Below are 144,179 nucleotides of genomic sequence, written 5' to 3'. Positions count from 1 at the left end.
GAGTTTCACCCCATCCAAATTCTAATGCCAGTTTCTTTTCCTTCTTCAGTGTTGATTATCTTCAGTTTAATAAAAAGCAAATTCAGCTTCGAATGAAAACAAGTAACAGAAGCATTACAAGTAGTAATAGTGGTAGCCATGAAAGATCTAATCATTAAGGGCCAATAATACCACAAACTCTTATTGTGCCAACGTGTGTCAAAAGGCTGTATTCTCACTTACATTGAAAATGAATAAGCCCATGCATAACTTTTAATCTTCGTGCAGGGCCTGATAAACAAGACAAAAATAAATCAGGTTTTTCTTTCCTGTTTCCAACAATTTTTACTCTGGGAAATGTTTGGTCACTCAAAGTATAAGCTTAATAACATATCAGAGAATACAGACAATAAGGTCCATCTCACCAGATATACAGTATTACACTAGACAAAATATGAGGACAAGCTCTAGTGGTCATTAAACCCCCTCTGAAAGTCCAAGAATCAGAATGTCTCCATCTTATCAGAATAAAAATGTATTAAAATTTGAATTTTTACAAGTTGTTTTTTAATGTGTTCTATTTACATTGCAGAACTTTCACCAGCTGCAGTAGTTTAACTTTGGCACAACATTAAGTTCCATTTCTTTTGGGTACTGGATCCTATTTTTTGAGAATGTGTATGCTCCCAAAGGGTTTCAGTGTCATTAAAGATTGAGCCCATTCACAGTAAATCAGACAGCTTGAGTTGAAGAATTGATTCTCCTCCAACGTTTTAGGCAACTATAAAAAAACACACACAATAAAAAACTAAAAACTTAAAGAAAACCATACTTTAATGTTTACCTCTTTTAGAAACAAAAATGATAGAAATTAGCCATGAAAACACATCCTCTGTAATCACTCAGTAATACTGAGATCACTTCCAAATATATCTTACATAGTGCACTAGATTTTGTGTGCAATTCCTATGTATGTGTTCTGCATATACTAGATTTGCTTTAAAGACATTTTCACCTATATATAATAATTTTTACCTATATTGCATACACCTATATGAAATAATTTATTTAAAATTATTAGTAAGAAGTATATATTTCATTGTCAGTGTCTGTAATAAACTATGAAATCTAAACTTTTGTATTTTTCTTTCTTTTTTTAACTCTTGTATTTTTTTTTCTATTTATATACATCAAGTCCTCAAATAACTTTGATTGGTTCAACACCATTTTGTTATAACATGATGAGATGCTGCAGGTACTTAATTCTTGCTTATATCCATCAGCCTGTGGTAAAATTGGTTTCTTTATACATCGCTTCGCTTAAAGTCACAGACCTGTTGACAACATTAAGTGAGGACTTACTGTACAAGGCCAGCTTGTGCAAAAGACACACATATACAGTAATCCTCCTTATCCATGGTTTCGCTTTCTGCAGCTTCAGTTACTTGTGGTCCACCACAGTCCAGAAATATTAAATGAAAAATTCCAGAAATAAACAATTCATAAGTTTTAAATTGCATGCTGTTCTGAGCAGTATGATGAAATCTCACATCATCTCCCTCCATCCTGCCCAGGACATGAATTATCCCTCTGTCCAGCAGATCTATTCCGTATATACTACCTGCCCATTTGCCACTTAGTAGTCCTCTGGGTTATCTGATCAGTTAAGAAAGAGAGCAAGAAAGAGAGAGAGCGCAAGAGAGAGAGAGAGAGACCACATTCACATAACTTTTATTATAGTACTAGAGGCCCGGTGCACAAATTCATGCACCAGTGGGGTCCCTTGGACTGGCCTGCGGGATCGGGCTGAAACCGGCTCTCTGACATCCTCCAAGGGGTCCCGGATTGCAAGAGGATGCAGGCCAGGCCGAGGGACCCCACTGGTGCACTATTGGGGTCGGGGAGGGACACGGGAGGTTGGCCAGCCAGGGAGGGACCGCGGGAGGGCTCTGTCCAGCCTGTCTCACTCAGTCCTCATCGGCCAGACCCCAGCAGCAAGCTAACCTACCAGTTAGAGTGTCTGCCCCCCAGGTGGTCAGTGCACATCATAGTGACTGGTTGACCAGTTGACTGACTCCTGGTGGTCAGCGCACATCATAGTGAGTGGTTGAGCAGCCTTAGCATATCATTAGCATATTACGCTTTGATTGGTTGGACGGCTGACCAGCTGACCGGACACTTAGCATATTAGGCTTTTATTATATAGGATATTATAATTGTTCTATTTTATTAGTTATTATTGTTAATCTCTTACTGTGCCTAATTTATAAATTGGACTTTATCATAGGTACGTACATATAGGAAAAAACATAGTTTATAAGGGGCTTGGTACTACCTGCAGTTTCAGGCATCCACTGGGGGTCTTGGAACATATCCCAGAAGGGATATGTTCTCACTCTGTATCTCACTCTTTGCAATAACTATTTTGGAAAGGTTTTGGTTCCTTTTTTTTTCGTAAGTTGAACTATATTTAAATGAAAAAGTAACTATTGAGAGGAAACTTAAGGTGAATCCTTTTGTAGGATAAAAACTTAACTTGTTAAGCCAATAATTTGTTGATTAATGTCTTTATAATTTTAGACTTTTGCATATTTTAAGAGCAAGGCAAGTATGTATGTACCACAAAAATACACATAAAACATGTATGACACAATTTTGAAAACTGTGGCTTTGTGTGAATTTTTTAATCATAGTACCTATTTAAGTATTAATATAAGAATTATCCACACAAACTTAAAGTAAGGTCAAACTAAATTACATAAAAGTTCACATTAGTTTTAGAAGACTGCAATTCCCCAAAAAATCACTGCAGAGGTTACTACAACAACAGTTCATTGCGGCAAAAATTTTGTTGTTTTAATCTTGGCTGAGTGCACATTCTTGTGTCTAGCAATAAATAAATAAAAAAAAGCCTGATAAAAATATTTTATGCATCTGGGTCAGAAGAAAGCCTGTCCTGAAGAGTTCCGACATTAGGAAATGGAGGACTGCCTCAGGATAAAGCTGTACAAAACTATTTAACTTCTTGTAACCTACAATACAGTTTGTTCTATAACCTGAGTGAGATTTATTCAAAAGTAGGTGCATTTTTAGTGTCATCTTTTTCTCTGCCTGAAAAAAAAATGTTCATGAAAAGAAAACTTGGAAAAGGATTGCTAAACAGTAAGAATAGTATCTGGGACATAGCTCTCTATAAGCAGTTGTTATAACAAAACAAATAAAACCATGAAGGAAGACCTGGGGGAATGAAGGAGATACTGTGCAGAAAAAGAGAGGATAAAAGTAGAGGCTGGGATAGGGATGCAAAAAGTTAAGGAAATACATAAATATGCTCATATGATCATAAGAGTCTATGCCTTGTTTCCTCCCTTACAGTCTGACAACACTGCAGTAATTTCAGATAACAAGATGCTTTTGGACTACTGATAGACATATACAAACATTTCATGACAACTGCATTGTTTTTTGAAAAGTATAGTTTTATCCTGGAACGCTCAAAAACTGAGAGTAAAGAATAGAACAATGCTACTGAATTCCAAAAGTAGTAAGAATTGAAGTCCTAACTCAAACCAGATATGTGATTTGCTACTACAGTGACGTTTTAATTAATCCAACCTATAAAAGAATGAAGATTTAAGGAATATGCCAAACCTTTACATTTAAAGCATATTTACTTGCACTTTTATGACTACAGAGAGGTATTTTTTACTAAATACAGCATTTTTGCTGGTAGCAGGTTTGTTTTATATCAAAGAATGAAAAGACATTTTAGGCAATTGAGTTAATTTAATATCAAATTTGTTGTTTACCTTTTGATCTCTAAAACAGAAATAATTTATATTACAGTTTTTAAAAACAGATGCCACCCAAGTAAACATGGAACTTATATATGGCCTAAAATAGACCTTTGGCTTTTAATAGAAAAAATATTGAGTTATTTTTAATACATAAAGCATTTTAAACTTTAGTTAAAAATCTAATAGTTTGCCCTAGCTGGTTTGGCTCACTGGATGGAGCGTCGGACTGCGGACTGAATGGTTCCGGGTTCGATTCCGGTCAAGGGCATGTACCTTGGTTGCAGGCACATCCCCAGTGGGGAGTGTGCAGGAGGCAGCTGATCGATGCTTCTCTCTCATCGATGTTTCTAACTCTCTATCCCTCTCCCTTCCTCTCTGTAAAAAATCAATAAAATATATTTAAAAAAAAATCTAATAGTTTGGGGGGTAATACAATGAAAGAAAAAGATACCATTTTCACCTAGTTTCCTGAAACTGAGCAATCCTCACCCCTGTGGCAAGTCTTTCCTTCAGTATACTTTCCCCCTTCTTTTTAGTTTTTGTTTTTTAATTCTTTCCTTAAATAGGCAAAAAATGAAGCTTTAGTGAAGGAGGGTTACCAAAACTACATTTTAGTTATCTTTAGTATTTGTGAATTCCCTCAGACCCACCAGTCTCCCTTCTTAGAAAACGGGTAACTTTCCCTTAAAACAAAGTAAAAAACATTAAACTCTACATATTAAACAGAACAATCATAATCATCAGACTATACATGCTAATCATATATTTCTTGGCTATACTTGTAGTACCTAGTTCTCTTATTAGGTAAAAGAAAAACTATTTAAGAAAAAAACTATCAAAAGTGGAGATGACAGATACCAGGTGGATGTTCTAAATGTGTGTGGTTGATAAATATATGCTTGGATTAAAAACTTACATTTCAGTCATCTGATTTAGAGAGCTTCCGCTTCACATGTTGTGGGGGTTCCCAGGTGTCACTATCATCTGTTTCTTCTTCATCCTCTTCCTGATCATCAATAACTTCATCTTCCTCCTCATTTTCCTCAAATAACTCTATACCTAACTCTGATCTTCTCTGTCTTTCGGCAAACCACTCTCTGACCTGCTCATAGCCCATGTGTGATTTGTTAACAAGTTCGTCCAGGTCTTGCTCATTAAGAAATTTGTGCTTCAGGTAATAATCCTTAAGTATTGCAGTTCCAGTTTTAAATTTTATGAGTGACGCCCCCCTGTCCCAGTTGTTCATTCTCTTGCCTCCTCTAGGCCGCCCGCGCGGCCTTCCTCTTCCCCTTCCTTTGGGTCTCCCTCTCCCCCTTCTCCTAAGGGAAGTCAGACCATTCATACCACTTGAATTGGAGCTTTGATAGTAGTAGTACCATTTTAAGTTTCCATTTTTCCAAGCATAACGGGTGTCCCCAAACCAACTAACTATGTCTGGTCTAGCAAGCCCGCTTTCTTTGGCCAACTTGTCATACTCTTCTGGTGACGGCCACTGGGTTCGGACAAATGCGCTTTTGAGCATGTGCAATTGCTCAGGTGTTTTTTTACATATCTTGCCTGCACTCCCTGCCTTAGGTGCACCAGATTCATCTCCAGGAGAAGTTTCTCCCGCTTCTTCTTTGGAACTACCTGCATTAGTTTCATCTACTTCCATTTTCTCTTCCTTTAAAGCTTTTGATTTCTTCTTCTCTGTAAACCAAGCATCAATTTCTCTCCTGGTCAGTTTGGTTTGCGCTCTTAACCTATTTAATTCTTCATCTGTCAGTACGGAGTTGCTGAGAAAACTGGCCTGAAGGGCCTGGAGCTGCTCTGCTGTCTTCTCTTTAAACTTTTGGGGAGTAAAGTCGGGGAAAGGATTCCAGGATTGTTTATGCTGTGAAGTAACAGCAGTTGGGGATTCCGTGGTTTCATCACTGGAGTCTATAATAATGGGAGTGGAGGAATCGTTGTTGAGATGTAAGCACTGATTACTCTTTGAATTTCTCTGGTTGTACCTCGTGTCACTAAACCATTTTTTAATCTCTCCTTTTGTCAAGCCTGTGATTTTCATAAGTCTGCTAATTTCTGAGTCATGAGGAAACTGATTTTTAAGGTAGCTGACTTTTAATTCTGCCAGTTGCTCTTTAGTCTTTTTTGCCCGAATGCCAAATGAATCGGGGTTTGCCAGTGCAGTTTCGTGTTTGACAGGCTGAGAAGTTGGGACTGCTGTTGGGACTGCTGTTGGGACTGCTGCTGGGACTGCTGCTGGGATTGCTGCTGGGACTGCTGCTGCTGCTGCTGCTGCGGCTGCTGCGGCTGCTGCGGTGGCGGCGGCTACTGCTGCTGGTTTTGTTTCTGCAGGAGGCTGAGCAGCAGGGGCCTGACTTTTCTGTACACTGCTTTGATTTGGCACCCCTGCCACTGTCAAGGCTATCGGTGCTGTTACCGGCAAGGTGTTTGTTCCAGCGACTTGTGTAAGAACCAGGCCTGGCTGACCAACTATTTGGCATGTCTGTAAAATGGATGGTAAGCCATTACTCCCTGTGGAAATGTGTGTTGGAATAACAGTTATGGTCTGAGGTACAGTGTGTACTGTTCCATTGAATTGCTTTCTTCTTGCCTCCTCTACTTCCTCAGGAGTCCAGCTCACACCATGTTTTAGACGTTGGGCTGAAAACCATATCTTGATCTGTTCCTCTGTATATTTTGCTTGAGCGGAAAGAACAGTAATTTCTGACATGGTTGGATAAGGGAATTTTTTGTAGGTGCTAAGCAAAAGGGGGTTGTTATCCAATGCAACATTATAGGTAGGAATGCTACTAACAGGAATTAAGACTTTGGGAATCAAATTGGAATTCTGCTGAGCTGACACAGCGGTTATCACCTGTGCTAGTCCAGGAAGAACTGCTGCCGGGGTGACTACCGTGCTGGCAGCATTTGGGTGTGTTCTGTTGACAATGGAAGTACTGGTATTAGAGTCAGAAGCTGAAGAACTAGGACTTTCCACACTTTCTTCATGGTCTGGTTTGATCTCCTTCTCTTTCTCTTCAGGAACATCCTCAACTGAGTTATGATGAACTGTAATACGCTTGTTCTCCACTTTATTTTTCATCATTTTCATGATGGGAGTTTTACTGATAGGAATTCCTGAAGAAGAAACGTCTGTAGATTCAGCGGGCTCTGAGTTCTCCTCTTTAACAAAACTACCATCAAAAGTCAGATCGTTTATAGTTTGTTCAAAGATTGTCTGGTTATTTCGTTTCACCATAGTCAACCTAAAATTCTCTTCTCCTGGGTGGTGCCTCAGATTATGCTCAGAAAGTGCATCATACCTTTTGGTGAGAAAATTACATTCGACACAAACGTAGGAGGAATTTAGCACTATGTTGGGATGTTCTGAATCCACATGAAAAGTAAACATATTTAGGTCTGGAGTTTGAAAAGTACAATATTTACATTCATAACCACCTTCAACTTTTTTATTTTGCTGATTGTCAGAATCCACAGATTCATGAACTTCTTCCTCACTCGACATGCTCTCTGCTCTGCTGTTTTCTACAGGCGTGAGTACAGGAGGCCCTTCATCCAAATCTGATATCAACTCGAGGTCTGGATCCTGTTCACTGGCAAGGACCATGCAGGGTGTTGTTGATTTTCGCCTGCTTGCCATTCTGATGTTATGGGGGAAATCTCAGTGGTGATTAAAAAGCACTGAGGCTTAAAACTATTCAGTATTCTTCATTTGAAAACAATGGCTTTTGGTTCTTCAGGTCCGTTTTTATGCTCAACAAGTCTCATTAGCAGCTTTTTCATGGTGCAATCAAGTAAAGAATTTATTGTTGGCAGATAAAATATTGTTGAACTGCTGAAATTTTTGAAGCACAACTCCAATCACCTACATTAAAATAAATTTAAAAATGTTTTTAATGAGTGATTATGATCTTTTAAACAAATTACAGTTATATTTCACTTATATGAAGTTGTTGGATAGCTCAGTTATAAAGATCTAAAATGAGATCAAAACCAGGAAAAAAAAGTCCTCTAAGGATTAAAATAGATGTCTCCAAACCAACTCACTGAAGGTCATGTACTATATTCATGGGTCAGCCCACAGGCTTATTTGGATTTTTTAGCTAGCTATATATTGGAAGGGATGTTGGGGAACAAATTTGCTTTGCCAAGAGTATTACCAATGTGAAATGATAATCTGTTAACAAGGAAGAAGCTTTAAAACTATAAAAAGCAGTCACAGATACTCAGAGACTATGGCAATTAAGTGTATAAGAAATTCAATCCATCAGTTATGCCTGGTCCTACCGGTCTTTCTCATCATCCCAAAAGCATGCCCAAGTATGGCAAAGAAGCAAAGATACAATATGTATGATCAAAGTTTTAGAAACACTATTCTTAATCATTTCCCACAGTGCTACTAGAATCTATAAAACACATCTAATCATATCAGTCTTCTGACTTAAAATTTATGAAAGAATAAAGTCCAAACTCCTGAAGCCACATAGAGCTCCCTTCACAACCTGGCCCCTCCTTCAATCTCCTGACTCCGATTTCTATATGCTTTAAGCCCAGCAGAAATGATTGCTGTGCCAGGGACCCTCCATGCAGGCCGACCCTTATACCAGAGCACATGTTTGTGCACTTGGTGGGATGATCTCTCTGTTTGCCTTATAGTTCACCCTCCTCCCTGGTTTATTTTCTAGTCTAGTATTGACTATGTTGTAGTAGAGAAATATTACATTTCTGTCCCACAACATAGTCCTCATTATAGATGTGTGTGTCATTATTTCTTCTTTTTTTAAGTGATAGCTTTATCCTATATAATAAAAGGGTAACACGCAAATTGACCAAATGGCGAAACGACCAGTCGTTATGATGAGCACTGACCACCAGGGGCAGACACTCAACACAGGAGTTTCCCCCTGGTGGTCAGTGCACTCCCACAGGGGGAGCACTGCTCAGCCAGAAGCCCCAAGGGCTCCCTGACTGTGAGAGGGCGCAGGCCAGACTGAGGGACCCCCCTCCCCACCCCTGAGTGCATGAATGTCGTGCACCGGACCTCTAGTTGAGATATAACAAAGCCCCTGAAACTCTGGATGAAACCAATGAACTTTATATCTTTAACCTAAAGTTTTCCTGAGGTGTCTTGGCAATCTCATTCATTTCTATATCCTCTTTGCATGTAAGAAGCCAAGAAGTGGGGACTCACTAAATGTTTATTAACTGATTAAGAATGAATAGGAAAACAGTCCTACAAAACTCCACATGCCGTGAGGGCATCACCAGAGAGAACAGTACCTGAAATTCATAAGAATGATCTTAAATCATCAAGAAAAAGTGTATTATATTCATACAAATACATTTAAATGTTTCAAAATTTTGATGCTGAATCAGTTAAAGTTGATGGGCTATAAGAAATATAAAATGAGTAAGGGGTCTTATTCTCTACCACAAATTGGAACTATTCATTTACTAGCATGATCCATGTCCTAGCTGAACTGAGGAGAAAAAGTTTACTTCAAAAATTATAAAGCAAAACCAGTTCTCTATGAGGAGATACATTGACTCAGGAAAGGGAGAAACATTTTTAGGAAACAAGAGCTGTCCAAAGAGAGAATGCCCTGCCTTTGAAGGTGGTAAGAACCTCCTCACTGAGATTATTCAAATACACACTACAAATCCTTTGATGGATCTAAGCAGCAGATGGAAAGTTGTACTAAATGCCCCTTGTTCCCTGAGTTCCAATTATTACAATTAGTAATAATTATAGTGACAATAATCCAATTCTCTATTCGCAAAGGTGTCATTCTTTCTTTTTCTATAAAATTTCTTTGATTTCTAAGGGAATATAAAGAAATCTGAAATTGCAAACTATTTCTTACCTAAATGATATAAACTAAGCTAATGCCATCTTCCCTATTCAATTCAATAGGGACACCACTATTTTGTTCCAAGTGTTAACATAACTGTTTTGATTTTTTTTTTTTTTTTGTCATTAAAAACAGGGAATACCAGCCGTAACCAGTTTGGCTCAGTGGATAGAGCATCGGCCTGCGGACTGAAAAGTCCCAGGTTCGATTCTGGTCAAGGGCATGTACCTTGGCTGTGGGCACATTCCCAGTGGGGAGTGTGCAGGAGGCAGCTGATCGATGTTTCTCTCTCATCGATGTTTCTAACTCTCTATCTCTCTCCCTTCCTCTCTGTAAAAAATCAATAAAATATATTTTAAGAAGAACAAACAAACAAACAAAACAGGGAATTCCTGCCCTAGCCTATTTGGCTTAATGGATAGAGTGTCAGCCTGCGAACTGAAGGGTCCCAGGTTCGATTCTGGTCAAGGGCACATGCCTGGGTTGTGGGCTGGAACCCCAGTGGGTAGTGTGTAGGAGGCAGCTGATCAGTGATTCTCTCTCATCATTGATGTTTCTATCTCTCTCTCCCTCTCCCTTCCTCACTGAAATCAATAAAAATATTTTTTTAAAAATAAATAAAAACAGGGAATTCCTCAAATAGCTTCAAGTAAGTGGAGGAGTACAAATAAGCAGTACCTACATGTTTGCCAGTGAAGGAGAACAGATTAAGGACCGGGGAGTAAGCAATTCTGTGACTGCTATTCTCCTAGATTCATAGGTTATATTAATTGGGTCTACTAATACCAAAAAGTCAAAGATATACATAGGATAAGGGGTTAATATCCAAAATTTATAAAGAACGCATACAATTCAACACCAATTCAACAAATTCATTCAACAACTATTTGTTGAATGTCAACCATGTGCCAGGCACTGTATTAGGGACTAGAGATACTATAGTGACCAAGACAAATAGTCTCTGGTCTGCCAGGTACTAGCAGTTGAGCAAGGAAAAGAGTCAGTAAATAAGTAGAGGCACTATCCCTCCAGGGAGCACACCCATGACATTCCCTTCCACCTCTCCAACCCCTCCCCGACCCCCGGCAAGTATCCCCTAAACTCTGAGGGACCCCATGAGACTTGCAACCAGGGGAGCAATGGGCAGTGGCAGCTCATCCTGGGTTAACCCCCTGAACCTATCTCCACGGCCCATTTTTCCCCTTTTCTCTGACTTCCCAGGGAGCCAAAGCAGCCCAGCCCAGGCTCTCCTGTTGCTCCTTCTTATGCCCTTCCTTGTTTCACTGCCCTAAGTATGTTTTTGCTGTGGTTAATAAGTTCTTGCTGGTTTTTCTACCAAAAAACACACAATAATAGTAACTAGAATAACTATTATCAATGCAACGAGAGAGGAAGTATCAGGAACTATATGAGCACATTGTAGGAGGTTTCCAGAAAAGACACAGAGAAGGCTGCCCTGGAAAAAATAAGAATAGAAATATCTACTTCAGAGGCTAATCAAAATAAAATGCTTCATACACTCTGATACACAGTAGGTAACTAATCAATGCTATTTTCCAGTCCCTGAAAAATTCTTTTGGGAGATGAAGAAATACTATTTATTTAGTACTATTCTCTTTCCCTTCCTCTCTCTCTTTCTCTCTCAAGGAACTTAATCAGCTGACAAGCCACACAAATGGAATGAAAAAGCAGAGAAGGGGTGAAAATACAGAATAAGCAATTCTATGGTATGATTCCAATTCATCTCCTTTGTCATTAAAGTGCAGTAGGGTGGGGACAGGGAAATTGCCATACAGAAATCACTGTTAGCTGACAGACATCCTATCCTCTATTTGAAGGTTAACTGGAAACAGAACGCGAAATCAATTTGGGGAACCTTGCACTATTTACCTGTTAAAGGGGGTTAGAGTTCAGTTGCACAACTGAATAGTGAAGTGGCTTTGCAATTAAAACACAATTAAAGTGAAGTCTGCCAATAAAGAAAAAGTTACGTGCTAAAAGCATCCAGCATCGTAAATATAATTATGTTTGAAAACTATTTTCAGTTAACCTTTCAGTAGAGAAATATGTGAAAAAATAATTGATCAATCGTTACACTACTATTAAAAATGATAATCAAGCCCTAGCTGGTTTGGCTCAGTGTATAGAGTGTGGGCCTAGGTACTGAAGGGTCCTGGGTTCGATTCCAGCCAAGGGCACATGCCCGGGTTGTGGGCTCGATCCCCAGTAGGAGGTGTGCAGGAGGCAGCCAATCAATGATTCTCTCTCATCATTGATGTGTCTATCTCTCTCTCTCTCTCCTTTCCTCTCTGAAATCAATAAAAATATATTTTAAAAAATGATAATCAAAAGAGTAGTTAAGAAATATAAAAAATTATCCATTTACATGTGGACAAAGACTAGAGAATATAAAAAAATAAAATTTTCATGAAACAGGTAAAATTTGTGTATGGTATTTACAAGTTTTCTTTAATAATGTTATAACATTGCTTTAGTATAAAATATAACAAACAATGGTTTTAAGGCCTTAAAATTGCAAATAAATTAAAGTACTTCTGTGGTCATTTCTGTATAGCATTCAGGTGTATTCCAGACATTTTTTGGAGCTCCTGCCCCAGGTCTGGAAGTCAGACTGGTTCTAAGAACCCCCAAGAGCACCCACAATCTCCAGGGTTTAGATCTGGGCCAAGCCAATTTCCATGGTCCTAGCTGCATCCTGACTCTTTTCCTGAGGGTAAACTGCTACTTAATCAATTCATGATCCTAAACTCGTCAAAATTATCACATCAAAGTTTCTCTCCAGAAAAGCATTTAATGAAAGCAAAATTTGTTTCATCTCAGTATAAACATTTTGGACAATTCTAATAGCAATTCTTCTTACATGGTCAGAAAGAATGTCTGTTTAGCTCTCCCCAGGGCCCAGCACAGTGCCTATCAAGGCCCCAATAAAATTTGCTGAAAAAACCACACCTTTAAAACATATCTGTATTGTATATTACAACATACATTTCACTTCACTAAACACTCATTTACAGAGGAGCTATAACTGGAGAGCATTATGCTAAGTGAAATAAGCCAGTCAGAGAAAGATAAATACCTCATGATTTCACTCATTTGTGGAATATAGAGAACAACATAGACTGATGAACAGGGACAGATCCAAAGACAGAGATACAGCGATCAGACTATCAATCCCCAGAGGGAAAGTAGGAGAGGGAGGGGGCAAGGGGAAGAGATCAACCAAAGGACTTGTATGCATGCATATAAGCCAAACCAATGGACATGGACAACAGGGGGATGAGAGCATAAGTGGGGGGGGGGGTGGGGGGGGGGGAGGATGGGGATTTAATGGGGGGTATGAGGACACATTTGTAATACCTTAACTAATAAAGAGTTTAAAAAATATATTAAATTTCCTGATTTTAAAAAAAAACACACAAAAAAACAACAACTGTGCTTGCTTTATGTAGATTACTTTCAATGGTAAAATCCTTACTAATAAGATTACCAATCATTAAAGTATTAAAACATTCTTGATTATCAAACATCCTATGTAATAAAATAGCACACTGAATATTCAACAAATATTTATCAACATCCATAATTCTGTTGTAACAAATCAGTTTTATGCATGAACAGTGTATATCTAAATATGTGGTCTATGTAAGACTGAAACAAGGGAGATAAATTCATTCAAAGCATTAGTCTTTACAAGAAAGCAAATGCAAATTTGAACTTGGAATCATTATTTCTGTTCCAAGAGAAAACTATACTTTAATGGTGTTACATTTTTAAAGAGTTTAAAATACAAGTTGTCAATGGTATGCACTATAAAAAGTGAGTGGATTGCTTCAAATTTTATACTTAGTACTAAAAAAAAAAAAAGTCCAACGTTGTTTATAATTAAGCAGAGTCATAGCTACACTGAATTTTCCAAGCTTCTATTTTTTGGCTGTCTTATACTTCAAATTAAATGATTAACAGATAGCAGTTTATTGGCCTAGTTAGCCACAAAACCATGTTATTTTGGTAAAGTTTTATGTGAATAAAAACAAACTTTGTTTTTATACCAATTCTGGGTCAAATAAGAACATTTAGAAGGTAACTATAATTTTTAAGGATCATGTTAGTTTTGACCTAGTACCAACTAAATAAAATTGTTCTTAGGGTGGCTAAAGTACACAAACTGAGAATCCTTTGGACTAAATATTCATACATACAGTGAAAAATTTTTGAACTCTGTATTTTACTTAGTTTCACTTCTCCCTCTTTGAGTCAGAGTTCTGTTTAGCCAGCTGAAAATACTTATTTTTACATGTTTGTATTCAAACCAGAAGTCAGAAATCCATCAAAATCACAAAACGCCTGAAATAATACTAGGAACAAAGAGTAATGGGATCAAATTAAAAAAAAGGATATCTACCATGTTAAAAAAAAAGTCTAAGAGGATATTTTTTAATAAAAAACAAACAAAAAATAGTTTAGCCTTTACACACTTTAGGCATTTTTTAAAGCGAAAATGTAACAATATTCAGGAACAGCAATTATTTTTTAAAATTAAATGAGAAATTTGACAACCCAAATTTGTACCCACACAAATGTTTTTTAAAATTTCTGTAACCTAGAATTATTAAGTAAATTTCCAAAGTGGTCTCAAGACAATCAAAATTTAAGTATTAAGATCAATATAGACAGGAATGAATATGACAAAAATGAAAGCATCTAAGAAATTATGGCCAAAGATAATCTAATTTCAGAAGATCCCTTTGTTAATGCTAATTAAGGCTTAAAGGTTTAGTAACTCTATCCTCTTTCCTGTTTTTTTCCACCTGAGAAAGCTGACCTTAATACTGCTAACGATTAAAGGAAGAATCCAAGCTGGACAGATTTCTCTGGCAAGCTCTGCCCCCAGATTTGAGGAGTGAAATGTCTTTTTGAAAGGTCTCCAGGACACTAACATCCTGGCTTGCTGCCTTCTCCTGGGATGTCAGTAGGTATGTAACATATTGAGAGTGATATAGAAACTAGAACTATAATGAAATCTCCTATCTTTATTACTTAAGTTTGTATGATCCAAAAGTAATTTTCTGCTGAAATAGCTTTCCCCTTCTTTTCTCAAGGAGGTGTGTTAAGTCTTTCAAAGCCAGTCTAACACACAGTCTAACACAAGAATGCTATTCTTGATTCCAAGTGAGATTATCATCAAGAGGCTGAAAAACCATTCATCTGTTACCTCTCCCCTGGATAAAATATAGTAGTTGTTACCTATTTCCCTCAGGATATAATCATTCAATTTTTAAAAATATTTTGAAATATAATAGAAATTAGATTGGTAATGTCAACTTGTAAGAACTCAATTTTTAAAATTAAAAGCTAACCACCATATTAATGGTTATGTAAGCTTTCTTAGTACTTTCAGGAATCATCTAAAATAACAATTGAACTAAAGTATAAATATTTCAAACAATATACTATGTAATCTAATGCTTCTTATAAAAGCAATATATATAAGGTAAATAAAATATACATGTAATTATGTAAAAATCTATTTGAATATTTAAATAAGGGTATGTTTAACCTATATTATTTAATCTTTAATATCCTAATTTTATCATTATAAGTTAACTATTATTACTAGACTATATATTGAAAATATATTTTCAGGAGTTGTTCATGAAGCATTTTTCTGGATATAGGCAAAAAAACAGTAACATTTCTGGATCAATTTCCCCACACGAAATGTCTCTGCCCGCATAACCTTCATTTGTCTTGTTACCACTGTTACCATAGCACCTGAGATAGTGCCTGAAACAAAGGATTTCAGCAAATAACAATTAAAAATCAATTATAAATATAGCACATAGATGTATTATGACGTATGATGCTGTTTCCATTAAAATTGAAGCAGCCAATCTTCCTATATTTTTCAAGTTTGAACGTACATTTCTTACAAAAGTGTTAGGAATATATCTGTGTTCATTTAAAAAAAGCTTTTAAAACTTGAGCCAAAGAGATTGTCATGGGATCTAAAGGGAGCACATTCAGTACCTGAGTTTTACGTTATCAAAACATCGGAACACATACTTGCCATAGCTTCCTCAGCATTCTGTGCTCTGACACGGAAGGGTGTCCCTTCAAATTAGGTGTTTAGCTCAGGCCATCATTACCAACAGGTCCAAAGTACCTATCTGCCATCTCCTACAAAAAAAGTAATATCACTTTATCATTCTAGAGATGATGATGCAATCTTAGGAAATTTTAAAGTTTATGCCTTGGCTTTTTAAAAAATAAATGTAACTTTGAAGAAAAATAATTTCCTCATAGAAACTTTAAAAGAATTATCTAAATGCCAAATCCAATATTAGTAAGAAACACAAAAATTGAAAACTACACTTTAAAAAATTCTATATTATGTAAAACAACCAAGTCACTGTGATACTGTTTTCAATAAAAATGTTCAAAATGTGAATATATGCAGAATATAATAGGAAAGCTAAGATTAAGAAATTGGGAATTGTAAAAATTTACCACACAAAAGTTATGGGGGGGGGGTGTAAATTAAGATTAATGCCTGCTCATTAAAGCCGGTTTATTCTAGCAATGCTTGTTATGCTAAAAGGTTTAAAATTTGTTAAATGTTGAAACAGTATAAAATATTTTAAAAGCCCGGGCAATTATCAATTTTCCATTTCAAAAGTTATGAAAGACAAACTAAGAGTTGAAAAGAGGTATATGTTTCTATGTTTACACATAAACATAGATATTTGGCAAATATCTGCATCCTAATTTACTGTGTATGAAGTGGAATGAAGTGGGTTATTAATGCTGGCAATAAGCCAATTACTTAAATAAATCATTGGTACTCCTAAACATGTAGTATCTAGAATGACTGGCGTTTAACTATGTCATTTTTGCAAGAAAGCTACAGACCAAATGGCTTTTTAATCAATGCATTGTGAAACATTAAATTGTAAAAACACACTGGAAATCGTTCTCCCTTTTTTTTTTTTTTTTTTGTCAATCCTCACTAGAGGATATTTTCCCATTTATTTTTAGGAGTGGAAGCAAGGGGGAGAGACACACAGAGAGAAACATGGATATGAGAAAGGTACATTGATAGGTTGCCTCCCCCTTGGTCTGGACGAGGGCCGGGTATCCAGCCTGCAATTGAGGTATGGACCCTTCAGTCCACAGGCCCATGCTCCATCCACTGAGCCAAACCAGCCAGAGCGAAATCATTCTCTGAAAACTCAGATTTGTGTCCAAATGTGGTATATTACTCAGAGTTAAGCCAATCAAGAAAATTTAATAAAAGCTGTAATTGTTTCTGTTTATTAAATAACAGGAAATAATGCTTTTGAAGGGCTGAATCATTTTTGTTGTTTCTTTAAGCACTGAAGCTCTGTAACCATAGTGAATGAATATTTAGGAAGATGATTTCCCCCAAATGCCTTATCCTTTGATTCTTGCTATTATTATATACAAGTTTACAAAGAGCCCTGTTAAGTCAAGAAATAATGTAGTCTGGCAAGTGTGGCTCAGTGGTTGAGCGTCTATGACCTAGGAGGTCACGGTTCGATTCCTGGTCAGGGCACATGCCTGGTGGCAGGCTCAATCCCCAGTGGGGAGCATGCAGGAGGCAGATCAATGATTCTCTCTCACTGCTGTTTCTATCTCTCCTTCTCCCTTCTTCTCTGAAATCAATAAAAATATATATTTTAAAAAAGAAATAATGTAAACCCACTAATCCTTTAGTAAAATACTTCTAGGTAAAGTTGAAGCTTGGACTGAATAGTTACACTATTTTCATGAAAAGCAAAATAGCATTTTCCTGGTCAGTGCAGTGGAGCATCCTGTTCCCCCTGCAGCCTGGGATTCCAGTTTCTTCCCTGGTATCTCCTTGTCCCACCTCTCCTTAGCCATCCACTACAGGATGTCAACGAGAGGAGATAGGAAACAGCTGCCAAAGAGGGGAGGTTATTTTCTAAATGAATTATTAATGTTATAGGAAATTGGTGACCTATTTGAATCCACTCTTAAATCACACAGTAATTGCAAGATGTTTTACCGAATGGGAGTCTCTTGAGAAGAGCTGCCAAGACATGAGAAGGCACCAGGCAACTAGAGGAGCAACAAATGAGCTGCTCACTAGTTCTGGATGAAAAGCATACTTGCCTGATGTTATTTCAGTTCCTGAAACTGGGATTACTTTAGAACAATTCTCTCTAATACCCAGTATCTTCTAATAGTACCTATTTAATAGGGTTGCTTTGAGGACTGAAAGAAATAACACATGTAAAGTGTCTAGAATATTTCCTGGCACTAGTAAGTCCACAGTTATATTTTCTGACTTTTATTTAGGTATTAACTTTAATTTATAGCACAAAGGAAGTCTTTGTTTAAAATTTGTTAAATGTTGAAACAGTATAACATATTTTAAAAGCCCAGGCAATAATCAATTTTCCATTTCATACCTTTCAGCATATCAAGCAATGCTAGAATAAGCTGGCTTTAATAAGTAGACATTAATCAATCATAATTTACACCCCCCCACCCTGACATATCCATACTTTCTCTGACCTTCAAGAAGAATCATTTGTCTAAACACATTTTAAGGGGTATTTCATAGAACTAACAAGCCTCTGATATAAAAAAATATTATCATAATAATGAAGAGAAATTGTTCTCTTTTCACCATCCCTCACTCCCAAGTACGGTCCATGCCCAGAAAAATTTTAAAAAATGTCTTTTTGACAATATTAAAGGTAAAGGAAACACTTATATAGAAGAAAAACATAGTTATGAGTGAAATATTTAGAAACATCAGAATCTTTCTATCTCCTTTCATTCCTCTCAATAACCCAAAAAGGGAAAGATCTTTAGGAAGGGAAAAAGAGAATCAGAAATCCTGTGGGAAATATGAATCACTAAAATTGACTGACAAGTTATTTTATTTGAAATTCTGGCCGAAACCGGTTTGGCTCAGTGGATAGAGCATCGGCCTGCGGACTGAAGGGTCCCAGGTTTGATTCCGGTCAAGGGCATGTACCTGGGTTGCGGGCACATCCCCAGTAGGAGATGTGCAGGAGGCAGCTGATCGATGTTTCTCTCTCATCGATGTTTCTGACTCTCTATCTCTCTCACTTCCTCTCTGTAAAAAATCAATAAAATATATTTAAAAAAAAAAAGAAATTCTGAGTATGTATATGATATGTCTACCACATCAGTGTTTCAATTTTCTTAGATAAGCTTTGATGTTTTAAAAAAAATCTAAGTCTAGCCCTAGGTGGCTTGGCTCAGTGGATAGAGCATCGGCGTGCAGACCAAAGGGTCCCTGGTCCAATTCTAGTCAAGGACACGTACCTTGGTTGCAGGTTCCTTCCAGGTTTGTACAGGAGGCAACCAATCGATGTGTTTCTCTCACATTGATGTTCCTGTCTTTCCCTCTCTCTTTCATTCTCCCTAAAAGTCAATGGAAAAATATCCTTGGGCAAGTATTAACAACAAAAATAAATAAATAAAAATGTAAATCTAGCCCTGGCTGGTGTGGCTCAGTTGGTTGGACGTCGTCCCCCCATGCATGGAAAGGTTGCTGGTTGATTCCCCATCAGAGCACATGCCCAGGTTGTGAGCTCCATCCAATCTCGTAGAGGAGGCAGCGATTGATGTTTCACTCTTATATTGATGTTTCTCTTTCTCCCTCTCCCTTTGTTTCTCCCTAAAAATCAATTTAAAAAATCTAAATCTAAAAACTGAAAACAAAAATCTTGAATAAACTATGATTTGCTCAATTTTAACTCCCTTGAATAAATGTAATTCTTAAACTGCTCACATACAATTCATTATATTTGTTTAGACCAAAGGTGTATAAGACCATCCATATACTCTTAAAAACATTATGGAATACTGGTGACATAAACTACAAAGATTAAGTATTCTTTAAGACCAAAACATGGCAACTACCTAAAAATATTACATAATTACTTTAAAAATTAACTGTATAAAATACAGACCTCCAAATGTAAACTCAAATATATATCCTGATTAGTAATCAGCAGCTTCGGTCATGCAAGTCTGGCTAACTCATGACTACACTGTCAATATTCAAATAGAGTCTCTTTTTAAAAAATATATATATTTTATTGATTTTTTACAGAGAGGAAGGGAGAGGGATAGAGAGTTAGAAACATCGATGAGAGAGAAACATAGATCAGCTGCCTCCTGCACACTCCCCACTGGGGATGTGCCCGCAATCAAGGTACATGCCCTTGACCGAAATCGAACCTGGGACCTTTCAGTCCGCAGGCCAACCAACGCTCTATCCACTGAGCCAAACCGGTTAGGGCTAGAGTCTCTTTTTTTAAAAGTGTATTTTATTGATTTTACAGAGAGGAAAGGAGAGGAATAGAAAGTTAGAAACATCAATGAGAAACACTGATCAGCTGCCTCCTGCATGCCCCCTAAGGGGATTAAGCCTGCAACCGAGGTACATGCCCTTGACCAGAATCGATCCCGGGACCCTTCAGTCTGAAGGCCCATGTTCTATCCACTGAGCCAAACAGGTCAGGGCTCAAATAGAGTCTTTTGAGCCCAAATCCACAATGCTACAATGTACATTAAAAGGTTATTTCCTCAGCCACATTTGCTATCATTTTAATAGTTTACAGGTACTTCTATTTAAGAATAAAGCTATAATTTAAAGCAAGCATGTCAAACTCAAAGGCTAACACGGGCCAAATAAACAAGGCTTAAGTTTATGTGGGCCACAAAAAAACAAAAGCTTCAATTTTCATAGAAATGTAGTTTTATTTCGATAGAGACATGCTGAATAAATACAAAGGGCTGAAATAAATGAGTACTTGTTAACATAAATAGAACATTTTAATAAAAATTAATATTTTTCTTGAACATTAACTTATTATACACTGAATAGCTGCACAAATTAATAAGCGTAACGCAAATAAGCCTAAATATTTCTCTGAAAGTGAAATATTTCCTGTTGTACACACCAAACAAGTCAGTACAAGACTAATAACGTGGCAATCGGCTGCTAAAATATTTGCTGCTAGTATTAGTGGAGATAAATTGTGTGCCTGCGCGTAAGGCGCGTAAGGGAAATGAATGCAACACAATTATAGTCATCAGTCATTAGCGAATGTTTTAGTTTGTTATTAATAATTATGTTTAACAGGATATTGTAAAAATTAAGTTACAAAATTTTTATTAAAACGTATCTTACATACCATTATATTGGCTGGTCCACAAAAATATTTGTTGTGGGCTGCATACGGCCCACGGACCATGAGTTTGACATGCTTGATTTAAAGCAAAGTAGTCCCAAAATATCACATTATTGTGCCCAACCAACATTACACGAAAAAAAAAGTATAATACATCATAACATCACCTTTTAGTCTTAATGTGAAATTTAATATAAAAGGGAGAAAGTCTCCAAAATGAACCCACCTTACCTGTGCTATTAAGTTCATTAATAAAATAACTGCTGCTCGGCCAGCGTGGCTCAGTGGTTGAGCATCGGCCTACAAACCAGGAGGTCACAGTTTGATTCCCAGTCAGGGCACAAGCCTGGGTTGCAGGCTTGATCCCCAGTGTGGGATGTGCAGGAGGCAGCCGATTGATCAATGATTTTATCTCATCATCGATGTTTCTCTCTCTCTCCCTCTCCCTTCTTCTCTGACATTAATAAAAACATATTTTTTAAAAAACTGCAAAACTTTATTCACATTTATTTTTAGAAGAACTCAAAGTATCATCAAAGATGAAATAATTGGTGCATCATTTATGGACTGTCCTCCAAATTCATTGAAATAATTGCTATAAAGAAAATACACCTACTAATGAGCGTTCACGGTGCAGCACACTTATACTTTCCGCCTTAGCATATTTCCAAACCATCTGGCATCAGTGCCACTCTGGTTCACCAGCCTAATCTGTTCAGAATTGAATATAAAACTAGAGTTACATGCACTTTGGGGAAACCAAAGAACAGCACACATGTATAAAAATTTTCCAAATGTGCAGCTCTAAACGAGTTTATACTTGAAATGGGTTTCTAAAAACATTTCCATTGAATACGTTCAAGCTCTTTTAAAAATAGACTGGCTCAAGAAATCTGTATGGATCATAGCTGTCATCAGTTATCCAGGTTTTTCTTTTCTTTCTCATTTTCATCCTGTTCACTAAATAGAGCATTTGAAGAGGTTCTTTTACATGACTCATTGATACATGAAATGCTATTATTTCTATATTGAAAGGACCCCAAAATCTTACACTTTATTTTGCATAAAATTAGCCTGCTTAGCCCTAAAATGCTTGGAGTGACAAGAGAAACACTGAGAGGGGAAAATATTCATGAAAGCCCTTTTTCTTTTACACCCTGCACCACTTTATTGTCCTTGGCAACACTCACAGTTCTTTTGCTTAAAAATTGAGTCCAAATTGCTACTTTAAGAAATAAAACCTATGTCTAAACTAGAGTCAGTATCTCTGTTAGAACCAACTCTCACTCATCTTCACTGTTGGCATAAAAACAAACGACTTTTCCAGGACAATTTCTCAGAAGCCAAGAGAATTCACGTAGCTCCGTAGAACACAAGTTAAAGCTTCAGACAAAGACGGAGCCGCAGGGACCGACACGGCCGACCCCGAGGCGCATTTCTGCGGGGCCCACGCACGCACCCTTCCCGCCCACCGCCCGTTCCGGGGAGCAGCGCCCTCCCGCACCGGAGCCTCCGCGCCCCAAACCTGTGATCCCCTCCCGCTCCTCCTCCCCCCAGGACACTGCCGCCGCCTTTCAGGTCCATGACATCCCCGCCCCGGCACGTTCCGATGTCCGTACCAGTCACAGCCTCTCCTTCCACCCCCCCGCCCCCAGCCCCCAGCGAGCAGAGAGTAGCCTCTTCTCGTGGTTTTCTTTCTGTCTTCTGTGTTTCTGGGGGCGGGTTATTTATTTTGCTTTTTCTTCCTTTGGGCTCATGGCTTCCTTTGGGGCTGGCGTGAGATGTCAGGACGGCGCGGTGGAATTCCCGCCCGGCGCCCTCCCCCCTGCGCTCCTCCCCCTCCCGCCCCTCTGCGCCCCAAGGCCGACCCCGCAGCCTCGCCGGAGCCTGACCCCCCACCAGCCCGCGGGCACCGGCGCCTGCCCCGCGCCGGGCTCTGTCCTCGCGGCTCCCACCGTGAGGGGCGGTGGGAAAGGCGCCGCTGAGACAAAGAATCTCAAACCTCTGGACCAAGAACTTCGGTGGCTGGACAGCGGGACCGGGGTCCCCGCGGCCCGTCCGTCCGGCCCGCAGCCCCGCTCTGTCTCCCAGCCCCGCCTCCCCCGCGAGGATGGGGAGACCGCCCCCCTCAGGCTGGGAGTCCCCGGCCGCCCCCAGGCTCCCCGAGGGGGGCCGACACCGTCTCCGTTCTCGGCCATTAACTTCGCCCTCAGCTCAGGGCTTCTTCCAAACGTCACCTAGTCCTTCAGAACTGAACTCCGGGTCCCGCCCCGAAGTGGGGGCCCGGCCTCCCCCGGAGTGGGGTACGGCCTCCCCTGGAATGGGGGCCCGGCCTCCCCTGGAGTGGGGCCCGGCCTCCCCGGGAGGGGGGTACAGCCTCCCCTGGAGTGGGGCCCGGCCTCCCCGGGAGGGGGGTACAGCCTCCCCTGGAGTGGGGCCCGGCCTCCCCGGGAGGGGGGTACAGCCTCCCCTGGAGTGGGGCCCGGCCTCCCCGGGAGGGGGGTACAGCCTCCCCTGGAGTGGGGTACGGCCTCCCCGACTTGCGTCCTGGGGCCCCGACCCCGTGCCGGTGCACTCAGCTCCAGCAAGAGGCTCTCCTGACCTGAGGGAGGCCGAGCCCCGACCTCCCGGGGACTCCCCGTAGTCCTGGCCCCCACCCCTGCGGCGACCGCCCCCCGGAAGACCCGGCCTCCGCGGCCCCTCCACAGCCCCAAGTTGCTCAGCCCTCCCGGGCGGGGAGCTGAGGTTCCTCGGGGAGCCCACCCCCTCGTCCCCCGCCACAGAGACCCCGGAGGCGCGAACGAGGCGCAGGGTCGGTCCCCCGCGGCGATGCCCGGCCCCGGCAGGCCCGGTCCCTCCCCCTGGGTGCCCAGCGCCGGGTCCCCCCGCCGCCCGCCACCCGCCGCCGCCGCGCGCGCCCGGTCCCCGGGGTCTCTGCCCTGGGGCCGCCGCCTCCGTCCCGTCCGCTCGCCGTCCGCCTTCCCGGCCCGCGCGCCGGGTACGGGATCCGCGCGGCCCGATCCCGCCCTCAGCCCCGGGGAGCCCGGCCCGCCCGCCCCGGAACCGGCAGCGCCGCTACCTGCGGGGGCCGCCGCGCCTCTCAGCGCCCCGCCGCCGCCATCTTGCATTTCCAAGCGGCCGCACTTTTCAGGGAGTCAACTCTGACCTGTGAACCCTACCCCCGGAACCGCTCGGCGGGCTCTCACGGGGCCTCGGAGCTCGGCAGGCCCCGCGGGGCGTGGGGGGCCCGCGGTGTGGGGCGGAAGGCAGCTCGGCGAGGCGCTCGCCCCGGCGGCCGGCTGTGGCGGGAGGGGAGGGCGGAGGGGGAGAGCCGGCCGAGGCGGGGCCCGCCCGCACGCGCGCCCTCGGCGCCCTGGCCCCGCTCCGCTGCCGGCTCTCGGCTCCTGGACCCGCTGCACCCCGGGGGTTCCACCGGCCTCTACGCCCAAGACGGACTGTAGGAGCCGCCCCGCCCCTCTGTCAACAGGAGCCCCGCCCCCGCCCGCGGAAGCTCCGCCCCGCCCGCAGAAGCTCCGCCTCCCCAGGTCTCGAAGTGGCCCCGCCCCCGGCCGGCTGTCGCTCCGCCCTCTACCGCAGAAACCTGGCCTTCACTGACAGCCCCGCCTCTTGTCAGTTTCGGCCACGCCCCCTGAGCGCTTGGCCTTCCTACTGTCATCGCCGGATCGTGAGAAATACTCACGACAAGCCCCTTTCCCGGCGGCAGTTCTGTCCCAGCCCCGCCCCCGTAGGAGGAAGCCCCGCCCTCTGTCAATAGAAGCCCCGCCTTCCCGAGGCCGGTCTCTAATCCAGCCGAAGCCTCACCACTGGTCAACCAACGCCCTGCCTCTTCTTGCCTCCAGGGTCCCTGCTTCCACTGGCCACAGCGCTGCCCGCAAACACCAGAAGTTTAGGTCACCCTCACTTCGAACCGCCCTGCGAGACGGAGGCATCCTCTGCCCCCCGAAAGCCCTTCCTTCCCCCCTCCGGAGTCACTCTCCAGGAGGGCTTTCTCTGCAGGCTGTGGTCCTCAAATCTGGACAGCTCCAAGGTGGGCCAGTCCCTCAGAGGGGGGGCCCAGCCGGGGGCCCAGGCTTCTGGGGAAACCAGGCAGCGTCCCCACACCTCCCCACTCACTTCCCCTCCACCCCCGCTTCATGTTTTAAATGAAGAGAAATTCAAACCAAAGCAGAGAGAAACGACTCACGCTCCAAGCTACTCTGCACAGGTTCACGGGCCTGGACGTGCGAGAGCTCTTCGGTGCCTTGGCGTTCATCCCCCGCCCCCAGCCCAGCCACGGACCTCTGGTCTGCGCTCTGACAGCAGTGCTCCGAGGAGCCCCACCAATCCTAAGATAGGCAGTAGCTTCAAGGGAAAGCCTGATGGTTGGAATCAATGGACACCAGCTTCTGTTTATTTGTATGTTTCATCTTAGAATCCTAGAACTTGTGGAAGCATAAGCAAGCGAATGATCTTATAAACAGAGGTACTCAGTCTGCCATACTCAACACCTGTATTTACAACAAAAATTTAACATCATTTTACTCTCCTGGGATTAAGTTCATAGATAATGCAAGCTTTTTACACAAATAATTTCAAGAAGTCGGTGTTCTACAAGTGAAAAAAAGTCATTGATTCTAAAATGCTATACTAATATCAGTAAAAATAATAAAGCAATGTTTTTCTCTATGTAAATAAATACACCAATATGAGAACTATACAGGCCAAAAACTGAGCCCATAGAATTTCAGTATATTTCCGAAGGGGCAATACTGTGCCCACTGAGAAGCTCTTTTTGGGACTGATCTCTGAGGAAAGGAAATGCTTCAGATACAGAAACTCATTCTTTTGTTCATGCATTTAACAATGGTTTTTGAGCAGCAGCTTATGCCAGGCACTGTGGAGGATGCAAAACTGAGTCAGGCAGCATTACTGTCTTCAAGGAGATTACAGTCTAGTAAACAAGCAAAACAACATGAACATAAAAACATCAAGCCAGCCTTAGCGGGTTTGGCTCAGCGGATAGAGCGTTGGCGTGTGGACTGAAGGGTCCCGATTGGATTCTGATCAAGGGCACAATCCCGGGTTGGGGGCTAGATCCCCAGTAGGGGGCGTGCAGGAGGCAGCCAATCAATGATTCTCATCATTGATGTTTCTATCTCTCCCTTCCTTTCTAAAATCAATAAAAATATTTTTTTAAAAATCAAGCCAGAGATCAAGGAGAGATACATAAAGAGACCCCTTAAAGGTATGGATTGATGAATATAAATCATCTCTCTCTCTCTCTCCTGCCTCCTTCATCTCCCTCTTTTTTCCCTTCCTTTTTTCCTGTCCATCCTCCTCCTCCTGCTCCTCCTCACCTGCCTCCCAGTTCTTTAACTTTAGTACCAGCTTATAGTGTCACCTCCTTCCCTCTATAAGCTGTCCATCTGGTTCACTGCCCAATGCCAGCAGCCCAGAGTCCTCCCAAGTTAGGGCCATGCCCACAGGGCAATTCTGTCCAGGAAAACAATTTTAATAGCACAGTGCTGAGAACAGTGTCCTCAGCTGGATTGCTGCCAATTATTTGGTATCCTTGTACAAAGTAAGACTCACCCTAAAATAAAAACTGCTTGCAGACCTAAGCAATATGAATATATATTTCGCATAGCAGATTGTGCCAGCCCACATAAATCTGTTTAGAGATCATGCTCACAGAGCAACTTGTTTTTATTAAAATAAACTCATTTGTAAAAATTGTAAATATGACTGATTCCAACAGCTGCGTGGCTCCAGAAGTAAGTTTTTAAGCCACGGATTGGCACAGTTAGAAGAGTCTAGATTTTTTTTATGCAAATGTTTTGTGGTTTGTCATACACAGTCGGGTATGGCAAAATTTCAGCACTGTTAGAGATGAGAAGTTGTCCAGCAGGTTTTAAAAAGCACAGCACTTTGGCTATTCAGAGCCTCTTCTACCTTTGAAACAGTTGAAAGAAATATTTGTAGGAAATGAAGAACTTTGAATAAAAAATTCTAAGCACTGGTATCACTGAAGAGGAACAGGCTTTTTGTTATAGTTTCCTTCTGTTACTATTTTTCTACTCTCGGTGAAAAAGTCTTCTATAAAACATGATAGCATGAAACAGATGAGCCAAAAAGACAGCAAACTAAGACACTTTAAACTTTTAACTAGAGTTTGGTGAACTTGAGAATGTAGTATTAGTGAAATTCTAATTCCCACAATTCTAATGGCTACCTCCGAGGTGAACAAATGTTCCTGCTAAAGCTAGTTCAGACTGAACAAACTCAAAGTCAAGTTAGGGCCAGGTCATTTCCTATTCCTGTTAGTCTTTGCTTTGGGGAAAATAAAAATGTTATTGATAATAACTGTAAAGGCAAGTTAATATTGTTGGTAAATGCCCTACCTACTCCCCTCCTCCCCTATTTCTGTATCTAGCATAAGACCGTTTATATAGAACTACAGAATCAGGAAAAACTGATTTGTCAGTATTTATTCAAGGAGTAACATGTCTATACACATGAAAGAAATTATGGCAGCCCTAACCGGTTTGGTTCAGTGGATAGAGCGTCGGCCTGCGGACTTAAAGAGGCCCAGGTTCGATTCCGGTCAAGGGCATGTACCTTGGTTTCGGGCACATCCCCAGTGGGGAGTGTGCAGGAGGCAGCTGATCTATGTTTCTCTCTCATCGATGTTTCTAACTCTCTATCCCTCTCCCTTCCTCTCTGTAAAAAATCAATAAAATATATTAAAAAAAAGAAATTATGGCGTCATCTGGTTTGGTTCATTGGTACATACTTTATTTCCATAAGAAATGGCTATGTCAACACTACATCTGAAAAAAAAAAAAAAAAAGGTGTCAATGTATCTTTTTTGACCTGAAATCTCACCATACAAATAAGCCTATTGGCCCACCCAAGGAGAAAGAGATACCAGAGTGAAATAATGCAATGCTTCGTTGTGTTTCAGTCTTAGCAGAGGAGTCTAGAGCAACAGTTCTAAAATAATGTGCGTGGAAATTGTTTAAAATGTAGATTCTCAGACCCTGCTCCCAGGGGAGTTGAATTCAGTAGGCCTGGGATAAGGGGGTGAATCTGCATTTGACCAACAGCTGGTGACACTTTTGTTAGTAACCTTGTAGACTTCACTTTTATGCTGATTCTCTGCACTTTTATGCAGCATTAGCCAGGCTACAGTGTGCACAGGACTGGAAAACATTCACTGGTGTGAATGATTTCAGAGAGGAAGGGAGAGGGAGAGAGAAACATCAGTGATGAGAGAGGATCATTGATTGGCTGCCTCCTGCATGCCATACACTGGGAATTGAGTCCACAACCCAGGCATGTGCTCTGCCAGGAGTCGAACCATGGCCTCCTGGTCATAGGCGGGTGCTCAACCACTGACCCACCCCGGCTGGGCAAAAGGCATCTTTTGTGGAGAACATGTTCAACAAGATTGAAACCTAGGCTGACTCCACAGGCCCCCTTGCCCACCACACAGTGAAGCCTCCAGTGAACATTGCTATCATCCTTCTGTGCCTTCGATGATAAAGACAAACCTAAATTCTTTACTGAGGTCTGAGACAATTTAGGTGCAGTGACATGTAATTTTACTGTACTGTGCATTTCTAGGGGGACAGGGACCATACCTCATTCTTATTTTTATCTCTCCTAATGCCTTGCATACAGTAGGACCTCAGTAATAGTATGCACATGTATACAGAAATTCAGCAAGTATAAATTACAGGACAACGCAGTTAGTTCTTGTCCTCAGAACTACAATTAAAATACCCCCAAAATAACATATTAGTGTTGTGTCTTGTCATTTTTAATGCAATTGAACTCCTATTATCTCATTTTAATTGTGAATGTTATAAATGGAAAATATAGACCAATTTGCTTGGATTTCTCATTAAGTTAATTTGTAATTTGTAAGCTACCTCCACCTTCCATGTTCCTCTCTCTCCTGGGTCATAGCTTAGAGCCAGGAAGATGATACAATGCTAGGTTTATGTAATGCATGTACCCAAAAGTTAGATACCTTTTTGATCAGATACATTTTCAGACGTTTTAATATTTTAAAAAAATTCTTTATTGTTTAAAGTATCCCATATGTCTCCTTTCCCCCCATTGACATTTCCCCAGACGTTCCCACCCCCCAGCACATGCCCTCACCCCAGTACTATGTCCAGGGTTATGCTTAAATGCATGTATACAAGTCCTTTGGTTGATCTCTTACCTCCCATCCCCGACTCCCCTGCCTTCCCTCTAAAGTTGGATGGTCTGTTTGATGCTTCTATGTCTATGGATCTATTTTTGTTCATCAGTTTATGTTGTTCATTATATTCCACAAATGAGTGAGATCATGTGATATTTATCTTTCTCTGGCTGGCTTATTTCGCTTAGCATAATGCTCTCCAGGTCCATCCATGCTGTTGCAATGGTAAGAGTTCCTTATTTTTTACAGCAGCATAGTATTCCCTTGTGTAGGATGTACCAGTTTTTTAACCCACTCATCTGCTGATGGGCACTTAGTCTGTTTCCAAATCTTAGCTATTGTAAATTGTGCTGCTATGAACATAGGGGTGCATGTATCCTCTATGATTGGTGTTTCTGATTTCTTAGGATATATTCCTAGACAAGTATTTTTTAAAAATCTTTATTGTTGAAAGTATTATATATTTCCCCCTTTCTCCCATTGACCCCCTCCAGTCTGCCCAGTTACTTGTCCTGCCCCAGGTTTTCACCACCCTATTGTCTGTGTCCATGGGTTATGCATATATGCATACAAGGTCTTTGGTTGATTATCTCCCACCACCCACCCTCCCCCGCCTTCCCTCCGAGATTCTGCACTCTGTTCCATGCTTCCATGTCTCTGGATTCACTCTGTTCATCATTTAACAACTTGTTTTGAAAAATACTTGCAAAAGACAGTTGAGGGACAATACAAAAATATAAGACATAATTTTTCACTTTATATACAAGAAAGTACGTTCTGACCTTTTTTGTCCTTAGATATTTCAGATTTCATAATTAAAATAAGAATTATAGCTTAAAAGCAACTTTTAAATATTTACAAAATATTTTCATTACCAAAGCAACTTAAAAAAATCCATCTATTGTCCCCTCTTTCTGACCACTATTAGCATTTTGGTATATTTTCAGATCAGCTGTTTTTGTAAAGCTTTTATTAAAAATTAATCTTTGAGAGAGAGAGGAGAGAGAAACATTGATTTGTTATTCCACTTATTTATGCATTCATGAGTTTATTCTTGTATGTGCCCTGACTTGGAATTGAACCCACAACCTTGGGGTATCAGGACGATGCTTTAAGCAACTGAGCTACCTGGCAGGGCAAAATCAGCTATTGATAGATAAAACAAAATACACCTAGTAATCTGTTTTCTTTCCTACAAGGTTATTTGGCATAAGATTATTCAAAAACTGTCATTTTGGATAGACATTTTCATTTAGCTAGTATTTCAGTGATTATATTTCATGCAACAGCTGTGAGGTGAAGGTTCAGAAGAAGCCAGGGAATTCATTTGAGTGATGGCAATTTACATTTTCTCCCTAGTGGGGTGGGGAAGGAGACTTAAGAAAAATTTAAGGAAGAAAGAGAAAAAAGACATGAGACATATTCTGTGGTCCTAAATATGAAATAAGCAAACCAAATGAAAAAAATAATTACACCAAATAAAATTGGGGTTACTTATTTTTCTTCCTAAATAATTAGAGTAAAAGCTTGTCTCTTTTTTAAGACCTTGATTTTCCTAAATATTCACCACAATAAATAGCTATAATTAGGATTCATCACACATAATCAGTTTCCAAATTATTTCATGAATACATTATCTATTGCAATGAGCCCCATTTACCCCCAATCTTTACCAGTTGAAGTTTCACAATCGTCTTTTAAATCAATACTTTTAGCAAACAAATGTTTGCATGTCCAGGGTACCCATGTTTGGCATTCTTTGATCCATTAAATGTTTTTAGTCTCAATATATTTTGGATATTTAAATCATTTTGATTTGGCATGTGCTCTGAAGGTAGTAGTATTCCAAGAGCCCTCTCACTGCATGCTAAGTGCTGTTCTCTGACTCCCAGCCAGAGCTCGGATGTTGGCAGGGTTGATTGCTCTAATGTAGTGATTTTATTTCCAACCTTTGCATACTAAAATTACTAGTACATAGCCTAAACCTGAAGCTTCCAGTTTTCCTCTTAAAAACGTAATAAAAATGTAATTGAACATTGCTATAAAATAATTCAATCTTTGAAATTGAAGAAATGTGAAAATAGGCTGTCACAATAAAATTAGTGCTGGTTTGTGACATTCAGTAATAGCTGAGAAACCTAAAAAAATGTATAGTCATTGTTGGGGCATGTTTCATATTTTCCTACTTTTATGTTATAAAGGAAGCCTCTTAGGTTGGGTCCTCCCCCTTGTAGATCCTGAGTAAAAGATGTGAGAGCAAGGAGTTACTTGGGAGGGGATGCCAAGAAGTACAAACAGGGAAGTCAAGTGGGACAGGGAGGGAAGGGCACTAATGTAGAGTGCAGGTTCAGGCAGGTATAGTGCTGGGACCTAGGACTCAGCCACAATGGAGAACATGGAGACATGCTGAACACACCTCAGAGCTGCCCCTCCCAAGGCACTGAGGAGCTGGGGTACCATTTACCAACTCCAATCCATACCTGGCTGGCGGCTATTCCTGGGGATGCTACCTTCCCTTCACATCCAGTATGAACCACGAGAAAACCCTCAGGTGGGGTTACAGATGTTTGCAGGAGGTTGCCAGTGGCACATAGCAGAATGTTGAATGCTAATAGTAAATGAGTGTCTATTCAGGGGAGGTGGGTAAGAACATGGGTTTCCATCACACTGACCTAGTTAAGCCTTATTCTGCCACTTATGTGTGAAGTTGAGCAAATTGCCTAATCTATCCAAGCCTTAGCTTATTTTGTAAAATATACTAGAATTTACCTCCTAGGGTCTTTCAAGAATTAAAGTAAGATACTGCACAAGACAACCTTCTTCCTCCTCATCTTCTGAGGAAGGCTCATTTCAAAGGGAGGGTTGTTCTTTCTTGGCAGCATTACTTCCAGACAATAACTCCTTCAGTTCCGGAGGCTACATTGGTACCACTCGGCCAAAATCAAAGTGTTGGCAGGGCTGCACTCCTCCGGAGGAACGAGGGAAGAACCTGTTCTTGTTTCTTCCAGATCCCAGTGGCTGTCAGATTTCCTTGGCTTGTGGCTGCATGACACCATTCTTTGACCTGATGGTCACATTGCCTTCTCTTCTAAAACTTCATTCTGTCTCCCCTTCCTAGGATGCATGATTGTATTTAGGGCCCACACAAATAATCCAGGATAATCAAGATCCTTAATTGAATTACATCTAAAGGACCCTCTCTCCTTTTTTGTTTTGCCATAGAAGGAAACATTCACAGGTTCCAAGGCTTAGGATGAAGTTATCTTTTGGGTGGCCATTTTTCAGCCTTCCATAAAAATTATGTGCAAAATATGGACTATAAAGACTGTACTCTCTTTTGCCTTCCTAGCATTCCATTACCTGAAAATCAACATTTCTAACTGTAGTCAACTCATCCTTGAAATTAGCAACTCATTGCTATTACTATCAATATTCCCATTAATCCTCTGGAATTATCTTTAATGTGCCTTGTCTGACCAAGCAGGGTCTTACTAAGCTTTCCTTTACAAAAGTGCCTCCGAGGGCTTCCCTTTGACTGCCTTGCTTCTGGCCTGTCATTTTTCTAGTCTAGACTATCTAGACCAGTCGTTCTCAACCTTCCTAATGCCGTGACCCTTTAATACAGTTCCTCATGTTGTGGTGACCCCCAACCATAAAATTATTTTTGTTGCTACTTCATAACTGTAATTTTGCTACTGTTATGAATCGTAATGTAAATATCTGATATGCAGGATGTATTTTCATTGTTACAAATTGAACATAATTAAAGCATAGTGATTAATCACAAAATATGTAATTATACGTTTTCCGATGGTCTTAGGCGACCCCTGTGAAAGGGTTGTTCGACCCCCAAAGGGGTCTCGACCCACAGGTTGAGAACCGCTGATCTAGACCTTCAAGAAAGGCTTTCAAGTCCATTTGAACACGCCACCTGTGTGCTCAAGGACTCAGTGACTCCTTATTTAGCGTTTGCTTCCTAGAAGAAGCAAGTCCTGAGTAAGATCTTTGGAGACCCCAAGCACCAAAAACAGTCTCCAACTCTTTATGTATTCTCTATGCCTTTGTCAGTTAGAACTGCATTCCAATGTCAATAATAGAGATCCACCCAACAACAGCAGTTTAAACAAAGTAGTTTATTTCTCTGTCAAGAAGTCCAGATGTAGTTGAGGGCTTCAACAATACCCTGAAGTTATCATGAGCAAGGTCCTTTATTTTTCTCATGTGAGAAAGTGGGCTAGGGTTCTATTTTTAAGGTCATCTCAGAGTCCAAGATAGCTTCTGGAGTTCCAGTCATCCATATGTATACCACCCAGGCAGCAGGTAAAAAAGGAAGCACAGAAAGGCAGAAAGAGCTCTCACCTCCTTCCCTTCCAAGGAGCTTTCCCAGAAATTATTCACTTTCCTTTTTATCTCGTTGGCCAGAACTTCATCACATGGCCACCTCTTGCCACGATATAGAAACAAGAACATAATTTCCCAGCAAAATACTGGGCTTTAAAATACATATTTTTATTGATTTTAGAGAGGAGAGGGAGATAGAGAAACATCAATGAGAGAGAATCATTGATGGGCTGCTTTCTGCAGGGTCCCTACTGGGAATGGCATTGAGCCAACAGCCTGGGCATGTGTCCTGACTGGGAATCAAACTGATATCCTGGCTCATAGGTTGACACTCAACCACTGAGACATACTAGCTGGGCACCCAGGACTGTTACCAGGAATGAGAGAATGGTATTAGAGGGCAAACTAGCACTCTTTTCCTTAATGTCCTATTATGCAACGTGTTTTTACTCCCACATTATCCCTCAGCAAAAAATAAGTAACTTATATTCAAATCCTAATGAAGTCCCTCATATTATGGGGCAATCTCATATGCATTATTTTGTGCAAAAAAGTAGTGTGTGTATATGTGTGTGTGTGTGTGTGGGGGGGGGGGGTGGTGGTAGTGAAGATGTGAGTCTGAAGTAACCACAATACCACAGTACATATTTATAGGGATCCCCAAGGCAATCAGTTAGAATAAAAAAGCAAAAGAAGAGCATCACTCCCCATTACTTAACAGTAGGCTGTGCACAGTGATCTTCCAAAGGGAGGCAAAGAGTAATCTGACATTGGAGAAACCTGAGAAACATTACTTCTGCCACATGACCAAGGTCAATCAACAGTCATGTTATATTGATAATAAGTGACCTTGATATGATCACTTTACTTTTGTGATCTTTCTCCCAAAATCCAGTGCAGAAAAAATAGACTAATTGCAATAGAGGGGCATCTTCCAAAATACTTGACCCGTAGTCCTCAAAATCATTAGGTCATTAAAAGCATTTACAACCATTAATGGACTTTTTGTTGTTTTAATCCTCACCTGAGGATATGTTTTATTATCATTTTACAGAGGCCCAGAGCACGAATTCATGGGTGGGGTCCAGCGGCCTGCCCCGATCGGGACGGGGGGGGGGGGGGGGGGGCACAGGTGGTTGGCCGGCTGGCCCTACCCACTGGTCAAACTCCTGGTGGAGGGGATAATTTGCATATTAGCCTTTTATTATATAGGATTTTAGAGACAGAGAGAGAGAGATGTGAAATATTGATTGGTTGCCTCCCATACATTCCCTGACTGAGGATCAAATCTGCAACCTAGGTATGTGCCATGACTGGGAATCAAACCCACAACCTTTTGGTTTATGGGATGATGCTCCAACCAAATAGCCCTTTATGATAGTATCTCTAGAAAAAGCACAAATGTTATACATTTTGATTAAATCCTATTTATCTAATTTTCATCTTGTTGCTGGTGTTTTTGGTGCCATATTTAAGAAATAATTGCCAAATTTAAGGTCATAGAAATATGTCCTTGTGTTCCTCTAAGAATTTTAATTTTAGCTCTCAAATTAAGGTCTTTGTTCCATTTTATTAAATTACTTAGTATACAGTGTGAAATAGAGGTCCAGCCTCGTTCTTTTACGTGTAGATATCCAGTTTTCACAGCACCATTTGTAGAAGGGATTATTCTTTCCCCCATGGAATGGTCTTTGGCACCACGGTCAAAAATCAATTGCCCATAGATATATGGATTTATTTCTGGACTCTCAAGTCTATTCCATTGGTCAATTATGTCTGTCCTTATGGCAATACCACATGTTTTATTAATGTAGCTTTTTACTAATGTAAGCTTTGGAACAGGGAAGGAAATGTGAGTCCAATTTTCTCTTCTTTTTCAAAATTGTTTCGGCTATTCAAAGTCCCTTTCAATTCCATTATTAACTAAGCATTGACTTCCCTATTTCTGCAAAAAAGTGCATTGAGATTTTAATAGGCATTGCACTAAATTTGTAGACTTCTTTGGGGAATATTGCTATTTTAACAACATTAAATCTTCCAATCCATGAATACAGGATCTTTCCATTTGTTTAGGTCTTACTTAGTTTCTTTCAGCAACATTTTGCACTTATCAGCGTACAGTCCTGCACCTCCTTGGTTAAATTTATTTGTAGGTGTTTTATTGTCTTAGATGCTACTGTAAATAGCACTGCTTTCTTAACTTCCTTTTTGTATTGTTCATTGCTAAGGTTTAGAAATAAAAGGAACTTTTATCTATTGATCTTCAATCCTGTCACTTTGCTGAATTCATTTATTAGCTTTAACATATTTTTGTGGACTCTCTATAAGATCATGTCACCTGTGAATAGTTTGACTTCTTTTCCCATTTGGATGTCTCTTATTTCTTTTTCTTGCCTAATTATTATAGACTGACTGTACTTTTAGCAACAAATGAGAAAGAAGCATTCCAGGCTTGCTATTCCGTACGGTTTTGAAAATCTAGGAATGTAGACCTATTACTTCCCATGTCTGTAGACAATGTCATGAAAAGGACAGGAAGCACATTAGTCTTTGTAGCTAAAAAACCTATACCATATAAACATTCCAATGTCAACATTATAAATGATAAGCAGTAATAAAACAAAATTTTATACCTGTTTTGCACTGAATTATCTTTAAGACAATTTAAAATGATGAAGAAATAGAAACAAACTTGAGAAACCATTTTTACATTTAACATTTATTAAAGAAATTATACATACAAAATGAAATCCTAGTTATAAAAGATGCATCTGGAATAAATTATAATAAATTTCAATAAAAATAAGTATGTATGTGTATACGTGCATGCATCCAGGAATATGCACATACTCAGATATTTATAGTGAATGGCATTGCTTTATGCATTACTAAGAGATTATCTTTTAATTAAGGTATCTGAATTACTGGGTTTTAAAATGCTTTAAATACAATATCCAGGTAAATCAACAAAAGGCTGCTCAACTTTGAAACTATTAGAATCCAGAATCTCTCATTTGAGATCATTATTCCCAACACTTTTTGAAAGTTCCCAATAGAAGCTATTTTACAAATATTAGAATGGCTCCTAAAAAAAAGAAAAAGAAAAAAGAAAAAGAATGTGCATGGTGGTGAATGGTTTTATTCCTTTAAGAAATGCATTTTTGGTACCATTATTACAAAAATTCATTATATTTATATAATTGCATATAAAAATATATATAGAATATAACCTAAACACAAATTTAGAAGGATATAAACATTTTTCAAATATAAAAACTTTGTGTTATTAAAAAGCTGTTCAACAAAGTAGTTATGTTTGTTGTGTATAATTACAAGACTTAACTAAAAATATTTAAAATTTATTAACCCAAATAAGAATTATAAAAATGTTATCCAAAAAGCATTTATTTTGACATTCAGGTACAGAATTGTGGTGCAGCCAAAAATTGTCAAGGGCCCTCATGAATTGAACACTGGCTTTTATGTGAATGAGCAGAGCAAGCTAAAGGCAGATGAGAGATGGGTACTGAAGACAACAAAAGGATGGCAAAGATACAATGGTTAAGTTTCTAGTCTGATGCAATAAACTACTGCAGGATGGGTAACATTAAAAGTGCTTAAAACAAAAAAAATCAATGTCACTAATTACTCTTCATTGCCATAAAACATAAGCTATCTTTATATTGAGTCGTCCACATTTCAACTACTGATATGCCATAGCATTACTATTACTACAGTGCCTTGTTCCATCAAACTCCCAGCATTTTATCTCTGTAATTTATCTTACACATGTACATAGATACTAAAAGTTTAAATATTTTTATTTACTATTTTAATATTTTTCTTAAAGATGCAGGATTTCACCTTGCATCAGTTATGTGAACATGACAGAGGTGAACTAAGTAAAAACAGAATATAAAGAATATGTGATACCATGACATCAGGATCTGGAACAAATGAAGTTTTCTACCTCTTGCTCCATTTTCTAGATAAAGGGTAAAAAGGAAAAGTAGTAAGTTTCAATGTGGAAACGCTAAGGAAACATTATTGTATTGCTTTTTTTTTTTCCAGTAAACACCCTTAAGAATTTATTACCCATGTATATATCTGATAGTGAAAACAAAAATTTAGTTCAGTATTTAAGACTATCACATAAACTGATATCACTGATGGGACTTCATTATTTAAATCCCTTTCAAATGAGTCTGAAATGCGATCATCTTATGTTAAATTCAAATAGTTATAATCAAGGCACTGATGTACCTATTTATAGGTACCAGTATTACATATATGATACCATGTAGGTACTACAGTATACTTTAGTAGGTATACTAAATACTACATATACTAGTAGGTATATATTTGGTACCAGTAATATTTATATTATACTATATAGGTATCATCCAATATCTGTTTTTATTTTCTTTTTTCCAGTATCTATTTTTATTTATTTATTTATTTATTTATTTATTTATTTATTTGTTCAGTATCTATTTTAAAAGTTAGAACTATAATGCCCCCTGTAAAGCAAGATCAAGTAAAGAAAAATAGGTATATCTTGAAAAGGAGCTACATATCTTCATTAATACAAACAGAAAATAAAGATTTTCCCATAATTTGCTCATATTATAGTTCCGTTGTTTGAATATATTAAACAATGGTCTTTAAAAATTTTTATAAAATAAGTTAATTTCTTATATAGATTAGTTTACCTGAATAAGTGTTGTTTTGTCATAGTCCCTGCGATGCTGATAAATACACTGGCTGATTACTGCATACAAATTTTCCAACTGAAAAAGGTTGTATTTCTGACTCTTTTTAACAACAGTCTTCAAAAGATTCTAAAAGAAAATATAAGTGTTTATATGTGAGAGATAAATTCTCTGAGATGTTTTAATTTAGAAGATTTGGGGAATTTTTAGCATATAAACCAGAGAGAGGACAGACCAAGTCATCTGATGCGAAATCGCAGCCTCTGTAATTGGCTGTAGTTAACTTATCATCATTTTATGATCCTAGTCTCTGCCCTGGGTAACTTCCATTCTAAAAACTATAGCTGAGGAGGTTACCAATTTCAATTCTAGTCATAAATCTCTACAGATGACCTAGATTAATAGGGAAAAAAGCACCGTTTTTGCAGGGTATTTTATTACACTATCAGTATATAGTAACTAATTTCATTATGTGAAATAAAAAGAGAAAGAACTTCATAAATGATGAATTACCTCACCACTTTAAAATTCTTTTTCTTATAAAAAGGATTTTCCATTGGCTTAGTGTTTTTTCTCATGACTGAAATGGTCATTGGATTTCTGTGATTCCTCAAGGCTGGCCCTAGCAGGCAGGCTATGTCATTACCTCATAAAACATGCCATTATGGCTAAGTAAAAACTAACTAAAATAGTCATAGGTAACAGTCATAAAAACAATTTATGGGATAAATAACGTAGTCAGGTTTGTTAAAACTGTAATATCAATATATTAGCCACCTCCAACCACCACATTTATAAGTTATTCTATGCCAAACTTACCCTTTCATAAAAGATCATTATTTATTACATTCCAAATTGATACAAAATACTATTACAGTTCTCTTTTGGTGGGCTATGTTACTCATCTGCACAATGATAGCATTACAATTTCAATTTACATACTTGTAATCGCTCGTGGTCCACAACAAGTGAGGGTACAGGCTGTGAAAGAATTGCCAAAGCCTTTTCAGCACTGATGAGCTGCTGTTGCTCTATTTGGGAATGTCTAGCTTGAGTCATTTGCAGAATCCACCTCTCTAGAACAAGTGATTAAATAACATTACTATTTGGTAAATAGACATTATAATGCCTAAAGTAAATATTAGGCAGATTAAATTGCAGGAAATATTTATTAAGACACAAATACCAATTCTGGTATACTGATTCTGCTGTAAGAATAAAATGCTGCCACTTACACACTCAAAAATTAAGAACATTTGAGTATTTCTCAAATTGAGTATTTCAGGGGATCCTCAACTGTTTTCTACTTAGGCATAAGACTCACAGAATTTAAGAGCTGGAAGGAACCTGAGTATTCGAGAATAGGAGTTGCAAACGACTACCCACAGACCAAATCTGGCCTACCATTATAAATAAAGTTTTATTAGAACACAACCACTCCCATTTTACATATGCTTGTCAGTGTAGCTTTTCTGACAGGTTTGAGTAGTTGTAACAGATACTGTGCAGCTAAATATTTCATATATGGCACTATACAAAAAAGGTTTGCATATCCCTAATCTAGGACAATCTACTCACTGATAGATTAAAAAAATGAGGCCAATAAAGGTGAAGAGGCTTTTCTAAGGTCAACATACCTGTTATAAGACCCCAGACAAGAACTCAGTTTCTTAATATGTAAACAAGTATATGTCCCACTAAATAGTGTCCTTTTAAAGATGATAATAATAAAAGAAAAATAAAACAATTCTGAACCCAAACAAAACATACTAAATTACATAGTCAGAAGATTAACATTTAAATCATCTATACTGGAAAGGCTGCATCCTAGCCCGTTCTGCTATGATTACTCAAACACACTGGAACTCATTTTAAGGAAGTATTTGAAAAAGATTTACCTACAGCATATAAGCCACTGGGGGAAAAGTCTCCTCAACTCACTTAATACTTGTCATTGATCAAAAGAAAATGTTGACCTTATTCCTGCTCTTTTTACTTTTAAGACCAAATAATGTTTGCCTTTTCCAAAGATCAAACAAATCTACTGCCAAAGATCCAAGAAGATCCAGATGAAGACAATTCTCAATGAAAAACTTTGGAAGCAGAAATAGGATATAAATAATCTTGGACTTAACCTATGAATAGAGGAATGATTGAGATTACAGTTGTTCTACACCACTCAGCAAGAATCAGAGGAAACTGCTTATCTTGCTTAAAAATGAGGGTATCCTGCTAGCTTTAAAAAAACAGCAGAGCCAAATCACTTCACTTCTTGCTTTAGATTAATTATTTTACTCAATCCTTAAAATATCTCATTACCCTCAGCTATCTACCCCAATTCTGCAGAAGAGAAAACTAGACTGATAGGTCAAGAACCTTGCCCAAGGTCACAAGCTAGCAAGTAGGGCAGTGGTTCTCAACCTTCCTAATGCCGCGACCCTTTAATACAATTCTTCATGCTGTGGTGACCCCCAATCATAAAATTATTTTCATTGCTACTTCATAACTGTAATTTTGCTACTGTTATGAATCGTAATGTAAATATCTGATATGCAGGATGTCTTTTCATTGTTACAAATTGAACAAAATTAAAGCATAGTGATTAATCACAAAAACAATACGTAATTATATATGTGTTTTCCGATGGTCTTAGACGACCCGTGAAAGGGTCGTTCAACCCCCAAAGGGGTCGCGACCCACAGGTTGAGAACCGCTGGACTAGGGGCTCAAATCCAGATCCATTAGATGCCACAGTATTCTTTTAGCAACAGTGAATTTATTAGCTCTATAGTTATTAAAGATAATGCTATCTTTCCTAATGAATTAATATTGAACTATAAAAGACAGGACAAAGGACTAAATTGAGATGGTAATTAGTTGCTTAAGAACTTGGAGTAAAACATCTTTTAAAACTAGTAAGTTGTTTAATTGAGACCTACCTTTTGCTTCACTTTCATTAGAAACATTTATTACTTGAGAGCTTAAAGAATCTCCACTGCAAGTGATCTTATCTTTCTTCAGTTCTGTACTTGCTGCAGCCTTCCCAGATTCAAGTTCATTCTCAATACTACAGGTACTTGAGTTATTTCCCAAATCTATTTTGCTTTCAGAGCCATTTTGCTGCATCTCATTTTCTTCCATTGAAGACTCTCCTGTGTTTCCAGTCTCGATGTGGTCTACACTTATATCGTGATTTTCCTCTGTATCACTCTCAATTTTGTCATCTGTGACATTTTGGCTGCCATCTTTTGTCTGTGAAATCTTCCTTCGTTTTGTGATGGTGCCTAAGTACCACTTCGACTTTTTGCGGATTTTTCTCTTCAACTGAGCTTCAGAGAATTAAAAGAAAAAGGATAAAAGAATTCAACAATTTTCTAAGTCTAGGTAAGTGGGGAGAAAAATACCTTGATATATAACAGGGTAAGCAAGTTTGAGAAACCACCATAGTTTTGAATGGTTTGTATACAAACAGAAATATATAGTACTACAAGAAGACAGAGAAGTGGGCAATGACCTGTCATTCTGAGGAGTTTGAGTTTTATCTTGAATAATTTTTTAAAAAATCTTGAATAATGCCCAGCCAGTATGGCTCAGTGGTTGAGCATTAACCTATGAACCAGGAGGTCACAGTTCGATTCCTGGTTAAGGGTACATGCCCAGGTTGCGGGCTTGATCCCCATTGTGGGGTATGCAGAAGGCAGCGATCAATGATTCTTTCTCATCATTGGTGTTTCTCTCTTTCCCTCTCCCTTCCTCTCTGAAATCAATAAAAATGTATTTAAAAATAATAAAATAAAACCTTGAATAATTTTAAGGAGGGCAACGGATGATCTGTCTGCTGCATGTATTACAAAGAACATTTTGGCAGTAGTCTGAGGAAATGTTGTGGTGATCCCCAACCATAAAATTATTATGGAAGATTAAAGCAAGAAAAGGCAAGATTAAAAATGGCTTACATTTAAATGCCTATCATACAGTAGAAACTCTTCTAAGTTCTTTTTTTTTTTTTTTTAATATATTTTATTGATTTTTTACAGAGAGGAAGGGAGAGAGATAGAGAGTTAGAAACATCGATGAGAGAGAAACATCGATCAGCTGCCTCCTGCACATCTCCCACTGGGGATGTGCCTGCAAACCAGGTACATGCCCTTGACCGGAATCAAACCTGGGACCTTTCAGTCTGCAGGCCGACGCTCTATCCACTGAGCCAAACCGGTTTCGGCAACTCTTCTAAGTTCTTAATGTATACTAAAAGTTACTGAAATTTCACTTTAACCTGATCAGGTTTGTTACCATTATCAACATCATTTTACAGAGGTGAAACTAAGGTATACAAAGATTAAACTTTCTGCCTAAACCAGACACAGTATATAGCCATACTGTAACATTATGCTTGGGAGATTCATCTATACTGTTAAATGTAGGTGAAGTTTAATCATTGTCACTGTTGTACAATAGTCCACATTTTCAATCCTACTGTTGATGGACATTTGGGTTGGTCCAAGTGTTGGGCTATTTTGAATATTTGTTCTATGAACATTCTTGTATGTGTCTTTGGTAAACATAATGCATGTAATCCTGTAGGGGATATAGCTAGGAATGCATTGTTTTAAGGGAGTCATTTTTCATGTCCCCAATTTTCACATATATACTTGCTTAGAATTTATTTGACTGAGAACCCTCTGGTAGTATAGGTTTCTTGCTGGTTTGCCTTTCTCATCCTTCCTTTCCTTCCTGCCTCTTCCCGTTTTTTACAAAAGTAGGGCTTACCTATTTCAAATCAAGTATCCCAAAATGGAAAAACATGCAATACAATAAGGGAAAATTCCAACCCCAGTAAAATACACACACACACACTTTTAAAATTTCTGTTTAAAAGCATTGGAGTCTAATAAGGTATTAAGGAATTAAGACAACTAAATCTGGGAAAACAAATGAAGAGCTGAGAGTTTCACATTCTTCGGGCTTAAAGAACAAAAAATGGAATTAAGAGCCTGCCAAGGAAGAGAGGTCTTTGGAAAACCCACAGGCTTTGGGTTGGTACCCTATAAAGGTATACCCTAAAAATAAGGAGGAATAGGAAATGACGAGGATTTTAAGGAAATGAAAATCAGTTTCAAATCAAATCAATCCACAATTAGATGAAAATGAATTGGGACTGCAAGTGGCATATCATTACAACCTGGATTTCAAGAATGCATAGCTTCCTCAATATTAACCAAACCAATGTAATTCACTAAATCAATATAAATAAAGGAAACTGAGGGAGAAAGTAAATGGCATTGGAAGAGCATAAAGGTTACAATTTCATAAGTAAAAATTACCCAAGTGCACTTACCAGGAGTGCTGCAAGCCACAGGAATATTGAGCATCTTGAGCTTTTCATTCTGCTCTGGATCCAATCTTTTATCACCAGCAGAAGTGGAATTTTGCTTTGGCATCACATGGTAATAAGATGGGGCATATTTGGAGGAGCTACAACCTTATAGACACATGAAATGTCAAATCAAATTTCTAGATTTCAAAATTACCTGAAGAATTAAAAGCACTCACAATACATCAAAAGCATCTTTTTCTATTGCCAAATAATTTTCCTACCTCTCTTCTTTCTAGATTCCTGAATTTCTTCACAAAGCTGTTCAAAGTCTTCATCAAGTTCTTCTTTAATTATTGCATAGGCAGTATCTCTTAAAGCACAGGCTCTGTGCCTAATAAGACGATCTGAAAAATGAATAAAGGATTTAAAATTTTCTCCTTTTAATAACTTCCCACAAAAATAAACTTAACATTTTAGGTTTAAGATTATAGCCATTACAATTCCTTTTTTTAGCTTTATCATGAATAGTAAGTTACAAAAATTGTGTAATTATTTTCTTTGTGCTAATCTAGTGTCCTGGACATCTAATTCAATATGGCACACTAAATCCAAACAATTTTATTGCTATGTCCTTTCCAGACCCCTTTGAAATATCAGAAAAAAAATCTAAGAATCAATCAATAGCAAGATTAAATATAATGACAAAACAAACAAAAACAGAAAGGAAGTCTATCAGTGTCATTAGTGAATAGAATGTAAAATAATTCTGGAAGAGACACAGAGATTACTGCATTGACAGAGAAACTAAGCAAAGACAATGAAAGAGCAACCCTACACGAGAAACACTGGAAGAAATCCTAAACTGAGTCCAACTACCGTAAACTGGAATATACTGAGGCAGAAAGCAGACAATAAATGAATTACAAGGTTGATTGAATGGGTTTTATCAGTCCTTCTCACATGCAATAGTCTGCAATATTCACACCCAAGATGTAGATGACATCAATAGCTACAATATCAGAAGGGATGTTGGAGGGAGCTTCTAACATGGCATCTGGGCCTAAAGAAAAGCAGAGCAAAGTTGGAGCATTTGTTTCTGAAGTGTGGGGGCATGAGAATCACCGAGGAACTTGCCAGAAAAGTAAATTCTCAGGCCCTTACACTATCTACAGATTCAGAAATTCTGAATCTCAACAAGTCCTATAGGAGATTTGTACTTCATAAAGTTTGAACACCACTGGTCCATGCTGCCACATGGACAGAAAGAGAAGAAGCCAAAGAGAAAAAACCCTTTGCTTCCACGGTAAATGTTCCTTCCTTCTAGTTAAGTGGCATTTCCAGTTTAGTAGCCTGTTTCCACTGTTTACCACCAGAAGTCTGGAAAAGCCCAGGGAAAGTGAACTTTTCAATTGCTGAAGAAACTTAGTAGGCCCCTATGCTAATTAATCTAATTTACAAGCACAAACAAGTGTAGCAGCCAATGTACTAGAGCAGCAGTTCTCAACCTATGAGTCGAGACCCCTTTGGGGGTCAAACGACCCTTTCACAGGGGTTGCCTAAGACCATCGGAAAACACATATATAATTACATATTGTTTTTGTGATTAATCACTATGCTTTAATTATGTTCAATTTGTAACAATGAAAATACATCCTGCATACCAGATATTTACATTACGATTCATAACAGCAGCAAAATTACAGTTATGAAGAAGCAACAAATATAATTTTATGGTTGGGGGTCACCACAACATGAGGAACTATATTAAAGGGTCATGGCATTAGGAAGGTTGAGAAGCACTGTACTAGAGGATTGTTAACGTAGGAAACAGACTATTAAAACTATACTATCCACTGAAAGTGTTGACACTGCATCTATAAAACAAGAACAGGAAGCTAAAAAAGAAAAAGAAGCACCAGAAGAAAAATATTTTTGGAAATAAATAAGTTTATCTGAAATATGTAGATATTTAAATGCATCATTATGTGTATCAGGGATGGGGAATGTCTGGCCCATGGGCCGTATAAGGCCCTCGAAATCATTTGGTCTGGTCCTGCCAAGGCAACTCCAGGTGGGACTCAAAATTCAATAAATCTAGGAGCTTTTTTCAAATGAACATAAATTTATTTTTTAAAAATATATTTTATTGATTTTTTACAGAGAGGAGCGGAGAGGGATAGAGAGTTAGAAACATCGATGAGAGAAACATCGATCAGCTGCCTCCAGCACACCCCCCACTGGGGATATGCCCACAACCAAGGTACATGCCCTTGACTGGAATCGAACCTGGGACCCTTCAGTCTGCAGGCCAACGCTCTATCCACTGAGCCAAACTGGTTAGGGCAGGAACATAAATTTATATTAAGCAAATGATGTTGTAAATATCCAAATGGCCCTTGGCAGAAAAAAGGTTCCCCACTTCTGATTACAGATGAACAAATATGTAATTTTTAAAAATCCTGTACTTTACAAAATGTTTAATAGATTGGGTGAGGGTAGAATGGGTACATGCATGGAAAAGGTCTAGAAAGATATCCTCAAACTTAAGTGTCCACTTTTGAAGAAAGGAAATGGAAGACTTAGTTTTTAAAATATTGTATTACTTTTGTAATAAAAATTATGATGGTCATAACCAAGAAAATTATTTCAAACCTATTTGATTACAGAGAGTGTTTATTTTTCCAATGTGAGAAAGAATATTATCCTACAAAGGAAACAAGCTAAGTTGTTATGCAATGTTGAGTCTCATTAGAGAATATATTATGTAATAAACACAAGGATTTTGAAGTGAAAGAAACCTGTATTCAAATTTTGCCTCTGCCACTGCCTGGCAGTATAACCTTGAATAAGTTCTTCAACCTTGCAAAACTTTATTTTCTTCCATTGTAAAATAAGGGGTAAGGCTGGTATATGGACTAAATGGTACTGTGAATGTAAAATGTTTATAATATAGCACCTGGCATAAAAATCAACCCTTGAAGTTAGTTAGCAGCCCCCATTCCACTAATGCTCACCTCCAGGATCTCTATCTGGATTGTATTCTAAAGCATTACTACAGATCAGATCAATATCACTCAAATAGTCTTTCACAGTCAGATACTTGTGGAGATCGATTTTACTGATTACAGATGAAAGGTCCATTGGTTGCTTTATTACAGTAACATAATCAGGAACCTAAAATTCAAGCAAATGACCAAGTCACTAAATTAACTCTGAACAAAAATACATTTGAGTAAAGTTTCTTTGTCAAGCAATACAGGAGAGAGGGAGAATAAATACATAAGAGATAATGATAATATATTAATATGAAACCTCTGACTCTCTTTAAGGTTGGTTTTATTTTGTATTTGTTCTTAGTCTTGTGCAACTATCTCTCCAGTAATAGCCTATACCTCTTTCCTCAACCAAACGCCACCCATCCTTCAATAAAAACGTAAAAGCTTGCTCTCCAGCTCACTCTGTGTATGCAAGAATAAGATCATGTAGCATTAGAAATAAGACATTCACAGACTGCTTCTAGAATGTTTGGGTTGAGCAGACATATTTAGTTGTCTATTCTCTGTAGGAAAGGAAAATGTGTTAAATAGTTCTTGAAGTTTCCATGTGCTTAGGACACTCTTCGTAGGTTTTCATATAGAGAAAACAAGTTCAGCGTGTAGGCAAAGAACCACATAAACTATTCAAATAATCTCTACTTTAGGAGCATTATAGTTTAGAAAACATTCGATTCTAAGATTAAATCAATACCTCATCAGGGTCAACAGGCTTAGTAAATATTCTGAATCGCTTATCAATAGCAAGCCTATGTGTAACATTTCTTAAGAAAATCCTCAGTTCTCTAAATGTATTTTCTTCTTGTTCTTCTAGTTGTTTCACTTCTTCTGCTGTCAATGGTCTTGGCTCAGGTGGTGGTGCTACTGGGAGTACCTCCAAGGCCTGCAAAACTTCACATAAATGGAAGATTTTAGTTACTACTCTCCCATCATATCAAGAGTGATAAATCATTCAGTGCACAGTAGTCAGACTTTCAGGGTTATGCTCCTTACATCTGCCAGGAATCAGAGGATTTGGAATACTAACACGGAATACATCCCCCCCAGCAATAACTGTTAACATGTAATTTGAAATGCTAATTTCCAAGCCACTGCCTCTGTTCCATTTTTAGATAATTTAAAAGGTGATTACAACTTTGAAAATGCATTATTTCCAGGACAAAAATATTCTAACTATTAAAAAGGTTTTTTTACTAGTTAATTTTTGAACTGATGAACAACTGGGTATATTTCAAATACAACAGAAATTTAATTTTGTTTAAAGAGTACTGAGTACTCAGGACAAAAAAAGGAATATGAGAGTATTGTCGCAATAAGTTAGCAATCTATTATTAAGGGAGTAAGAGACATAATTATAACATCAATGTAATATCATATTGGTAGTATGAAAGAATAAAAAATTAATTTTGCTTAGATATGTTAAGGAAGAAAAAATGAGTTATACTAGAAGGACAAAGAGTTCCTTAGGCAGAAATAGGGGTGAGGATAGAAGCATTACTAAGAGAGCAAGCATGAATGAATTTATGAAAAGGCAGAAATATGTTGTGCATGGTTTAAAAACAGAATGCTTTGTAAGGAAAGAAGTGGAAGGAGGGAGTTAACAAAAAGTGCCAAAAATGGGCTTAGAAAGACAGATTGGGGCTATACTATGAATTCAGGCCCAAAGTACACACAGATAGAAGCTATACTTGAAAGGCTGTGTGGGCTTTAGGAACTTTAGTCTATTTTAATGGAAAACAGATTTTTAAGCAATAGAGGTAGCAACCTCATGCCTGAGGTTTTAAGCTTGTAATAATATAAGATGGCAAAGCCATTAACTAATACTTTATTCCCACTTCCTCAAAACCACTATATACTAACTTTGATATAGGAACTAACCTGCTTTCTTTTTTGATATAGGAGGCTTAGCAGCTTGTTTTAGAATTAAATCTTCAAAAAATTTTGTCCGTTCTTCTTTACCAGGTAGCTGAACATTGAAAATTTCTCCGTAATCACGGATAAATAATTCTTGCACCTTAAAAATGAAAATAAATGCAACAATTTTAATGACAATCTAAGTTATTTAATAAATAAACAATTTTTAAAAGCAAATCTTTTATATATGCCACATTTATGAATAAACCAGGCATATAACAGATTAAGAATTAAAAAAATGGGATCTTCTTTAAAACTCGATTCTGGTAACTGACATGGTAATATTTTACTTAAAAGGGTTTTGTTGAAATCAATTCACTTTCACAGTCAAAGTGAGATATGAGAGAGGTTCAAGAAGAAAACAACCCTGGCCTGTGTTGCTCAATGGTTAGACATATGTTCCCACACTGAAGGAGTATGGGTTCAATTCTCAGTCAAGGGCATGTAACTGGGTTGCAGGTTCCATGCCAACCCCAGTTGGGGTGTGTGGAGGCAACCAATCGATGTGTGTCTCTCACATCAATGTTTCTCTCTCTCTCTGTCTCTCTCCCTCTCCCTCCCTCCTCCTCCTCCCTCTGGAAAAAAAAAATATCTTCAGGTAAAGATTAAAATACTAAATAAATAAATCAATGAATAGGCATAAGCTTCGATAGTAATTTGGTACTATCAAAAATGCTCAATGGCCCTGGCCAGTGTGGCTCAATTGATTGGAGCATCGTACCATGCACCGAAGTGTCACAGGTTCAGTTCCCGGCTGGGGCATGTACAGGAGGTAGCTGATCGATGTTTTTCTGTCTCTCCCTTTCTCTCTCTCTAAAATCAATAGAAACATATCCTCGGGGGAGGATTTTAAAAAAGTGTTCAATGTGCATACTCTTTAAGCTACAGTTATTTCACTTTTAGAAACGAATGCTAGAAACCACATAGTAATGCTTATACAAATTAAAACCCAAGAATGCAAAATAAACATATAAATAAAACTCAAGAATGTTCACTGTAGCAGTTCAGTAGAGAAGAACTCTAGAAAACAACCAAATACATAATCACAAGGATTTGGATAAATAAATTATGGTACATTAAGACAATGGGAAAAGCCATGTTACTCTTAAAAGGAATATGACATATACTGAAGATTATATAAAACATATAAAGCATGCATCATATATATAATTCCCTTCATGGAAGAGAAAATAATCTATAATGTAATCTTACTATACATATACACATATACATACATCAACCTGCCTAAGAAGCACATATACCAAATAGGTATCAATGTTATCTTTGATAAGAAAGCTTTTATCATTTTATTCATTCTGAAGCATTTGGAATTTTTATAAGTTATTTTAATAAAAATAACTTTCTTGAAACCAAGATGGCGGCATAGGTAAACAACGGAAATTGCTGCCTCGCACAACCACTTCAAAAATACAACTAAAAGACAGAACGGACATCATCCAGAACCACAGGAAGGCTGGCTGAGTGGAAATTCTACAACTAGAAGGAAAGAGAAAAGCATACCAAGACTCAGAGGAGGTGCGGTGCGGAAGTAAAATACAAAGTTGTGGAGGTGCATGCGGAGAGGGCTGGCGGCTGAGGACAAGATTGTCTTTTTCAATCGGGAGGGAGTCTCAAGCTCTGAGCTCCAGTTCTGGGCGAGTCTCTGGGGACCCAGACTCATACGGGAGAAACGGGACTGTCTGGCATTGGTCGGAACTCAAGGGCAGCTTTCTCTCGGAGGCGCTCGCAGCGATTGCGGGGGGGGGGGGGGGGGGGGCCTCTGAGGGCAGGACTGAGAGCAGCCATACTGCTCGCTCCGCCCACCTTGTTGATCCCCTGGGACCCCACCCTGCCCAAGCCATGCATGGAGGCTTTTGCATATGAAAGGCCCGGCCCTTTGTAATCTGAAAATTACTTAACAAACTGCAGCTGGCCCAAGGCCCCAGGGCAACTTGCACTGCTTTACAGCTGGCCTCTGCTGGGTAGCCTTAGGCAGAGGCTAGATTAGCACCTTCTTAGATCCAAGAGCCAGTGTACCCAGTGGTCAGAGTGGGACCATCCAATTACAACTCCTCAGATCCATAAAGGACACACTCAGGGGGCAGACTCAGTGAGCACCAAAGCCCCACTGAAGCAAGTCTTGCCCCATAAGGGTGTCTTCAGCACAGAAGTTCTCCCACCGTAGACACAGCTGATTCTCACAGCCAATTGGCCTGGAGGTCAATTCCTCCCAGTGTTACCTACAACAATCAAGGCTTAACTACAACAAGACTGTGCACAAAGCCCACAACGGGGTGCACCAAGAGTGTCTACCTCAGGTAATTGGGGAGGCTAAGCCACTGGGCCCTATAGGACACTTAGCACAGAAAGCCACTCTATCGACACAGCGAAGAATAAAAAATGCCGAGACAAACAAACAGGACACAAATGACAGAAATGGAGGAAAGCAAACTACTGGATAGAGAGTTCAAAAACCACACTTTTAAGGTTTTTCAAGAATTTTCTAGAAACCACCGATAAACTTAATGAGACCCTCAAGAAATCTAGTGAGACCCTCGATGTTGTGATAAAGGACCAACTAGAAATTAAGCATACACTGACTGAAATATAGAATATTATACAGACTCCCAACAGCAGACCAGAGGATCGCAAGAATCAAGTCAACGATTTGAAATACGAAGAAGCAAAAAACACCCAACCGGAAAAGCAAAATGAAAAAAGAATCCAAAAATACGAAGATAGTGTAAGGAGCCTCTGGGACAGCTTCAAGTGTACCAACATCAGAATTATAGGGGTGCCAGAAGATGAGAGAGAGCAAGATATTGAAAACCTATTTGAAGAAATAATGACAGAAAACTTCCCCTACCTGGTGAAAGAAATAGACTTACAAGTCCAGGAAGCGCAGAGCACCCCAAACAAAAGGAATCCAAAGAGGATCACACCAAGACACATCATAATTAAAATGCCAAGAGCACAAGACAAAGAGAGAATCTTAAAAGCAGCAAGAGAAAGAGACTCAGTTACCTACAAGGGAGTACCCATACGACTGTCAGCTGATTTCTCAACAGAAACTTTGCAGGCCAGAAGGGAGTGGCAAGAAATATTCAAAGTGATGAATACCAAGAACCTACAACCAAGATTACTTTATCCAGCAAAGCTAGCATTCAGAATTGAAAGTCAGATAAAGAGCTTCACAGATAAGGAAAAGCTAAAGGGGTTCATCAGCACTAAACCAGTATTATATGAAATGCTGAAAGGTATCTTTTAAGAAGAGGAAGAAGAAGAAGATACAAATTATGAACAACAAATACACATCCATCAACAAGTGAATCTAAAAATCAAGTGAATAAATAATCTGATGATCAGAATAAACTAGTGATTATAATAGAATCAGGGGCATAGAAAGGGAGTGGACTGACTATTCTTGCGGGGGAAAGGGGTGTGGGGGATTCGGGAAGAGACTGGACAAAAATCGTGCACCTATGAATGAGGACAGTGGTGTGGGGGGTGAGGGCGGAGGGTGGGAGGGGAACCGGGTGGAGGGGAGCTATGGGGGAAAAAAGAGGAACAACTGTAATAATCTGAACAATAAAGATTTAATTAAAAAAAATAATAAAAATAACTTTTAAGTATAATAAATTTTCCCACACAAATTACCTCTTCTGGTAAAGCAGAATGGGGTTTGTCAGAAGTTGCAAGTAGTAAAACTGGAGCAAATGAAGGAATATTCTGTAATAATGTGGTAAAAGTGGCTTTGAGTGTTGGTCCAACTATTTCCCACCACAAGTGGATATGAGGAATATACACTATACTTGGTGCTGTTCTCTTAGCTTCACGAATCATCTAGTAGAGAGAAAAAGATTTACATTCAGTTAGAGAATCAGCACATCAGTAATGCTAGCTTTTAATGCTTAGTTTGGAACAATGTTTAACTTCCCAGAATTATCATATAAATCCATCAAAATTTTTAAATAGGGGGGTGGGTGGAGGTGGAAGGGGGCATAGAGGAGATAAAGGGTGATAGGAAAAAATAAAATAAAACAAAAAACCCTCACTAAATAACTAAAATGCTTCCCTCAATACTTTTTATAAATGTTTTGTCTCATTATTAGAAAACATAACTGTTTCAAGCAATTAGAAAACAACTCAAGATATATAGAAGACTTTTCTACTGTAACCAAGGTTAAATATAAAAATATAAGTGTAAAACAACTTTTCATTAATTTTTTTTTATATAAATAGCAAAAACAGAAGCAGCAAAATATCTGAGTACTTACAACATAGCAGTCACTCTTTCAAGTACAATTCTCACAACAGCCATACAAGGTAAATACTATTATCTCCATTTTGTAAATGAGGAAAATGAGGCAGAGATCTAACAACTCTCTTAAGGTCACTTAGATATTAAGTGGTGAAAATGGGATTTAAACCCATACTCTTTAATGACCAAGAAATTTATGCTTTAGTTTTATTTTTTTTTAATCCTAGAGTTACAAATCAGTAAACAAAGAAAAGTACCACAAAAAAAATAAAAAATAAAAATAAAAATGAGGCAATTCTACATTTTGTCTCTGGAAGTTTCCTTTGTCTTATAGCTTATCTAGGCAACAATGAATTACCTGGGCACATGTTTCTTCAGGAGATGTAGTACTGATTCCAAAAAGAACAGGAATGTCTAATGTATACACTGCAAATTTTTCCAAAGCATGGATGACAGCTGGTGCCAAATGAGAACCTTGCCCAAATCCTGGTTCTCCCACTATCAATATTCTTGGTCGAAAAGACATAGGTTGATAACAAGCATTTCTGAAAGAAATGAGTAATAAGCTATGTTTTAGAAAAATATAAAGTTTAAATTTTTCTCCCAAACTACCAACTATGAACTTAAAATAGTCAAAAATGTTTAATGTTTCATTGGGCAATCATATCAGCATGATTCACATGGTTTTTGGAAATAACTTCCACAAATTTTTAAGAGTCTCATGCTCTACCGACTGAGCTAGCCGGGCGTGGTCCACAAATTTTTAAGAATACATATGCAGCTTGGCCAGTATGTCTCCATGGCTGAACGTCTACCTATGAACCAGGAGAGCACATGTCCAGGTTGTGGGCTCAATCCCCAGTGGGGTAGGGGGAAGTGGGGGAGATGCAGGCGGCAGCTCATCAATGATTCTATCCATCTCCCCCTCTCCCTTCCTCTCTGAAATCGAATATACACACACACACACACACACACACACACACACACATATATATATTTTAAAAAAGAATACATATGCAGTGATATTTCTACTATAGTGACAATAGCAAGAACAATTTTTTTGATATTTTAATTTAAAAAAGAAAGATTAGTTGTCTTTTTTTTATCTTTCAACAACTATCTCATTTAGTTTTAGGGAATTTACACATACACACACACACACACAATTCATTTGCAAGGGAAATGTACCTATTCAAATGAAGAAAATTAAAATTTTCTTTTGCTTTATTAAAAGAATTTTGAGGAAGCCCATTTTCACATACTGATGGAACATCATCATCACTGTATACCAAGTCACTTTCTAGCAGAGGACAAGAAATATCTATAAACAAACAAAAAATTGTACATTAGTAACTTTTCTGGATTGCAAAGCAAATTTTTATGCAGTGCTTCAGTTAGCAAATCAGTGTAAATCAATGACATTTTTTAGAGAATCAAAAATATTGTGTAGATATGAATAACAAGTACAGTTAAGTCCTCATTTAACAGTCAATAGGTTCTGTGACTTTAAGCAAAACCATGTATAAAAAACAATTTTACCATAAGCTAATTGATATAAACAAGAGTTAAGTTCCTATAGCATCTCATCATTGCTATAATGAAATGATGTTAAATGAATCAATGTTATTTGAGGACCTGCTGTAAATATAAAAATGCATTCCAAACTTAAAATATCCAAGCAAAGCACGACCAAGTTCCTTTCAAGATGTTGTGTATAAAGAAACATTTCTGAGATGTATAAAACATTTAGCTTTATGATTATGAAAATTAACTTTAAATAATTGATCAAATTTCATACCGGAGTCTGGTGCTTTATTTGTTCTGATTTCCGCATGTGGAAATACTCTCTGAAGGGCTTCTAAGATCTGGTGAACAGTGCTTTGCAGGAGTGGTTTCACAATGGTGGACAGTGCCTGCCCAGGTGATGTCACAGCTCTTTGGGAGGCTGGTATCATCTTTTGCATAGCTACCTCAAAATCTTTAGCTGAGATAGTAATTGAAGAGAGATCCAACTGTAGTTTCTCACTAGTGTTATAGATCTGTGGGTAGCGTCGACGCAGAGCACATAAAGCAGCTTCAGAGCATATTGACTTAATATCTGCACCACAGTATCCTACCCAAGGCAAAAAAAGAGGAAAAAAAGGAATAGTAAACTACCATCCTATTAGCATGACTATGGTTAAAATTAAAAATCACCCTAACAACACAGTAGCAAAATATTTAGGAGTAAGAAGGCTAATATGGTGGTGATAACCATCAACAAATCAACTTTTGTGAGTGAAATAGGCAAATACTAATATAGCATAGAGGTCAAGAGCAACAGTTTTAAAATCACAGACAAGTTTCAAATTCCAGTTTGTCATTTTCTAGATGTGAGCTCTTTGGAGAATCATGTAAGCTCTGTCAGCCATTTCTACATTTGTAAAATGGGAATAATGTTACCTACTTTATAGGACTGATGTGAGAATTACCTGAAATATATGTAGAATGCTCAACAGGATGACTAGAAAACTGTAAACAGCAAAAGATACCTATTATTACCTACTTTGCTCTCAAAATCCCCAACAGCTAATTTGTCAAATATCTCTATTTCATATCCGAACTTTGTAGGAAGGGAATGGTAGAGATAAGAAACAAATATAACTTTGTATTTCTTTAACTATAACATTTCAAGACTATATATCTTTGAAATGCATGTATTCCTTTTAATGCTTAAAAGCAATGTTTACCAACACAGTTTTCTGCTAGTTCTTCTAGAAATATGTCCAGTGGTTTAGGATTCCAATCCCTGGTGTGAATCTTCAGAATTTCTTTTCGAGCCTACAAATAAAAACATTTTTTTTTACATCTATTATAAAGTAAGTGCTATTCAGATTAGAATAATTTCAATTTAAAATACTTTTAATTATCTAAAATGTTAAAGATATCGCCCTAACCGGTTTGGCTCAGTGGATAGAGCGTCAGCCTGCGGACTCAAGGGTCCCAGGTTCGATTCCGGTCAAGGGCATGTACCTTGGTTGCGGGCATATCCCTAGTAGGGAGTGTGCAGGAGGCAGCTGATTGATGTTTTTCTCTCACCCATGTTTCTAACTCTCTCTCTCTCTCCCTTCCTCTCTGTAAAAAAATCAATAAAATATATTTTTAAAAAATTTTAAAAAATGTTAAAAATATCAATCTATACTAATACAAGGGTAATATGCTAATTAGACCAGATAGACCTGACGTCCTTCTGGACAAAGCCATGGTGGTGGGGGCCAAGGCACAGGCAGTTAGGGGTGATCAGGCCGGCAGGGGAGAGCGGTCAGGGGCGATCAGGCAGGCAGGCAGAGGTGGTTACGGGTAATCAGGCAGAGGGGTTAGGGGTGATCAGGCAGGCAGGCAGAGGGGTTGGGGAGATCAGGCAGGCAGGCAGAGGGGTTAGGGGCAAATTAGGCAGGCAGGCAGGTGAGCAGTTAGGAGCCAGTGGTCCCGGATTGCAAGAGGGATGTCTGATGCAGTCGGACATCCCCCGAGGAGTCCCGGATTGGAGAGGGTGTAGGCCGGGCTGAGGGACCCCCACCCCATGCACAAATTTTGTGCACCGGGCCTCTAGTACCTAAATAAAAATATAAAATAGTAAAAAAAATAAGTATTCATACAAGTTTAAGAACTTTATATTAAACACATTTACATTTATAGCACTCAAGTTCCATTCATATAAAAGTGAATGAGAGAAAGTAAATAACTATTGCTCATTCTGGTACATATTAAGAACTGTTAGCCTGGCCAACCTGGCTCAGTGGTTGAGCGTTGACCTAGGAACCAGGAAGTCATGGTTCGATTCCCGGTCAGGGCACATGCCTGGGTTGTAGGCTCGATCCCCAGTGGGGGGTGTGCAGGAGGGGCCGATCCATGATTCTCTCTCATCATTGATGTGTCTCTCCCCCTCTCCCTTCCTCTCTGAAATCAATAATATATATATATATATATATATATATATATATATATATATATGAACTGTTTTTAAGAGTGCTGACAGCTCTACCATATTTTCTGCTTGGTTCTCAAAAGATTAAGTGGTTTTAAAATAACATGGTGATACCCATGAAAACGCCAAGGCTAATACATTGGCTAAGGACTGACTGTCCATTTGCCATATGTTCTGAAGCAAAACAAAATTGTATGATTAAATTCAAAGACTGTGTTCAAATTGAAAGAATTTTAAGAGTATTTTTAAGGAGGCATTATTTTAAAAAAGAAATAAATTATCTGACATTTTCTTTAAATAGAGCAATACCCCCTAAAAATATATACATACATATTTGGGTGTTAATCATAGAACTTTGCTTCAGAACATACAAAACTCAACCTTCAAATTTTCACTGTACCAAGACTTGTTCATGATAAGGGTGACATATTTTGTCAAAATTTGAGTGATGTTACTTAAATTCTTACATCTTTATCAGGTAAGCTGAAAAGAAATTCTCTGTCAAAGCGACCAGGTCTTCGTAAAGCAGGATCAATAGAATCCAATCTGTTGGTAGCACCAATGACCACAATTTCTCCTCTGCTGTCCAATCCATCCATAAGAGCTAGCAGGGTGGAAACAATCGAACTAAATTTAAAAATAAGAGAGAAGAGATTAATCGATTGGATGTGGAATATATCACTTCTTTTGGTAAGAGGTTAATACATTAAACATGAACGAATTTTCTTAAGAGTATCGCACTACTTTCAATAGATTTTAAAAAATGTCTGTAAAACAGCATACTAAATAATATGTACAGATTAAAATAAATAGAAGACATAGATGGTTTTTAGAATGTCATGAATGGATCCTGAAAGTCATTTCATAAAACATCATTTTTCAAAGGTACTTGAATTCGCAAACACATAAAAAAATACTAGTAAGTACCACATAAACAGTATCTAAAATTATAAAATGTTCCATTGCATACAGATTATCAAAGAACACCAAAATAAAATAGAATACATGTAAAGCATAGAATTTTAATTACTTTAAATATTTTATTGTGGAGATCAGTAAAATAATTTCCACATCTTCATCACCTAGTTTCAACTAACAATATTCCTTTTATATGTCTTTACCTGATAGCTTTAAAAACCAAAACCTCAGATAATTTAATATAAATATTTCATGTATGCATTTCTAAGATAAGGAGTTTAAACACTCCCATGATACTATGACATCAATGCAAATGACAGTAATTCCTTAATATGACCTAATACTAGTACCAAATCACCCCTGATTTACTCATTTGTTCAATAAGATCCATACTCTGCACTTGGTCATACAACCCTCAAATCCATACCAGTTCTGATCACATTCCCTTCCCTTTTTTTTCCTTCCTCCATGCCATTTATTTGTTGAAGAAACTAGGTCATTTGTCTTAAAGAATATTTTTCCCACATTGTGAACAGAGTTGATAGCTTCCTGATGGGGTCAACATAACTTGTCTTTTATCATTTATGTATCCTATAAACTTGAGTTAGATCTAGAAGCTTAATAGATGCAGGTTAAAGTACTTGGAATAGCACATTTCATAAGGAATATACCATGTGTTTCCTACTGTATAACTCAGGAGGTACATAATACTAGTTTCTCATTTAAGATCAGTGGGTTGGTTGTTTTTTTTTTCAAGTTTCATAAAATTTTTACTTAAAAAAAAAAGTTTTACAACATCCCATTCTTCCGACCAAGAAACCTGCCCACAGGCCACCGGGAGCTTCTGCTGAGAGGACAGCGGCAGTCCCGGGGTTAAAGGGCACCTCGCTGCAGAACCCACCAGAAGGTTTCTTAAAGGGCCTTCCAAAGGCCGAAGCAGGAAAGGCTGCTGGGTCTGAATCTTACGTTTCTGCTACATGGTCCATACGGTGTGCACATCACAGCTGGCACGGAAGTGCCTGCGTTTAGTTCGAAACACCAACCATGCCCAGGAACATCCTCTCTGAGAAGCGATCCGAGAGCTGCGGCATCAGAGGCAGCAGCGGTGTCACCGGTGTCAAGAGGACAACGAGCAAGCGGACTGGGAAGTCCTGGGCTCACTCGGATCCTCATCTCCACCGACGAATAGGAGAATCTGCTTCCAAATTAACACAGGACACTTCCTTCCACTCTCTGAGGAACCTCAGCGATACGTACTCTAGACGATGCAGCACGAGGTTGCAGGGCGCAAGCGCCCACTGCCTGGCAGCCTAGGTCCTCTGCTGCAGCCTAGATCTCTGCTGTGGCCTGGCGGTTTTGAACTTGGACACCCGCTTGGTGACCTCCGACCCTTCTGACGGGACTTCTCTCCGCTCAGGGATCCTGGGCAGCACAGGGTGAACCGCGGCCGGGTGCGGGGCGAGGCAGGGCGACGACTCTCTATTACAGTTCCAGAAAAAGACTGGAGCGTCCCAGCGTCGCGGGCAAGGGCATCTCTGGAAGCTGCTCCTGCTCCTCCTCCAAAATGCTCTAGCCGGCGGCGTCGCCGCCCACGGGCTCCTCGCAGCTGACGCTCCTCGCAGTCCACGGTGCTGCCCTCGCTGGTGTCGCTGCACACGCTGTTCTCGCGGCTGAGCGACTTCAGGATGGACTTCCGAGGGACTTACGCCCCGCCCCGTTCACCAGGTCCATGAAGACCTGTAGATATCCGCAGGGGTCCTGATCGTGGGCAGCTCCGGGGCCGGGTGGCCACCACAGCTGTTCTCTTGCTTCTGTTTGGCTTCTTCCTTCTTCTCACTGAATTTTAAGGTGGTATTTTCCCCAGTATTGATTCGAACCCGCTTGGGTTTGACGGTGTGAGAAAAGTATATGGCTGGTACAGAGCTGGCCCCTGGCCCAAGAGCATCGTCGTCGTCGTCACCATCCTCAGCCTCATCACTGAGGGGGCAACGAGAGCCGTTCAAAGCGCAGCTCGGCCTGCGGAGGAGCTCCGCAACAGTGTCGTCTGCGGGCCGACAGCTGGGAGCCGCGGCCTCGGCCGCTGCATACGTCCCGTTCACGTGTCTGTTCACACGTGTGCTGGCGTCTTCCTTCTCCTCTTCGGAAAACGCTGTGTCTTCTCCGTTTGCAGTCACAATGGGAGGCTGACTCTCAAGTTCGCCCAGCAGCACCTCCTGTTGCTCCAGTTCTTCCAGCCGAGCCCACAGCTCCTGGTCCGAGAGCAGATCCTTGGATTCAACATTTGCAAAATCCGCTTTAAAACTATCTGAAATTTTGGGTTTGGAGTGAGGTTTATGAGCAATTCGGTGTTTTGCTTTAAACTTGAAGTCACTTTTAATCTCTTATGTCAACAATATCACCTGCAACATCACTCATTTTCTGCAAATTCAACTCTGGATACAAAATTTGTCATCACTTTTTAAAAATCATCTATTGTTTTTCTTACATGTCCTTTCAGGTGCTCGACTAAGCCCACGGCCTGCTTTGCGGAACACTTGACAAACCAATTGTCCCCCAGTAAAACAGTGACTTCATTAGTATGGACAAGTTTTCCTGGCATGAAGGCAAACGGGCCAAATGGTACCATGATGCTGTAGGACAGCTTGTCCGGCAGGGTGCCGAGCCGCTCCTGCAGGGCACTGTAGTCGTCCTCCACCTGCTGCCAGTGCTGGATCCTCTCTCGGCAGCAGGTGGCCACCTTTTCCTGCTCCTGGCGGAGCCGCGCTACCTCTGGGGCCCGCAGCGGGGCCGGGCGAGGTGGCGGCGAGGAGCTCGGAGTCCATGGCGGCGCCCGGGGCCTCAGTGAGGCGAACGAGTCCTAAACAAGTGTTTATGGAGGCAGCGTGGCGGCTGCCTGGCGCCCACGTGCTCGCCCGCCCGCTGCTCACTGCGCATGCCGCTGCCACCCGGAGCTGCAGGCTGCCTGGGGAGGGCCGCGCGGTGCTGTCCGGGCCGGGAGGAGCGAGCGAACGTCCAGAGGAGACGACTCTCCAGTGGGTTGGGCTTTTAAGTGATGTGTTGTCAGCTTACTCTACTCATCATAAATTTCACTATGAACCTTTATACCTTACTGTTTAGCAGCCACTGGTAATTACTTACTGTTTAGATCAGTATTTCTCAACCTTGGCACAACTGACATTTTGGGTCAGAGAATTCTTTGTGGTGGAGAGCTGTCCTGTGCATTCTAGGATGCAGTAGCATTCTTGGTCTTCACCCACTAGATGCCAAGCGCTCCCCTCCCCACACCACTGGTGTGAAAATCAAAATTGTCTGCAGACATTTGTCCTCAGGGGGGGGGGCAAAGTCACTCCCAGCTGAAAACTACAGGTAGAGATTCACTTTTACATAAAGGGTTGCAAAATGCTGATTTTTCTAACTCAATAATTTCCTTTGCTTTTATTAACTGCGATTTTCCTATAAAGAACAACATTAATTCATCTACTATGAAATTATCCTGATTCATGGCCTGAATCATAGTTGTAGAACAGGAAAAAGAAATGCTTAATTCATTCTCTTTATCCAATTTTCAGAGTAATGAGTCACTGTCTTAGCAACCTCAGAATACCCAATTAGTTTTAAAAAAGATCATTATAAACTGACTTTTTAATGTACTCAATGCATTTCAATCTATTATAGTAATTATTATTTTTGATGTTCAAATCGTCCCATCTTTGTCCAATGAAAACTTCTTCAAAATTGACTACTATTTCATTCCGATATGAACCTAATAGTCTTCGATTGCTTCCTTACTTCCAGGCATGACGAGATGTTGCAGGCTTGTCTTGCTTATTTCCTGCCTCCGTTCTGCAATCTATCATCTCTCCTAAGAGTGCTAGTATTTAGAGCCCATAATCTGGGTGCTAGGGGTACAACTGCTACTGAATTGTGGTTGCTTGGAGACCTTTTTAGTGTCCAGAGCTAGTAATTATTTTTTTCTTTAAAAAAATTCATCATGAAATTATAATGATATATATTTTTAAAACTTAACCAAGGAAGTAAAAGACTTATACTTGGAAAACTATAGAACACTGAAAAAAGAGATAGAAGATATAAACAAGTGGAAGAATATACTGTGTTTATGGGATGATAGAATTAACATAAATAACATGCCCATCCTACCCAAAGCATTCTATAGATTCAGTGCAGTCCCTATTAAAATACCAATGGCATACTTCATAGATCTAGGACAAATACTCCAAAAATTTATATGGAACCAAAAAAGACCCTGGAGAGCTGCAGCAATCTTGAGAAAGAAGAACAAACTTGGAGGGATCACAATACTGGATAGCAAGCTATACTACAAAGCCACTTTAATCAAAACAGCCTGGTACTTGCACAAGAACAGGCATATAGATCAATGAAACAGAAAAGCGGACCCAGAAATTGACCCAAGCCATTATGCTCAATTAATATTTGACAAAGGAGGCAAGAACATACAATGGAGTAAAAATAGTCTCTTCAATAAATGGTGCTGGGATAATTGGACAGGTACATGCAAAAAATGAAACTAGACCACCAACTTACACCATACACAAGAATAACCTGGATAAAAGACTTAAATATAAGTTGTGAAACTGTAAAAATCCTAGAAGAAAATGTAGGCAGCAAAATATCAGACATTAGGAGAGAGAGTTTGCAGCCAGGAAAGGCAGAGGAATCCTGGAGAAAGCGGACTGAAAGTTGGAGACTGCGGCTGAAATCTCTCCTGGAGCGCCGGCTCAGCTGCGGAGACTGCGCCATCTTGAGTGGCTGTTTTCTGGAAACGTATACTGTACACCCAAAGACCTGGCATCCAGAGATCGGCTGCTAACCCGGAGACACCGGATCTGGGACAGCGCGACTACGTGGAATCCTGCTTCTCACGGAAAGATCCAAGCAACAGCAGCCTCCTGATCACCACACCCCCTGTCTGAGGATCAGCAGCTGCGTGTGAAGCCTCCCCCCACCAGCCAGAAGAGCCACCACAGCTGTGAACAGCATCCACCAGAGGAGCTGCTGCCAACTGAGGAGCAGCTGCTACCACAACCGCCCGAGGAGCAACCACAGCCCGAGGAGCCACTGCCACCCAGGGAGCAGCCAATAAATGACTCAACATCTAGATATGTTGGTGAGATCAAACATGGGTAGACAAAGAAACCCCCAAAGGAAAGAAAAGGAGGCCTCGCCCAGAAAAGCAGCTAAGTGATACAGAGGCATGCAACATGACAGGAAAAGAATTCAGATTAAGGGTCCTAGAGTGCATAAACCAGTTGGAGGAAAAAATCAACAACTTATGCAAGAAGCAAGAAGAAACAGATGAAAAAAATCAATACCTTATGTAAGAATCAAAAAGAAATGGATGAAAAAAATCAATAACTTAGGTAAGAACCAAGAAGAAATGAAGAGCGATATAGCTGCAATAAAAAACACCATTGAGCCGAAACCAGTATGGCTCAGTGGATAGAGCTTCGGCCTGCAGACTGAAAGGTCCCAGGTTCGGTTCCGGTCAAGGGCATGTACCTGGGTTGCGGGCACATCCCTAGTAGGGAGTGTGCAGGAGGCAGCTGATCGATGTTTCTCTCTCATCAATGTTTCTAACTCTCTATCTCTCTCCCTTCCTCTCTGTAAAAAATCAATAAAATATATTTTAAAAAAAACAAACAAACAACAAAAAAAACACCATTGAAAGTTTCAACAGTAGACTAGGAGAAGTAGAGGATCAAATTAGTGAATTAGAAGACAAGGAAGCAAAACACACCCAAACTGAACTGCAATTGGAGAAAAAAATTAAAAGACAGGAGGAGAGCCTAACGGAGCTTTGGGACAACATGAAACGAAACAACATACGAATAATAGGGGTGCCAGAAGAACAGAAAGAGGAACAAGGATTAGAAAACCTATTCGAAGAAATAATATCTGAAAACTTCCCTGAGGTAGGGAAGAAAAAAGTCACACAAGGACAGAGAGTCCCAAACAAGGTGAACCCGAAAAGACCCACACCAAGACACATCATAATTACCATGGCAAATGTTCAGGACAAAGAGAGAATCTCACAGACTGCAAGAGAGAGATGGAAAGTTACATACAAGGGATCTCCCATTAGATTATCAAATGATTTCTCAACAGAAACACATCAGGCCAGAAAAGAATGGATAGAAATTTGCAAAGTGATGCAAAGCAAAGGACTGAATCCAAGAATACTCTATCCAGCAAGGCTATCATTCAAAATTGAAGGGGAAATAAGAAGCTTTACAGACAAAAAAAGGCTAAGGGAGTTTATCACCACCAAGCCAGCAATGCAAGAAATGCTAAAGGGACTGGTGTAAAAAGAAGAAATAAAAAGCTCAGAAAGAAAACAGTCACACAAAAAAAGAAATGGCTATAAACAAGTACCTTTCAATAATAACTTTAAACGTAAACGGACTAAATGCTCCAACCAAAAGACATCGAGTGGCTGAATGGATAATAAAACATGACCCATATATTTGCTGTCTACAAGAGACCCACCTCAGAAGAAGGGACTCACACAGACTGAAAGTGAAGGGATGGAAAAATATCTTTCAGGCAAATGGAAATGAAAAGAAAGCTGGGGTAGCAATACTTATATCAGACAAAATAGACCTCAAAGTGAAGGCCATAACAAGAGGTAAGGCCACTTCATAATACTAAAGGGATCAATACAACAAGAAGATATAACCCTGATAAACATATATGCACCTAATGCAGGAGCACCCAAATACATAAAAAAAACTCCTGGAAGATATCAAAGGAGAGATCGACAACAATACAATCATAGTAGGGGTCCACTGACATCAATGGATAAATCCTCTAGACAAACAATCAGCAAACAAACAGCAATCCTAAATGACTCACTAGATCAGATGGACTTAATTGACATCTTCAGAACACTTCACCCCAAAGTCACGGAATATACATTCTACTCAAGTGCTCATAGGACATATTAAAAAATAGACCACATATTGGGTCACAAACAAAGTCTCCCCAAATTCAAGAAGATTGAAATCATACCAAGCATCTTCTCAGACCACGATGGCATAATATTAGAAATAAACTACAATAAAAACAACCCAAAATACGCAAACACTTGGAAGCTGAATAGCATGTTATTAAATATTGATTGGGTTACCAATGAGATCAAAGAAGAAATTAAAAACATTCTGGAAACTGACAATGAAAACACAACAATCCAAAACCTATGGGACACAATGAAAGCAGTCCTGAGAGGGAAGTTTATAGCTCTACAGGCCTATCTCAAAAAAACAAGAAAAAATGATAGTAAATCATCTAACTCTACATCTCAAAGAATTAGAAAGAGAGCAACAAGAAAACCCCAGAGTGAGCAGATGGAAGGCAATAATAAAGATTAGAGAAGAAATAAATGACATAGAGACCAAAAAAAAAAAAATACAGAAAATCAATGAAACCAAGAGCTGGTTCTTTGAAAGGATAAACAAGATTGACAAACCTCTAGCCAGGCTCACCAAGAAGCAAAGAGAGAGGACCCAAATAAACAAAATCAGAAATGATAGAGGCGAAATAACAACAGACCCCACAGAAATACAAATGATTGTTAAACAATACTACGGACAACTCTACTCCAACAAACTAGACAACCTGGAGGAAATGGACAAATTCCTAGAAAAATACAACATTCCAAAACTCAATCAGGAAGAATCTAAAAATCTCAATAGGCCAATAACTATGGAAGAAATTGAAGCAGTCATCAAAAAGCTCCCAGCAAACAAAAGCCCAGGACCAGATGTCTTCACAGGAGAGTTTTAGTAAACATTCAAGGAAGAACTAAAACCTATCCTCCTCAGACTACTACAGAAAATTCAAGAGGAAGGAACACTTCCAAGCTCATTCTATGAAGCCAGCATCACCCTAATACCAAAACCAGGTAAAGACATCACAATGAAAGAGAATTACAGGCCAATATCCCTCATGAACATAGATGCCAAAATCCTCAACAAAATCTTAGCAAATCGGATCCAACAGTACATCAGAAGGATCATACACCATGACCAAGTAGGATTTATCCCAGAGATGCAAGGATGGTACAACATCCGTAAATCAATAAATGTGATACATCACATAAACAAATTGAAAGAAAAAAACCACATGGTCATATCAATTGATGCAGAAAAAGCATTTGACAAAATCCAACACCCATTTTTGATAAAAAGTCTCAGCAAGGTGGGAATAGAAGGATCATATGTCAACATAATAAAAGCCATATATGACAAACCCACAGCCAACATCATACTCAATGGACAAAAACTAACACCATTTCCCTTAAGAACAGGAACAAGACAGGGATGCCCACTCTCACTCCGTTCAACATAGCAATGGAAGTATTAGCCATTGCAATTAGACAAGAAGAAGAAATAAAAGGCATCCAAATTGGAAAAGAGGAAGTAAAACTGTCCTTATTTGCAGATGACATGATATTATACATACAAAACCCTAAAGTCTCCATCAAAAAACTATTAGACTTAATACATGAATTTGGCAATGTAGCAGGATACAAAATTAACCCCAGGAAATCTAAGGCATTTCTATACACCAATAGTGAACTTTCAGAAAAAGAGACTAAAGAAACAATCCCATTTACCATCGCACCAAAAAAATTAAGATACCTAGGAATAAACTTAACTAAAGAGGTAAAAGACCTCTACTCAGAAAACTACAGGACGTTGAAAAAAGAGATAGAGGAAGACATAAACAGATGAAGAACATACCATGTTCTTGGATTGGTAGAATCAACATCATCAAAATGTCCATACTACCCAAAGCAATCTATAAATCAACGCACTTCCCATTAAAATACCAACGGCATATTTCACAGATCTAGAACGAACTCTCCAAAAATTCATCTGGAATAAAAAAAGACCCCGAATAGCTGCCGCGATCCTGAGAAAGAATGAAGTAGGTGGGATCTCAATACCAGATATCAAGCTGTATTACAAAGCCACTGTTCTCAAAACTGCCTGGTACTGGCACAAGAACAGACATATAGATCAATGGAATAGAATAGAAAGCCCAGAAATCGGCCCGAACCAATATGCTCAATTAATATTTGACAAAGGAGGCAAGAACATACAATGGAGTCAAAATAGTCTCTTCAATAAATGGTGTTGGGAAAATTGGACAGATACATGCAAGAAAATGAAACTAGACCACCAACTTACACCATACACAAAAATAAACTCAAAATGGATAAAGGACTTAAATACATGATGGGAAACCATAAAAATTCTAGAAGAATCCAAAGGCAACAAAATCTCAGACATATGCCGAAGCAATTTCTTCAATGATACAGCTCCTAGGGCACTTGAAACTAAAGAGTAAATGAACAAATGGGACTTCATCAAAATAAAAAGCTTCTGCACAGCAAAAGAAACCATCAACAAAACAACAAGAAAGCCCACTGCGTGGGAAAACATATTTGCCAATGTCATATCTGATAAGGGCCTAATCTCTAAAATTTATAGGGAACCCATACAACTTACCAAAAGGAAGATAAACAATCCAATCAAAAAATGGGCAAAGGATCTAAACAGACACCTTTCAAAAGAGGACATTCAGAAAGCCAAGAGACATATGAAAACATGCTCAAAGTCACTAATCATCCGAGAGGTGCAAATCAAAACAACAATGAGGTACCATCTCACACCTGTTAGAATGGCTATCATCAACAAATCAACAAACGACAAGTGCTGGAGAGGATGTGGAGAAAAAGGAACACTCGTGCACTGCTGGTGGGAATGCAGACTGGTGCAGCCACTATGGAAGACAGTATGGAGTTTCCTCAAAAAACTAAAAATGGAACTCCCATTTGACCCTGTGATCCCACTTCTAGGAATATATCCCAAGAAACCAGAAACACCAATCAGAAAGGATCTATGCACCCATATGTTCATAGCAGCACAATTCACCATAGCTAAGATCTGGAAACAGCCTAAGTGCCCATCAGTAGATGAATGGATTAGAAAATTGTGGTACATCTACACGATGGAATACTATGCTGTTGTAAAAAAGAAGGAACTCTTACCATTTGCAACAGCATGGATGGAACTGGACAGCATTATGCTAAGTGAAATAAGCCAGTCAATGAAGGAAAAATAGCACATGATCTCACTCATTCATGGATAATAAAGACCATTATAAACTTATGAACAAAAATAGATACAGAGGCAGAGCTGCCTCAAACAGACTGTCAAACTGCAGCTGAATGGCCGGGGAGGGTAGGGGCACAGAAAGGCGCGGGGGGGGGGGGGGTCGGGGGGGGGCAAGAGATCAACCAAAGGACTTATATGCATGCATACAAGCATAACCAATGGACATAAGACACTGGGGGGTAGGGGAGGCCAGGGGATTGTCAAGGGCGGGGAAAAAAGGAGACATATGTAATACCCTTTGTAATACTTTAAGCAATAAAAAAGAAAAAAGAAAAAAAAAATCAGACATCAGCCTGGCTGGTGTGGTTCAGTGGTTAAGCATTGACCTATGAACTAGGTCATGGTTCAATTCTCAGTCAGGGTACATGCCCAGGGTGCAGGCTCAATCCCCAGTAGGGGGCATGCAGGAGGCAGCCGATCAGTGATTCTCTCTCATTATTGATGTTTCTAACTCTCCCTCCCTCTCCCTTCCTCTCTGAAATCAAGAAAAATATAATTTTAAAAAATTGGGCTTTCTTCCTTCCCCCTTGTTTTCCCCCACAGGCACATGTCCCCTAACCTCTAAGGGACCTCATGATATGCTTGCTATGGTCAATAAATTCTTGTTTGCTTTTCTAAAAAAACACAAAATTTAAAAAATATATATCAGACATCTCACATAGCAGAATTTTCACTGATACAACACCTAGGGCAAGAGAAACAAAGGAAAAAGTAAACAAATGGGACTACATCAAATTAACACTACGGTGTCGGGCGAATTTCCCGCCAAAATATAAGATGGCGCGGGCAATTATTTAGGTTTCCCGCGCAAAATCAGAGTTAGTTTAAAATGCCTATATCTTTTGAAGTATGGGTTCGATTGAAATGAAATTTTCGGTTTCTTGTGTAAAAAATGAAAATTTATTCAATCACAGACATTTTTTTATCTATTCAGTACATAAATAATTCGATATATATAAACTAAATACGAAAAATCCAAAAAATACTTATTACCTAAAAATATACACATATTTTTAAAGTTTAAAATAAAATTTTCATAATAAATCAAAACAAATAGAAATTAATAGTTTTTTAGCGTATGATATTTTTCAAAACACGCCCCTTTATGTAGAGGTATATTGCAAAATTTGCACATGTAGCGTGTCTCACTGCGCAATTTATGAACGGAACATACGCGACACCTTCTCAAAATGTTTTTCTTTTTTCCACTTCCGACAATTGCCTGTAACGTATGCTTTCTCATGTCCATCGATAGCCTGCATGGTGGATCAGATGTAGGTGGTTTAGCCCGCATTCCAGAAGTAGACGGTACTGGTTGAAGGTCTGGAACAATGTCCATGTCCTCTGGAATATCATCCGTCAACCAGTGGATAGCTGTTTGTTTCAAAAACATTTTAAAACCCATTTTTCTTTGCCTCACTGATTTGTAAACTGCATAAGAATTAAATAATGCGCAATTTATCATATACATTGCCAACCTTTTTGTCCATTTGACCGTCCTCCGCAATATCGAATAATATGAAAGGTATTGGTCGGCCCGGTCAACACCTTTCATATGTTTATTGTAGTCAATGAGTGCATTCGGTTTGACAATTTTCTTTTTTGATGTTCTGTCAATATTCTGACTTTCTTCCATCTCCGCAGAATGAATTGAAGAAATCAGGTATACAGGCTTTTTTGATTGCCACACTTGTAACAATATATCATTTTTCCTTATAAATTTTGTTTCACCTTTTTTCAAAGAAATTGTTTGAAAATCTTTAGGTATACCTCGATTTTTCCGGATTGTTCCACATATTCTGAATTTGTTTTTCATAAGTGCTTCACAATTTGCGACGCTATTATAATAATTGTCCATATATATATGGTACCACGAATCAGTGTATGGAGACACTACTGTTTGTATCGTTTCCAATAATCGCTTTCCTTCGCCGCAATAAATTTCCATGTTACAGATATATCCTGTATCACTTTCGCACAACAAACGAACCAATATTCCATATTTAACGATCTTGCCAGCATTATATACCCTAAAGAATAATCTTCCCCTCCAAGGTACGATCCCTTCATCTAGTGATAATTGCTGATGAGGTTTGTAAATATTTATAAATTTAGGCACAAAATAATCTAGTACTGGTCTCACTTTGCAAAGTCTATCTGATTCATTTACGATATCCGCATTATTATTGAAGTGCCAAGCTTTCCATATCTGTCGGAACCTGTCTCTCGTCATCGTTTTACCAAAATATGGCGTCTCCGTCCATGGCTCCGTGGTCCAATAGTCATCTCTTCTATCTTTGCGCACCTGTCCCATGAGAACAATTAACCCTAAAAACTTCTTCATCTCTTGAGGGGTTATATCTTTCCACTTTAGGCTTTTTTTTGAAAGTTTGAAATTATTCCTATTTTGATTATAATACCTGTTTGACTCCTCTACAAGAAATTCAAAAAAATCATCTCCGATAAATAATTTCACGGAGCCTTGTCTGCTTAGGAATGACAAGACAGATGTGAAGAAAGGTGTTTGGATAGAGATTAATGCGAATCATGTTGTCAGGGTGGTGTCTTATGATATATACATTTTTTCTGGGTCTTATTTTTCCTTCTCTTCTGAGATAGTTTTCACTCCTTTATTTCCTATCTCATATACCGCTGTTTTCTCTTTCTAAAAAAAAAAAAAAAAAATCCCCCCTCCCCCACCTTAGCTATTACCACTCCTTTTCCCTGATACTTGATTCATTATCAGCTTTTTTTGCTTCTTCATAGAAGCATGGTTTTTCCTTTCTCAGGAAAGCTTTCAGAACTGAGCCCTAAAATGAGTACTAGTGCTAACAGAATTGTCAGTACAAACATCTAAATTTTCATGCAATCCAAAAACTCATTTTCATAAATACCTGGCATGTTATTAAGCTTTTATTACTTTGGAAATATACTATAAAGGCAAATTGTCTACTTGATCCTAACCGATAGTGAATATATCCCCTTCTAGAGAGAAGTTCATTGGACCAATGATCAACTCTTGGTCGGTCTTCAAGATATTTAGCTTAAGATCAGCCCTTCAAGTCTGGGTCTCTGTTGTGAGACATGATATTTCTGCATCTTGATAGGAGAGGGTTTGACACCTGTTTTTTTCCCCCTGAACTGTCAGGACTAATATGATAATGGAACTGGTTCAGCTGGTGATGGGACTGGCTTTTATTATTTTTCTTAGGCTTCTAGCCTTCATGATACAGAAATAGATCTACTGGGCTAAACGTTAATAGCACAAAGTTATTTCATATTTATTCATTTGAACAATTAAAAAATCCAAATCTATCAAAAGGAAATGCTGGGAATCTTCCTATTAAATAAAAAGTAGTGTTGGAAGTAAGCAAAAAAAAAAAAAAAAAAATAATTTCACGGCATCTTCTATATTATTTATAACAGCATCTGTGTTTAATCCTTGATGCCCTAAAAAATCTTCTAAGACCGGTGGATTATCAACATGCGACCATTCTTCTCTCCCGCCTTCTATATCTGACTCTGAGTCAGAGCTGGAGCTCGAAATTCTTCGTCGCCTCAATGTCCTGGGACGCACCATTACTTCATCATCACTAGAATCTTCATCACTTGTACTCGCATTTTCAAGATCGCTATCACAAGAATAATTGGACAACTTGTCTGCACAAAACTCATCATCACTATAGTCTGAATGCTGCGACATTCTAGGTTAAAGCAAATAAAAATAATACTAACTGAAAATAGCGGTACTCCGATAGATATCTGATATAAAAAAATAATTATTATGCGAACACTTTGCGGAACGATTTTATTTTATTTGGTTAAAAAATTCTATATGAATGTCTTTATCACAATATATTTAAATATTTAAACACGTAATAATATTCACAAAACTCAAAACTAAAGACGTCCGGACACAAGAAGTATTTCTCAATAACTATTCTCTTTGCATGGTGAGATATCCAGGGATATCGGTTATAAAATGAGAAAACAATACATTGGTACCCTAACGGTATTGTACTCGACCAGCGCCATAAAGTGTTCTCTACTTACAAGGGATTTTTATGATACCTATTACCCCAATGGGTATGAAACGGTTCGCATACGCAGGTAGGTATCTTTGTGAACGGCAAACAAACAAATATTTGGTAATACGCAGTTACAATCGGCCCGAGTTTACACGTTTCCCGCACTCCACCGCAAATCTATATGAACCGAGTTAAGACGGCTCCCGCGGAGTACGCCCAATTCACGCGAGCCGACTTAACTCGTTTCCCGCAATCCAAGTGTTAAAAGCTTCTGCACAGCAAAAGAAACCAGTATCAAAATGAAAAGGGAGAAACCAAGATGGCAGCATAGGTAAACACCTGAAACTGCTGCCTCACACAACCACTTCAAAAATACAACTAAGCCGAACCGGTTTGGCTCAGTGGATAGAGCGTCGGCCTGCGGACTCAAGGGTCCTGGGTTCGATTCCGGTCAAGGGCATGTGCCCTGATTGCGGGCACGTCCCCAGTAGGGGGAGTGCAGGAGGCAGCTGATTGATCTCTCTCATCGATGTTTCTAGCTCTCTATCCCTCTCCCTTCTTATCTGTAAAAAATCAATAAAATATATTTTAAAAAAAAAAGAAAGAAAGAAAAAATACAACTAAAAGACAAAATGAAAAGGGAACCCACTGTATGGGAGAACATGTCTGCCAATGATACATCTGATAAGGGGTTACCTTCCAAAACATATAAAGTACTCATACAACTCACCAAAAGGAAGACAAATACTCCAATAAAAAAATGGGCAGAGGACCTAAATAGACACTTCTCCAAAGAGGACATACAAATGGCCAAGAGACATGAAATAATGCTCAAAGTCACCAGTCATCAGAGAGATGCAAATTAAAACCACCATGGAAAACAGTGCCGGGTTTCCTCAGAAAATTAAAAATGGAACTGCCATTTGACCCAGTGAAGCTACTTCTAGGAATATATCCTAAGCCTGAAGTACCAATCAGAAAGAATATATGCACCTCTATGTTCACAGCAGTGTTTATAACTAGAGGCACAATGCATGAATGCATGAAACTCATGCAAACATAGGCCCTCGCAGCCCCAGCTGCCTAGCAGGCCCGCCCCCCACCCACTGGTTGTTCTGTAAGGTCATTCCAGAAGGTTGTTCCGCTGTCCAGTCTAATTAGCATATTAGCTCTTTATTATATAGGATAGCTAAGATCTGGAAACAGCCCAAGTGGTCATAACGATATTTTTAATTTACAGTAAAGATTTTAATTGAACTTAATTTGAGATGGCATGTGCTTGTTAAAATTATTCCAATCACTTTACAACTGTTTCAAAAATGTCCTAAGTTCTCAATTACTTGATTTCAAAGTGATGTTAATATTGTTAAATGTTTCTTCCTATTAACACAATTAGTATGGGTGAGAATGAAATGTGTCATATATAAAAAGTTTGTCTGATTAATGGTAGGACATATACAGACAACTACTTTTACCATACTTGACATCTTGACATTTTCATTTACTACTCAGAACAACAAATGAAATTGTATAGCATCAAGTAAAAGAAGGCAACCAGAATATAATAAATATTGTCAAGTATTAGAAGAGTCAAAACTTACCTATTACATTATTTCTTGTTCCTCTTTTTTTTTTTTTTTTTTTTTTTTTTACAATAAAAAACAATACTGGCATATATGAAGGCATGCAAACATTTGCTTTAGGGTATCCCAAACTAATTAAGCAGTTACAGATAATTTACGAGCTCATTTTATTTTTTAAAATATATTTTTATTGATTTCAGAGAGGAAGGGAAAGCTAGAGAGAGACAGAAACATCAATGATGAGAATCATTGATTGGCTGCCTCCTGCATGCCCCCCACTAGGGATCAAGCCTGCAACCCAGGCATGTGCCCTTGACCGGAATTAAACCCAGGACCCTTATGTCTGCAGGCTGATACTCTATCCACTGAACCAAACCAGCTAGGGCTACAAGCTCATTTTAAAAGAATATCTGAAAAATTGAAAATGAGCTGGGACTTGAGGCAGTGGCACTAAGGAAAGGTACTCCTTTGAGTAAACAGTTTATCATAAGGGATATTCAATTTTCCCATCCTGAAAATGAGGAAATTGTGCTAGTATTAGAATATTAAACTAGTAGTCATGCTAGGACATATTTTATTTGGCTCAGGCAATGTCTTTAAAGAATCTGAATTGGCTGGCAACATTTAAAAAATATTTACAAATTTGAATATAAAATTTAAGAAAGAGAAAATTTATTTTTCAAGTCTGGGTGGGCTTCTGCACTTCAGGAGGTTGGCAATAAAAACAACTGGTTATGCTCTTATGACTGAACACTCAGCCACATTCCACACCACAACCCCACACTTACCATTGGTTTGCCTCACTCATCTCATTTGCCTTATGCCTTACTTCAGTGGCCAGTGTGCATTTAAGTTTGTAACCAAGATTTAAAAAAACAATACAAATAGTATTTTTTTACTTAACACCATGAAAAGTCTGAATTTTAAACAGATTCTTGCACTGGCAGCTCATATCCATTAGCTCATTTAACTTTCACATCTGTCTCATCCCCAGTAGCTTTTCCAGTACTATTACCCTCAAAAGCTCCGTGTTTTCCCAATTTGAACTTGGGCTTCTTCAGCATTTGACTTTTCTAACAAAAACATTGTAGAGCAGATACGTAGATTGGCAAGCCTTTTCTACGTCTTTTCTAATGCTATCTGAGATCAATGTATTGACCACTTCCTTTTGAGTATTTTGTCTGCACCTCTCAGGTCATGATTTCCATTATCTTCTCTTGGATCCCGCAGACCTGTTGATGCCGAGCATAAGGTCTTCCAAATTTGATGGTTGCAGTTTTTAGTAAAACCAGCATAGAATAGATGAAGCAAATAACCATTGCTAATCTTGACATCAACATGAGCTTCAATTACAGTCTGCCATTTTTTGACCATGGAGCACATTTTGTCACGGGTAAAATCCATGCCATGGAAATTAGGCAGTTTTTGCCCTGAATGTTCTCAGTAATTAGCTTGAATTTTCTTTCTTTTCTTTTTTTTGTTAATCCTCTCTGGAGGATATTTTTCCATCGATTTTTAGAGAGAGTGGGAGAGGAAGAGACCGAAACATCGACGTGAGAGACATGATGATTGGTTGCCTCCTGCATGCACCCCGACCAGGGGAACCAAGGTAAGTGCTCTTGATTAGAATCGAACCAGGACCCTCAAGTCCGAGGGCCAACACTCTATCCACTGAGCCAAACCAGCCAGAGCTTGCTTGAGTTTTCTAAATGCAATCTCATCACTCTGCAGATCAGCTAAGTTCACTTTAAAAACATGACCCCTGAGACCATCAGATGGGATTTTGGTTCCTTGAGTTCTCATGACATGTTTTTCCATTATTATTTATGTTGAACATAGCTGGCAGTTTTACAGCACATCGGTTTTTCTTAGAAAATAGGTCAATCACTTTCTTCTTGGCTCCCTTTTTGCCTCCTCCTATAAGGCACTTGTTTTTGCTGACAACCATGGTGTCACTCAGAGAGCCAAAAAATGTAACCAAAATTTTAATACTGTGCTTGAGAATAACCTGCCATCCAGGACAGGTTCACCTTTTCTTTTTCCACTCTATAGTATATTGGGATTTTACTACAAAAAAAAAAAAAAAGGGAAACTACTGCTTTGTAAAGTTTCTTTCACCATTTAACTAATCATTGTATTGCTCATATAACACCAATACAGCTCAGAATATAGGGAAAAAGGCAGGGGTCATCAAGCAAGTTTTTACCTGTGAATTTGATCTTGCCTGCTTGATCGAACTGGAGCCAGACCATCAATTTCATCAAAGAAAATAATGGATGGGCGCATCTGGTAAGCCTAGAAAGTAGGTCCAGTGGTTGCATGTTATCATGAGAAACCTCAAATATTAGACAATATAATTCATTTCATTAAAACTTGCTTATAAAATTTGTAAGTTATAAATCTAAATGTAAATTCAAGAACTATGTTTTAAGGGTTCAGACTAAATTATAACATATAGTTTAATTTTATTTGCATTTCAATTGGAAATATTCAATACATATTTTACTGGCTATATAACTTAGATTTTTGTATAGCTGTAGTTATTGGGACATATAAAAAAATCTATAAAAGACCAATTGTCACAATAAGATAAAGAGTAGAAAATGATACAACCTTCCCTCCATATCTGGATGGGAAAATAATTAGCACGATGCCAAAGTTTAAAAAAGACATACCTCAGTAAATTAAAACAAAAATTTTCAATGAGTTCCATAAAGAGATTTCAAAGCATCTGCAACAATATGCCTTAGTAGATCAGAATATATTATCTCACAATGTACTGTCAATACAATCTGGCATATAAAATTAAAGCCAGTCTAAGGATGAACTAATCTTCTATTGAGACATAGCTCACTACTGTTGTCTCCCTAAGTATGAAACTACCACTCTCTTTCTAGGTTCTAAGATTCCACAGAACTTAGATACAATCATTCCTTTCTCTTCTTACTATAAAACTATTCCTTATAGGTCAGTGTTATCTTGATACACAAAGAAAAATAATCTAGGAAGATTACATATTTTGAGTAAGTCTTCTGAATTTTTGCTCTATGAAAAGTAATTAAATGCACGATTTATCTAATCCTTACATACTTATATCTACATTGATTAAAAATCTATGTAGGTAAGTTTTAATATCATACCTGATCAAATAGCAATCGTAGCTGTCTTTCAGACTCTCCTACCCATTTACTTAGACAATCAGCACCTTTTCTCATGAAAAATGCTACTCTCTTATCCCCCTGACTGCACTCATTGGCAAGTGCTCTAGCAACCAGTGTTTTTCCAGTTCCAGGTGGACCATAAAACAAACAACCTCTGTAAAAGAATAAGTATTATTTTATTATTAATACATCAAAAAACAAGACTATTTAGACAAAATTACAAACCAATTTCATGAGTGCACTTAATTAGTGAATAAAAAAGTAAATGAGCCCTAGCCAGTTTGGCTCAGTGGATGGAGCATGGGCCTGCGGACTGAAGGGTCCCAGGTTCGACTCCAGTCAAGGGCACAAGCACAGTTGCGGGTTCGATTTCCAGTAGGGGGTGTGCAGGAGGTAGCTGAGCAATGGTCCTCTCTCATCATTGTTTCTGTCTCTCTCCCTCTCCCTTCCTATCTAAAAATCAATAAAAACGTATTTTTTAAAAAACTAAATGAGACAACTGAAATATTTCAACTCACAGAGCACAACTTAAAACCTTGGAATTAATATTGGTACTACAAAATTAATACTGAAACTATATAAAACCCTTTATTTAAAACATATCTTCTTTTAATTGCGTCTAGGTCTTTTGGCTAAGATGAAGTGTAAAACCTATTTTCTTTTATTCATTCATTATGCTCATCATATTACCTTTCCTTGCATAAAAGTTACACTTAAAATAAAGACTTCATAGTTTACAATCTTTGGCTTCAGTCACAGTAACATAACACTAAAAGTTTTGTTAAAAAACATGTTGGAACTAAATAGGGAAGGAAGGTAAGAGAGAACTTAAATAATGGTGGTTGGGTGATAGGGACTAAGAAGTGTAAATAATTTAAAATAATTTTTGTGACATCACTGCCATAGGGTAACCTACTGCTTTGTTTTGTTTTCCACAAAGTTCCAAAGTTATTTGTTGCTCTTATTCTGAGAAAATGAGCTTTATCCATAATTCTTAAAAAAAAATTTTTTTTTTAAATTTATTTGAGAGAGGAATGGAGAGGGAGAGAGAATCATCGATCGGCTACCTCCTACTAGGGACTGAACCGGCAACTGGACAGATGCCCTGACAGGGAATTGAACGACCTCCTGGTTCATAGGTTGATGCTCAACCACTGAGCCACACCAGTCAGGCTCATAATTTTTTTTTTTAAATATATTTTATTGATTTTTTACAGAGAGGAAGAGAGAGGGATAGAGAGTTAGAAACATCGATGAGAGAGAAACATCGATCAGCTGCCTCCTGCACATCTCCTACTGGGGGTGTACCCGCAACCACGTACATGCCCTTGACCAGAATCGAACCCGGGACCTTTCAGTCCGCAGGCCGATGCTCTATCCACTGAGCCAAACCGGTTTCGGCATAATTCTTAATAGAAATGTTAAAAGGGTGTAGAAATACATGTCATAAATTAAAGTCTACCAAACTAATATGAAATAATCAGTTTTGGATCATCAAATAACTACCCTTGAAAAGAAACACTTAAAAAGGAAAATCCCAGAAAAACAGCAATGACAAAATAAGAATGGCAGGGGAAAAGTCACAAGTGACAGATGAAATCTATTAAAAATTAATAAACTATAAAAGAAAAGACAATAAGATAGAGGCAATCAAATAGAGATGTAAAGAACAAAGCACCTGGTAAGAAAACAACTAAACAAACAAATGGAAAAAACAACAAATTTCAACGTACAAAAACCAAGGTAGGTACAGACTTTAAAAACATATCTATTGAGCCCCGCCGGTGAGGCTCAGTGGTTGAGCATTGACCTATGAACCAGGAGGTCACAGTTTGATTCCTGGTCAGGGCACATGCCGGGTTTTGGGCTTGATCCCTGTGTGGGGCGTGAAGGAGTCAGCCAATCAATGATTTTCTCTCATCATTGATGTTTCCATCTCTCTCTTCCTTCTCCCTTCCTCTCTGAAATCAATAAAAATATATTCAAAAAACGTATCTATTGAGCCAACAATCTAATTTGTGAGACAATATCTTAAAGAAGGAATTAAGGATTCATACAAAAAGGAAGCAATGAGATGTACATAGTATTGACACTATGATAATGAAAAGTTAGGAAAAAACTACACAGTCAGCAACAGCAAAAGCAGATAAAATGTGACACAAACACATAATGGAATATTACTTAGTTATTAAATACAAAGAGAATGTATGTGAAAACAAGTTTACACAATCATATATTTGATTTCTATGGGAGTAAATACATGTTGCAAAGGAGAAATAAAGAGGAAAAAAATTCAGGGACTTTGTTCTTCCTTTTTAAATTCACTAAATTACTTTAACTAGATAGTTCCAATATTTCCTGTAAGAAATGCTATAACAATATTAATATCTGATTAAAATTTTTTATGATTAATATTCCTGGAAAAATAATTTTAAAGACAAAAACTGAATTCACCAATGTTTTAACTGATTGTTTTACAGTATACAACTTTTACAATGCAAAAGAAAAAAAGCTTACTAATTTAAAAAGTTTACTTAAATTGACTTTCCATAGAGGTGGGAAAATGGAGAATAGAGAAGTGGGTTACTACCTTTCTTTAAAGACTTATAGTACAATTTAATTTTTAAAACTATGTACATGTATTACTATGATACAAATTTAAACTAAATTTTAAAAATGAGAAAAAAGTATGCATGGAAGGAATTTCACTAAATGTTTGAAAAACCATGGACAATCTTTTTTCTCCATGGAGAATCAATTTTGAAACCATTTTTTAAGCTAAACATTAAGTAAAAATATTCAAAGCACACGGTACCTTGCAGGAAAAACATACAAATTATTGTAGACCTAAAATATTTCAACAGAGAAGCATTATGTGGACAACAGTAGCATAATGCAGATTTTGGGCTAAAATAAAATGTATAGTTAAATTACCTTGGAGGTTGAATTTTGAATTTTTCAAAGACTTCTGGATAAAGTAATGGAAATACCACCATCTCTTTTAGAGCTGCAATATGATTAGACAGACCACCAACACTATCAAATCGTACCTGGTGATGGAAGGGAAATATAGACATTCTTCGATTTGGAGTCAAAATTAAAATGTCACTCTATCCCTAAACGATACACAACCTACACACAATCAACTGAGTTAACACTAAAACATAACTTAGTTGTGGTCTAAACATAAAAAAAAAAGAAAGAAAGAAGTCTGTAAAAATTAAACTGATAAAAAACACACTTTTAAAACTAAAGTTAAAGAACACTATTATTACAGTTCAAGCATACATTTCAGGACAGTACTCACTGAAGAATCTAATTGCATTGGATCAACATCAGCAAGGCTTGCTCCAATTTTAATTCGATCTTTATAAATTCCTTTTAATTCATCTTTCCGAAAATTTAGCGGCAGGCACCTATTTTAAAAAGATGTAAAAAAAACAAACAAAACCATCAACTCACCTTTCTCTCCCAAATGCCACGATAAAATACAAGCATTTTTCTTAAAAATTTTAAAATAAATTAAATTTCAACAAGAGCAATCTTAAGATTATGTATTTCAGCTTCCTCATTTTCTATATAGGTTGAGAATTTGTTAGAAAGAGGTTATATCAGAAGCTTTATTATTAAAGAAATACAATCAAATGAAAATACCAGTTTTTAAGAAGCTGCATCACCATAAGGTAATTCATGGTTGAGAATTCAGATTGTATTAATACATATTATAATTATAATGATCGTGTCTAACATTTTAGATATATTAATCCATTAAATCCTCCAACAGTCTTATGAAGTAGATATTATTATTTCCCCTCTTTTAAAAGAAAACCAAGCCCACACAGGTAAGGTAAACTAAAATGCCAAAGACCACAAACCAGTAAGTGGCAGATTCAGAAATCCAAGCAACAACTCTGCTATAATACCTCTCAGCAAAATCATCATAATCCACCAGCAGCTGCTCCACACCAACCCTTTCAGGCAACAATGAATCACTACTTTTCTAACTACTTTCAAAACCGGTTATGGTATGTTACAAAGAATGTGCCTAAAAGAACCTGCTTGTGTTGGAAAAAAGGAAAACTGCTTATGTTAGAGGTTAAGATAACTTGTACCAGAATGCTTAAGCAAAGAATAACTGCTGCAACTGAACACAAGTGGAAGCACCATGCTCATCCCAAGTGACAATTCTTGCTATCCCCAAACTTTACGAGAAATTTATACTGCGAAATCTAAGATGAACAAGTTTGCACTTGCAGCTTTTTAAAGACTATGTCTTAAATAATTCTTAATAGAAATATAGCCCTAGCTGGTTTGGCTCACTGGATAGAGCTTCAGCCTGTCGACTGAAGGGTCCCAGGTTTGATTCTGGTCAAGGGCATGTACCGTGGTTGCAGGCTCCTCTCGGGCCAGGCCCTCGTCAGGGCACGTGCAGGAGGCAACCAATTGATGTATTTCTCTCACATCCATGTTTCTGTCTTTCCCTCTCTCTTCCACTCTCTCTAAAAATCAATGGAAAAATATCCTGGGGTGAGGATTAAAAAATAAGTAAAAATAAAGTTACTATGGTAAAATATCAGCAATTAAAAAAAAAGAAATATAACTGCATAATATAAGTCCATAGGATTAGATGCTTATTTCTATGAATGAAAGCAAAGAAAAATCCAAGAAGTCTAAGTATACAGATTTTTGATGATTTGATTTATTGCTTTCCAACAAATGAAATGCAAGCCAAAATTGTAATTTAAAAATTTCTATTAGCCACAATAAACAAAAAGGTAAAATTTTGATATTCCATTTTATTTGTTACAATATATCCAAAATCCTGTATTATCATTTCCACATGCAAAACTCAGTATTTTAAATATTGAGCTATTTTTACATTTTCTTTTTTTGTACTAAATCTTTGGAATTCAAGAATGTGTTTTTCATAGAAACTTACAATATATCTCAATTCAGATTATGGTAGTTACATTTCAAGTACTTAATAGCCACAGGTGACTTAGTGGCTGCCATATTGGACAGGGCAGCTTTAATGTGATAATATAAAGTTTAGGATACAAAGAATGGCTGATTTGCATGACCCTTCAATTATTATGTTCCAACTACTTTGTTAAGCATTTGTGGCCTACTCTAAGAACATATTACTAGGACCCAAGAACTGCATTTTTCAATCACCCAACCACATCTGTAAAATGGAAATAATCTTTGCCCTGTCTACTTCATATAATTAGTGTGAGACTCAAATAAGTTGGTTAGTATATGTGAACTTATATTACAAGGAGTTATAAAATGAGTAAACCCTTTAACTTTCCTAAAGTATTTTACAATAGGAATGCATTATTGGTTTTTTTTAAAAAAAGTATATTTGGGAGAATCGAAGATGGCGGCATAGGTAAACACCCGAGACTGCGGCCGCAAACAACCACTTCAAAAATACAACTAAAAGATGGAACGGACATCAACCAGAACCACAGGAAGGCTGGCTGAGGAGAGACTCTTCAACTAGAAGGAAAAACAACAGCATTACGAGGCTCAGAGGAGGCGCAGTGTGGAAAATTTAAAGGTATGGTGGTGCGGTGGTGCGCGCGCAAAGCGGGCTGGTGGCTGAGGGTGCGGTTGTCATTTTCAATCAGGAGGGAGTCTCAGACTCTGGGCTACAGATCCGGGCGAGTCTCTAGGGACCCAGACTCAAACGGGAGAAGCGGGACTGTCTGGCTACGGTCCCTCCGAGGTTTGCAGCGGTTGCTGGGACAGAGAGGCAGAGCCCCTGGGGACGGACTGAGAGCAGCCATAGCTGCTCCCTCCCCCCGCCCTGTTGATCCCGCCCCGCCCAAGCCCTGCTCACAGCCATTTGCTGATCGCCTCAGGCAAAGGCTAGATTAGCACCTCCCCAGAGGACTGAAGTTTTCCACACAGCTGATTCCCACAGCCAGTCGGCCTGGTGGTCAAATCCCTCTAGTATTAACTACAACAATTAAGGCTTAACTAGAACAAGACTGCGCACAAAGACCACAAGGGGGTGCACCAAGAAAGCATAAAAGATGCGGAGACAAAAAAACATGACAGAAATGGAGGATATGGAGCTAAAAATCGCAATTTTGAGGGCTTGCAATAAACTTAAGCAGAGCCTCACGAAAACTAATGAGACCCTCGATGCTACGATAAAGAAATTAGAAAGTAAGCATACACGGACTGAAATAAAGAATATTATACCCAGTAGCAGACCAGAGGAGCACAAGAATCAAACCAAAGATTTGAATTGCGAAGAAGCAAAAAACACCCAACTGGAAAAGCAAAATGAAAAAAGACTCCGAAAGTGTGAAGATAGTGTAAGGAGCCTCTGGGTCAGCTTCAAGCGGACTAATATCAGAATTATTGGGGTGCCAGAAGATGAGAGACAGCAAGATATTGAAAACCTATTTGAAGAAATAATGGCAGAAAACTTCCCCCACCTGGTGAAAGAAATGGACTTACAGGTCCAAGAAGCGCAGAGAACCCCAAACAAAAGGAATCCAAAGAGGACCACACCAAGACACATCATAATTAAAATGCCAAGAGCACAAGACAAAGAGAGAATCTTAAAAGCAGCAAGAGAAAGAGACTCAATTACCTACAAGGGAATACCCATACGACTGTCAGCTGATTTCTCAACAGAAACTTTGCAGGCCAGAAGGGAATGGCAAGAAATATTCAAAGTGCTGAATACCAAGAACCTACAACCAAGATTACTTTATCCAGCAAAGCTATCATTCAGAATTGAAGGTCAGATAAAGAGCTTCACAGATAAGGAAAAGCTAAAGGAGTTCATCACCACTAAACCAGTATTACACGAAATACTGAAAGGTATCCTTTAAGAAGAGGAAGAAGAAAAAGGTAAAGATACTAATTGTGAACAACAAACATGCATCTATCAACAAGTGAATCTAAGAATTAAGTGAATAAATAATCTGATGTACAGAATGAACTGGTGATTATAATGAATCAGGGACATAGAAAGGGAATGGACTGACTATTCCTGGGGGGGGAAGGGGAATGGGAGATGCGGGAAGAGACTGGACAAAAATCGTGCACCTATGGATGAGGACAGTGGGTGGGGAGTGAGGGCGGAGGGTGGGGCGGGAACTGGAAGGAGGGGAGTTATGGGGGGGGGGGGAGAGGAACAAATGTAATCTGAACAATAACAATTTAATTAAAATTAAAAAAAATTAAAAAAAAATAAAAAATAAAAAAAATAAAAAGATCAGCTTTTTTTAAAAAAAAAAATTATTTGAAAAAAATTGAATTACTTTGAGCTGTGTGTAATAGTTACACAAGAAAACATGTTCTAATCTGTTATTAGTTTCAATAAGATATTTCAAACAAGACAGCATTGTTTTTTTGTTTTTCAATATTTTTATTGATTTCAGAGAGGAAGGGAGAGGGAGAGAGAGAAACATCAATAATGAGAGAGAATCATTGATCAGCTGCCTCCTGCACGCCCACTACTGGGGATCGAGCCTGCAACCCGGGCATGTGCCCTTGACCAGAATTGAACCCGGGAGCCTTTAGTCTGCAGGCCAACAGTCTATCCACTGAGCCAAACCAGCTAGGGCTGCATTGTTATTATACATTAATCTGTTGTACAATTTTTTAATCAGTTAAACTGTTCTTATTCCCAAATTATTCAGCTGTCTCACCATTAAAAAAAAAAGGTGGTAGATTTAAAAGGCTTCAATATAGCACTTACCTGTTGATAGCTCTATTACGGCTCCTTTTCCTGCGCCTCTCAAAATGCTGTTCATCTTCAGAAGAGGAAGATGAAGTAGAATCACTACTGTGAATAGCATGCCTTCGCCTGAAGTAAAGAAGAAAACTAAAATCATGATGAAGAATGGCAGAGGAAAAAAGGCATAAGATGTAAACATTAGAAATACCTAATAATCCAAATGGTTTATCCTAAAATTAATACATTTGCTGAACCAATGAAGTAAGTTTTGTTGGCTGAATCTTTTGAAGGAAATAAAAGACTTGGATAACTAAGAAGAAAGAAAAAAAGATAAAGGCTCTGGTAAGCTGACCGTCAAATGTTCACTAAGACAGCATATCCACTGGTTCTCAACACGTGGGTCGCGACCCCTTTGGGGATCGAACGACACCTTTCACAGGGGTCGCCTAAATACATCCTGCATATCAGATATTTACATTACGATTCATAACAGTAGCAAAATTACAGTTATGAAGTAGCAATGAAAATAATTTTATGGTTGGGGGTCACCACAACATGAGGAACTGTATTAAAGGGTCGCGGCATTAGGAAGGTTGAGAACCACTGGTCTAGGCAGTTACTATTAACTTCTTAGTCTTTATATAAATCAGTTACCCTCAAAGAAAAATGAGATAAAGAGGGTATCAGAATCTTTGGGACTATAATTTTAGGAAATTATTTTCAGTATTATAATATATATAATTTTACATTTGGAAGGGAATCACCTATTTTAAAATGTCAAATAACCTTAGAAGGAGAACATGAGAATTTTTATGCAAACCAGAGGGGCTCAAGAAGGGTTAAAAAAATGCTAGGGAACAGGGACAAGTAAAATGGCCTTTTATCTACAGTATATCATCAACCATAAATTCACAACTACCACTTAACCACTGTGTAAATGTAAATGAGTTACCAAACCTGTATCTCAATCTTCTCACACAAAAAAATAAAAATATAATGAAATTCTTAGCCTGATTGATAGTATTAAATAAGATCCCAAGTGCTATTAATATTCAAAGAATTCTTAAATCATTTTTACTACCTTTGGACAGTTGCAAAAGACCCACAGGGAAAAACCAAACAATTAAAAAACAAAACCCATGCCGAAACCGGTTTGGCTCAGTGGATAGAGCGTCAGCCTGCGGACTGAAGGGTCCCAGGTTCGATTCCGGTCAAGGGCATGTACCTTGGTTGCAGGCACATCCCCAGTAGGAGGTGTGCAGGAGGCAGCTGATCGATGTTTCTCTCTCATCGATGTTTCTAACTCTCTCTCTCCCTTCCTCTCTGTAAAAAATCAATAAAATATATTAAAAAACAAAAAACAAAAAAACAAAGAATCTGGCTGGAAAACCTTTAATTATTCCATTGGATCTGGGTCTAGAGCTTTTTCTGAGTCAGAGTGCAATCATGGTTAGGTAGGTATTTCCAAAAATATAAAAGGTTCACTTTTCTATTGCCTGCATAATGTAGGTCCAAAATCTTGTACCTAAAAAACTCTGAAAACAAGCTTTTCCATTATACATTTAGCAAAACATGATCTGAAATGTCATAAAGGCAATTCAGTCTCTATTTGTCCCACTTACAATGATTACTCATATGTTTTGCTATAGAATTAATGTATTTGACTAAGGAGTGCTGGCCCAGACACCACTGGAGATGTTTATGTTGCATGTTACCTTTGTAAATCCCCTCTCAAAAATCTGAATTCTGAAGCACAAATGGCCCAAGGGTTTTGGAAAAAGGGTTGTGGAAACATAGATATAAGTGAGGAAATAATCCTCCGCTGTCCACCTACCCAAACGTGTATAAGAACACCTTTGTGATCAGTCTGAAACTAAAACTATCTAGTATAAGTCTGAAATTTTATATGAAAAACCTACCAATTTTATATTACAACTAGAGGGCTGGTGCACAAAATTCAAGCATGGGTAGGGTCCCTAGGCCTGGCCGGTGATCAGGGCCAATTGGGGCCTTTCTGCTGCCGGCCAGGGCCTCCCTTGCCAGGCTGGCAGGCCTTCCTTTGTTCCGCGCCACCCCCTGGTGGTCAGCACACGTCATAGTCAATGATCGAACTCCCGGGGGGACACTTTGCATATTAGCCTTTTATATATATAGGTTAATATTACAAAGAGACTCTAACTTGTAGTCACATAATTGTATGTGAATTCAGTATGCATTCACATGTAATTAAGACTAACTTCACAATTTAAAAAAAGAGACTAACATTTACTAAGTGCTTCTTGTCCCAGGTGGTTGACATATTATCTCATATAATATTAATTAAAACTTTGGAAAAGTAGGCTTATTTTACAGTCAGAGCCAATGTGGCTCATAGTTTAAAGAACTTGTTCAAAATATCAGAATTAGTCAATGATGGTGTCAGAATTTAAACTCATGCCTGTCTATTCCAAAAATCCGCATTCTATACACTACTATACTGGTGATTTCCAGTTGTTTATTTCACAAACCAGTGAAGTTAAAAGCAAATAACAAGACTTTGTGGACTGTCATAAAGTTTCCAATATTTGATTTACAAATCTGAATTATTTTAAAACATTAAAGTATAGTTACAATATTACATGTAGCCCTTAATGTGTGCCAGATAATATTTTAAAGGCTTTACATGTATTAAGTCATCTAATTCTCACAATATTATGAAATAGGTGCTATTACCCCTATTGTGTGGATCAAAAAACTGAAGCATAGAGAAGTTAAGTAACTTGCCCAAAGTCACTAATAAGTGGTGAAACTGAGCTGGCAATCTGAGCTGTTATAATCATGGGTCCAGGTTCTTCATAATTATTCTATACTGAAGAAAGGCCATTATTTTAGTTTAAAAAAGATTCTAAACACACATATCCACGTGTGTGTCTGTGTGTGTGTGTGTGTGTGTTTCATTTTACAAAAACCCGTTGAAAAATTTGGCATGGACAAGCACTGTAAACCTAACTAGAGTGCTAGAGTCACCAGTTGTAGTTCCTTAACTAGGAAGGAGTACTTTGGAATACCGGTTAAACAATTGTGTTATTATATTATCTTCTTGTTCAAAGGGACTAATGTTGTTCCAGAAACTGCAGATCAAGCTAAAGAATAATCCTTAGATGACTAGAGGTTATCAATCATAAGGAAGAAAATCCTGCTTAAAGGCAGTATTCCTGAAGCTCTGCTATGATAAGTTGCCAAAAGACCCTTGGAAACTCCCGCACTGTGGCTGAAAGCTTTTTTAACCATTTGCCATGATACTAAAAGCAATGTTCAAATGATTCTTTGGATGTGTGCTTTGTTTCCGTGCCTAAGTAGTTGTAGTAGAACATGAACTATAAACAAAAGCTGGTCTCTTGATTAAAAAATAAAAAGGCTAAGCAAAGTATCATTAAAGTTGTTAGAAAAAAAATGAGATGTTCACACCACCTTGTGAAGAAAGTTAAAAAAAAAAAATGGTTTAAAGGGCTACATTCAAAAGGCCAGGTAATGAGAAGTGTTAGACAGACATGGAGAAACTAGCACTCTGGCTGGTGGGAATGTACAATAAGGCAGCCATTTGAAAAACAATCTAGCACTTCCTCAAAACATTAAATATAGTTAGCATTTGATCCAGCAATTCCACTTCTAGGTATATGCCCATGAGAAATGAAAACATATATCCAAAAAAAACTGTATGCAAATGTTCATAGTAGCATTATTCCTAGCAGCCAAAAAGTGGAAACAACTCAAATGTCCATCAACTGATAACTGGATAAATAAAATACGGTATATTTATACAACAGAATCTCATTTGGCAATGAAAAGGAATGAGGTCTAATACATACCACTACACTAATGAGCCTTGAAAGTGGTATACCAAGTGAGAGAAGCCAGTCACAAGAGATTCCACTTACATGAAATACCCAAAATAGGCAAATTTATAAAGAGAGAAAGTCGACTGGTGGTGGCTTAGGGGTAGAGGGATAGAAGTATTGGGAGTGGGGGGTGATAACTAAAGAGTATAGGTTTCTTTTTGAGGCAAGAAAAGTATTCTAAAATTATTGTGGGCCCTAGTCAGGTAGCTCAATTGATTAGAGTGCTGTCCCCATATATCAGGGTTGTGGGTTTAATCCCCAGTCGGAGCATACAAGAAATCAACTAACAAATGCATAAATGGATGGAACAATAAAATCGATGTTTCTCATTCTGTCTTTCAAATCAATCAATAAACACTTTTAAAATAAAAAACATTGAGATTTTTAAAATAATAAATTTACTGTGGTAATAGTTGCACAACTCTGTGAATATACTAAAAGCTATTGAATTGTGTACTTTAAATTGGTGAACTATATGTATGTGAATTATGTCCCAATAAAGCTGTGATCAAAGAGAAAATGTTTAGAGTTATCAAAATCAACACTAAGAAGGTCATCAAGCCACATAATATGACTCTAGGATACATCGTAAATCATAGTTCATACTTTAATTTAAATGTGCCAGGATCCTCCACTAGTCTATGACAGCCCAGGGCAGGAATCCTGGCTTCATCGTTTTTATATCCATAGTACTTGGCACATGGTAGTACTCAGACATTTGTTAAATAATTGGAGGGGGTAAGAAATCCTGCACCCAAGGAGCTATGCAACAATGTGAGACACTTTATATATAGAGAAAGAGTAGACTCTGTGAACCAAAAGGGGCAAAAAAATTCCTACCTGCTACAAGACACACTGTAGGTGGTGATTGTAGAGGTAGTCAGTCAACAAGTATGTTATTTCCAGTATGCTACTGCCAGTAAAGATGAGGGAAGAAATGAAATCTCAAAGTAACTGCCAGCCTCTCACTTCTGCTGAATCAAATAGAGATCTGTCCCTTGAGTCAGGCAACCAAGAACTGCCTGGACCTCATGATTATTGGGGATTCCAGGGAGCAATATGCCTTACTCTCCTTTTCTGAAGATCATTCAATATCAAAATATTGGTCTTTAACAAGGGGCCTATGAAAAGTATCGACAATGTGGTCTCCTTTCAAGTGTAATTTATCTTGAACAGCCCAGGCAGGTTGAGTTTGCCTTCCTGGTCTTCTAGCTGTGAGAAAAGGAATGATGACACAAGAAATCTAGAATGTACACTTGTGATTTTGGCACTCTGAAATTAAAAGACCCAGGGATACAATTTTATATTTTTCCTAGAAGACAGGAAATTTGTCAGCACCTACAAAGGTGTTGCCTTCCATGACCAAAACATGATCAGATAATCTGCTTCTAGGAGGAGACTTCTAAGAACTGTTCAAATAGCTGAATTCTCACAGGACTTCAGTCTTACTTCTGACCAAATTACTATTAGGAAAAAAGTGCCATTTCCCACACTAGTGTCATTTTTTCCTGCCTTTTTAGTCTTCACTAACGAGCTCTCTTATTCACGAACTACTACAATGTTACTATTACCCAGAAAGTTCTAATAGATCAGAAAAACTTTTATTACTTAGGAGAAAGAGGAAATAACAAGAATTACCTCTTTGGGTTTAAATATGAAAAACAAGCAACACATGTTGGGATGTGGAAGAAAAAGAAACCCACAAATAATTTAAATAGAGAAAATTAATACTACATTTATAAAAGAAACAAATTTTTAAGATCGATCCAGAAAAAGATGGTCAGAGTCATGACAAGTCTAGAAGCAATGTAACTTAGAACGCTTTCATCGTAGAAAAATATATCTGTGATAGTATGTGGAGACAAGATTAAACCTATATTTAACTTAATGTAAAGATTAAAGAAAATAGTCTACATAAAATGCTTAATACCAAGCTAGGAATACAGTAAACACTGAAGCAAAGGTAGCTCTCTATTATTAAAGTGTGGAACAACAGAGTAAACTACCTTACCATGGTAGTTACTAACAATTCCTATTAGTGGAAGCAAAAACTAGTCAATGGTAGTAGAAATTAAAGCACGACAGGCAGAGTTAACTACTCGCCCAAATATATGATTCTAGAATTCTATTCTGATATCCTCAATCCTAAGACTCTAGAATCCTACCTTACCATAGCCACAATTATGTTGTCATAAATCAATTACTACTTTAAAACCAAACCTGTTCATTCGTTTACAGTAAGGACTTCTTGGTCCCGCAGAAGATAATCGATATCTTGGTCTGGCAGGAGAAGCTGGGCCACTATAAAATATGTTGGGCTTTCTTTGGTGACGAGGTTCTAAAAGGAGGAGTTAGAATGTACGTGACATATAAACAGGTTTGAAGGTAATTTTGCTCTTCATATAAACACTTACAAAGGTACTGCCCCTTCCATGAGAATATTAGTACATATCTACTATAGAATATTCTACAATTCATATTTTCAATTATTTATGTCTGCAGGGCTGCTACTGAAAATATGCATAGCACATACACCAACAACCAAACATACTCTGGCCATAAATAACCATTATGATTATACTGATAGATATCAGCTCACTATCAGACCTGCAAGTATATGTTCATAAGCATTGAGGCACAACTATAACATACACCGTAAGCAGTTCTAGTTATATAAACTGACAAATTAAGTAGAAAGCTGTGAAACCTAACATAATTAAAGACAGACATGAAATTTCAAAACAGCCCAATTATTTGCTTTGGGTAATAACTAAAATTTAACTCTTTTTCAAAGAATTGACTTATTGCACTTTTAAGATAGGTTAAGAAAGACAAAAACTATGAGTATTATGCAAAATAAAGACTAAAAAAATAAAAAAAGAGGAAGGGCAGTAAAGACACAGGTAATATAATTACATCTCCTGGGGAAAAAATAGCACTTACTTTCCAATGGAGCCTGGTAGTAAACAGTAGCTTTTCTCTGTCTAAGATAATATCGTTTCTGATTATCTTCTTCTCCATCTTCTTCATCATCATCATCTTCATCTTCACCATCATCTTCATCTTCTTGGTCTTCACCCTCTTCAGATGATTCTACAATTTAAATATATTTACTCTCAGGATACTCACACCAAAATGTTAACACTTTTTAACACAGGGTAACTGAGAAAGAGACCCTTCTGTTAAAATGTATTTACTTCTAGATTATTATTTTTCTTTTTAATATATTTTTATTGATTTCAGAGAGGAAGGGAGAGGGAGAGTGAGATGGAAACATCAATGATGAGAGATAATCATTGACCAGCTGCCTCCTGCACACCCCCGACTGGGGATCGTGCCCATAACTTGGGCATGTGACCTGACAGGGAATCAAAGAGTGACCTCCTGGTTTACAGGCTGATGCTCAACCACTGAGCCACACTGGCCGGGCTCTTCTAGATTATCCATAGAAAGAAGCTAATTTTTTCTTTCCATTTTTTTTTTATTGTTAGATTTCAGAGAGAGAGGGGAAAAGAGAAACATCAATTTGTTGTTCCACTTATTCATGCATTCATTGATTGCTTCATGTATAGAAGAATCTAATTATGCCCTAGTTGGTTTGGCTCAGTGGATAGAGCATCAGACTGTGGGCTGAAGGGTCCCGGGTTTGATTCTGGTCAAGGACACATGCCCAGGTTGCGGGCTTGATCCTCAGTAGGGGGTGTGCAGGAGGCAGCCGATCAATGATTCTCTCTTATCATTGATGTTTCTATCTCTCTCTCCCTCTCCCTTCCTCTCCGAAATCAATAAAAAAAAAATATATATATAAAGAATTTAATTCTTTCACAACATTAAATAATTTTTAGTGAAGTAAAATAATTGTAGAATTAAAAACAACTAGAGGAAGAAAAAAGGAACTAGAGAAAAAAATTTAAAGGCTACTGTTAGCCCTGGCCAGGTAGCTCAGTCGGTTAGATTGTCATTCTGAGATGCCAAGGTGGCAGGTTCAGGTCACATACAAGAATCAACCAATGAATGTATAAATAAGTCGAACAACAAATCAGTGTTTCATTTTCTCTTTCTCTCTCTCAAATCAATAAATAAAAATTTTAAAAATAAATTAAAAATAAAAGCTACTGTCAGTAAGTACCAAACTAAAGTTTATGGTATTACTGCTAGTTTAATTAATATAGATGACTATACTTAAGCTTCAAATAAATGTAACATGTTGACAAATTTAAGTATCTCCTTACTCAGCTTTTTGCCTTTTAAATTTCAGTTTGTACCTTCCATCCAGCCTTTCTGGCTGTCACTGAGTTACATAAGAGAATAACTCAAATAGTGTACTTATGATCATGTAAAACACCAGACATTTAAAATGCATTTCAGGGGGCGAGACCAAGATGGCGGCGTAGGTAAACACCGGAGACCGCTGCCGCAAACAACCATTTCAAAAATACAACTAAAAGACTGAACGGACATCACCCAGAACCACAGGAAGGCTGGCTGAAGAGAGACTCTACAACTAGAAGGAAAGAGAACAGCAAATCGAGGCTCAGAGGCGGCGCAGTGTGGAAAATACAAAGGTACCAAGGTGCGCGCGCAAAGCGGGCTGGTGGCTGAGGGCTCGGTTGTCGTTTTCTGTCGGGAGTGAGTCTCAGACTCTGGGCTCCAGATCCGGGCGAGTCTCTAGGGACCCAGACTCAAACGGGAGAAGCGGGATTATCCGGCATCAGTTGGAACCTGAGGGCAACTTTCTCTCCGAGGTTTGCAGCGGCTGCCGGGGTTCTGAGAAGCAGAGCCTCTGGGAACGGGACTGAGCGTGGCCATAACTGCTCCCTCCGCCCGCCCTGTTGATCCCGCCCCGCCCAAAGCCTGCGCACAGCCATTTGCCGATCGCCTCAGGCAAAGGCTGGATTAGCGCCTCCCCAGAAGGCAGACGGTTTTCCGTACAGCTGATTCCTATAGCCAGCCGGCCTGGGGGTCAAATCCCTCTAGTGGTAACTACAACAATTAAGGCTTGGCTAGAACAAGACTGCGCACAGAGACCACAAGGGGGTGCACCAAGAAAGCATAAAAGATGCGGAGACAAAGAAACATGACAGAAATGGAGGATATGGAGCTAAGAATCGCAATTTTGAGGGCTTGCCATAAATTTGTGCAGAGCCTCACGAAAACTAATGAGACCCTCGATGCTACGATAAAGAAATTAGAAAGTAAGCATACACGGACTGAAATAAAGAATATTATACCCAATAGCAGACCAGAGGAGTACAATAATCAAACCAAAGATTCGACAAAAAACACCCAATTGGAAAAGCAAAATGAAAAAAGAATCCAAAAGTGTGAAGATAGTGTAAGGAGCCTCTGGGACAGCTTTAAGCGGACTAATATCAGAGTCATTGGAGTGCCAGAAGATGAGAGACAGCAAGATATTGAAAACCTATTTCAAGAAATAATGGCAGAAAACTTCCCCCACCTGGAGAAAGAAATGGACTTACAGGTCCAAGAAGCGCAGAGAACCCCAAACAAAAGGAATCCAAAGAGGACCACACCAAGACACATCATCATTAAAATGCCAAGAGCAAAAGACAAAGAGAAAATCTTAAAAGCAGCAAGAGAAAGAGGCTTAATTACCTACAAGGGAATACCCATACGACTGTCAGCTGATTTCTCAACAGAAACTTTGCAGGCCAGAAGGGAATGGCAAGAAATATTCAAAGTGCTGAATACCAAGAACCTACAACCAAGATTACTTTATCCAGCAAAGCTATCATTCAGAATTGAAGGTCAGATAAAGAGCTTCACAGATAAGGAAAAGCTAAAGGAGTTCATCACCGCCAAACCAGTATTATATGAAATGCTGAAAGGTATCCTTTAAGAAGAGGAAGAAGAAGAAAAAGGTAAAGATACAAATTATGAACAACAAACATGCATCTATCAACAAATGAATCTAAGAATCAAGTGAATAAATAACCTGATGTACAGAATGAACTGGTGATTATAATAGAATCAGGGACATAGAAAGGGAATAGACTGACTATTCTTGGGGGAAAAAGGGGTGTGGGAGATGCGGGAAGTGACTGGACAAAAATCATGCACCTATGGATGAACACAGTGGGTGGGGAGTGAGGGTGGAGGGTGGGGTGGGAGCTGGAAGGAGGGGAGTTATGGGGGGAAAAAAGAGGAACAAATGTAATAATCTGAACAATAAAGATTTAATTAAAAAAAAAAAAAAATAAAATAAAATGCATTTCAGACAACTGGTTTTCACTCAAGAAAAGTCCTAAACAGGATAGCAAAACTTTAATAATTTCTTTTAAACATTAAAATAGGTAAATGTGTTATCTGTAGATATGTATTATCTTGTACTACACAAGAAAACCAGTTTTGTTGCTTTAGAATAGCTGATTTCAAATACTTTCCCAAACAAAACATATCATTTAAGCCAGGGGTGGGCAAACTTTTTGACTTGAGGGCCACAATGGGTTCTTAAACTGGACCAGAGGGCCGGAACAAAAGCATGGATGGAGTGTTTGTGTGAACTAATATAAATTCAAAGTAAACATCATTACATAAAAAGGTACGGTCTTTTTTTTTTTTAGTTTTATTCATTTCAAACGGGCAGAATCCGGCCCGCGGGCCGTAGTTTGCCCACGGCTAATTTAAGCTCTCCCTGCCCTCACTTTTTTCTTTTAAATTATGACCACTCCTCTGATCTCTCCCAAACTACCATAAATGTTACAGCTTCTAAATAAAAAGGCTATATTCTACTAAATAAAAGTACTAATATTCAAACTCAGGGATAGAACAAGAGAAAAGACTAACCCACACTGCCTTCTTGATTATCAGTTGTTTCTTCATCAGTTCTTTGAATACTTTTTTGTTTTCCTCTTGTGTACATGTTAAGATTCCCCTAAAAACATTTAAATAAAAACCATTAACATTTAGTACACTTATTTAAGAAATTCAATAGGACCTTCCAATGTTGCTTAAAATAAATATATTTAGCCCTGACTGGATTGGCTCAGTGGACAGAGCGTCAGCCTGCGGACTCAGAGGTCCCAGATTCGATTCCAGTCAAGGGCATGTACCTTGGTTGCGGGCACATCCCCAGTAGGAGGGTGTGTAGGAGGCAGCTGATCGATGTTTCTCTCTCATTGATGTTTCTAACTCTCTATTCCTTTCTCTTCCTCCCTGTAAAAAAATCAATAAAAACAATAAAAATATATTTAAAAAATATATATATTTACAGCCACAAACTCTTACAACTCCAGCCATAACTAGTGACTAATCAAACAAATGCTGAATAAAACGATGATCAATTTAACCAAAAAATGGATAGGTCCTATAGAAAAGGTTAAAGATTATTAAATCATCCCCTTGATGGAAGAATATATTTACTTCTTCTGTTTCATTAAACACTGTCAAGTCTTCTAGTCCTCTCATTCGCCGTCTACGCATCTTCTTCTTCATGTCATCCATTTTTTGAAGTACAGCTTCAGCAGTGCTTAAAAAAAAATTTACATAAATATAAGCTAACACTGTAAAATATTGCATTTTAAGAAACTTAATTTTCCTTCCATTGTATTCTTAGAGTACTGGCATTTTAAATATCTCTATTTCTTGACTTACTTATATATTTTTTATATTTTTAAAAATAACTTAAATAAGTATATAGAATTTTTATAAAGTCCTCTAGTAATCATTATCCTTTATGCTTAACATAAACTAAATGTATTAAATATTCAGGCTAAGCACATAACCCCTCCCCAACAAAAAGTTTTTGTCACCTAAATCATCTTGGACCTAAATAATTTTTACTTACTTTGTTATAAGTTTATCAAATAGCACAGATTGGTTCACACTACTGTAACGACTTCTAATCCTACAACTGCGGCGAACTTCAACATCACCATTCTCTTCATGCAAATGTTCTGGAGTCTGAACAATGTTTCTAGTCCTCAATGACCGAGTAACTGGAATTACTTTGTCTTCATAGATGAATACATGAAAATAAGTAGAAATAGAAATAGCACTTTAAAAAGAACTTTAAAATAAATGACTGAACAGCTACACTTTCACATAACAGAATTATAGTATCTTGAACTTAGCCTTTATTAAAATATTAGAAAACAAAACTGAAGTTACAACATACTCTTATCATATAATCCAGCCATTCCATTCTCAAGAGAAAAGGAAAGATATATATAACATAATGACTTGGACACAAATGTTCAAAGCAGTTTTGTGCTAGCACCAAACTGAAAACAACCTAAACATCCAACAAAAGATGAATAAAAAATTGGCGGCGGGGGGGTTGGGGGTGGGGTGGAGGAAGAAGGAAATTGTGGGAAACAACCTAACTGTCCATCAATGGATGAATGGATAAAGAAGACATGGAGCAATGGCTGGTGCGCTTAGAGGTTAGAGGGTCAGCCTGTGCACTGAAGTATCTCAGGTATGATTCCGGTCAAGGGCACGTATTTGGGTTGTAGGTTTAATCCCCAGCCCAGTCAGGGTGTGTGTGGGAAGCAACTATTTGGTATGTCTCTTTCACATGGATGTCTCTGTCTATTTCTGTCTCCTCCCTTCCCTTCCAATCTCTAAAAGTCAGTGAAAAAATATTCTGTTAAGGATTAACAAACAACAAAAAAGAAAAGGAATATAGTAAGTCCTCATGTAACACTCTTCTAAATAGATTCTGTGACTTTAAGCAAAATGACACATGAAACCAATTTTACATTAGGCTAATTAATTTAAAGAATTAAGTTCCTACAGCATCTCATCGACGTTATGAGATGAGGTTAGCCCTGGCTAGTGTGGCTCAGTTGGTTATGCACTGTCCTGTGCACCAAAAGGTTGCTGGTTTGACTCCCGGTCAGGGCACATGTGGCCCAGGTTTTGAGTTCTATCTCAGGTAGGGGGCCTGCAGGAGGCAACCAATCAATGTTTCTCTCTCTCTCCCTTCCTCTCTCTCTAAATATCAATAAAAAAAAACCTGACATTAAACAAAATGACATTATTTGAGGACCTGCTGTATACACACAATGAACTATTATGAGAAAGGACATCTTGCCATTTGCAATAACATGGATGAACTTTGAGAGCATTATGCTAAGTGAAATATGTTAGATGGAGAAAGATAAATACCACATGATATCACTTTATGTGGAATTTTTAAAAAGCTAAACTTATAGCAAGAGACAAAAATGCTGGTTGCCAAGGGCTGGAGGGTAAAGGTTAAAGAGAGATGTTGATCAAAGAGCACAAATTTCTAGCTATGAGTAAGTTCTGAGGATCTACAGCAGAGTGATTATAGTTAATGATACTATATTACATACTTGATAGTTGCTAAGAGAGCAGATCTTAAATATTCTCACCACAAAAAAGAAATAGTAATCATGTGACAAGAAGCAGGTGTCAGCTAAGCTATTTTAGTAATCATTTTGCAATACATGAGTATCAAATCAATATTCCTTGAACACTTTAAACTTATACAACATTTTATGTCAATTATATCACAATAAAACTGGTGGGGTGGGGGGTTGGGACAGGACAAATTGTGGCATCTACACTAATAAAAGAGAAACATGGTAATTAGCGTACAACCGCTACCCTTCCCATTGGCTAATCAGCATATCCTTATGCAAATTAACTGTCAGCCAAGATGGCGGCCAGCAGCCATGCACTGAAGCGAGCAGGGAGACTTGCTTGCTTCAGTGACTGCGGACTCCAACGTTCCCCGCCTAACTTGCCGGCCTCTCAGCTGCAACTCTAAGCAACTATGTACTATGTTGCAAATAAGAAGCTAAACAAAACCCCAGAAACCAGCCGGACTGAAAGCCAGCCAGACCGCAACGTTGTATCGATGTTTTCAGCAGCGAGGCCTCAGAGCTAAAGCTGGCCCAGAATGAAAAAAAAAAAAGAAAAGAAAACAAGGAGCGGTTGGGAGCTTCAATCACTTGCCCAGACTGGCCAGGCACCCCAGTGGGGACCCCCACCCTGATCCAGGACACCCTTCAGGGCAAACCAGCCAGCCCCCACCCATGCACCAGGCCTCTATTCTATATAGTAAAAGGGTAATATGCCTCCCGGCACCGGGATCAGCGTGACAGGGGGCAGCGCCCAAACCCCCTGATCGCCCTGCGGCTCTGTGTGTGACAGGGTAGAGCCATAACCTCTCCATCGGCCCTGCCCCGAGTGTGACAGTGGCGGCGCCCCAACCCCCTGATCGGCCCTGCTCTGTGGGTGATAGAGGGTGGCGCCCCAACCCCCCTCCACGGGCCTTGTTCTGTGTGTGACAGGGTAGAGCCATAACCTCCCCATTGGCCCTGCCCTGAGTGTGTCAGGGTGCAGCACCCCAACCCCCTGATCCGCCCTGCTCTGTGTGTGACAGGGGGCGGTGCCCCAACTCCCCTATCGGCCCTACTCTGTGACAGGGGGGAGCTCCTCAACCCCGATCGACCCTGCTCTGTGTGTGACAGGGTACGGAGCCCCAACCCCCCTGATCGGCCCTGCTCTGTGAGTGACAGGGGGCAGCGCCCCAAACCCCTGATTGGCCCTGCTCTGTGAGTGACAGGGGGCAGCACCCCAACCCCCTGATCGGCCCTGCTCTGTGCGTGACAGGGGGTGGCGCCGCAACCTCCCCATCGACCCTGCCTTGAGTGTGACAGGGGGCGGTGCCCCAACCCCCCAATCGGCCCTACCCTGAGCGTGACTGGGGGTGGCATTGCAACCTCCCGATCCGCCCTGCTCTGTGCATGACAGGGGGCGGCGCCCCAACTCCCCAATCAGCCCTGCTCTGAGCCTGACCAGGGGCTGCGCTTAGGGACTGGGCCTGCCCTCTGCCACCCGGGAGCAGGCCTAAGCCAGCAGGTCGTTATCTCCTGAGGGGTCCCAGACTGGGAGAGGGCACAGGCCGGGCTGGGGGACCCCCCTCCCCAACCCGCCCCCCTTCCCAGTGCACAAATTTTTGTGCACCGGGCCTCTAGTCTATAATAATAAAAGCATAATATGCTCATTAGACCGGATGACCTTCTGGATGAAGCCGGGGCTGTGAGGGAAGCCCGGGTCCTGGGTGCCTGCCAGCAGCTGGAGGGAAGCCCGTGCCAGCAGCCGGGGAAGGAAGGCCTACTCTTGCATGAATTTTGTGCATCGGGCCTCTAGTATGTATATAATGGAATATTGCTCAGCAACAAAAGGCAACAACATAGATGATTCTCAAAGTAATTATGCTGTGTAGCGAGACCATAAAAGAATGCATACTGTATAATTCTACTTATAGAATTATAAAATTATAAGTAGAGTATGCTAGAAAATGCAAATGAATCAATAGTGACAAAAAGCAGATTGGTGGTTGCTCAGGAACTTTGGGGGATAGAGGGCATGGAGAAGGTTGGGGGTCAGGAGGGATAGTAAAGGGACCTGAGGAAATCTGGAGAGGGGGTGATGGTTACCTTCACTACTCTTCACTACCTTATTGTGGTGATGTCACGGCATATACTTTTGTCAAAATCAAACAAACTGTGTACTTTAAATAAGGGAAGTTTATTGTATGTATTGCAATGTACCTATAAACAAAACATTATGTTTTTTTAACATTCAAAATGCCTTTAGTCCTGGCCAGTGTTGTCCAATAATTAGAGAGTTGGCCTTCACTCAAGGATCCCAGGTTCAAATCCTGGTCAAGGGCACATAACTGGGTCGTTTCCTGGCCCTGGTTGGGGTGAGTGCGGGAGGCAACTGATCAATGTGTCCCTTTCACACTGATGTTTTCCTCTCTCTTTCTCTCCCCCTCCCTCCCTCCATTTCTCCCACTCTATCTAAATTCAATGTAAAAGTATCTTAGGGTGAGAATTAACAACATCAAAAAATGCCTTTAACATTACTTACCTTCTTTACACTCTTCTTTTTTTTTATCAGCCTGCTGTCTGGCCAACTGCCTATTGAAAAAAAATTAAATGATTCAAAATAATTGACATAATTTTAAATCCTGTATTTCATAATATACAAAGTAGGACAAAAATTTAAATCAGCTTGGAGAGTAAGTAACTGTAGATACATAAAAACCTACAAACACTAAAAAACAGCTTGAGAATATTTATGCTTACATAAATTACTAGAGGCCCGGTGCATGAATTTGTGCACTAGTGGGGTCCCTTGGCCTGGCCTGCGGGATCGGGCCAAAACTGGCTCTCCGACATCCCGTGAGGGGTCCCAGATTGCAAGAGGGTGCAGGCCAGGCTGAGGGACCCCACCGGTGCACGATCGGGGCCAGGGAGGGACGCGGGAGGTTGACCAGCTGGGGAAGGACCGTGGAAGGGCTACAGGGTGTGTCCAGCCTGTTTCACTCAGTTCCCATTGGCTGGATCCCAGCAGCAAGCTGACCTCCTGTTGGAGTGTCTGCCCCCTGGTGGTCAGTGCACATCATAGTGAGTGGTTGAGTGGCCTTAGCATATTATGTTTTGATTGGTGAATAGATGACCAGACACTTAGCATATTAGGCTTTTATTATATAGAATGGCTAAACCAAGTCTGAGAAACCTGTTGTGAAACAGGCTCATAGACTTTTCTCATGAAAAGGGCCCCTCCTTCCATACCATGTAGGTCTACTTTTATAAACTAGGTTCCAACTAGATACTAGGGACACAATGATTGAAGGGGTGTTTTACTTTTCCCTTCCTTTTTGCCTACTGAGGAAGGGAAGCACTTTTCTCCTTATAGCAGTTGGTAAGCTGTATCTTAGTAACATTCACATGACTCTAACTTTGAAGCAAGAAAGCAGTCATAAACAGAATGAATGGGCTTGGGTGTATTTCAATAAAACTATTTATAAATGACATTTTATAACCCTGGAATCTTGATGAGCAGTCAAGAATACACTTAAAAATTAAATGCAAACCCTAAAATATTACTTTAAAACTATTCTGAATTAGCATTAGAAAAACTTGTATTACCTTGTAAAATGCCTGCCATTAGCATGTTTCTCCGTTACTTCCATATTCTTATCAAAACTAGAATCTGAAGAATTCTGTGCATTTTTTCTCAAAGTCCTTAAAACACGTTTCCGGTGGTAGGTTTCAACTTCCTTAACTGAAGACCCATCCTTCAAGAAAAATTAAGAAGGCCATCTAAGTTTTTCTTTAGTCAAAATTCCCAAGTTATACTACTCCAAGAGTGTTCTCTGATTACAAGTTTGTACAACTGCTTTTTGTGCAGAATCATTTTGTATCTTCCCAACAGTATCTAGAATTATTTTATGATATCAGCAATGTCTATGAAATGGCTAATGTAAGACATTGATTTTTAAAAATATATATTTTTATTGATTTCACAGAGGAAGGGAGGAGAGACAGATAGAAACATCAATGATGAGAAAGAACCATTGATCAGCTGCCTCCTGCACGCCCCTACTGGCGATCAAGAATCCACAGGCCGACGCTCTCTCCACTGAGCCAAACCGGCTATGGCAAGACTTATTGATTATTGAGATTTATAGTTCTATTTCACAGCAAGTAGTTTAGACAGAAATTTTCCATCACTGAAAAAAAAAGTTGTGACAATTCATAACAGTAAGTACTCCTTTTTTTAAGGCTACAGAAATTAGAAAGATACACACACACCACTGTCTGTCATGCAATCACTGATAGCAATCTTAAAATAACTAGGCTCTCAGAATTATAATTGTGGCTTGAAAGACAAAAAGGAGTTACCTACTTCTCCCAGATAATGCAACAACTTGAACTCAAAGGCTGCTTAGGTATGTTAATCTATTGTAAAAATCAGAGCTTTATGTAACTATTTTTTGCACAATAGACTTCATGAGCTACAGAGCTTCTATCATAAACTATTCCAAAGTTCATACGAACCTCATGTATAAAGGATACTTTTACATTAGAAGGCAAAAGTACCCAACAACTCTACAATTTAATTAGAAGCCTGGTGCGCGGATTCGTGCACTGGTGGGATCCCTTGGCATAGCCTCGGGGATCGGGCCAAAACTGGCAGTCCAATGCCTGCCGCTCCTGCCTGCTACTCCTGCTCATCCCAGCTCCGCTGCTGCTTGGTAGGCTCACTGCCACTCCACTGTGGTCTCCGGGCTGTGGTGGCCAGCCATGAGCCCTGGGTCTGGTGCCTATTGGTCAGCTGAGCAGCACTCCTGCTGTGGGAGTGCACTGACCACCAGGGGGCAGCTCCTGCGTTGAGTGTCTGCCCCTTTGTGGTCAGTGCGTATCATAGCGACCGGTCAACCAGTCGTTTGGTCACTTAGGCTTTTATATTTATAGATAGATGCCTTACTACTCTGAAAATTGATAAGGTTAGAAAACCAGGAAGTGTCTAAAAATTAATTAATTAATCCTCCCTGCCCCCACTGGCTTTACCCAATTATTTCATTTTATTGAGACATTTTGTCATTTGATTTTGTTTTGGGCAGAATATTGATTGTTTCACAAGATAAGGATTATGTATACCACAAGGATTTGTGTAAGAACTGGGAAAATATTTAATAAAATACTAAGTGATGTGTATGATTTGTTAGCACTTTTATCAGTGTACTTTTATGATACATGGGTGGGCAAAAGTAGGTTTACAGTTATAATACAAATAAATTATATAATAATTAATAAATAATAAACTGTTTTGTGTACTCACAACTGTAAACCTACTTTTGCCCATCCCTATATAAAGGACGCTTGAAAAAAAAGATACCTACACTTTTAGGTAAGTGTACTATTTTTAAAACAAACACCTACATCTTCATGGGTGTAAGGTAACATAAGACTTTCCAAGGAAAATTTGAAGAGGCTATTTCCAGATTCTCAACTTCCACAGGTACTTTTTCTTAAAACTGATTTGCTTGAGAAGGCAACCTTAACTAACAAGGCACCCTCTTTCATTTACCCAGAGTCCTCTCTCTCTCTCTCACTTTGAATCTTACTATTGTGGAGTGCCTTCAGGCATTACAAACCTTCACAAAGCCAAACAAAGAAAAACACTAGAGTAGGTGTTAAGTAATTGAATGACTAAACAAGGCAACAAAATCATTACCTGTGTTAAGTGGTTTCCAATTCTTTGCTTTCAAAAAAATTAAAGACCTAAATAAGCTAAGAGACCTTTAAAAATAAATTTTGGCAAATGATTTTTGGCATAAAAGCCAGAAAAACTGAATGACACTGCTAAACAAAACTTCTTTCATTACATTCTACTTATTTATATGAATGTTTTCAGTGCTTAAAATTATAAAAACAATGGAACTGATGTCAAACACTGTCTATAGCAATAAAATTTATCTACAGACACATGAATTGGGAAATCTTACTTCCCATGCTTAATTAATCAAAATGTTTATGATGTTTTTTCAGTTGAATATCAATTATAATTCAATACACAAAAATTTTATATCGGAGCCTTGTGAACTTAGAAAAGCAGGAAAAAATTTCAAATTTTGTTTTACAAATATACAAATAAACGAATTTAAAGCATAAAAATATATCAAGATAAAATGCTGTGGATTAAGTGGATTGGAAATGCAAATTAAAAGGGAGGGGGAAGAATCAAGGTAAAATTTCTGACTGCTAAGAAAGCTTATTCATGTATTATTTTAATGTTCTAAGACAGGTATCAAATAACTATGGTTTTTAGATTCCAGTGGATACTTGTAATAGTTTTATTTTTTAATGACATTAAAAGATGATAGAAATGATCTCTTTTGTAACTATTTAAGCCAACTGAGGTGGGAGAAATTTAGCAGCTTAAAAATGTACAACAGAATATAGCCCTACCTGATTTGGCTCAGTGGACAGAGCCTCCACCTGCAGACTGAAGGGTCCCAGGTTAGATGCCAGTCAAGGGCACATGCCAGGTTGTGGGCTCCATCCCAAGTAGGGGGCGTGCAGGAGGCAACTGATCAATGATTCTCATCATTTATATTTCTATCTCTTTCCCCCTCTCCCTTCCTCTCTGAAATCAATAAAAATTTTTAAAAATGTACAATAGAATATAGAGCTAAATTTTTTTGAAACACAGAAGAAAACAGTAAAATAAGCATTTTGTGTGTGACAATATTTATAATTCATAGAGACAGAACACAGAATGGTGGTTACCAGAGGCTGGGAGGAAGGAAGAATGGGGAGTTAATGTTTAATTGGTACAGAGTTTTTGAAGATGAAAAAATTCTGGAGATGGATAGTGATGGTTGCAGAACAATGTGACTGTACTAATACTGTAAGCTGTACATTTAAAAAATGGTTAAAATGGCAAATTTTATATATCTGTATTTTAACAAAAAAGAAAGTAAATGTCACCATATTCCTAGGGATAATAAAATAAGTATGTTTCCACAGGAAAAAAGATTCCTTGAGAAACATGGTGTAAGTGAACCTTTCATTTGTGTAGTGAGTGGGTTAGTCCATCCTTCCTAAATAAGCACTGGCTCTCCTTATGTGGAGGAAAAAAATAAAAATAGGTTTTGGGTGAATCAGCTAGAGGTACACATGGGAGAATTTTAAAATATCAGTAATTTTAAAAAATGTTTCTTATAAAAGACATTATGTGAAGTGAAGGCAGCAATCACAGATAACACACATTAACCTTTTGGCATACACAGAATTCTTTTTTTAATTTAATTTAATTTAATTTTATTTATTTATGTTTTATTGCTAAAAGTATTACAAAGGGTATTACATATGTGTCCTTTTTTTCCCCCCAGAATTCTTTTCCTATGCAAAAATATTCACTTAAAAATTGGGATAATACTATTTATGTTTTGCAACTGTTTTCTAGTAATACATACATTTTTCCATGTTGTGAAATATTATTCTAAAATCTTTTTAAATGAATCAATAGTATTCTACCCATTACATGAATGTATTTAACAAATTGCTTAATATATCACACTTAGGTTATCTGCAATTTTTGTGTGTCATAGATAAATTATCTTATGTACATTTGATTTCCAAATAAAACTAACGCAATTATTAAATCAAAATAATTCTCAAGAGGTAAGTTAAAAGCCAACTCATAATGGTAACTAACACTGAATGATAAAAATGGGGACTTTCGCCGAAGCTGGTTTGGCTCAGTGGATGGAGCGTCGGTCTGCGGACTGAAGGGTCCCGGGTTCGATTCTGGTCAGGGGCATGTGCCTGGGTTGCGGGCACATCCCCAGTGGGGGGTGTGCAGGAGGCAGCTGATCGATGTTTTTCTCTCATCGATGTTTCTAACTCTCTATCTCTCTCCCTTCCTCTCTGTAAAAAATCAGTAAAATATATTTTTAAAAAAATGGGGACTTTCATTTCCTATTTTTTACATTTTTACAACATGCAGTACCAGAAAAAGTTTCCCTAAGAAGTAAAAAACAAAGAGAAAACATAATCTGAAAACTAATAAGCCTGGAAATGTAATGTCCTCATTTATTCTTTGGCTAAAACCTACTTAATTATTGAGAGCACTGATAGGTCTTTAAAAGTGTTAAAAGAGGAAAAATATATTGTTAGGTTGTAAGTCTATTACAAGTTTTTAAAAAACCTCCCATATGTTGTACACATCAAGGTCAAGTTTAGAGTATCTTTTCCAACTTTTAAATAAATATACAATTTTAAAAAACAGTATCTTCTACAGGCTATAGCATGCTTTACTTTACCTAACATAGAGAATAAAAAGTGTACATAAACACAACCCAAACGTAACATACAATCACCACCAAACTCCTTACTATCCATCCTTAACTGAGTCTTCAGTGTAAGAAACAATCCTAAATTTAATAAATCAGAGCCCAGACCTGTGAAAGCACAGAAATAGACAATGGCTAGTCTAACTCTGAAGGAAAAGGAAACCAGAGGCGGCATCCAAACTCATAAAGTTGGTAGATATAAGCAAAAGTTTAAAAAATTAAAACAAAAAATTCAGAGAATGCATACAAATCAGGGGAAAAAATCCTTAAGCTCAGCTGAGTGAGATCATATTCAAAATGTAGAATGAGGGCCCAGCCAGTGTGGCTGAATGGTTGAGTGCCGACCCATGAACCAGGAGGTCACAGTTTGACTTGCAGTCAGGGCACATGCCCATTTTGCAGGAGTGCAGGAGGCAGCTGATTGATGATTCTCTCTCATCATTGATGTTTCTATCTTTTTCTTCCTTTCTCTCTCTGAAGTAAATATATATATATATATATATATATATATATATATATATAAAATTTTAAATGTAGAATGCAGTTAATAGATGACTATAGGTTGGTACCTTCAGAATTTAAAGATAAGGTCAGCCTCTGAGATTAGACGGAAAAAAAAATCCAAGTTCATGAATATGAATAAATTTAACCATCTTTAAAAGTAACCTACTCTAAGAAATGCTCTATCAATGACTGTGGTTGAGGAGGCTAAAAAATACAATTAGACCCAAATAAAATCAGGGTGTTAAGTTTCTGAAATACATGATAAATGCCAAAAAAGAGTCAAGCTATAATTTAATCAAATGTAATGTCCCCAAATTGGAAAATAGTCTAATCACAAAGGTATGTTTCTTATTTGGTATTGGTGGGCTTTGTCAACATGAATACACCTCTCTTCAGGATTATCCATTTATTTTGATCCAATCCCATGGCTCACTTGGTCCACAGGGGATTTATAAAAGAGAGGAATACTATGTGTCAAAAAGATATAAGCCAGGCCTGGAAAAAAAAATCCTTTCTACCCTACAACAGCTAGCTGAGTGCTAATTGCTCAACCACCACATTTCACAGAAATGACATTTATGGCAAATAGTCTCTACATACGTATTGCTGTTAGGTCTCCTTTGCTAGACCAAGTTCTGTAAGAGCAAGTACAATCCACAACACATATGTACATTAAGGGTGGAAAACAGGGAGGCCAGTCAAGAATCTATTTTAATAACCCAGGAAATAATGTCTTGAATGAGCATGGCAATTATGAGAAGGAGCTGAGAAGTGGTCTGAATACATGGTGAAAGCAAGCCCACAAAACGTGCTAATATATACAATGAAAGAGGAGTCAAGGATGCCCCGAAGGCTTCTGGCCTGAGGAACTGGGAAGACAGTGGTCTTAATAACTGACAATGACCCTCGACCTCACTACAGTCCTTGCCAACTGTTCAGGTCACCTCCTTACATGCATGATCGCATTCAACTTTCACTACCCCCGTGGTGGGTGTCACCTTTTAACATGCAGGAACCTGCTGGTGATTGGTAAGTTGAGCTTCAAAACTAACAGCTGTTCTAAGCACCTATGTTATTTAGCCGGTACTCAATCCATGATTACAGTCACAGGACCCAGCACTGTCCTCAACACAATACACATTCCATACGTATCCGCTGAAATAGTTACTTTCTTGGACACAGGTTATAAAGTGACTTGAGTTCAGTGCAGAAATAAGCGTCTGGCCTCCCCAGATCTCCACCAGCTTCTGCACACGCTGGAGAAACAGACCCCGAAAGCCAGGAAATCGTTTTATAATTCGGAACCACAATTTGAGAGATGGAATAGGAACTCTTCCACGGCCCTGTTGTAGCTGCAGCATCTCCCGCAGAAACGGACAACTCATTCCAGACAGTGATCGCCCCCAATACCATGTCCTGTCCCCCCCACCCCCCCCCCACACCCCTCCGCTGGGACCCATTCCCACTTCCAGCTCCTAACCCTCCCTCTGGCCCTCCTCCCCACCCCCAGGCCTCCCTTCCCTTCCCCTCCCCTCCCCGGAACTAGACTTCCCGCTGCCTCCGTTTCGCTAGCGCTGCTTCCTCCACTTCCCCAACCAGCGCTTCTCAGCTTGTGGGTTGCAACCACTTTGGGGGTCGAAAGACCCTTTCACAGGGGTCGCCTAAGACCATCCTGCATATCAGATATTTACATTACGATCCATAACAGTAGCAACATGACAGTTATGAAGTAGCAACGAAAATAATTTTATGGTTGGGTCACCACATGAGGAACTGTATTTAAAGGGCCAGAAGGTTGAGAACCACTGTCCCCTCCACCTGTGCCTTCCGCAGGGCCGGGGCGTGGAGGGGGCTCCCCCTCGAAGGAGAAGCGCCTCTTTCGGGGGAGACCTGAGCGCTCCGCGCCCTGGGAAACTTCCCCGCCGGCGCTGCGGGCTGGGAAGGGAGCCGGCCGGGCCGAGAACCCCGGTCCCCGCCGGGGCGCGGCCATCGCCGGGTTACCTTCTCGCGTCAGCGTCCCCCTCGGTCGGGTACACACTCGCCCCCCCCGCCCCCCCCCCCCCCCCCCCGCGCCCCGAGCTGTTCCGAGGCTCGCGGGAGGCGGCGGTGCGCGGAGCCCGGTCTCCATCCCTCTACATTATGCAACCCGGCGTGTGCTCACGGCGCGCTCATGACGGCACCGCTCCGGATCGCGCATGGAGGTCAGGGCGCCGGAATGGCCCCCCTCCGCTCCCCGGGGCCCCCAAACCTTCCCTGCGCGGCCAGCTCGCAGCCAGGACACGCGTCTTGTGCTCGATGGACGCGGACCTGGGGCGGGAGCCTGGGCAAAGGGTGTGTGTGAGGTGGGGGTGTGGGAGCCCCCCCAAACTAAGGCTCGCCCCTCAACTGCACTTCAGCTCCGGAGGGCTCCGGCTTCCTCTTGCGTCAAAGTGGGTCGGCACCGCCGAGCCCGTCTCCTGGCGGCCCGATCTCTTCCCCCGACCCGCACCCCGCGGGGCTCGGATCTTCAGGAGCCTTCCATTTCGCCCGTCCTCGACAGCACTCCCCCAACCGCCTCCCCCGCCCCCCAACTGTCACCCCGACCGCGCCGGCCACCCCCAGGCCCCACCCGAGCCACGGGCCGCGAGCAGTGCCGCCGGCCCGGCCCCAGGGGCCCGCCCCAGGCCGGTACTCACTCCCACGGCGGCCGCGGGGACGGGGGACTGCTCGGCGGCGCGGGCCGAGCGCAGCCGCCTCCGGCCGATCCGTTCCAGGCTGAGGAACTCGCTGGACAGGTCCAGGGAGCTCGTGGCCGAGGCGGCGGAGTGGCTGTGCAGCTCCAGGCTGCTGCGGAGGACCACCATTTTCTCTCGGCCCGGGCCCCGGCGCGGGCGGCGGGCGGCGGGTCCGAGCGGCGGGCGGCGGGTCCCGGCGGCGGGAGCGGGCGCTCGGGCTCTTCCGCGCTCTGAATTCTGGCGCCACTCGCTCGGTGCCCGCGACGGCAGCGCGCGCGCCCGGAATCCCTCCGCCGCCGGTCCCGCCCACGCCGCCCCCCTGCCGCGGCGGGCTCCAAACTTTCCTCCCCGTCCGTGGAGCGAGGGACTTCGGGCGACGTGGAGGCGAACCCGCACCCACCATGCTGAGGCCCTGAGCGGACCGCGGCGGGAGGACGCCGCCTTCGTTTCCTTACATAGTTCCGGCTCGCGGACCTCGGCGGAGGGAGACGGCGGGTAGCGCGCGAGCCGTCCCGTTTGGAATTTTGGCGCGAGGACGTCTGAGGGGGGGGAAGGGAGGCTGCCGCTCGCTCTGATTGGCTGGCGGAGGCCCCGGCGACTTGGGCCCGCCCCTTAGAACACCTGCCTCCGGATTCCGCGGTGCAGGATTCAAATGCAAAATGTGGAGGAGCCCTTGCCTGGAGCGGGATAACGCACTTGACGTTTGTTGAGTTTGGACTTGAATCCACAAGAGCTTTTTATTGATAGCTTAACCAAAACAAGTTCCAAAGCAAACAGAAAGGGAGCTAAAGCGCAGTTCTCTGCCCAACACTGCCCTATCCCACGTGTACGATCTTAAGCGAATTATTCACCTCTCCGGGTCTTAATTTTCCTCTTTAAATTAACTGTAATAGTAATACCTAAAGTTATATGATATTACTATACTTCAGAACCGTGTCTACAATTATAAATGTTACTGTTAGAATTACCCGGGGTGGGGGGGGGGTGTGGGGGGAAGGCTTCTTTAAGATGACAACAGTTACTTGACTACTTTGAAATAGATAACATGCTGAATGATCAGAATGTGAGTGTTCTAGTGAAACAGAAACAAAAGCTATTTATTGATTTGGATAACTACATTTACTTAATTACGGCATTTATTAAATATTTATTAAGCATCTATTATGTACTGGGCACTATTCTAAGCATTGAGGATGCAGCAGTGCCCAAAAAAGCAAAAATGCTCTCATACAACTTCAATTCTGGTGGAAGGAGAAAGACAAACTAAACGATTTGTTAAAAAAAAAAAAAAAAATAGGTGGTCACAGGGAAATATGAAGTAGGGAAGGGGAAAGTGTGAAATTTTAAACAGGGTGATTAGGGAAAGTCTGACCCAGATAATAGAAGTGCAAGAAGAGAAAAGGGGAGGACAGGAAGGATCAAAAAGGAAAGAGCAGCTAATAGATCCTGCAGGGCTGTAGACCTCAGCTGTAAGTTTGTGTGTTTTTTGGTGTGTGTGTGTGTGTGTGTGTGTGTGTGTGTGTGTTGACTTCTTATAAGTGAGATGAAAAGACATCACAGGATTTTGAACAGAAAAGTGACTTATTCTGAATTTTTGAAAGAATCCCTTTGGCTCCAGCATGGAGAAGGCAATATTTGGGACATACTTATACTGAGAAAAATTGTTGTTTATCTGAACCTCAATTTTATTGGAATGTCCTGTATTTTTATTTGCTAAATATGGCAAACCTAGGTAGGAGGCCACTGCAATTATTCAGGCAAGAGATGATGGTGACATAGTATGAGAGCCGTGGAGATAATGGGAAATGGTATATTTGAAAGAAAGAGCCAAGTGAATTTTCTGATTAATTGGATTTCAGCATTAGAGAAAGAGAGGAGTCATGGATGACTGCAAAGTTTGGTCTTTTGTTTGCATGGTCTTTTGTTTGAGTTAATGAAAAGATGAAGCTACACTTAGATGGAAAAGGCCATGGCTAAAGCAAGTCTGGAGGAAATATTAAGAATTCCTTTTGATGCACATTTAAGATACAGAATTATTATATACTAGAGGTCTGGTGCACGACATTCGTGCACTGGGGATAAGTGGGGGAGGTGGTCCCTCACCCCAGTCTGCACCCTCTCGCAGTCCGGGACCCCTGGGGGATGTCTGCCTGCTGGCTTAGGCCTGCTCTCCGCCATCAGGTGGACATCCCCCGTCAGGTGGACATCCCCGAGGGGTCCTTAACACTGCAGTGGAGGCAGGAGAGGCTCCTGCCACCGCTGCTGCGTTTGCCAGCAGTGAGCCCTGCTTCTGGCTGAGTGGTGCTCACCCTGTAGGAGAGCACTGACCACCAGGGGGCAGTTCCTGTATTGGCCATCTGCCCCCTGGTGGTCAGTGCATGTCATAGCGACCAGTTGTTCTGCCTTTCAGTTGAGTTGCATATTAGCCTTTTATTATATAGGATTCTACACTTAAAATTTTAACTTTAAAAAGTTTTCGCCCTAACTGGTTTGGCTCAGTGGATGGAGCGTCAGCCTGTGAACTCAAGGGTCCCAGGTTCGATTCTGGTCAAGGGCATGTACCTTGGTTGCGGGCACATACCCAGTGGGGAGAGTGCAGGAGGCAGCTGATCGATGTTTCTAACTCTCTATTCCTCTCCCTTCCTCTCTGTAAAAAATCAATAAAATATATTAAAAAAAAAAGTTTTCAACACCAGAAACTAATACAAAATGAGTATTGAGTGTAAACTGTAATTGAAAAATAAATTTTAAAAAATGCATATTATAAAAAGATATTTATAAATTGTTCATAATGTCAAAAACTGAAAACAACTGTAATGTCCCTCAGTGAGGCCTCACTTAAAAAGAATGTTATGCCCTAGCTGGTTTGGCTCAGTGGATAGAGCGTCAGCCTACAGACTGGAGGGTCCCTTGGTTGCAGGCTCAATCCCTGGCTAGTCGATGTGTCTCTCTCACATTGATGTTTCTCTCTCTGTATCTCCCTTCCTTCCACTCTCTCTAAAAATCAATTGAAAAATATCCTCAGGTGAGGATTAACAATAACAAAAAAGGAATGTTATACAATCATTAAAAAGTATGAATGTAACTGTTAATTATATGGAAAATTTTAATTATTTGGAAAATTATATTTGCACAATGCACTGTAAATTGTTAAGAAAGAGGATCAGACAGTTCCATCTTTTAAAAAAACACTATATGTGTATATTTGCATTAGAAGAAACTACAACAAAATGTGAATGGTTAATTTCTGCATGGTAATATAAATGGTTGTTGTGTAGTTTCTTTGTACTTTTCTCAATTATTTTGATTTTGCATTGACTATGTGTATTAATTTTATAATTAAAAAAGCTTTAAATGGCTGCTTACCCAATATAAGTGGAAGAGGAAAGAATAATATTTAAAGTCATATACTTTACCCTTCTGGCGTGTTCACTTTTCTTTACCTCAACTAGTAGCCCAGTGCATGGATTCGTGCACATTGAAAGGAAATTCATTAGAAGAAATACTTTAATATTGCTATTTGCCCTTTTTCTAAAATAGAAGTGTCAACCAAATTCACGATCGACAATGACAGATCGAAACACACACATGCAATTGGTGCCAGTGAGATTAATTAGTCCTGCTTTCTTTTTTTAAAAAATATATTTTATTGATTTTTTACAGAGAGGAAGAGAGAGAGATAGAGAGTTAGAATCATCGATAAGAGAGAAACATCGATCAGCTGCCTCCTGCACATCTCCCACTGGGGATGTGCCCACAACCCAGGTACATGCCCTTGACTGGAATCGAACCTGGGACCTTTCAGTCCGCAGGCCGACACTCTATCCACTGAGCCAAACCGGTTTCGGCAGTCCTGCTTTCTGATGTAGCTAAACTTTTTCCAGCCCAGTGAAGCACCTCAACTTGTCTTTCAAGTAATTGTCAGCAGCACAGAAGTAAATATCAACACGAAGCAGATTATTATTGTAGATCACACAGGGAGAACAAAGGGTAAAATATTTAACTGCAGCAGTGTTTGACTATATTCTGTGCAATCATTTTGAAGGTCCACAATTTCTTACTTCTTTTCAGTCGGGTCAAGGTTCTAAGTTTTCTAAATCTCCATCTTCAGGCTAATGAAAAGAAAATAGGATTCCACCAAGTCTCCTATCTACCTACTCTAGGACTTCTGTGAGGATCAAATGAGACGAGGCACGGGAAAACACTTCACAGACATTGGGTTACAGTGTGAAATGTTTGCACCTGGCTATAAAGCAAGTCGTGTTCCTGGGCTGAAGAAACTGCAAGGAGGCTAATTGTCGCTAGGGAGAGGAACCTGGGCATTGCTACATGATGTCATTACCCAGCACCCACAGCGAACATTTCTGGGCTGGTCTGGTCTCTGGGCCGCATTTTGTGCCATACGGTCTTGGCAGCATTGGCTGCGATTTGGTGGGGTGTCGCTCTGGGGTGGTGGCGGGCCTGTGTCCCACTTGGGGGGAGCTGAGTGTTGCTTTGTGGGTACCAGGTCCGTGGTGCCATTACGCATCACAGCAGCTCCTGCATTGAGCATCTGCCCCCTGGTGGTCAGTGTGCATCATAGCAACTGGTTGGATGGTTGGACACTTAGCATATTAGCCTTTTATATATATAGACTAGAGGCCCGGTGCACAAAAATTTGTGCACTCGGGGGGTAAGGGAGGGTCCCTCAGCCCGGCCTGTGTCCTCTCGCAGTCTGGGACCCCTCGGGAGATAACGACCTGCTAGCTTAGGCCTGCTCCTGGGTGGCAGAGGGCAGGCCCAATTCCTAGGTGCAGCCCCTGGTCGGGCTCAGAGCAGGGCCAATTGGGGAGTTGGGGCGCCGCCCCCTGTCATTCACAGAGCAGGGTGGATTGGGAGGTTGCGATGCCACCCTCAGTCACACTCAGGGTAGGGCTGATTGGGGGGTTGGGGCACCGCCCCCTATCACACTCAAGGCAGGGTTGATGGGGAGCTTGCGGCGCCACCCACTGTGACACACAGAGCAGGGCCAATCAGGGGGTTGGGGCACTGCCCCCCCCGCCCGTCACGCACAGAGCAGGGCCCATCAGGGGGTTGGGGAGCTCCCCCCTCTCATGCACAGAGCAGGGCCCATCAGGGGGTTGGGGAGCTCCCCCATCACGCACAGAGTAGGGCCGATAGGGGAGTTGGGGCACCGCCCCCTGTCACACACAGAGCAGGGCGGATCAGGGGGTTGGGGCGCCACCACTGTCACACTCAGGGCAGGGCCGATGGGGAGGTTATGGCTCTACACTGTCACAGACAGAGCAGGGCCCGTGGAGGGGGGGCGTTGGGGCGCCACCCCCTGTCACACACAGAGCAGGGCCGATCAGGGGGTTGGGATGCCACACCCTGTCACACACAGAGCCGCAGGGCGATCAGGGGGTTTGGGCGCTGCCCCCTGTCATGCTGATCCGGTGCCAGGAGACCTCTCGGTTCCGCTGATCCCGGTGCTGGGAGGCATATGACCCTTTTACTATATAGGATAGAGGCCTGGGGGCCGGCTGATTTTCCCTGAAGGGTGTCCTGGATCAGGGTGGGGGTCCCCACTGGGGTGCCTGGCCAGCCTGGATGAGGGGATGATGGCTGTTTGCAGGTGGTCACACACCCTTCAGGGTGGGGGTCCCCACTGGGGTGCCTGGCCAGTCTGGGTGAGGGGCTGAGGGCTGCTTTCAGGCTGGTGGTTTTGACTGAAACTCCCAAACACTCCTTTTTTTCTTTTTTTTTTTTCTTCTGGGCCAGCTTTAGCTCTGGCTCTAGCTCTGAGGCTTCCGCTGCTGGTTTGTTTGCCGTTCTATAATTGAAACAATGTATAACTTCAGCTCTGAGATCCCAGCCGGCTATATTTTTTACAAAGTTTCAAACTGCCAGCTCAGAGGCCTGCAAGGCAGGCGGGGAACGTTGGAGTCTGCAGTCCCTGGAGCAAGCAAGCCTCATGTTTGCTTCCAGCTGCCTGGCTGCCGGCCGCCATCTTGGCTGACAGTTAATTTGCATAAGGATATGCTGATTAGCCAATGGAAAGGGTAGCGGTCGTATGCTAATTACCATGTTTCTCTTTTATTAGTGTAGATTATATATATACATATAGATAGATAGATAACAATGTATAAAAGGGGCTTCCACCCAAAAGGGATATGACTTTGTGATTTTGTTAGATATTATCAAATTGACTTCCACAGAAATTATAGCAGTCACTTTAATTCTTTTAAAAAAAGCAAAGAAATAGAAATTTCAGAACATCCATAGACAGAGCCAGCCAAAGGGTTTTCCTGTCCCTTTATTCTCTCTCCCACAATATTAAGAATTACCACACTTGCTTCAGCCTTCGGTTAGTGCGGCAGGTTGATTCGTGTACCCCAAAAGGATATGTCTAAGTTATAAACTTTAGTACCTGTAAATATGACCTTATTTGGAAATATGGTCTTTGCAGATATAATTAAAGATCTTAAAAAGAGATCAGCCTGGATTTATGGTGGGCCCTAAAAACCCAGTGATTGGTGTCATAAGAGAGAGGGAGATTTGACACAACAGAGACACTCAGAAAAGGTAACGTGAAGATGGAGGCAGAAATTGGAGTGCTGCATCGATAAACCAAGGAACACCAAGGATTGCCAGCAACCACCAGTAGGAGGGAGGTATGGAAGGATTCTCCCTCAGAACCTCCAGAAGGAACCAACCCTGCTGACCCCTTGATTTCAGACTTTTGGTCTCCAGAACTGAGAATTAATTTGTGTGCTTTTCCCCCCAACCCAGTTTGCGGTAATTTGTTACAGCAGCCTTAGGAGACTTAAAGAGCTGGCCTAGAACTGGTCTTTGGCAAGTAGTACTTCTTTCCTTTTCCAAAGTCTTTAGCTGTTTCAGATAGGAGTGACCTGATTTAGGCAAGGAAGGGGCGATGGAACCTGAGGTTCTTTCCCACGTCGCCTGACTACAAACAGGGTCAAGTTTTTTGTTGTTGTTTTTTCCTTGAGTGTGGCAGAAAAGAGGGCTGAGGTGAGAGCTAATCATAATTCCATTACCTCACTTGAGATGAGGTCATAGGTGGGTCTCTCAATCTTTTTTTTGTAACAAAGTTGGAAAGTAAACATCAGTTTGCACAGGGATTTCTTTCAGGAATGTTGAAATCTGACCTTACGTAAACTTTGTAGCTAATCTTATTGATTTCCACAAAAGAAGGGAAATCATTCGTTAGCCTCCCCTGATACCACAGTCATGGACTGGGCCATGGCAGAGAGGCCTGGAACTGTTGCCTCCCTCCCACCCCATTCTAAGTAAGATGAGCAATAACAGTATTGTGCTCCAAACCAGCCCAATATTGACCCCAATGGTGAGGGTGCGCCCTTCAGAGCTCCCATAGTACATTGCTGTTCTTAGGATTTTCCGCTTTATATTAAAATTTCCCCTTTTAGTACAGGAAAGTAGTAATCTGTTAAATGCAAACTAAAATAACAACGGAAATGCCAGTTTTATACCTATATTTTTGGTTTTAAAATAATAGTACTCAATGTGATATTGAGGTATGGGGTCATTTCTTTTTTTAAAATATATTTTTATTGATTTCAGAGAGGAAGGGAGAGGAGAGGGAGAAAGAGATAGAAACATCAATGATGAGAGAGAATCATTGATCGGCTGCCTTCTGCACACCCCCTACTGGGGATCGAGCCTGCAACCTGGGCATGTGCCCTTGACCAGAATCAAACCCGGGACTTTTCAGTCCGCAGGCCGACGTTCTATCCACTAAGCAACACCAGCTAGAGCATGGGCTCATTTCTTAAAACCAATATAATGACATGTATTAAGAAACCTGGAGCCCTGGCTGGTGTGGCTCAGTGGTTGAGTGTTGTCCCATGCACCAAAAGATCGCCAGTTTGATTCCCGGTCAGGGCACATGCCGGAGTTGTGGGCCAGATTCCCAGAGTTGGGGTGTGTGCAGTGTGCAGGAGGCAGCCAATACATGTTTTTCTGTTTCTCTCTTTCCTTCCCTCTCTTCTTCCCTCTCAAAAATCAATAAAAACATATTTTTTAATAAAAGAAACCTGGAAAATATTAAAAACCTTTGACCTGGGAACTCCATCTCTAGGAGTCCATCCTAACATGATAATCAGAGCCATGGACCAAGATTTATGTGTAAAGATGTTGATTGCAGCTTTATTTATAATAGCAGGATCTGAAAACAAACTCATGTGCAACAAACCGTTGGGCCACAATGAAGCGAGCAACAGTATGTCCATGCAGCTCTTTATATCAATGCTTATATATTTGGTTTAATAAAAATTTACTAAAAACTAATACATGAGGAAATTTCAAGCAGTATAGAAATGTAAACAATAAGAGGACAAGTCCCTCTGTGTGAGTGCTATGAGGAAAAAGAAGTTTTCTCTTTCCACTGGGGTTGCCAAGCCTGGAAAATATGAATATGGGGCTGCCAGCAGGCCACCCTCCCCACAGCACCTGAGAGTGAAGCCAAGTGCCAAGCACGGAGAAACTGGCTGACAAGGGAAGAAGGGAGGCCTGAGAGGCAGCTCTGCTTCTGATCCCTTGAGATCCTAAAGTGTTTAGCTCACCCTAAAGTGTTAAACAATCTGATAAACAGTTCTTCTGCCTGGACTTTTTAAAAAAATATATATTTTATTGATTTTTCACAGAGAGGAAAAGAGAGGGATAGAGAGTTAGAAACATCGATGAGAGAGAAACATCAGTCAGCTGACTCCTGCACACCTCCTATTGGGGATGTGCCCACAACCAAGGTACATGCCCTTGGCCTGGAATCAAACCTGGGACCCTTCAAGTCCGCAGGCCGACGCTCCATCCACTGAGCCAAACCGGTTAGGGCTTCTGCCTGGACTTTTAACGAAATGCGCAGAGTCATGATAACAGAATGGGGCCAGCCCTGGTTGGTTTGCTCAGTGGTTAGAGAGTCGGCCTGTGGACCGAAGGAAGGGTCGTGGGTTCGATTCCCAGTCAAGTGTACATATCGGTTGCAGGTTCCCAGCCCTGAGCACGTGCAGGAGGCAACCAATCCATGTGTCTCTCTTCATGTCGATGTTTCTCTCTCTCCCTCTCCCCCCTTTCACTTTGTCTAGAAATCAATGGAAAAAATATCCCCAGGTGAGGATTAAAACAAACGAAAACTGGGCCAGCTGCTTTATTGGAATAAAATTATATTGTTTGTACTGTAATCCAACAATCAATCAATTCTTTCAACAACTGGAAATGAAGTCCATTTGGCATGAACCGGGCTTTGTTAAACCACTAAAGGCTCCTAAATAATCACCTGTCTTGCCTGACCTGTTTGGAATTAATCCCCCCAGCGCCCCCTTCTTCCTGGGGCTCCCGCGGACTCCAGGTTCAAAGGGCTAAAGCGTGTTTGTTTTTCACACAGAAGTTTCTGTGATTTCACTGCACACACCGAGCCTTCCGCATCTCAGCCGGTTCCTCCACGGCGGGCAACCGGCCCCAGGCTGGCGGATGGGCTCAGACTCTTCGTGGAGCCTCACGAAGCGTCGTCCAGCGCCTCGCGGCTTACCGACTCCAAGCGCTCCCCGGACTCCTCCCCAGGTCGCAGTCGGTGACCGCTTCTCCGCCAGCGAACCCGATCCCCGCTGTCCACCCGAACCCGCGCCGCGTGGCCCGCTCCTGGCTCCTCCCACCGGGCCGGCTCCTTCCAGAATCGCGCAGTCTTCCTCGCAGGAAACTCAGGCCGCTCACCCGGCCCCGATCCCGCCCACGTCGCCCGGGGTCCACACGTGACGAGCCCGCAGGGCTGCCCTGGGCCGGTCCACCCAGCCCCCTAGCCCCACCCGCCAGAACTAGAACTGCCCACCTGGGCGGTGCGCGGGGGAAAGCGCCCCGCCAGCCCCGCCCACCCACCTCAGGCTCCACCCACCCGCCCCAGGCTCCACCCAGTCCCCGCCCACCCATCTCAGGCCCCACCAGGCCACGTCCACCCACCACAGGCTCCACCCAGTCTCCGCCCATTGGTCACAGGCTCCACCCACGCTCCGCCCACCCATCCCAGGCTCCACCGCTCGGAACTGCACCAGCGGCCCCAGGCTCCGCCCACTCCGGCAGGAGAACCCGAGCGGGCTGCTGCGCGCTAGCTCCGTCCCCGAAGCCCGCCTGCGGGGCTGGTCTAGTCGCCCGCCTCAAGCCCGTGCCCTGGCCCAAGCCACCATGGATGGGGATGTCCCCACCGCGGCAGCCGCCCCGTACCAGCCGGCCAGCCCCCCGCGGGACGCCTGTGTCTACAACAGCTGCTACTGGTGAGGGGCGCGGGCGCAGCACCCAGCATCTCCCGGGCTTGCTCCGCTGCAGCCGGGCCCCGCCTCCGCCCGGCCCCTTCCCGGGGTGCTCTGGGCCCCGACTGGCGGGTTTTCTGGTTTGGCGGGAGGAGGCAGCGGGAATGGTAGCCTCGTCTCCCGGTAGAACGTGATCTGGGTGGGGGTGGGGAGGGGCGGATTTCTCCGGGAATGGTAGGGTCGGGGGCGCATTACTTCTGCTGGGCGCTCTCCGCTGGGACATTTCTCAGCAGATTTCAGTGCTTGAGGGCAAGGCAGGGGAGTAGTTGGAGCTGGAGGGTGGAACGCAGAGAGCCTTTTGGAAATTACTCTGCCGAAACCGGTGTGGTTTCACACCGATGTGAAGGTCGTTTTAATTTTGGAAGATAATGCAGGCACAGAGATTTTGCAGTAACTTTCCCAGGGTCACCCAGTTAATAGCAACCCGGAATCCAATTCAGACCCTCTTTACCAAAAAACCCATGATCTTAACCACCCTGTTGTCATTATAATAATGGTTATACTTCCATAGCACTTGCTATATGCCAAGCATTGTGCTGAGTGGTCTATGTAAACGAATTCATTGAAGTCCCACAATTACCCTAGGAGATAGGTTCCCCTTGTTATACCCATTTTAAAGATGAGAACACTGAAGTAACATGTCTCAGGCCACATAGCTTGTGAGTAAGGAATGGGGATTTACACGTAGAATTTGGCTCTGGACTCTACATATTGTGCCCCTGTCCAAGGCCACCTGTGTGGCTGAATGACCCATCCCACCTTGGTCCTTTGACTCCCACGCCTACCCTTTCCTTGCCTGTGTGACTCCTTCCCCACTTCAGTCCCTGCACAATTGTGAAACCTTAGGGCCATCTAAAACTACTGTTCTCTCCTTCAGCTGGTCACCAATCTGGTGCCACCAAGAGCTTAACAATTTGTTCAGCTCTGACTGCATGTCAGGCCCAGTGCCAAGTTCTTCCATCCATGCCTAGGACACAGGTTCTGTTTATTATCATCTTCCTAATTTTTTAAATGAAAAAGATGAGCCACAGAGAAGCCTGTTGTTTGTCCAAGATGATACATCTAGCACGTGGTAGTCCTGAAACTGAATGTCCGTAATGCTGGAGTCCATGCTTAACTACTACACTTTTTGTCTGCCCTGCTCTCACCTAAATTTTATTAGTTCTTATCCCTAATGTCCGTTCATTGATTCATTCATTCAGTAAATGTGTATTCGGCATTTGGAGTGTGCAGTGCACGATTCTAGGCACTAGTGATACAGCAGTGAACAAAATAGACAACTTACCTGGTAAGATCTGATGTTTTTTTTTTAATGTTTTTGTTGGGGGAAAGCAGACAAAACAAGTAAACCATGTTTGGGGGGTAAGTGCTACAAGACAAATAAAACCAGGTCAGGTGGAGACTGACTTTTTTATATTAGTATATTTAAGGAAGACATTGCTGGTAAAGTGGTACTTGAATAGAAATCTGAAGAAAAAGAGGGCAGGAGCTTCATGGATATCGGTGGGACATTGCAGGCAGGAGGAACAGCAGGGGCAAGGACTCTGAGAAGGAAGTATGCCATGAATATTCCAGGACTAACAAGGAAGTTGGCACAGTTGGAGTGGAGCAGTTTGATGGGAGAATGGTAGGAGATGAATGTTTCTCCAGTAGATCATCTTTTAGTTTCTTGCCATAGGCCAGACTCTCCTTGGCTAGCTCTTGGGGACCTGTTCCAGTGCTTCCTACCAGGCCATTCTACCAGGTGTTCCCTGTACTGCCAGGTCTTTAACTTTAGCTGGCTTCACACTACTCAGTGCCATCCTGAATTTGAATGTGCTGGAGAAACCTGGGAGCTTGTAAAACATGCGGCTCTTAGGGTCCCACCCCTGACTCTGGATGTATGAGCAGCACAGTGGAGAAGTTTGAGTCCATCGATCACATTTCAAGGAATACAGGTAGAGACTTGAGCATAGCAAGTCCTCTAAGATCTGGTCACTACCCGTTCCTCCAATCTCGTTTGGAACCTGCCTTCTCTGCTCTACTGCAGGGTTTCGCACCTTGGCGCCTTTGATATCTTGAATGCGTTAAATCTTTGTTGTGGCGGCTGTCCTGTATATTGTAGGAAATGTAGCCCATCCCTGGCCTGTACTCACTGGAGACCCGTAGCATCCTCTCCCAATTTGTGATCACCAAAAATGCCTCCAGGCATTGCCAAATTTCCCCTGGGGGTCAAATCGCCTCTGATTGAGAACCAGTGCTTTGCCCTGTCTGCACACATCCGGTAGGTATATCTTACTGCCTTTGCGCCTGTGGGTTCTTCTAACTTGAAATAAATGCCACCTCTACTTCTGTCAGTTTCCCTCAGATGCTCCTTACCTTTTAAGACCCCGCTTCATGATAACAGTGGTGGCCGCTTTCTGTGTGGCACTGTGTGGTTTGTGGAGCATTTTTCTTTCCTGTATGCTTCTCTGACTAAACTCATCACGAGTAACCCTTCCTTGCAGAATCTTGGCCCTAATGCTGCTTTGTTAGCTTTTCTGCTGCCAAAATAATCAACCGGCAGGTTGAGAAATTATCATCATTCCCCACTTTTTCTAAACCAGTGAAATGAGTGCCAGGACTCACATGACATCAGGGGCTCTTTCCATCCCAGGGTTTCCGAGTATATAAGGCCCTTTGTTCTATTAACATCACAAGTTTCATGAAATCCTCCTACATGATATTAACTTTCTTGAAAGAAAAAGGACAGTAGAAATGGACTATAAGTTCAGTATCTCTTATGTTTAAATTTGTTTCTCCTGTGTAACATTCACACATATTTGAAAAATTAGGCCAAATATGTCCAAACCACATGTGTATTCAGCCTACAAGTAGTGCTTATGGTACATATGGAGTCATGAACTTTTTGCATTAATTCTATGCACATCCTTGGGATGAGGTTAAGGGGAACAAACAAGGAAAAACAACTGACCTCTTCCTCCATCTTCCCTTATCCCTTAAAGTTAGTGATTCCCTCTCTGTGCTCTCTATGCATCTTTCATGGCCTTGGATGCGTGCTTATTTATGGATATGTATGTCTCCTCTCACTGTCTGTGAGCTCTGATTTATCAGATCTTCCAAGCACTTAGCATAGCGTTTTGTATATCACAGGCTCTTGAAGGTGTTTGTGGCCAACTCGCCAAAATGTCTGTAGGCAAGACAGACAAACGTCTTTTCAAAACTTGGTCTCAAAACATCCAGATTTTTAAAAATGTTAGATACTATATGTTATATGTCCCATTGAAACAGTACATTTAAAAAAATATATATATATTTTATTGATTTTTACAGAGAAGAAGGGAGAGGGATAGAGAGTTAGAAACATCCATCACATGCCTCCTGCACACTCCCCACTGGGTATGTACCCGCAACCAAGGTACATGCCCTTGACCGGAATCGAACCTGGGACCTTTGAGTCCGCAGGCTGACGCTCTGTCCACTGAGCCAAACGGGCTAGGCAGTGGTCGGCAAACTACGGCTCGGCAAACCTCGGCTCGAGAGCCACATGCGGCTCTTTGGCCCTTTGAGTGTGTCTCTTCCACAAAATACTGACTTCTGTGCATAGGCACTGTGTGTGCGCGCCTGCACGTGGTATTTTGTGGAAGAGCCACACTCAAGGGGCCAAAGAGCCGCATGTGGCTCTCGAGCTGCGGTTTGCCGACCACGGGGCTAGGGTGAAACAGTACATTTTTGTTGCTCCATACGACATATCCTGTGGAAGTAGTTAGTAGCAATCTCCTGTTGTTACCTCTATCTTTTCCATAAGGTTTCTTAGGTATTTTAGTTAAAAACAAAATCATCGGAGAAAAACACAGAAGCTCAACTTCGGTGCTTTAAGCCGAGTCTTAACCTAACATTGAGACAGGTAGACAAGGGCAAGACTCGTGCATAAAAGAAGTGTTTATTTCCATAAAACGGTGACAGCCCTCCAAGCCGTTTAGCCTTGTTTGTCTTTCGGTCGCATGGTGTAGGTGGCTGGAAGTGAGGCTTTGACAGATTGGGTCACGTGTGTGAACAGAGTGTTGGTGTAGTTCGTTTTGAGCAAAGGCACCGTGTGGTTCACCGGAGAAAGGAACCCAAGAGCTGACCTGTGAGTACTGCCAGCAGGGGCTGTGCTTGCCTGTGTGGGAGTGACTGTGGCTGCTAGTGTGGCTTGGTTGGACGCACTGGGCATTGCTTTACTTAGGCGGTTCTGACCGCTGCTGCGGGTGGTTAAAGGCCTCTCATATAGAAGGGAGTTTTATCTGGGGCAGAGGTATAGGAAGATACATTTCAATTCAGTACGAGAAAGAACTTTCTGGAAGTCAGGACTTCCTCCGTACCAGAGGGACTTGGGGAATCACACTCAGAGGGGCTTCCCCCCAAAGAATTCCTGGACATACCACATAACTGCCCTGATCTTGCCGCTCAGGAGCCCTGCTGCCCCACACACGCACCTGTCCCATTCCTTAAGGAGCAGGCACCTGGTGTTACTAAGATGTGTGGAGTATTTCTAGTATTTGTGATTATGCCCATTTTACAGATGAGAAGGCAGACACTCAGCTCAGGATGTTCACAGTTTCTTACTTTTTAAGTGTGTGAGTTGGAATTCCAACTGTATCACACATCCCTGGACCCAATGCTTATAGAATATTAGACATTCTATTTTTAATTGATTTTTAGATAGAGAGAGAGAGACATTGATTTGTTGTTCCACTTATTTATGCATTCACTGATTGCCTCTTCTATGTGCCCTGAGCAGAGATCGAACCCACAAACTTGGCATATCGGGACGACACTCTAACCAGCTGAGCTACTGGCCAGGGTTTGTAGAATATTGACGCCGCGTTTTATCGGTTATAAGATGCCTCTATACACACACACTGCTGGGGGAGGTATTGAGCTCTATGTATGCAGAGCGTCCACACAGGATAGGCTGGGTAACAGCTGGTTGGGGATGTTTTAGAGGAGGTTCAAATATTTGCGACTTGTTGGATTAGATGGCATTTAAGGTCTCTTCCAACTGTTTCATGTCATCATCAGTCTTTTGTTCAGATTTGAAAGACACAGAGTGTTCTTGCTTAATTATACTGATTAGATAATTATTTTATTCCAGTGAAGAAAATATTTGGAAGCTCTGTGAATACATCAAGAACCACGACCAGTATCCCTTAGAAGAATGCTACGCTGTCTTCATATCTAATGAGAGGAAGATGGTAAGTTGGTGAGTGACTGCAGAAAGAAAACAAGAGATTTAGGACATTAGATGCTAACTATAGAGTGGGTTTAATACTATTTTCAAATGTGCTTTGTAAAACACAGCAGCATCTTAATATTTGTTTTTGGATGAGATTTTTTTACCTTCCAGGGTACAGGTGAGTTAAGAGAGTTTAGTTTCTCACTTGTAGGTAGGGAAATATGTGATGTTGTGTTCACACAGATGAAATTCCTTTTCTCTAGGAGTTTAAGTAGAACTACAGTGAACATATATAAAACATTAAATAAAAGTAAGTCCTTCCTGTTTTATTTTATTTTTTTAAAATATATATTTTATTGATTTTTACAGAGAGGAAGGGAGAGGGATAGAGAGTTAGAAACATCGATCAGCTGCCTCCTGCACACTCCCCACTGGGGATGTGCCCGCAACCAAGGTACATGCCCTTGAGTGGAATCGAACCTGGGACCCTTGAGTCCGCAGGCCGATGCTCTATCCGCTGAACCAAACCGGTTAGGCAGTCCTTCCTGTTTTATAAAGCATGTTTGCAAGGATCGCCTCATTTGATCCTAATGGGAACCCTGTGAACTAGGCAAGTTTCAGACAACGGTCTCCGTTTTATAGGTGAGGAAATAGAGACTTAGGGAGGTTTCATGAATAATTAAGTGGAAAAGCAAGACTTGAACCTGCCAGGCCTTCTGATTCCTAATTCAGGTCTCCTTCTCTCCAAGGACCATCGTATAATTAATTTTTGCTTTTTCATTTTTAAGGACACTTAGACATATTTGGATTTGTTACCCATTCGTTCTTTCACCTGGATTGTTGGTTCTTAGAAATATTTTATTTTTTGTGTATGTGTTCCTTTAAAGAATTTAGTGGTGGTTACCTAAAAGGGTGGCTTATGCAATTTATTGTTCTTGTAGATTCCTATCTGGAAACAGCAGGCAAGACCTGGAGATGGGCCTGTGATCTGGGTAAGATGGTCAACACAGAGAGCGTCTGATGCATTATTAGCACGGTGATCCCTGAGGGCCCTTTAAGTTTTGGTAGAGCAGAAAGGATAGGGCAGTAGAGAAAGGCTAATTATAAATTGCCTTTGAGAATAGATGTTAGTTGGCCTAAGGTAGAAGCGCTTACAGGCATGTTTGTTTTAATTTTGAAATTATTACAGGAATGATTTTAGTTTTTGTTTGTTTTGTTGTTTTTATTAATCCACACCTGAGGATATTTTTTCCATTGATTTTTAGAGAGAGTGGAAGGGAGGGGGAGAGACAGTGAGAGAAAAACATCAATGTGAGAGAGACACATCAATTTGTTGCCTTCTGCATGTGTCCTGACCAGGGCCAGGGATCAAGCCTGTAATCGAAGTACATGCCCTTGATCAGAATCAAACCCAGGACCCTTCAGTCTTCGGGCCAATGCTCTATCCACTGAGCAACACCGCCTAGGGCATTACAGGAATGACTTTAAATGGTCTGTGTGGCAGATATATTTGTGACCTCCCAGACTACTATCCTTTTAGCACTGGGAAGGACTTTAGCAATATCTAGTCCAGCTGCACATGAGAATTATCTGGAAACTGTGTTAAAAATCTGTACAGCCCTGGCTGGTTTGGCTCATTGGATAGAGCGTCAGCCTGGTGACTAAAGGGTCCCAGGTTCGATTCTGGTCAAGGGCACATGCCGGGGTTATGGGCTCGATCCCCAGTAGGGGGCATGCAGGAGGCAGCTAATCAATGATTCACTCTCATAGTGAATTCTATCTCCCTCTCCCTCTCCCTTTCCCTTTTCCTTCCTCTTTGAAATCAATAAAAATATGTTAAGAAAATACTGTACAAATTTCTGATATAGTTGATCTAGAGAAGGATCTAGGAATTAGCGTTTTTAGCAAACTCCTGAGTGAACATGATGGCATCGGAAAAACACATCTGTTCCAACCCCTTCATTTTTCAGGTGAAGAAACAAGCCCAGAAAGGCAAAGCGAGTAGCTCAAGGCCATCTAGCTGGTCAGTGGCAGAACTGGGTCTCAGGCCTGGGTCCTTTCCAGTACGCGTGCGTCACCCTAACCCGGCCCCGGGAAGAACAGAATTATTTATGCTAGTAGCCATGAAGATAAAGTAAAAGAAAAACTCCATTTGTGACCATTTAACGAACATGTGGTTTCTGATACTTATTTAAAATAAGATACCATTTGAAATGGCTTCATTGATTTATTTAACATATATTTATTGGGTACCTATTACCGGTATATGTCAGGCACAAAACAGGCTAAAGTCCTTAGCTTCACAGAGCTCACGTTTTCGCTTCTTTCCCCTGTGGGTGATGTGCTGCTCTGACACTAAAGCCCAAATCCAGCAGTGTTGGGTGTTGGGTGTTGGGTTAGGAGCTCGGGTTTAGAGTCAGACACAATGGGGTGCAGCCCCAGTCTCTCATTGATGGCTGTGTGAACTGGATGTGTTGTGTACCCTTTTTTTCAGTGTCCTCTCTGGTCAGTGGGTTTGGGAGGCTTCGATGAGGTAATGCAGGAAGCATTATCCAGGAATTTGGTACGGTGCCTGGTACTGTGCTCGATAAGCGGTAGCTATTGTTGTTAGCGATACCACATAACCCCTATTGCAGATGGTCCATCCTCATTAATGACCATCCTCATTAATGACCCGCTCAGCTGATTTTGAGTCAGGGTCTTTCGTCCCATCTTAGGGAAACTTGCAGGGCAAGGACCTGTGGTCATGTTCCTCTTTTTAAAAGCATCTACACTAATAAAAGAGAAACATGGTAATTAGCGTACGACCGCTACCCTTTTCATTGGCTAATCAGTGAGTATATGCAAGTTAACTGTCAGCCAACATGGCGGCCGGCAGCCAGGCAGCTGGAAGCGAACATGAGGCTTGCTTGCTTCAGTGAAGGAGGACTCCAACGTTCCCCGCCTGCCTTGCCGGCCTCTGAGCTGGCAGTTTGAAACTTTGTAACAAATATAGAAGCTAAACAAACGGCCGGGATCTCAGAGCTGGAGTTATACATTGTTTCGATTATAGAACGCTCAGCAGCGGAAGCCTCAGAGCTAGAGCCAGAGCTAAAGCTGGCCCAGAATAAAATAAAAAAAAGAGAAAAAAAAAAGGAGCGGTTGGGAGCTTCAGTCAACAACCACCAGCCTGAAAGCAGCCCTCAGCCCCTCACCCAGACTGGCCAGGCACCCCAGTGGGGACCCCCACCCTGATCCAGGACACCCTTCAGGGCAAACCAGCCGGCCCCCAGGCCTCTATCCTATAAAGTAAAAGGGTAATATGCCTCCCAGCACTGGGATCAGCGGAGCCGCGAGGCCTCCTGGCACTGGATCAGCGTGACGGGGCAGCGCCCAAACCCCCTGATCGCCCTGCGGCTCTGTGTGTGACAGGGGGCGGGGCCACAACCTCCCTATCCTCCCTGCTCTGTTCGTGACAGGGGAAGGTGCCCCAACCCCCTGATCAGCCCTGCTCTGTGTGTGACAGGGTGCAGCGCCCCAACCCCCCCCCCCCCCCCCCCCAGGCCCTGCCTCTGTGTGAGACAGGGTAGAGCCATAACCTCCCCATCGGCCCTGCCCTGAGTGTGACAGTGGCTGCGCCCCAACCCCCTGATCGGCCCTGCTCTGTGTGTGACAGGGGGCGGTGCCCTAATTCCCCTATCGGCCCTACTCTGTGTGTGACAGGGGGGAGCTCCCCAACCCCCTGATCGCCCTGCGGCTCTGTGTGTGACAGGGGGCGGGGCCACAACCTCCCTATCCACCCTGCTCTGTTCGTGACAGGGGAAGGCGCCCCAACCCCCTGATCAACCCTGCTCTGTGCCTGATAGGGGGGAGCTCCCCAATCCCCTGATTGCCTGCGGCTCTGTGTTTGATAGGGTGTGGCACACCAACCCCCTGATCGGCCCTGCTCTGTGTGTGACAGGGTGCGGTGCCCCAACCCCCCTCCACGGGCCTTGCTCTGTGTGTGACAGGGTAGAGCCATAACCTCCCCATTGGCCCTGCCCTGAGTGTGACAAGGTGCAGCGCCCCAACCCCCTGATCTGCCCTGCTCTGTGTGTGACAGGGGGCGGTGCCCCAGCTCCCCTATAGGCCCTACTCTGTGAGTGACAGGGGGGAACTCCTCAACCCCCTAATCAGCCCTGCTCTGTGTGTGACAGGGTGCAGCGCCCCAACCCCCTGATCCGCCCTGCTCTGTGTGTGACAGGGTACGGAGCCCCAACCCCCTTGATGGGCCCTGCTCTGTGAGTGACAGGGGGCAGCGCCCCAACCCCCTGATCGGTCCCGCTCTGTGACAGGGGGCAGCGCCCCAACCCCCTGATTGGCCCTGCTCTTTGAGTGACAGGGGGCAGCGCCCCAACCCCCTGATCGGCCCTGCTCTGTGTGTGACAGGGGGTGGCGCCGCAACCTCCCCATCGACCCTGCCTTGAGTGTGACAGGGGGCGGTGCCCCAACCCCCCAATCGGCCCTACCCTGAGCGTGACTGAGGGTGGCATCGCAACCTCCCGATCCGCCCTGCTCTGTGCATGACGGGGTGGCGCCCCAACTCCCCAATCGGCCCTGCTCTGAGCCTGACCAGGGGCTGCATCTAGGGATTGGGCCTGCCCTCTGCCACCCGGGAGCAGGCCTAAGCCAGCAGGTTGTTATCTTCCGAGGGGTCCCAGACTGCGAGAGGGCACAGGCCGGGCTGGGGGACCCCCCTCCCCTTGCCCCCTGAGTGCACAAATTTTTGTGCACCGGGCATCTAGTTTACCAATAAATAAGATGAGTAAATAAAATAAAATAAGGCATTTACATACATAATCTCATTAGTCCTCCCAGTACACTCTGAGGTACATGCTACAGTTACCTTCATTTTATTTATCTTTTATTTTTTAAATTTTTTAAAAAAATATATTTTATTGATTTTTTACAGAGAGGAAGGGAGAGGGATAGAGAGGTAGAAACATCGATGAGAGAGAAACATCAATCAGCTGCCTCCTGCACACTCCCTCCTGGGTATGTGCCCGCAACCAAGGTACATGCCCTTGACTGGAATTGAACCTGGAACCCTTGAGTCCACAGGCCGACGCTGTATCCACTAAGCCAAACCGGTTAGGGCTAGTTACCTTCATTTTATAAAAGGGTAACTGAGGCTGGTAAGTGGAAGGGCTTGAGTAGGCGAGCCACCTTCAGAATGCCCTTACTGCCTGCTCTCCTGCCTCCTGCAACCATTGACTTGTGTTTCCCACTTCTCTGGGAACTCCCTGAGGGTGAGGAGCTGTCTTTCTCACCTCTGTATCTATATTTCACCAGCACAGTTTCCCACAAACAATAGGGAAGGGAGTGTGTACTGCGAAACAATTGTAACATGAGTTAGAAGATGTCAAGAGAGAAACAGATTTTAGAAGGTAGCTATGCTCACCACTATAGCACCAACGCCTTGAGAAACAATTTGGATAAGGCAGAGACTGCTTCTGGCAGGGGATGGGAGAAGATTAAAACAACAACACGGACTTACGGGGAAGAGAGCCTTTGAGTTGGAGCTTGAGTGATGGGTGTGGAGAGAACCGTGGGGAAGGTTGCTGCAGATGTGGGGGTGGGTATAAGATGAACAAGCGCAGGGAAAGGAAACCGGACTGTTATGGGGAAGCCACTCTTCGATTAAACCTGGAGGGTCAGATGCATTAGGAGGGGAGTACAGGGAATGAGCATCCATTTCTGAAGCTATTTCTGCTTTCCTAAGATAGAATTGGAGCCAGAGGAAGCACTTTAGGCTCCAATGGTACATCTCAAGTCTCAATAAATGAATGATCTTTCCCACCTCACAGAGTCAAATGAAATAACATTTGAGAAAATGCTTTATAAGCTCTGAAGTACTAGAAACGTAACATGATATTATGAATATTATCCTAATACTAGAGGCCTGGTGCATGAAATTCGTGCACTCGAGGGGGGGGCAGGAAGGGGGGGATCTCTCAGCCCAGCCTGTGCCCCCTCACAATCCAGGACCCCTCGGGGGGATCAGGCCTAAGCCGGCAGGCGGACATCTCTCTCGTAGTCCAGGGCTCTCACAGCCTCGGACCCCTTGCTTCTTACCACTCGCCTGCAGCGGAGGCGGGAGAGGCTCCTGCCACTGCTGCTGTGCTCACCAGCTGTGAGCCCAGCTTCTGGCTGAGCGGTGCTCCTCCTGTGGGAGAGCACTGACCACCAGTGGGCAGCTCCTGCGTTTAGCATCTGCCCCCTGGTGGTCAGTGCATGTCATAACAAATGGTCATTCTGCAGTTGTTCCACCATTCAGTCGATTTGCATATTAGGGTTTTATTATATAGATAACTGAACTTTTAATTGCACAGTGCTGTTCTCTGTGATAGCGTTTTTGCTTTGAGGAACTCAAAGCACCGGACTGCCCTCATGTTCCTTGATAACCACCCTGACATCCCTTCCGGCAGTGCCTGGTGTCGGGGAGTGAGAGTGAGGATTCACGTACAGTGTCTGAGCTGTGTGCACAAAGCTCTCTTTATTCCTTAATGGTTACACATAAGGTTTTAGCTGATTGAAACAAAACAAAACAAAAAAACCCAAAAGCCAATATTTTTCTTTCCTTCAGCTACAGATCTAGTATAAAACAGTCCCCTTTGTTAAGAGTTGGGAGGATATTCTTGTAGACTCTATCCTTGTATTCATATGCATGCATATGTACTTCTGAATGCATGTGTGTCCACATAAACTTTTAAAAAATAATATGCATATTCTGCAATTTGCTTCTTCCACCCAGCTATATAACATGGACATTTTTCTGTTTTCCACATAAATCTACCAAAATCTTTTTAACGGCTACTCCATCCTATAGCTGCATGCATCATCGTTTATTAACCATACCGCTCATGGTGGGCTTTTGTTTTTTTCTGAATTTCCACTATTATAAACAATGCTGCAGAGATTTTATATATGTATAAATACATACACACACACACCTTTACTTGTGTATTGTCATTGCTCTCTAGGGTGGATTCCTCGAGGTACAATTGCTGGGTCAAGGAGTTTCTGATATATATAAACATTTCCACTGTCTATTGAACTGTTCCCTGTCACTGGACATTTGGTCTGTGTTCAGGATTTTGTGTTTGCTTTATTTTATTTTGCTCTTACTAAGAAGGCTGTATTAGCCTTGTATCTGTTCTTGGGGCTGTATATGCATTATATCTCAGACAGCCTTGGAATTCACCATCATAGAGTAACTTGGCTAACTTCGGCAACTTTTACCTCAGGATTACCATGTTGTCTTGCTTCACGTTTCAAGTGGAGGACAGAGCTTCATTTATGATCTCGACACTGTCCTGCCATTTCCCTGCCTCTTCGACGCTTATGTGGAAGATGCCTTTAAGTCCGATGAGGACATCCATCCCCAGTTTAGAAGGTGAGGAAATTCAGGGTGAGTTTTCCTACTTTCTGACGTGAGACCTTGACAGTGATAGAGAGTTGTTTTGTGTCTTTTTGCATTTGCTTAGTAAAGATTGCTTATCTTGGCGTCACCATTGAGTTGATATTTGAGAATGCTGTGCTACACAGAAGATAAAAAATGTTTCAAAGTTTTAAAGGTGGTCCATTGTATAAAGGATGGCAGTCTTTTAGAAATGTGTGTGATAAGATCTCAAACATTTTCTTAGTCATTTGGGGGATTTCTCTCATCCTCTTGCTTTTGAGGGGGTGGTGGGGGGTGTGTGGTGTGTGGATAGGATTCCTTATGATGCCAAAGTTGAGAACGCCGTCATGGCAGCACCGGAAAATAATATGTTTTGCCCCCGATGCAGATGTATTTCGTGCCTTTGTAGTTCTGGATTTCATTTGCTCATTTCTCATGGCTTCTTTGAGAGGTAACAAGCCACACACATATTTGCATATTACTAGTAGTACAAAAATGCCTGCTTAGTTTTGTGCATGTCATAGAAAATGAGTCTTTATAAAAAATGAGCTAGAATTTCAACTGTGATACCTCCCTGCGATCAATGAACGCTGATTTATCTTCAGGAAATTTAGAGTTATCCGCGCAGATTCTTACTTGAAGAACTTCGCTTCTGACCGATCTCACATGAAAGATTCCAGTGGGAACTGGAGAGAACCTCCTCCGTCATATCCCTGCATTCAAACTGGAGGTGAGCCAGCGACACGCCCTTGGAGGCATTGCCAGTCCCTGTGCAGATCAGCCTTTTCCCTTAACCAAGGACAAAAACCTCACTGCTTTTTGGGTATACCCTCTGAGGGGTAAAGAGGTGAGAGGAAGTGTGCTTCTGTGTTTTTAGTAGATTCAGGAATCGAGTCACAGAGAACAGGACTGGAAGGCATAAGGCCTCATGGGAGAGGAAAGGTGTAGGGAGTAGTAGACTGTGTCACCTGCTAGAATATTGGATGTACTTACTGCTGGGACACTGGCCTTTAGGAGACCTGCCTGTTTGTGCCAATTAACACTGGGGCTAGTGGCACCTTGCTGTGGTAGGGCTTCATGTTATGGTGAAAAAAATCGCCAGTGCATCCCGGTGATGGGTGAAGTGTCAGATCCCTGGCGCTAGAACAAAATCTGCATTAGGAGGAGGTGAGAGCTAGCAGGTTTTATTGTACCACTCACCCGGTTTTATGTGCTTTTAGGCATCAGTCCAGTTAATAATTCCTTGAGATTTGAGTAGATGAAGAGTTCTTCACCCTAGTACTATTGTTTGGCATTCACATGAGTTGAAACATTATTTATGGTGGAGAGTAATTCACAGCATTGCCATTGATTGGTGAGGTCATCCCCTCACATGGCTGATACTGTCTGTGGAAAGTGCTCTGTAAGCTGTGCAACAGCCAGAAAAATGGAGCAGAAATAAGAAATATTCAGAGTTCAGCAAGGAAGAAAGTAAGAACATATTTGGCATATTTGAAGGGAGTGAACTAAGAGAGGAATCAAACTCTGATTTTTGAGGGTCTCTGTGAAAAGCTCTCGTAATTTAAAAAATGTATATTAGACTTGCTTTTTGGTCCACTAGCCTGCCTTCCAGGCTCAGCATCAGAATTGGGACCGAGCCTTGGTTAGGCGAGGGCTTCACAGGCCTCCCTTTCAGTCTTGGACAGCCTGCTGTAGGGGGCGTGGTCTGGGGCCGTGTGCTTTGGCAGCTTCCCGTCTCATGGTTGTGAACTCAGAGCCTTGTGCATAGCAGACGTTCAGGAAACACCACCCCCTCAGCCCTGGTGGTCTTTGAGTCATTCCTTGGGTTTGCTGACTACTGCCCTGTCATAAGTGCTCTTTTGTGCCAGGCTTTGTGCTATCCCCTTTACATATTAATTTACTTCCCACCACAACTCAACGAGTTCAGCTTTATTTTCCACATTGGATAGATTTACAAACTGAAGTGTGTGAAGGTTGAGCCCTTTGCCTAAGGTGCATGGCTAGAAAGTGGTAGGGTCAGCACACTGTGCTTAAGAAAGGTTTTTTTATGGGGAGGAGAAGGTGTCTTTTTTTTTTTTAATGCTATACACACTCTTTTTAAAAAATGTTTTTATTGATTTTTAGAAAGGAAGGGAGAGTGATAGAGAAATGGAAACATCAGTGATGTAAGAGAATCATCGATTGGCTGTCTCCTGCACTGGGGATCAAGCCCACAGCCCGAGCATGTGCCCTGGCCGGGAATCAAACCATGATCTCTTGGTTCATAGGTTGACATTCAACCACTGAACCACACCGGCTGGGCTATTGATCTTCTTAAGTAAGAATACCTGAAGATAGTAATAATTTTTTATTTAATTATATTAAAGGGCCCCGAAAACAAATACTTTTATATGTTAGAAGCTGAGGTTTCCGTTAGCAATTTGTTAAAAATGTTAGTTGACCTACTTACTGACACACATGGGGCATGGTATCGATCCCAGGTAAGCAAGAGCTTTGGCCCATCTCTCCTTGGAGGTTCCTGGCTGTGCTTTATTTCGGGTACTTGGTCATCCTGCATCCCCAGCTTTCTGATGACTTCAGTGCAACTGCTGGTTCTGCTGGTTATCTAGTTGTTTTTGTTGTAATTTCTTATAATTTATTTGTTGAAGAAACAGTCTGGGAGAAACAGTCTGGATTTTCCTAATGGTGTCTCTTTTGTATCCTCTGAATTTCCTGTAAATTGGCAGTTTGGTTATTTATGCATTTTTTTTTAATTTAACTGTTTATTTTTAAATAACTTTAGACTTCTAGAGAATTTGCTGAAATAGAACAAAGTTCCTGTATACATTTTACTCAGATTCTGAGTAAACTGTAATCATTGAAACCAAGAAAATTATACAGTTGATAAGAAAAATATTGACATAATACTATGAACTTAGTATTTAAATTTTGCAAGATTTCCCACTAATGTTTTTTTCTGGTCCAGGCTATTAGGTTTAGTTATTATGTCTCCTTGGTCTCCTTCAATCTGTGACAAGTTCTTTCTTTCTCTTACAAGTTTTAAACTTTTGAAGAGTACTGGTCAGTTATTTTGTAGGGTATCCCTCAGTTTGGGTTTGTGTACTGTTTTGTCCTGATTAGATCAAGCTTTCACATTTGCGACACGAATACCACAGCAGTGACCTTGAACCCTTAGCCGTTTGAATAAGTCCCCCTACTTTTGGTCTTTTGGGTGGTTTTATTGCTGTTAAACCCAAATTGTGTTTTCAGTGGACATTTCTTTCATGTACCTTTTTAGATTCCAAAATGAACCTGAATGATTTTATCAGTATGGACCCCAAGGTAGGGTGGGGAGCTGTTTACTCGCTGTCTGAATTTGTACATCGTTTTGGCAGTCAAAACGACTGAACTTGACATCCGGATGTAGAACGTGGAGCAGTGCTGGGACACGAACAGTAAACTTCCTGGTACATTTGGTTTGCAACTGTGTTTTCTTCTTTTAATTCATTTCACTTGAAACATGAATGAACAAAAACAGAAAAAACTTTTTTTTTTTCATCTGTCAGGTTCAAATTTGATGTAATGTATATATTTGCCAAGATAGTCCTAATGGCTCATTTGTTAAAACATGTGATGACTTATGCCAGTAATTGCTTTCATTGTGATAGAGGGGTAGACTTTGTGTCTGTTCTGGATGTTAAGCTCTTCTCCAGCTACACTGTAAGCTCCTGGCGGGCAGGGCTGTGTGGTTCATCACACAGTGGATCTCTAATACCCATGAAAGGTGGCCAGATGATGTTTGGGATTGTGTGGCTGCTTGAAGAGGGCTGATACTGTGAGCTGAATCAGCAGTAAGTATTAGTCTTTTTGGACTATTAAGTTCTTTAAAAAGATGATAGCTCTCTCAGGTTTGAATGTAGTTTGGCCTATTTGTATGTGTTTTTTTAAAAAAATAAAATTGATTTAAAATTAATTTTGATTTTAAAGATTTTGTGTCATTTTTGATGACCTGAGAGATGCCCAAGAATATTCTTATTTGTAGATGGGAACTATGGCTTTAAAATACATTTATCAGCCCTAGTTGGTTTGGCTCAGTGGATAGAGCATTGGCCTGCAGACTAAAGGGTCCCGGGTTCAATTCTGGTCAAGGGCACATGCCCGGGTTTTGGGCTCGACCCCCAGTAGAGGGTGTGCAGAAGGCAGCCGATCAATTATTCTCTCTCATTATGGATGTGTCTATCTCCCTCTTCCTCTCCCTTCCTTTCTGAAATCAATAAAAAAATATTTAAAAAAATACATTTATCAATCTTCCTTCTTGAAGATGTGTTGGAGATTTGGCTTTCATCATATAATTCCAAATAAAAGACGTTTGGCATTAATCCAGCATATAGCGGCCGCTCTCATTTATGTTTTCCTGATTCTACTGTAAAAAATAAGTAATTTCTTATAGCTAGGATGCCCAAACTTTTGATCTTAAATGAGTTTTCTGCTTTAAAAAAAAACTTTAATATAAACTTCCTGCCTTGTCCCTTGTGGAGGGACAACTGAAATGACTTACTCAAGGATCAACCATCTAAGGAAATATCAGGTACCCATTGGTTTCAGCTGACCAGGAAGATTCTGGGAGAAAGTGAATGAATGTTTGTTAGAGGAATACAAATACAACCTCTTAAGTTATTTTATAATTTAGAGCTAAATATAGACCTCAAACTTGTATATCTTGTTGACCTTCAAATGGTGATTTGAAAAGTATGTGGCTAAAATGAAGAAGATAAAATTTGGCAGGCTGCACCATGGAAATACTTTGTCCTGAACGAAATGTTTTCTGAGGGACCAAAGGATGGTCATCTGATTTACAAATTGCTTTTTTTTTTTTTTGCTAATGCATAAGCAGGTTTTCTCTATGGTATTCAAAATTATGTCTAGTGCAGACAAATCAGACAGTGTGTGTGTGTGGTAGTTTGACCTTCTCTGCTACCTTGCCTTGAAGTTGAAAAACCCTGTCCCCTAACCAGGGTAGGAGCAAGGTGTATCATTTTAAGCCTGTTAAAATATCCAGGGGCCATAGTCTTCACTTGTAAGTAGCAATAGAGGCCATTTATTGTTTCTGTCTACTTACCACTCCTACAGCGCCTTTTGGGGAACCCCTCTTTGCACATTTCATGAAGTTCTGGGGACCCATAGGTAAAGGCATACATATAGCCTGAACTGGGCCAGGCTTGGAACCCAGCCTTAGACAAGTCTAAGAATGACCTGCTACAGTCTTCTCCAGATTTGCTGTGTTGAGTTCCGAGAGAGCGTTCTCTCTCCATCAGGATTGCTAAGCTAGGGACCTGGGGGTTTGGGAGTCTGTGGGCTTCTTGCTGCCATAGGACAAGGGCCTGACTGCAGAGTACAACCCAGCAGTACGAGAGCAGAGCCATAGCTCCAAGGACATTTCCGAGTGCCCGGATCTGTCTGTGTTTCAAGCCAGTTCCAGCTATTGAGCTATCCAGTTACATAAGCCAGTGGGTTCTCTTTTCTCATCAGCGTGTGTGAATTGGATCACTGTCAGTTTGAACTGAAAGGTGGGTAGGTTCCCTTACAAGATTTTTGTTCAAAGTTGTTTATTTTATCAGGCTTAGCAACTTTTACTTTTGTCTTTCTGTGCTTAATTTTTCTCTGAGGTCAGGTTTATTTCTTTTTATATTCAACATATGTGAGTGAACGGAATAAATACTGCCTGGAAAGAGGAACTTTCAAGAAAGCAGGGGGCTGAAATACAGTTTGCAAGTTGACTATGAAAATAAGGGAAATAAAGTATATCTGAACATGTGACATACAGTGGAACAGGGATGCAAATATAGAAATATAAAGTGGTTCCCTAGTCAGCACTGACTATTCCTGATTGAAGACATTGCCATGGCTTTTAAGAAAGATTATGCCTTTCAGAAGGGGTTGATCAGGATGGAAATAATGGCAAACTCTTTTGTGTTTGTTCTCCATTTAATTTCTTAAATATTTTTGTTGATTTCAGAGAGAGGAAAGGAGAGGGAGAAAAACATCAATGATGAGAATCATTGATCGGCTGCCACCTGCATGCCCCCCACTGGGATCAAGCCTGCAACCTGGGCATGGCCCTGACTGGGTATTGAACCCTGACCTCCTGGTGCATGGGTTGACAATCACTGAGCCACACGAGCCAGGATAATTTTTAATTAATTACTTGGAAAATAGATGGTACATACACATTGTACAAATTCAAATGTATAAAAGGATATATGGTGAAAAGTAAACTTCCCTCCACTCTGTCCTTCAGTTTTCTGACTTTGCTACCCAGAAACAACTTCTGTTTTCAGTTTCTTTTATATCGTACCAGGAGTTTTATTATGCCCATGTAAGCATTTTTTATTATGTATTAAGTTCTGTTTTTTATTCTCCCCACAAATGGCAACATTCTAAATAAACTGTTCTGAATTTTACTTTTTAAAGTTAATATATTCGGGTATTTTTCTAATCAGTACATGCTGAACTTCCTCATTGTTTAAAAAAGTTACATAGTATTCTGTGGTATGCATGGTCCTTCATTTAACAGTCCTTTCTTTATGAGTTGTTTTTAGCCTTTTGATATGGCATGAAATGTTTCAAGGAATATTTTTGTCCTTGTGTCTTTCTTTTTTTTTTAACAATTTCATATATATATATATATATATATATACACACACATATATATATATATATGTATACATATACATATATATATATACACACACACACACACACACATACATACTAGAGGCCTGGTGCACAAAAATTTGTGCACTCGGGGGCGAGGGGGGGGGTCCCTCAGCCCGGCCTGTGCCTTCTCGCAGTCTGGGACCTCTCAGGGGATGACCACCTGCTGGCTGAGGCCTGCTCCCCAGGGGATTGGGCCTAAGATGACAATCAGACATCCCTCTGGCAGCCCAGCAGCCCTCGGGAGATGTCCACTTGCCAGCAGGGAGCAGCCTAAACTGCAGTCAGACATCCTTAGCGCTGCTGAGGAGGTAGGAGAGGCTCCCACCACCACCGCTGTACTGGCAGCCATCAGCCTGGCTTGTGGCTGAGCAGAGCTCCTCCCATGTGAGAGCGCCCTGACCACCAGAGGGCAGCTCCTGCATTGAGTGTCTGCCCCCTGGTGGTCAGTGTGTGTCATAGTGACCAGTCATTCCCAGTCCTTCTGCTGTTAGGGTCAGTTTGCATATTACCCTTTTACTATATGGGATAGAGGCCTGGTGCATGGGTGGGGGCCGGCTGGTTTTTCCCTGAAGGGTGTCCCAGATCAGGGTGGGGGTCCCGCTTGGGTGCCTGGCCAGCCTGAATGAGGGGATGATGGCTGTTTGCAGCTGGTCACACCCCCTTCAGGGCCTGGGGTGCCTGGCCAGTCTGGGTGAGGGGCTGAGGGCCGTTTTCAGGCTGGCGGGTGACTGAAGCTCCCAACCCCTCCTTTTTTTCTTTTTTATTCTGGGATTTATTTACCTTCTATGGCTGTCACTGGAACTGAGAGCCGGCTTTAGCTCTGAGGCTCGGCTCCAGCTCTGAGACCTCAGCTGCTGAAAGCAGGTATCTGGGTTTGTTTGGCTTCTATAATTGAAACACTGTTGCATCTCCAGCTCTGAGGCCGGCTGGCTGAAAGCAGGTTTCTGGGGTTTGTTTAGCTTCTATAATTGCAACATTGTTTCTTAGAGTGCAGCTCAGAGGTTGGCAGCGGCAGGCAGGGAACCTTGGCTTCCTCCATCACTGGAGCAAGCAAGCCTCCTGTTCGTTTCAGCTGTCTGGCTGCCAGCCACCATCTTGGTTGGCAGTTAATTTGCATATCACTCTGATTAGCCAATGGGAAGCATGTTGGAGGTATGGTTAATTACCATGTTTGTCTACTATTAGATAGGATATATATATATAAAATTGATTTCAGAGAGGAAGGGAGAAGAGAGAGAGAGATAAAAACATCAATGATGAGAGAGAATCATTGATCGGCTGCCTCCTGCATGCCCCACACTGGGGATTGAACCCACAACCTGGGCATGTGCCCTTGACCAGAATCAAACCCGTGACCTTTCAGTCCTCAGGACGATGCTCTAGCCACTGAGCCAAATCAGCTAAGGCGTCCTTCTGTCTTTATAACAATTTCTGAGATATATTTTGAAAGTGTAGACTGCTAGTTGCCCCACCGAATCCATTCTAGGTTGTATTTTTTCCTGAAAAAGGGGAGAGCAAATGTTTCTATAAAGGGCCATATAGTAAATATTTCAGGCTTTGCAGGCCTTAAGGTCTCTGTCAGGACTATTCAGCTCCACCTTTGTAGCAGGTAAAGCCACCGTGGAATGTATGAAACTGAATGGGTGTGGCTGTGCTTCAGTAAAACCTTGTTTACAGAAGCAGGGGATTTGAGGAGTTGACCCTCTGGCTCTACTTTGCTGTCCCTGTTCTGGAGTAAAAGAGTTATACCGGTCTGCGGCTGCTGTGCCACATTTCCCAGTCTCCTTTGCAGTTAGGTGTGGCCATGTGACCAGGTTCTCACCATTGTAAGGGGAAAGATGTGCCGCTTACAGGGCCGTCTTGTGAAGCATTGCCTGCCTACTCCTCTTACTGTTTCCCCCTTTTCTACTGGACGGAATGGTGATGACTAGAACGACCTCACAAGTTACTTGCTGAAGATAGCAGAGCCGCCATCAGCCTGGATTCCTGAATGATCCTGTGGAGCTGAGTTGCATACCTGCCTGAAAAGTATAGTGTGGAGCTAACTGTTCATTAAGAGGCAAAAGTGTGTGTGTTTTTTTTAAGTCACAGAATTATTGATGACTCTTGATTCAGCCCTCCTTCTCTAAGTAATGCAGTGCTCATTCAGACACTTGTAATGCTCATTCAGACACTTGTAATGCTCATTCAGACACTTGACTGGGTTGGAAATAAGACTTGGTGAGGTACCATGTGGAGTTAGATTCTCTGTGCTCATGCAAGCCTCCCTCTAAGTGCCCCACAATATTTGTGGAATTATTGTCCTTCACAGAATGTTCAGGAACCCTCAACACAGATATCCATTTATATCTCTTGTTTTGCATGAGGTACAGGAGCCTTGTGGGAAGTAAGCCAAATGAACTTTGTCCTTATTCAGGGTTCAGACACAAGTTCCTTTTCCCCTCTATCTTCTTGTGGCTGACATTTCCCTGACATTCAGGTCTCATCTCCAACTGAGCCGATCCTTCTCTGATCAATTATCGAAAGCTGATCGCCCCAAATCAACATCAGGCTACTTAACTACTTTCCCCCGCTCCACCCCCTTTATAGCAGTTATCACTAACTGAAATTATCCTGTATATTTATTTGTTTTAAAGCCCTTTTTTTTAACAGGCTTCACTAGACTGGGAGCTCTCTCGTTACCTTATTCTCCCCTCTCCTGCTGCTGCCCAGTACAGGGTGACACAGTAGGTACTCCCCAAACAGCCCTCAGATATTTAATGCAGAAGCAGTTCCTGTCCCCAAAGGAATTTGGAAGATCCAGCCTCCCTCCTCTGGATCTCTGGATCATGTTGGGAAAATGCTGCTAAATTCTTGCTCTTTGAATTCATCCCTTTGATTCTGTTTCTTTTTTTAGATGACACTGTCCTTTTCCAAACAGGTTTCCTTTGGAATCTTTCAAGCCTCAACTCCAAGCCCCACTCTTTCACCTTTTGGTCTGGAAAGCACATTACAAATGACTTCTGCAGATAGCAGAGATGATCACGCGTTGCTTTAATTCGTGTCACTCACACGCTCCGTGGACACCTCATCCAGCACCCTGTCGTAAACATGTATGGAAAGCACCCGGTCCTGCGTCTGACCGTGACAGCTGGGGCTCCAGTTACCTCTCCCCCCTCCCCTCCAAGCTCACAGTAGCCTAGCGCTAGGGAGTGAACTGCCTCTTTCACCCTCTCAGTCCAAGGAAAATGTGGCTTTTGCCATGAGCTACAGCAGGCGTCTGCTGGGGCCAGGCTTTTAATAACATCCATTTGTTATCAAGGAAGCAGTTGTAGCAGAATTTCACTGAGAGTCAGCAGGCAGTCTTTCCTGAGGTTTCCATGGGGACCTGGAGTCTAAGAGCCATTTCGGGGAAGAACATTAGGAAGAAATTGAGGGGCAAAATGTTAACGCAGTCACACAGTTCTAGCACACACCATTTCTAGAACTATGGGTGATGGATGAGTCACCTCCCTCTCAAGGCCCACAGGGTGCAGAGCTCTGTGTGATGTCCTTGGGGTCAGATGTGGCTTAGGCCCTGCACTCAGAATACAGGAAAAATCAGGTTTGAGTCCTTAGTCCCCATTACAGACATGCTTTTGTTAATTAATTGCTGTGTGACCTTGGGGAAGTCCCTTAACCTCTCTGGGCCTTGGTTGCCTTCAGAGTTATTTTAAAAAATTTTTATTTATTGATTTATTTAGGGAGGGAGGGAGAGAGAGAGAGACAGAGAGACTGATTTGTTGTTCTACTAATTTATGCAGTCACTGGTTGATTCTTGTATATGCTCTAACCAGGGATCAAACCCCCAACCTCAGCATATTGGGATGATGCTCTAACCAATTGAGATGCCTGGTCAGGGCCAAGAGTTATTTTGAAAGAGCTCAAATGATACTGTGTGTGTGTGTGTGTGTGTGTGTGTATAAGAGAGAATATTTTATACTCTGAATGGTAAAGTGTTTTTAAGCAGCTAACACTGTGCCTAATATATGCTAGATAGCCCTTCTAACCCTTTGTATGTACTAGTATTAACCTGCTTAGTCCTCAAAACAACAGTATAAGATAGATTCTCTTCATGTTACAGGTGGGGAAACCAAGGCACAGTGATTTAAATAACTTACCCAAAGCCACATAGCTAGCGAGGCAGGATTGGAAACCAGGTCCTCCCAGTCTTGGTCCAGTTGCCATCATTCATTTTACCCAGTTCCCAGTCTCATCCTCCCCCCATCTCTCTCTCTCTCTCTCTCTCTCTCTCTCTCTCTCTCACACACACACACATACATTCTAGAGTCAAATTCCCATCACTAGAGAGGTGCTCCCTGTTGTGGAGCAGGAGTGGAGCATCCAGCTTCCCCATGGCCTGGGCGAAGTGTCCTTTAAGGCTCTTCACCCGGACGGTCGACCAAGATGGCGGCGTAGGTAAACACCGGAGACCGCTGCCGCAAACAACCATTTCAAAAATACAACTAAAAGACTGAACGGACATCACCCAGAACCACAGGAAGGCCGGCTGAAGAGAGACTCTACAACTAGAAGGAAAGAGAACAGCAAATCGAGGCTCAGAGGCGGCGCAGTGTGGAAAATACAAAGGTACCGAGGTGCGCGCGAAAGCGGGCTGGTGGCTGAGGGCGCGGTTGTCGTTTTCTGTCGGGAGTGAGCCTCAGACTCTGGGCTCCAGATCCGGGCGAGTCTCTAGGGACCCAGACTCAAACGGGAGAAGCGGGATTACCCGGCATCAGTTGGAACCTGAGGGCAGCTTTCTCTCCGAGGTTTGCAGCGGCTGCCGGGGTTCTGAGAAGCAGAGCCTCTGGGAACGGGACTGAGCGTGGCCATAACTGCTCCCTCCGCCCGCCCTGTTGATCCCGCCCCGCCCAAAGCCTGCGCACAGCCATTTGCCGATCGCCTCAGGCAAAGGCTGGATTAGCGCCTCCCCAGAAGACAGACGTTTTCCGCACAGCTGATTCCTATAGCCAGTCGGCCTGAGGGTCAAATCCCTCTAGTGTTAACTACAACAATTAAGGCTTGGCTAGAACAAGACTGCGCACAGAGACCACAAGGGGGTGCACCAAGAAAGCATAAAAGATGCGGAGACAAAAAAACATGACAGAAATGGAGGATATGGAGCTAAGAATCGCAATTTTGAGGGCTTGCCATAAATTTGTGCAGAACCTCACGAAAACTAATGAGACCCTCGATGCTACGATAAAGAAATTAGAAAGTAAGCATACACGGACTGAAATAAAGAATATTATACCCAATAGCAGACCAGAGGAGTACAATAATCAAACCAAAGATTCGACAAAAAACACCCAATTGGAAAAGCAAAATGAAAAAAGAATCCGAAAGTGTGAAGATAGTGTAAGGAGCCTCTGGGACAGCTTTAAGCGGTCTAATATCAGAGTCATTGGAGTGCCAGAAGATGAGAGACAGCAAGATATTGAAAACCTATTTCAAGAAATAATGGCAGAAAACTTCCCCCACCTGGTGAAAGAAATGGACTTACAGGTCCAAGAA

General features: G+C 40.9%; 3 protein-coding genes and 2 pseudogenes across 12 annotated transcripts in view; 1 reads left to right on the top strand and 4 right to left on the bottom strand.

Annotated features, from left to right (window-relative positions):
- The window catches only part of ZHX1 (zinc fingers and homeoboxes 1), a 25,287-nt gene extending 953 nt beyond the window's left edge, over positions 1 to 24,334 (bottom strand). The window contains exons 1-4 of one of the 5 annotated variants that reach the window (XM_070392657.1): positions 24,044 to 24,334; positions 15,722 to 15,835; positions 4,693 to 7,650; positions 1 to 760 (exon numbers count right to left, since the gene is read on the bottom strand). The exon at positions 1 to 760 is cut by the window's left edge and continues 953 nt beyond it. In XM_070392657.1, the coding sequence (XP_070248758.1) occupies positions 4,696 to 7,425 (2,730 nt within the window). In that variant the 5' untranslated portion in view covers positions 7,426 to 7,650; positions 15,722 to 15,835; positions 24,044 to 24,334 and the 3' untranslated portion in view covers positions 1 to 760; positions 4,693 to 4,695. Of the gene's footprint in view, positions 761 to 4,692; positions 7,651 to 15,721; positions 15,836 to 21,108; positions 22,328 to 23,956 lie in introns of those variants that run through there. The other 4 variants (XM_070392656.1, XM_070392655.1, XM_070392658.1 and 1 more) reach the window with 4 other exon arrangements.
- A 3,328-nt stretch (positions 24,335 to 27,662) lies between these two features.
- Positions 27,663 to 109,147, bottom strand: ATAD2 (ATPase family AAA domain containing 2). 5 transcript variants are annotated; one of them, XM_070392030.1, is made up of 30 exons: positions 108,980 to 109,147; positions 101,086 to 101,234; positions 100,022 to 100,071; positions 95,955 to 96,120; positions 95,531 to 95,636; positions 94,955 to 95,042; positions 91,091 to 91,240; positions 90,368 to 90,485; positions 84,291 to 84,398; positions 79,872 to 79,980; positions 79,499 to 79,614; positions 76,544 to 76,718; positions 75,610 to 75,698; positions 57,122 to 57,281; positions 55,421 to 55,507; positions 55,159 to 55,198; positions 54,486 to 54,800; positions 53,876 to 54,008; positions 53,046 to 53,232; positions 52,084 to 52,269; positions 48,391 to 48,526; positions 47,207 to 47,403; positions 46,474 to 46,633; positions 43,741 to 43,863; positions 43,481 to 43,624; positions 41,082 to 41,471; positions 39,085 to 39,218; positions 38,143 to 38,271; positions 37,364 to 37,415; positions 27,663 to 27,707 (listed from the first exon to the last, which is right to left on the bottom strand). In XM_070392030.1, exons 1-29 carry the CDS (start codon positions 109,145 to 109,147, stop codon positions 37,371 to 37,373), a joined length of 4,158 nt encoding a protein of 1,385 aa, XP_070248131.1. In that variant the 3' UTR covers positions 27,663 to 27,707; positions 37,364 to 37,370. The 5 variants fall into 5 exon arrangements, with proteins under 5 accessions (XP_070248131.1, XP_070248130.1, XP_070248129.1 ...); XM_070392029.1 differs by lacking the exon at positions 27,663 to 27,707 and adding an exon at positions 36,163 to 36,515; XM_070392028.1 differs by lacking the exon at positions 27,663 to 27,707 and having other exon boundaries at positions 36,719 to 37,415.
- Positions 58,883 to 60,506, bottom strand: LOC138993413 (unconventional prefoldin RPB5 interactor 1 pseudogene; annotated as a pseudogene).
- On the bottom strand, positions 74,327 to 75,563 carry LOC138992938 (small ribosomal subunit protein eS1-like; annotated as a pseudogene).
- A 9,965-nt stretch (positions 109,148 to 119,112) lies between the features above and the next one.
- Positions 119,113 to 136,256, top strand: NTAQ1 (N-terminal glutamine amidase 1). Of its 2 annotated transcripts, XM_070391923.1 has the most exons (6): positions 119,113 to 119,298; positions 124,451 to 124,550; positions 125,473 to 125,523; positions 131,797 to 131,945; positions 132,557 to 132,681; positions 135,229 to 136,256. In XM_070391923.1, exons 1-6 carry the CDS (start codon positions 119,210 to 119,212, stop codon positions 135,336 to 135,338), a joined length of 624 nt encoding a protein of 207 aa, XP_070248024.1. In that variant the 5' UTR covers positions 119,113 to 119,209; the 3' UTR covers positions 135,339 to 136,256. The 2 variants fall into 2 exon arrangements, with proteins under 2 accessions (XP_070248024.1, XP_070248025.1); XM_070391924.1 differs by lacking the exon at positions 125,473 to 125,523.
- The last annotated feature ends 7,923 nt before the right edge of the window (positions 136,257 to 144,179 follow it).

This window comes from Myotis yumanensis, unplaced genomic scaffold, assembly GCF_028538775.1.
Source record: "Myotis yumanensis isolate MYYU_CA2020_CCGP unplaced genomic scaffold, mMyoYum1.0.hap1 SCAF_15, whole genome shotgun sequence".
Classification (NCBI taxonomy): Eukaryota; Metazoa; Chordata; class Mammalia; order Chiroptera; family Vespertilionidae; genus Myotis; species Myotis yumanensis.
The sequence above is the reverse complement of the archived record's forward strand: the minus strand, read 5'-3'. Positions and strand labels throughout refer to the sequence as shown.

What these genes read in the sequence shown, in the direction of transcription:
- ATAD2 (XM_070392030.1), bottom strand. Translation starts at nt 109,147, where the DNA reads ATGGTGGTCCTCCGCAGCAGCCTGGAGCTGCACAGCCACTCCGCCGCC. An exon ending in CTACCAGGCTCCATTGGAAA is followed by an intron (nt 90,486 to 91,090) that starts GTAAGTGCTATT and finishes TCCTCCTTTTAG; the next exon opens with AACCTCGTCACCAAAGAAAG. An exon ending in TCAGCTTACCTGATAAAGAT is followed by an intron (nt 55,508 to 57,121) that starts GTAAGAATTTAA and finishes TTTTATTTGTAG; the next exon opens with GCTCGAAAAGAAATTCTGAA.
- NTAQ1 (XM_070391923.1), top strand. Translation starts at nt 119,210, where the DNA reads ATGGATGGGGATGTCCCCACCGCGGCAGCCGCCCCGTACCAGCCGGCC. An exon ending in GTCTACAACAGCTGCTACTG is followed by an intron (nt 119,299 to 124,450) that starts GTGAGGGGCGCG and finishes ATTTTATTCCAG; the next exon opens with TGAAGAAAATATTTGGAAGC. An exon ending in TCCCTGCATTCAAACTGGAG is followed by an intron (nt 132,682 to 135,228) that starts GTGAGCCAGCGA and finishes GTACCTTTTTAG; the next exon opens with ATTCCAAAATGAACCTGAAT.